We start from the raw sequence: 144179 nt of genomic DNA on the forward strand, positions 1-144179 counted from the left end.
CTCCCTGTTACCCCACAAGCTGCTAGAAGGCAGGGGTCTAGCTGACTGCTCCACATAATGTCAGTATTAATAAATGATTTATTTACTGATTCATTCACTTAAGGGCTCTGTTTCCAGTCAGATCCGACACAGTCAGAAGCGTCTGAGCTTCCACTGGCTTCAAAACAGGAATTATAATTCTTTTTGGCAAGTGTGAAATCATTGTAACTCGTGTTCTTTAGAAACACATTTGAACAACATCCTGCTGACTGGAAAAATGTATACAATCCTTCAACAGAACAATTGCTCATTCACCACTCCCATTTTAAATAGAAACAAAATTTCAAGTAATTAATTTTAATCATTTACCAGTCTGTTTTTTAGCAGATAGGCCCATACTATTATTCTTCTGGGCACAGACAATTTTTTCCAGAGCTGGACAGAGAATTTTTTTCCCTTTCAATTGGAACTAAGGTGTAAAGTCATCAATCTAAAGGTTGAGAAGTATCCATTTAAATCTGAGGCACTGAACTTGAGCTCTGATCCTCTGGCAGGAGCCTGTGTGTGTATTTGAGAGACAGAGAGATAGAGATGGAGAGACATATGGAAATTGACCAATTGTCTGGGAAACATGGAGGTCAGGGTGATACAAGACAATGCCAGGAAGCAAAATCAGAGTCCAAACAAGGTATAAATCTAAGAGGAATAAGCAGAGAAGCTGAATTATCTGAAGCTTGAATAGGCAAGAAGCAATAGGAAATAATAATAATAATAATAAATATCAGTGTAGCACTGACTATGAGGTAAGGACTTTCTAAGTGCTTTACACAGGAATGCGTATTCTCCTCTAGTCTAGACTACAGATTTCATGAAGGTAGGGACTGTGTTATTTTATTTCCTTCCTTGCTCAATAAATATTGTTGAATACTAATGACACTGTATATGCCAAAACAAAGCTAGTGGGATAAGACATGGAAGGTCGGAGGCAGATACTGAGACATTCCCTGAGCAGCTAAGTGAAACTGTCACTCTTCCTAAGGGGTGTCCAAGGCCTCGGCTATGGTTTAGGAAGAGCTGTTCAAAGACGGTGGGGCATATCAGTTTCTACCCAGCTTTTGTCTACGTTCCAAAGATAATCTAAACCTTGCCTTTCATTAAAGCAGCCATCAAAAGGCAATGCAATGACCATGGCACTATAAAAATCAGTCCAGGTGTGTTGTTCTCTTCACCTTATCCTGATTCCCCTCCTTACCCCATCCTACTCAGGCATCCTAGGGTATTCTGGGACTTCTCAAGTGGAGGCAGTCACATCCCTGCTTTCAGTAATGCTGGGCAGAGTTTGTTATCTGGTGTTAGGCTTGTGTGCCAGTGTCTTTCTGGAGTTTCATACTGGTTGCAGCATAGGAGGCAACTGACCTCAATAACCGGGAGCTGTGGATACCTACTTCTTTTCATAGCACATTGCTCTTGAGTAGTGCTAACTCAGCAAGTCCCAAGAGACAATCAGTCTAGCCTGTCAGGTCTGCATGTAATCAGCAAGGAATTTTTCATTCCCGGGCTAATGCCTACATGCCACACAGCCTCTATCATGTTTTCTTAGTTAAGCGAAGTATCTTAGTAGTAAACTGAACTTCTAAAAACCCAACACATTCATTTGTCGGAGAATGGGAGTGAGGGTAAAGAGGAGAGATTTTATCTCTCCAGACAGATTTTAAAATCTCCAGACAAGAGATTTTATCACTTAAAGACACATTTTACACTGGAAAACCAGGGCAGTAAAAAAATAGAATGACTGGAGGATGCCTTTTGCTACTTGAAGGGCATCTAGATTCTGGAAACCAATCTGGGGTTTCTTTATTGATGTAGCCGTATAACGGTTTGATCACACAAGAACAGACATTCTTCATTTGCAGACTACCAAACCAAGGATAACCTAACTGTGACAAAGAGAAACTTTGAGTTATTGGAATTGCTGGAGGTAGGGAAGTGGAGTGGGAGCTGGGGAGGTTTAGGTAGCACAGCAATATGAAAAGGGTCGTTAATATTTCTCAGCTTATGAACAGTTGGGTTCTAGAGGGAGACTGTGTTTGAATCCCAGCTTTACCACTTACTGGATGTGTGAGCTTGGACGAATTTTTAAACCTCTCTATATCCCAGTTTCTTTGTCTGTAGAGCAGTGACAATATTAGTACATTCTTTCTAGAGGTACTGGGATGATAACCGAGTTAATACAAGGAAAAGGCATGGAATGACGTCCTCATTGTAAAATTCAGCATATATTGCCCCCCAGCCCTATCATTATTATTACTTTCATGTACCTCTCTAGGTTTCTCTATATTAAATCATTTTTCTTCTATTCCTTATTCCATATATCTGGTTAATCTGGTTGGGTGTTAATTGAAGATAGACTGTCCTTTCAGTTTTCATCATTTCATCAAGGCCAATCCTCAAGTTGTCATGTGGAGGGACTTCAACTGCCAAATACCTCAGGTCTCTGCCTTGTCACTCACTTCTCACCCTAGAGGGTTTGGGAGAAGGACCTGGGCTGTGTGGTCAGTGGATCTGTCATTGTGCCGACCAGATACATTCTGGTGTGGCTTTCCACCAACAGTCAGGCACGGCCCTGTGGGGAAGATTTGAGTTTGTCTAGCTCTTCCATGACAAGGTAGATGATAAGTGTACTATTTTAGAGCTATGATATCCATTATTTGGACCTATTTTCCAATCTACTTTTTTAGCAGTAACAAAGCTTATATTTCTCCACTGTATGACTAGGATGTCTTTTTCTCAGTTGGTTTTGACTCAGAGGGAGAATAATATTTTATTTATTGGGTCCCCAAATTCTCAAAACCTACTATGTGTGAGGTTCGCGGAGGTTTCTGTAGGTGATACATTAATGACTAAGGTAACTTCTTTTCCTCGGGGAGCTTGAAATCTAGTAAAAAGAATGATAACTTTTCATAAGTAACTATAACACAGGATGAATAATTAAAATAAGAAAAGCAAATTTTGGGGACTTCCCTGGTGGTGCAGTGGTTAAGAATCCGCCTGCCAATGCAGGGGACACGGGTTTGATCCCTGGTCCGGGAAGATCCCACATGCCACGGAGCAACTAAGCCCGTGCACCACAACTACTGAGCCCATGTGCCACAACTACTGAAGCCCACACGCCTAAAGACCGTGATCCGCAACAAGAGAAGCCACTGCAATGAGAAGCCCGTGCATGGCAACGAAGAGTAGCCCCCACTTGCCGCAACTAGAGAAAGCCCGCGTGCAGCAGCGAAGGCTCAATGCAGCCAAAAATAAATAAATAAATAAATAAATTAATTAATTAATTAATTAATTAAATTAAAAAGAAAGGCAAATTTTGTGGGCAATTCAAAGGAGGGAGAAATCACTTCCTCTTGGAGGCATCAGGAAAAAAAACTCATGGAAGAGATAGTATTTAATGTGGTTATTACTTTGACAGATTGAATGGGGGAGGGAAAGAGCATTTTAAACACACAGCAATGCCACGAAGGCAGAAAAGCATGAGTCTGTGTGTCAGGAGCGGGAGGGTGGCAAGGAGATATCTGTGGAGAAACAACAAGTAATTCATTCTGGCTGAAACTTAGAGTATAAGTAAGTTGGGGAAGAGGCTGGACAGGCTTTGACCATACTGTGGAAACACAGAAAATTTTTGAACAAGGAACTCACTTTAGAGTTGCTTTTAAAGAAGATGAATCAGGCAATGACACATAAGGCAGTTTCAATTCAGAGATAAGGGAATGGGAATAACTGAGGTGGAATTGAGATTCAATTCCCTATTTGTATGATTCTAAGCCTTGACTTATCCGAATAAAGCAAATAAAAAAGGATTTGTGTTAGAAGGATAAAACAATGAGCTCAGACTTAGATACTAAGTTTGAGATGTTACTGGGACATTCAAGTGAATAACTCTAGTCACTTCTGGCTCCATTCTGTCCTTCATTTGGTAGGGAAAGAGACTCCACCTCCAATTCTGCAAAGAATTTGTTGCCACCTTGAATGTACTACACCAATTTTACAATTTATTAGCCCTGCAACCTAGGGCTTTTACCTTAATCTTTCTCAGCCTTAGTTTCCTAACATCGCAAAAGGAAAACCTATGTCATAGACTTCTGAAGTTAGATAACATATGTACCTACCTTGCCCAGGTCCTAACATGTAGTTGGTGCTAAGAAACGACAGCGATCACCATCATCATCACCCTTACAAAGTCAGGTCCAAATACTCGCTCTGTCATTTCCTAGCTGTGTGATTAACCTTTTTTTTTTTAATAGCTACTTTATTTATTTATTTATTTATTTTTCGCTGTGTTGGGTCTTCGGTTCGTGCGAGGGCTTTCTCTAGTTACGGCAAGTGGGGGCCACTCTTCATCGCGGTGCGGGGACCGCTCCTCATCGCGGTGCGCGGGCCTTTCACTATCGCGGCCCCTCCCGTTGGGGGGCACAGGCTCCAGACGCGCAGGCTCAGTAGTTGTGGCTCACGGGCCCAGCTGCTCCGTGGCATGTGGGATCTTCCCAGACCAGGGCTCGAACCCGTGTCCCCTGCATTAGCAGGCAGATTCTCAACCACTGCGCCACCAGGGAAGCCCTGATTAACCTTTTTAAACCTTCGTTTGCTCATCTTTAAAATGGGGGATAATAAGAATAAGTACAACAACTATGGTTGTTGTAAAGACTTATGAGATGATCTATGCATAGAACTTCTTAAGAGGATAGCACTTGTAGCTCCCAAACAGAGCTGTTGTGAAGATTCAATAAGTTCTTGAATGTATTCAGCATACAGTCAAGATTCTAAATGTTAGGTACTATTATTATAATTACATTGCTACTACCAATACTACTACGACAACTACATTGCATTAGGTAGATATTTGGTTGTTACCTCTCTATTAATTGTGGGTTCTTTAAAGAATTTTCTCAATACCTATTTTACTTAGAAAATAGATAGATAGATGATAGATAGATAGATGTTTTAAAATATAAATTGAAGATATCTAGAGGGCACTTTGCTCTGTGTATTAGGAACTTAGGGTTTGGGGCCTTAAGGTATGGATTTTAGAATACATGCATAGAGATAATAATTGAGAACCTTGAGGGAGTATAGGGAATAAGGATGAACCTTACCAGGTGTTTGCTCATTGAAGATGGGAGGAGGAAGAGAGGCCAGGAAGGGACTCATAAGAAAAGATGAGTGATGCAGAAGTAGAATGACAGCCATCACAGTCCCAAGAAACGAGAACACTGCAGGAAGGACAGGGATGTTCGACATTGCTAAATGGTACATAAAAGCTTGAGAAAAACTGTAGGCTTTGCCAATTATGGGGTAATTGGTGACCTTGAGAGAACAGTTTTAGAAAGAGAATCAAGAGTGGAATCCAGATTCTGAGGAACTGAGTAGGAGGAAAACTGAACACTACAATCGTAGCCTGCTTTTAAAAGATATTTTCCAAAGAAGAGAAGAAAAAACAGGGCAGTAACTGAGGCAGTAGTAAGGTCAAGGGAAGGATCATTATAAGGAGAGAGAATCTTTGTAGAAACTCAAACAGGGAAAGCAAATGAAAACATCATCAAGAGAGGTCCTTGGTGGAATAGGGACCCAGAGGAAACAGGGAAGAATGGGAACAGAGGCTAGGTTGAACTTTGTAAAAGCAGAGACATGAGCCTCTCTTGGAGGCCAGAGTAAAGCAAAGGAGTAGGCAGATTAAAATTACCAAGAGATACTAAGATGGAGCAAACGGAATTGCAAGAGGTCTCCATCAGATATCTTGGATCTTACTGGTAAACAAAGTGACTACAGTATTCTGAGAGATTGCCAGGAGTGGGTGGGAACTGAAGGACAAGGAAAGCCGTATGGAAAGGCTGCTGTGCACAGCTGACTGTAGCTGAATTCAATAATTTCTGGGGCTGTAGAGAGCTTAGCTGAAATTAGATAATTAGTGCCATTGGTCTAATGATATCCTGTAGACGCAATCTACTGACTTTCCCTAGAAATGATAAATCTTCAGGAGGAAGAGTAGGGAAAGCATATTTTGCCTTATATTAAACTTGATAATGCTGAGGCAGAAATGAGGCAACATAAAAATGGCAAGGGATGCCATGTGGTAATTAATAGTAAGTTACTAACATGGCTTGGTATATAACTGACATAACAAATGAACCCAGAACAGAGAGAATATATTGAAGAAAAGAGAGAGTTCAAGACACATATGGATACCATTAGGATTAAAAACAGGTTAGGTGATCATGAAGATATGGAAGGAATTGAAGTTGAGATTAGAATGTGGATTCTCAGGGGTTTTAAGATCTTAGAAGCGGAGCAACACCAAGTGAGATGAAGTCTAGGGGGGCCTTGTCGGGGGGTCACCTCATGGAGTGGAGCTCAGCTTCCAAAGTCCAGAAAGCAGCGAGGAAAGGTTGTGTAGGAATACGATCCAGTGGGCCAGGCAGAGTGGTCTGGGTTCTAAGCCCCAGCTCTATCACTCTTCAGTTGGGTGACCCTGTGCAAGTTACTAAACCTTTCCACGTCTCTTTTCTCATCTGTAAAATGGAGGTCATATTGGTTCCCAACTTTTAGAATTGTTGGGAGGACTAAATGGGATAATATATGTAAAGTATCTCACATTTGACACCTGATGAGGGCTCAGAACATACTTTTATTAATATTTAGTGTTAGCTTTCAGTATTTTCACGAATCATACCTTAGTGTCTATCCTTGGGAGGATGACAGAGCTTAAAGTGGAGAGGAAGACTGTGGATGGAATACTAAAGTCAGTGAAAAAGATACTGCATCAGGTTTTAGAGGTTAGTGCATGATTGGGTAAGGACTGTTAGAAAGCCTAACTAAAAATGCCTTCAACAATACTGACTACCTCAAAACAACAAATCCCCAGGTAGAACTGCTCCAAAGGTTAGTGCCATTGGCTTAATGATATCCTGAAAGACCCAGATGCTTTCTCTGCTTGTTGGCTTGTCCCCTTGGACTATTTCTCAACATGGCCCCAATATCATGGCTGAAGTTTCAGGTACCGTTAGGCACTGAGTTTGAGGGATCCTTAGTGGATCTCTCTACAGTGTGAGAGGGCTAGCACCTATTGATTTCAGTTTGGGGAATAAGACAACGGAGAAATACCATTTAACATTTGTTGCACAAATGATGCTGCAATGAGCACCCTTGTAGATGCCTCATTATGCATATGTGAAGTATTTTGTAGGATGAATAGGGAGATGTCAAATTGCTTCCACAGAGGGCAACTTTTAAGTGTTGCAGAATCTTACAAATGCCATTACCACTTTACACACTCATTAGTAGTACAAAAAAATATTTCTTTACTTCCTATCCAAAGTTTGATAAGATTAAACTTTTAAATATTTGTTAATCTGGCAGATGAAAAACTTATCACATTGCTTTTTCAGTGTGCATTTTCTTGGTTACAAATGAAGTTGACTAGCTTCTCAAATGTTTGGATTATTTGCACTAAATTTTCTATGAGTTTCCTGTTTACAACTTTTGCTTGCTTTTCTATTAGGTTGTTCATGTTTTCTTCACTTATAGAAATTCCTCATATAGTCTAGATACTATATAACAATCCTTTGATTGTTATTTATGTCTATCTTTTGTCTTTTAGCTTTGTTTAAGGTGTCTATTGTAGGAAGCAACTTTTAATTTGCACAAATTTTTTGTACTCTTAAGGTTCTTAGGTTGTTCTACTGGCAGTAACTATGCAGTTGTTTAATCTCCAGGGTCAACCCTGCCCAAAGTCAAGTACAGGAAGCCGTCTACACAGTGTCATTTAAATGATAAGGAGAGAAAGGCTCAACTGCTCAAATATATTTCAATCCATGAGTCTGATGCCATGTCTGAATTTTCCCACCTGAGTCATTCCCAAGGGACTTTCTGGGACCTTGGATTTTAACCATGTGAAGGATGTTATTATCTTGTTGAGACAGGATATTAGCCTATTAACAATAATTGTGCTCTCTGATTAAATTTTGCCATTTATTTTTATCAGAGGGAATGAGATGTACAGGGAAAGTAAAGAATGTTTGAAACAGTGCATGGCTCATGTGCTTGAAGAAATTTTATGGAAGGATTCGGGTAGCAAGGAGGTAGCTTCAAGACAACTTTTCTCTTTCTCAGGAAGGAAGAAAGGAGAAAGACAAAAAGGGAATACTCCCAAAACAAACCTTGATTTTTTTTCTCCCCTTAGGCTAGAGTCCTCTAACATTTGGGTTACTTGCTAGGTCAATATCAAAATGTGATAACTTTCCACTGAAAGTAGATGCTACTTTGATTATTTCCTTAATTAAAGCAAACTTAAATAAGCAGTTCCACAGCTATGATTCAATAAATCCTTTCAAACATTCCACACGAAAGAGTCCTGTGATAAAGTCATTTCAGATGGAAAACAAGGGAATTAAAAAAGAAAAATGGCATAAAAGGCTTCTCTTTTGCCATGTGTTAAGTTGGGGGAATTTTTTCTATCCTTGTAAGCGGTTTTTAGTCTCTGAGGAAAAAAATACTTAAAGAAAGCAGATGTTGATGAGTCACATTTAAGCTCTTATAGTTTGAAACATATTTTTTATTTGTATATGAAACTGTGGTCTGGAAGATAACTGGCTAAAGTCCTTGACTAAAACCCTATGTTGTCAATACCAAAGAAGTTGGGCTAGAAAATCTCTACGAATACTCCCAGCTCTTGTATTCTACACTTTTTAATGAACTTTATGCTTTTTTTGCCTTTGGCCCAAGTATGTAGCCACAAGATGATATAGCCCCCAGCCCCTTTTCTCCTCTGGCTATTTCTTTAAGTCACTGTCCAAGAATGAACAGTGAAGGAGTTAGGAAGGAGGAGAAAACTTTCAAAGTGTGAGAATGGGAGCAGCAGTCAGTCACTGTTGAGTAAATTTCTACAGATTGCTAACCACAAGTAAACAGACTAACCAAATGATCACAAGCATGATTACAGCTGAAGATAAGTTTCTTTATAACAAAGGACTGAAGACCTAACTGAGAGGTCAAAAAAACCCACTTCTCTCAGGAAGAACCAACACCTGAGCAGAGATCTGAAGGAGGAAGAGGGGTTAACAAAGTGAAAGAGGGGTGGGTTGCCTGTGGTAAGAGCATGCCAGGCAGAAACAACTAGCACCTACAGGGTCCTGCAGCAGGGGGCACAGTGCGTTCAGGGAAGTTGGAGGTAAGGGGATGCATCCCCAAGGTAGTTAAGGGAAAACAGAGAGGATTTAGAATTGATTTGGATCATGGGAGCTAGTTCTCCCTCAGAGTCTTTGCTACTCTCTTCCTCCTCTTTCTCTCCTAGCAGATAAACAACACTTGAGCTAGGCATTGTTTTAAGCACTTTACACATATGAAGTCAACTCTAACTCAACAATAACCCAATGAGTATATGGTAGAATATATGAACTCATGATCCTACCTGAAAATCTCTGCTTCGCCTTTTTCTTCCATATATATATATATATATATATATATATATATCTTTAGGATAGCAGACAGTTTTTTTTTTGGTAGGGACAAGCTCGGGGTTATTTGAGAAAAGAAAACAAAAAACAAAAAAAGGATGGGAGTATTCAAATGCGGTTTAGACATGCTCAATCCCAAGGCATGGGACTTAGGAAGAAAACTACAGAAAACTATAATCCATTCCTGTGTAATTTATTTAATTGAAATATATAATATCTATTGAGTGCATATGGCATCAAGTACTATTCTGAACATTTTATATATTAGTTTATTTTATCTTCACACCTAACCCTACTGTGATGCCCATTTTACAAATGAGAACACCAAGGGAAATCTCCAAGAATGTACAGCTGACAGTAGTGAAGAGAGGTGGGTGCTGATCTTGGGCAGTCTGTCTTCAGAGGCCACACTCTGAAGCACTAAACATCACTTGATCATCTGTACGACTGCCCAATGCCTTGCTACCTCCTAAAATGGTTCTCTTCTTTCTTCTCCAATAGACTCCCTTATGATACATTAGGAAACAAAGGTCCTCACGACAAACATGATATAGTCATTGAGTTAACTGAAAATAAAAAAACTGGTGGAACTCTATAAGGACAACTACCAAGACTGCTTTTTCTTCAACAAATGAGAATATGGAAGTTATTTTGTGGCCAATGAACATGAAATACTTAAGATATGAGGCAAGCCGCCATGTAACTCTAGATTCCTGAAACTGGTAGTATAAAAACTGCTCTAAGGCTGCTTTTGAGCAGGGATTATAGTCAATCCTACACCACTAAAGTAATTACAGTAGAAAAAAGAAAGACCATTTTCAATGAAGCTGCAGAATTTCTCTGATTTGCATTAAGAATTTGTCATTTTCTTGGCACATGTTTCTCCTTTCATTATTGAACTCTATGAGAGATCATGTGTTTCAAGTCTGCCTCACTTTCATTTAGGCTCAAGTCAAATTCCAGAGTGTTCTTTCGGATGAAGGGGTTTCCCTAAAGCTAACCGGAGTTTACTGCACTTTTGTTGAGATCTAAACTAGCAGGATTTCAGTACCTCACTCATCACTCATCACTTTAATCGTTCCGTCATATATATCCTCAGCTTTCTTGCTACTTTACTCCTCCATCTTACCCTCTTAGAAGATAATAAAGCACTTCTGTTGTGTTTTCTCTGTGCCCTTCCCCTCTCCTCCCCTCCCTTCCCCTTGCCTCCTCTTCTTTCAGTGCTTAGAACTGTCCATCTATTCACTCAACAACACACTCTGAGTATATGGCAGAGTACGTGGGCCCAGATGCAGGTAGGTTGAGAGACAGGGTGGTGGAAGCATGTAAAAGATCTCCTCTAAATGCTCCTAGTTTCTCTGTAAATGGGAAACAGACTATACTCATTTTACAGGGGAGGAATCTGAAGCTCAGAGAGAGTAAGCAGTTTGTTCAAGACCACCTAGCTTCCAAGTGGCCGAACCATGATTTAAATCTAATCAGTCTGACTCCAGAGTGTATACTCTTCGCCTTCATGCACTGCTGCCAAACTCCTCTCTGGTTAACTTCAACTCTGTACTTCCCCACCTGACCCACCAGGGTCCTTCTGACACTGCTCTAACAGCCCTCCTCTGCACTCGCACCTGACACACTAGGCCCTAATTCAAGGAATTTCCTAACTTCTTGCTTCTTTCTGAAAGAGAAACAGTTGGTAACTTTTGTGAATTAGGCTGTAACTACTTTATAACTAACATGTCCTGCCCATCATCTGTCAGCTGCAAGGTACTCCGGTGAGCCACCACTTGAGAGCTTTACTCACTTTAACAGATTTCATTGGCATAGCTCTGGGTGGCAATCCAGTTCTGTGAAAATGTGCTCAGCCAGAAAGGCCCAAGTCCACGCAGCTGTGGCAAAGTTACAGTTCTGTGGTTTCATGTTAGTTACCTTATAGTTACTGTGTAATTAGTGCCGCTTAATGTATATTACCAAAATAAATATATCCACCCCAGGGAAAAAAAAAAAAGCTGAACATAGCTGAAGACTAATGACCATGCTGATTACTCTCCCTTCACATTCATGCTTTGGCACACCCCTGAAAGCCTACTCTACTTTCCCAGTCAGTTCATTTCTTAATTACTTTACCTCTTACCTCTTTTCAAACTTTTGTTGCCACTTCTCCAGTCTTCACTCTGTAATGACTTGTTTCCCATTTCATTGAGAAAATGGAAGCAGTCAGAAGAGAACTTCCACATACTCCCCACACCACATCTACGGACCTACTTGCATTGGGCCCCTTGTACTCTGCCTGACCTTTCACCACGGATGAATGTCCGTGTGCTTATCTAAATCCAGTAGCTCCTTACTGTGCACTGGATCCCATCCCCTCACCTTCTCCAGGATCTCTCTCTTTCAAATATACCCTCTCTTCTGTATCATCAATTTTCCTACCCCCATAAATCATTTCCCATCAGCAGACACATATTCTGTAATATTCCTATCTTAAAAACGAAAACAGACTTCTGTTTTCTGATCTGGCCTGTAAGGAGCTTGGCAATTGTCATTCTGTCTTAACAGCAAGTAAAAAGCTGAACAAATCGAAAAATCAACAATTTTTCTTAGCTCCCTCAGAGAAGTGAGGTAATAGGCAAACCACTACCTCCCAAACTGGAGAGACAGGTAAATACAGAAAATCACAACTTACTGGAGCAGAAACCTTCATGAGAACCGGTGCTGGGATATGAAAACCTGAACTGTAATTGACAAATTGCTGGAGGCTCAGTGTGCAGAAGCCTGAGAGTTAAAAACTCCAGGGGGACCCAGTCATCAGCAGGTCCCCACAATTTTGTGAGTTTTATCTCCAGGAGCTTGACCTGGTTCTTACAGTGAATATCAGAGGAAAATTCGCTTGGGTTTCTGGAAGGAGGAGGAGAAAAGAAATCATTTTGAAATACGTAAGAGCATTTTTTTCTTAACAAGTCCTGCCCATAAGAGAAACTACTTTACAGAGCCTAAACTACTGAGATTTTATCAGAAGGGAAATACCCAAGTCTAGCCCATTCTAGCTTTCCACTTGGGAGAAAGGAAATACCCAATCCCAATCCCTTTTAGCCTTCCATGTGAGGGAAGGGAAGTAGCTAACTCCATCTCCCTCTAGCCATTCTGTCCCACCTGGGGGGAAAACACTGAGACACACGCTTGTGAAGTTCACAGTTCAGAGGCACAGGCTCTCTAAAAGACTGAGACCTAAGAACACTTTCCCTTCCCCCACACCTTACTACCACATTACTAAAGGTCTATTTACCACAGTGCCTTTTAACCAATATATTATGTCTGGTTATAAAGGCAAAACACGCAGTTTGAAGAGACAGCAGGCACTAGAACAAGACTTCGATATTGCAGGGATGTTGGAATAATCAGACCAGGAATTTAAAACAACTATGATTAATATGCTAAGGGCCCTAACAAATAAAGTAGAGAGCATGCAAGAACAGATGGACAGTGTAAGCATAGAGGTGGAAATTCTAAGAAAGAATAAAAAGGAAATACTAGAGATAAAAAAGCTGTAATGGAAATGAGGAATGCCTTTGATGGGCTTATGGGCAGACAGGACACAGCTCAGAAAAGAATCTCTGCGCTTGAGCATATGTTAATAGAAATCTCCAAAACTGAAAAGGAAACAGAAGACTTTTAAAAAAAGACAAAAAAACCCAGAACAGACTATCCAAGAACTGTGGGACAATAATAAAAGGGGTAACATACACATAATGGGAATACTAGGAGGAGAAGAAAGAGAGAATTGAAAGAAGGGACATCACAAAATATCCCATGAACATTTTAAGGATAATTATGCCCTTCACAAAAATTAATTCAAAATGTATCATAGAGAAATGTAAAATACAAAAATTATAAAACTCCTAGAAGATAACATAGCAGAAAACCTAGATGACCCCTGATATGGCAATTACTTTTTAGATGTAACACCAAAGGCATGATCCATGAAAGAAAGAATTATAAGGTAGAGTTCATTAAAATTAAAAACTTCTGCTCTGCAATAGACAATGTCAAGAAAATGAGAAGACAAGCCTTAGAGTGGGCGAAAATATTTCCAAAAGACATATCTATAAAGGACGGTTTTCCAAAATATACAAAGAACTCTTAAAACTCAACAATTAGAAAATCAACAACTGCATTAAAAAACGAGCCAAAGACCTGAACAGACACTCTATCAAAGAATACATACAGATGGCAAATAAGCATATAAAAAGATGCTCAACATCATATGTCATTAGAGAAGTGCAAATTAAAATAACAATGAGATACCGCTATACACCTATTAGTTTGGGCCAAAATCCAAAATACTAACGACAGCAAATGCTAGTGAAGATGTGGAGCAATAGGAACTGTCATTGCTGGTGGGAATGCAATATGGTACAGCCACTTTGGCAGACAGTTTGGCAATTCTGTCAAAACTAAACATGTCTCACCATAAGATCCAACAATTGCACTCCTTGGTATTTACTCAAATGAATTGAAGAGTTGTGTCCACACAAAACCTTGCACATAAAGATGTTTACAGCAGCTTGATTCATAGTTGCCAAAACATGGAAGCAACCAAGATGTCCTTCAGTAAGTGAATGGATAAATAAACTGTGGTACATTCAGAAAATTGAGTATATTCAGTGCTAAAAAGAAATAAATTATGAAGCCATGAAAAGACATGGAGGAATCTTAAATGCATATTACTAAGTGAAAGAAGCCAATCTGAAAAGGCTACATATTGTATGATTCTAACTATATGCCATTCTAGAATAGGCAAAACTATAGAGACCATAAAAAGATCAGTTGTTGCAAGGGTGGGGTGGGGGTGAGGATATGAATAGGCAGAGCACTGAGGAGTTTTAGAGAATTTGGTTCTGGAAAAGGCAAAACTATGGAGAAGGTAAAAGGATCAGTGGTGCTAGGGTTTGGGGGAGAGAGGGATGAATAGGTGGAACACAGGATTTTTAGGGCAGTGAAACTACTAGGTATAATACTATAGTGGTGGATACATATTATACATATGTCAAAACCCAAAGAATGTAAAAGACCAAGAGTGAACCCTAATGTAAACTATGGACTTTGGGTGATAATGATGTGTCAATATAGGTTCATCAATTGTAACAAATACAGCACTCTTGTGTGGGACTTTGATGGTGGGCGAGGCTATATATACATGTATGCTCAGTAGACATGTGGGAAATATCTCTATCTTCTGCTCAATTTTGCTGTGCACTAAAACTGCTCTAAAAATAAAGTCAATTTAAAAGCAAAACAAAACAAAAACAAAATAAAAAAACCTTCCTGGACCTCACATTCGCTTCCAGCTGCCACCTTATTTCTCTGCTCCCTTTAGAGAAAAACTCCTCCAAAGAGTTGCCTGGGGCTTCCCTGGTGGCGCAGTGGTTGAGAATCTGCCTGCCAATGCAGGGGACACGGGTTCGTGCCCTGGTCTGGGAAGATCCCACATGCCGCGGAGCAACTAAGCCCGTGTGCCACAATTACTGAGCCTGCGTGTCTGGAGCCTGTGCTCCGCAACAAGAGAGGCCGCGACAGTGAGAGGCCCGCGCACCGCGATGAAGAGTGGCCCCCACTTGCCACAACTAGAGAGAGCCCTCGCACAGAAACGAAGACCCAACACAGCCATAAATAAATAAATAAAATTTAAAAAAAAAAAAAGAGTTGCCTGTACTTGCTAGCTGTCTCTATTTCCCCTCTTCCCATCTCTCTTGGATCTATTCCCACCAAGCTTTTGCCCTCACTATTTCACTGAAATGTGGTCAATTCTCAGTCCTCATGTTAACCTGAAATATGAGCAGCTGTGGACACAGTGATCATTTCATCTTTTTCAATAGACTGACTTCACTTGGTTCCTGGGACGCCCATTTTTAATGTTCCCCTTCTCCCCTGTGGGCCACTCTTCCTTAATCTCCTTCGCTGGTTTCCCCTCATATCTCTAAATGCTAAACATTGGAGTGTACTGAGCTCAGTCTTTGGTCTTCTTTGCTGTATCTACACTTACTTTCTTGGTGATCTCATCCAGACTCATGGCTTTAAATACTATTGATAACCGAGGATGCCTCAAAAAAACAAAAAAAAAAACCAATTCATGCGGTTGTAATGAGGATTAAATGAGTTAATGCACACAGGCACTTAAAACTGTCTGGAACACAGTAAGTACTTTATATAATCAGCTAAAAACATGCTGGCTGTCTACTAGGCATCACAAACATCACATGTTTAAAACCAAATTTCCAAGTTTTCTCCCTTAAGTTCTCGCTCCTGTAGACCTTCCTAACATCTTTAACTCCTTGCTTCCTATCATATTCCCCATTTAGACTATGAGAAAATCCGGGGGTTCTACCTTCAAAATATATTCAGAATTCAAACTTTCCCAGTATTTCATCACTATATCCTTGTCCAAAGTACAATTATCTTCTACCTGCTCTATTGAAAATTTGCTGATCTGTCTCCCGGGCTTTCTCTTATTTCCCTTTGGCTTAGTTCAACACAGCAACCAGAGTGAACCTTTTAAAATGTAGGTCAGATCGTGACATTCCTTTATTCTAAATCGTCCAATGGCTGTGCATCTTACTCAGAGCAAAAGCCAATATCTGTGCAATGGCCTGGGAGGCCCTAGATTAATTGGCTGCTTGCTGCTTCTCTGATTTCATCGCTTACCACTCTGTGTGGTTCACTCTGCTTCAGCACACTAGCTTCCTTGCTGTTTCTCCAGATATACCAAATACACGCCTTTCGCCATTAATTTTGCATTTGATTTCCCTCTGCCTGGAGTGTCCTTCCACCAGGTAACCTGCTCAATGTCTCTGCTCGTCCCCTCTTGCCTTCTCCAGTATCTCTCAAAGAATTTCCCTCTCTCTCCCGTATCATCAGGGCCACTAGGGGAGGACCTAGCCTGTATATTATGTAAAAACTTCAAAACCAGGTTCTTGATGACATCCTTTGAGCATCTAGATCAAGCCTGGCCTAACGATAGCCCTACTCCTGGGCTGTTATATGAGGCAACCATGCCCTTTAGAGCTTATTACAATATGTGGCAAATAACTTGGAAGGTGTTGTACATAAAAAAAATCATCGTCATTAGTATATTTTAATCATAATTTATTCATATTTTAATGTGGTAGAATTGTATAATGAGTATTAGCAGAAGGAAAACTTTAATTTGTCTAAATAAAGGATGGAGAAATGTATTGCTGGATCTTTTCTTCTGGAGTCATTATTATGTTGTACAGCATGAAGAGAAGAGAGAAAAGAGAGGGGAAGGAGCTGACAGTTATAAACTGTCAGGCTTTGTGCTAAGTGCTTCACATGCATTTTATTCTTCAAAAACTCAGCGTCCCCAGGACAAATCTTTTTCTCCACATTTTACAGATGAGGAATGTTAGAAGGTCAAAGTCATCTAGCTATTAAGGGGAATAGTCAGGATTTGTGACTAGGGATGTGTTACTCCAAAATCTATTCTCTTGCCATTTTCACCATGTTGGGTTTGGTCTTTAAATCTTTCTCCAATAAATAAGTCCTGTTTATTGAGTCAGTGAGTGAAGCCAGAAACCAAGTGGAAAAAAGAATTCTCTTCAGTCTGCAAATGTCAAGGGTGATAATATGTAGCTGTGTTCTTACCATTGAGCTTAAAATCTTGCAACTCAGGCTTTGCAGAAATATGAGGAAGAAATTATCCATCAGCACTTCTAATGAATTAGAGAATGATAAAATGTTACTGCACATAGTGACAACATCCCACTTATCTCCTGGAACCCATTCAATGATGGAGAAGGATATGAATCAACTATAAATAGAATATATCGGCTCATCTGTTCTTACCGGATGCAGTGAAATTTAGTATCTAGGGCAAGGGTTGGTTTAAGGGTGCCTCTGAGCTTGCTTTTCAGTGAGCAAGTTTTTTTTGAATAGCATACGTTTAAGAAATTATGATTATTGGACTTCCCTGGTGGTGCAGTGGTTAAGAATTCGCCTGCCAATGCAGGGGACACGGGTTCGAGCCCTGGTCCAGGAAGATCCCACATGCCGCGGAGCAACTAAGCCCGTGTGCCACAACTACTGAGCCCGCGTGCCACAACTACTGAAGCCCATGCGCCTAGAGCCTGTGCTCTGCAACAAGAGAAGCCACCGCAATGAGAAGCCTGCGCACCACAACGAAGAGTAGCCCCCCGCTCACCACAACTAGAGAAAGCCCACGTGCAGCAATGAAGACCCAACACAGCCATAAATAAATAAATAAATAAATAAATAAATAAATAAATAAAAGAAATTATGATTATTTACTTTTACACTGTGATTTAAATAGTATAACATTAGAAGCATTTAAAGAAAGATAATTTGATATTTGTCCCAAAAGAGATTGATTTTAAACTACAGTAAAAAACCTAGTTAATCCATTCAAGTCAACATTATTTATTAAGTGCCTATTTGTGTTCTGAACTCTGCTGGATACTAAGTACAAAGAGAGCATGGTGTACTCAAACTAGTCCACAGCCCCTGGAAACCCTTGAGGAATCCTTCTTCTTTTTCTCTTTTGTGAGTTCCCAGGCAATGCAAAAGCTATTTGGGATGAGCTATATCCCGGGCACAAAGGAGTCATTAAAATGGTTGGCCAGTTCACCTCCTTCATGGAACAAGGAAAACTGAAATAAGGGCAGGGTATTCTTTGTCAATCCGTTTCATAACCAACCTTCATTTAATCCTTTAAATGTCTTCTAAATTAATCTGTCTCACATATTTTTATTGCTATTCTTTGAATCTATGCCAAAATATATTACATATTCCCAGTATTGAGATACTGAGAAATGGATACAAAAGTTTTCCAATACTGCTTGTGAATACATATATATTTAAAAACTCTACATTTGGGGTTTTTGTTGGGACAGCTGCTCTACCAAGGTTTATGGTTGATATTCTAGCTGTACTAATTTGATATCCACTTTCCTGTCAATGTTCAGTTCATTTGTTGCTAAAGATGTCCTCATCCCCATGAGCATTTTATACTGTGCCAATTAAAACAATATTTTAATCTATATAACATTTGTTTGTTTCTGCTCTCCCAACAATTTGCAATAGCAGCCAATCTCCATTTGGCGCCACCAGTGTGTTATCATGCTTTCCTTTCATATAACAAAGAAGTTGTTCATGGTGTTGTATCATACAATTAGAAGATTCCAAGAAAAAGTTTATTCAAGTCCAAATCAGCCACACCTTTCAATACACATATATAGCTGTGTCTGTAAACAGATGGGAAAAACACTTGGCAAACAAGACTCCAATACAGCTGGGGGAGGAGGAGGGATGACACACTGGCTATGAATTTTTACTTCTGAGGTCAAGAGGGCCCTTGTGCCTACACTTCTGTACTCTTCAACCCACTTTGGGTCCAGATTCAAGAAATCCTTACTAGTGCTGGCAACCATGCCTTGCTTACATGGTTTCTGGCCATTGGGTGAGGCATCTGATGCTATGAATGTGCTTTGACATGAGGTAATTTTCAGGGACCCTAAGAAGCAAGGAATCATGACTTCTAGGTAAGCTTCTTCTTTCTTCTTTATCCAGTTTTGGGATATACAACTTTTGTCAGTTTGTGGTCTGTGCATAAGTATGGGAGCCAAGGATGGAGTTGTGTAAGGAGAGAGAAACATTTCTTCTTTTTATGTTCAAACGTGGGACTCCAAAACGTATGTATAGTAACACCTTCCAATTTGCAGGAAATATTAAGCTCCAATGTGTTACTTTGCTATTTTTCAGAAAGAAAAACCTAAGGGAATTGTTGAAAGACTTACACAGTTGATAGAAACTAACTTGAAATTTGGGTAAACTCTGAAAATAAGATTTTTTTCATTTTAATATTGAATATATGAAGGAATTCAAGAATAAATGTTGTATATTAATACCAGACATGTATAACTTAATCCATTATTTCAAAATTTTCATTTATCACGTCAATTAGAGATTATTTAATTATTTTTTTCTGGGTTATCTAATTCAATAAACATTAGAGAATTTGGTCAATGTAATTAAATCAAATCTAATTTACGCTCTAAATGGGCTAATGTCTATTGAATTATAAACATTAGATCGAGCCATTAATAATAACATTACTTGAAAGTTATTGTTGAGTAATTCATTAAGAACTGGAGGAAACTGGGGTGAGTGGGATATGCAAGTAAGGGGAAAAATCCACCATTTGGAGATCAAAACCTGGCTCTTTGATGGCATAACATAGTAGAATTAACTTGGCTACTGCTTGGGTTTGATTTAATTGACTGCTAAAGGAGATGACTATCTCTGGTAATATTCAGGACTCAGTAGGCAGCAAAAATTTTTCAGCCATTTTAAGAAGCAGGAGATGATGAGCTCTTTACTGTGTGGGCTCTTTCTCTAACTATCTCAGGTGTAAAGGCTCACTGTAGGCTTCATTCCCCTGCACAAGCCCCCTCAGTACCTCAGGACTTCAAATCTCACTTTCTAGCCTAATCTAAAGGCCAAAAGTACTAGTTTACTTAAGTCATTAAAAGTCTTAGAAGAATCCAAGAATTGAGTCTATAATATTCCCTTACTTTAAGCAATGTTATTATATTTGACTGTAAACTTGCTTTTGGATTTTTAAGATCCTGAATTTTAATTATGGTTTCCTATGCCTAGAATGCTTTCAACCATGAAATCAGAAATCTCCCACGACTCCTCTTTTCATGTTCCAATTGTACTGAACTATGATCCACGCTTGCTCACACTTCTGTAGATTTAGTTAAAGTATTATTATAAGAAGGTGTCTGTGGGATACCTTCTTGATCTTCTCTCTTGAGTTAAGCTCTTCCCTCACAGGTTTTCATAGTGCACATGCATATCTCTACTACAATGTATTCAATATTAAAATCATCCATTTATTTTCCCATCTTCCCCACGAGACTGGGGTCTCGTGAAGACAGGTGGGTTGTTTCGTTTTGTTTTGTTTCTACCTCTGGTATCTCCTACACCTAGTGCAGTGCATGCACATAGTAGTTGCATAAGTGTTTGCTGAATAAATGAAAAAGTTGAGATGCTTAACAAAGGCACAGAACTAGAGGGATTTGACTACTTTTTCCCCTCCATGTTTGACTGAACTAAAGTCATTGCTAATAAGACACAGCACCCAAGTGGTCCCTTCTCCTATAATGATTTTAAATGAATTACTCTGCAGCAACAAGTTGTCCATGTGAAGCAAGCACAACAGCTTCACACAGTAAATGCTATGTATAATGACAGCATGTCGTTCCAACTAAAAAGTTATAAGAACTGTTGTGAGGGAAATGCCATGTGGAGAAGGAACGAATGAGTAGGTCCAGGAATGGAATGAATAGATTCATTAAATGGTTAAGCTTTTGCTTCAGGAGTTGACTGGTATCACTGCATGATCATTTGGATCCCAGGGTTCAGTATTCATTCTGAATGGCTCTGCTGTGCCTTGGCCCAATTAATTCATCTTGCATATCCATTGCCCAGAAGTAAGCAGTCGAATAGACTCAGATATTCTTCTAGTTAAATCATAGTAATGCCGATTTTCATATTGGTGATCACAATAGCCCCACAGTATATCAGCTAAGGTTAAGAATAAAGAACTATTCATAAAATAATACCCTTAAAAATGACTGAGATTTGATTCTGCTTCTGACACTTACTGGCTATTTGACCTTGGGACATTTTCTTAACCTCTCTGGAACTCAATTACCATTTATGTAACACAGGGATAATAGCACCCAGCTCACATGGTTGTTATGAGGAATATATGAGATGACCAATCAAGTTGGTGTGGTACAGACATAAAAACAGATATATAGACCAATGGATCAGAATAGAGAGCCCAGAAATAAACCCTCATGTATATGGCCAAACAATCTGTACAAGACTGAAAAAGGGAAAAGGACAGTCTCTGCAACAACAGTGTTGGGAAAACTGGATATCCACAAGCCAAAAGTGATTTGGAAGCTCACCTTACACCATATTAAAAATTAACTCAAAATGGATGAAGGACGTAAACCATAAGGTCTAAAACTGTAACTCCTAGAAGAAAACTAGGGGAAAAGCTTCAGGACATTAGATTTGGCAATGATTTCTTGGATATAACATCAAAAGCACAAGCAACAATAGCAAAAATAGACAAATGGGACTATATCAAACTTAAAAATTCTGCACACCAAAGGAAACAAGCAACAGAGTGAAAAGGCAACCTACAGAATGGGAGAAACTATTTGCAAATCACATATCTGATACAGGGCTAATATCCAGAATATATAAGGAACTTCTGTAACTCAACAACAACAAAAAGCAGATAATTTGACTAAAAAGTGGGCAAAGGACTTGAAATGATAATCCTCCAAAGAAGATATACAGATGACCAAGAAGCATATGAAAAGATGCTCAATATCTATAATCAATCATAAAAGAAATACAAATCAAAATCACAATGAGATATCACCTCACACCCATTAGGATGGTCATTATCAAAAGAACAGAAATAACAAATATTGTCAAAGATGCAGAGAAATTGGAACCCTTGTGCACTGTTAGTGGAAATGTAAAATGGTGTGGCCATTATGGAAAACAGTGTGGAGTTTCCTTAAAAAAATAAAAATAGAATTGCTATATGATTAAGCAATCCCACTTCTGGGTATATATACAAAAGAATTCAAAGCAGGATCTTGAAGAGGTATTTATACACCCATGTTCATTGCAGCATTATTCACAATAGCCAAGAGGTGGAAACAATCCGAGTGTCCACTGACAGATGAATGGATAAAGAAAATGTGGAATTTACATACAATGGAATATCATGCAGCCTTTAAAAATAAGGAAATCCTGTCCCATGTTGCAACATCAATGGACCTGGAGGACATTATGCTAAGCAAAGTCATCAGTCTCTCTCTCTCTCTCTCTCTCACACACACACACACACACACACACACACACACACACACACACACACACACTGTATGATTCCGCTTATATTAAGCATCTAAAGTCATCAAAATCATAGAAACAAAAAGAAGAAAGGTGGTGGCCCAGAGCTTTGGGTAGGGGGAAGGAAAAAAGAGGAATTAGTGTTTAATGGGTATAGGGTTTCAGTTTTGCAAGATGAAAAAGTTCTAGAGATCTGTTGCAAAATAACGTGAACATACTTAACACTACAGAACTGACGCTTAAAAATCGTTAAGATGGTAAATTTAATGTTATGTATTTTGTGTTTTTTCTTTTTTGCCACACACACAAAAAGAAAAAATCTGAAAGTCAAGGGTCTCTGTAATTACATTCCCTTCCTACTACAAACAACTACAAACATACTACATAAACACCATACTACAAAGACAAATATTGTTAACAGGTATACCGTTTTAAAACATTCTTTTTTTTTATTTTAAAGGAATATACAGATACACCCATACATACTTTTCAGTAGAGTTCTCATACTTGCCTTTTTTCTTTTTAAATACTCAACAGAATATCATGGTCATCTTTTCATGTCAGTGAACGGAAAAATCTACTTGATTCTTTTAAACAACTGCATAGTATTTCACTATATGAATGTACCATATTTGGCAAATGTAGTACCACAGGTCTCAGAAGCTTCATACATCCAAAAAAATGAGCCCTTTAATGATAAAATTTTTTTAAATTAACAAAATATTCATTGACTAAAAGCACAGCACTGGGGTGTGGGGAAGGCACTATAATGAATGACAGAGTTCCTGTCCTCAAGCAAACAATGCTCTATTATGGAAGCAAAGATACACACATAAATAAACAAGGTGGAAAGACATATATATTAATCATCATGTGAATTTTATACCCCCAGTTTGCGGGGAATCAAAGGTAGTTTCAAGGGAATGCATCTTTGGAACACTCAAGGATAGGGAGGATTTAGGACTGCGGAGATAGGGAGACTAGAGAAGAGGAAGAGAATATTTCACAAAGTAGAAACAGGTAGATAAGACACACAAAACCACAGTATGTAATAATATAATAGCTACCAGTTCCTCAGTGCCTATGTACTAAGTACTTGGCAGCAAGTACTAAATATCTATGTACTAAGCTACATTCTTTACATATAATACCCCTTTCAGCTTCATAACTGAGGAATAAACATTTTGATCCCCATTTTACTAATGAGGTAACTCAGGATCAGAAAAGTTAAGTAAATATTAACATTGTAAGTTACTTGACTAAAGAAATGATAATATTGCAACATGGATGACCTTAAGGGCATTATGCTGAGTGGAATAAGTCAGACAGAGAAAGACAAATACTGTATGATCTCACTTATATGTGAAATCTAAAAACAAACAAAAAAACCCCAAACTCACAGAAAAAGAGATTAGATTTGTGGTTACCAAAGATGGGAGGTGAAAAAACTGGATGAAGGTGGGCAAAAGGTACAAACTTCCAGTTATAAGTAAGTACAGAGGGTGTTAATGTACAACACAATGACTGTAGTTAACATTGTTGTATGGTATATTTGAAAGTTGTTAAGGGAGCAGATCCTAAGATTTCTCATCACAAGGAAAAAACATTTCCCCCACTTTTTTTGGTATCTATATGAGATGATGGATGTTAACTAACCTTACTGTAATCATTTCACAACATATGTAAGTCAAGTCATTATGTTGTACATCTTTTTTTTTTTTTAATATTCTTTTTGGCCGTGCCACACAGCATGTTGGATCTTAGTTCCCCGACCAGGGATTGAATCTATGCCCCCTGCATTGGGAGCACAGAGTCTTAACCACTGGACCGCCAAGGAAGTCCCTACACTGTACATCTTAAATGTATATATTGCTGTATGTCAATTACATCTCAATAAAACTGTAAAAGAATAATAATGTAAGAGAAGGAAGCTGAGATCAGAATAAAGAAGACTTTGAAGAGCATGCCTGAACATTTAGATTCTATTTGGTAGGTAATTTAGAGCCACTGAAGAATTATGAAGATGGAAGACATGATTAAAACAATGTTGTAAGAAGACAAGTCTGGGGACTAGCAATACTCATATCAGACAAAATAGATTTTAAAACAAAGGCTATAACAAAAGACAAAGAAGGGCATTATATAATGATAAAGGGATCAGTACAAGAAGAGGATATTACACTTGTTAACACACACACACCCAATACAGGATCACCTAAACATATGAAGCAAATACTAACAGACATATAGGGAGAAACTGACAATAATACAATAATAGTAGGAGACTTTAATACCCCACTGATATCAATGACAGATCATCCAGACAGAAAATAAGGCAAGTGGTCTTAAATGACACAGTAGACCAGCTGGACTTAATTGATATCTACAGGACACTACATTCAACAACAGCAGAATACACATTCTTTTCAAGTGCATGTGGAACATTCTTCAGGGTAGGTCATATACTAGATAACAAAACAAGCCTCAACAAACTTAAGAGGATAGAAATTATATCAAGCATTTTTTCCAACTACAACAGTATGAACTAGAAATCAACTACAGAAAGAAAAACAGGAAAAGAACACATGGAGGCTAAACAACATGCTAATAAAATCTAGTGGCTCAACAATGAAATCAAAGAGGGAATCAGAAAATACCTTGAGACAAATGAAACTGAAAACACAACTTTCCAAAATCTATGGGATTCAGGAAAAGCACATCTAAGAGGGAATTTCATAGTGATAAAGGCCTTCCTCAAGAAACAAGAAAAATCTCAAATAAACAACCTAACCTATCACCTAAAAGAATTGGAAAAAGAAGAACAAACAAAGCCCAAAGTCAGCAGAAGGAGGGAAATAATATAGATCAGAGAGGAAATAAATAAAATAGAGTTTAAAGAAAAACAATAAAAAAGATCATTGAAACCAAAAGCTGTTTTTAAAAATAGATAAACAAAATCAATAAACCTTTAGCCAGGCTCACCAAAAAGAAAAGAGAGGACTTAGATATGAAAGAGCAGAAATAACAACCAATACCACAGAGATACAAAAACCATACGGAATACTATGAACAGTTATATGCCAACAAACTGGACAACCTAGAAGAAACAGACAAATTTCTAGAAACATACAGCCTGCCAAGACTGAGTCAAGAAGAAACAGACAGTTTGAACAGACTTATCACTAGAAGTGAAATTGAATCTGTAATTTAAAAACTCCCAGCAAACAAAAGTCCACAACCGGACAGCTTCACAGGGGAATTCTACCAAACATGTAAAGAAGAACTAATACCTATCCTCAAACTATTCCTAAAAATTGAAGAGGGAATACTCTCAAATTCATTCTACGAGGTCACCATTATCCTGATACCAAAACCAAAGACACTACAAAAAAAGAAAATTACAGGCCAATATCTTTGATGAATATAGATGCAAAAATCCTCAACAAAATATTAGCATAGCAAATCCAACAATACATAAAAAGGATCACACAACATGATCAACTTGGACTCATTCCAGGGTCACAAGGATGGTTCAACATATGCAAATCAATCAATGTGATACACCACATTAACAAAAGAAAGATAAAAATCACTTGATCATCTCAATAGACACAGAAAAAGAATTTGACAAAATTCAGCATCCATTAATGATAAAAATTCTCATCAAAGTGGGTATAGAGGGAACATATCACAATAATAAAGGCCATTTATGACAAACCCACTGCCAAAATAGCAGTGAAAAGCTGAAAGCCTTCCCTCTAAATTCAGGAATAAAACAATGATGCCCACTCTCATTGCTTCTATTTAACATAGTATTGGAAGTCCAGCCACATTAATCAGACAAGAAAAAGAAACAAAATGTATCCAAATTGGAAGGGAAGAGGTAAAACTGTCACTATTTGCAGATGACATGATACTCTATATTATAGAGAACCCTAAAGTCTCCATCCAAAAAGTATTAGAACTAATAAATGAATTCAGCAAGGTTGCAGGACACAAGATTAATATACAGAAATCTGGTGTGTTTCTATACACTAATAATGAAATATCAGAATGAGAAAAAAAATTTAAATCCCATTTAAAAATCACATTAAAAATACCTAGGAATAAATTTAAGCTGGTGAAAGACCTATACTCTGAAAACTATAAAATACTGAAGGAAACTGAAGATGATTCAAAGAAATGGAAAGATATCCTGTGCTCTAGGGTTTGAAGAATTAATATTATTAAAATGGCCATACTACCCAAAGCAAGCAATCTACAGTTTTAATGCAATTCCTATCAAAATACCCAGGACATTTTTCACAGAACTAGAACAAATAACCCTAAAATTTATATGGAACCACAAAAGACCCTGAATTGCCAAAGCAATTCTGAGAAAAAAGCACCAAGTTGGAGGTATAACCCTCCCAGACTTCAGATTATATTACAAAGATACAGTAATCAAAACAATATGGTAATGGTATAAAAACAGACACATAGAACAATGGAACAGAATAGAGAGCCCAGAAATAAACCCACATACCTATGGTCATTAATCTATGACAAAGGAGGCAAGAATACACAATGAAAAAAAGACAGTCTCTTCAACAAGTGGTGCTGGGAAAACTGGAAAGCCAAATGTAAAACAATGAGATTAGAACATTCCCTCACACCATATAAAAGAGTAAACTCATAATTGTTTGAAGACCTAAATGTAAGACCTGAAACCATAAAACTCCTAGAAAAGAACATAGGCAGAACACTCTTTAACATAAAGCACAGCAAAATTTACTTGGATCAGTCTCCCAAGGCAAAAGAAATAAAAGCAAAAATAAACAAATAGGACCTAATTAAACTTAAAAGCTTTTGCACAAGCAAGGGAAACTATCAACAAAATGAAAAGATAACCTACAGAATGGGAGAAAATATTTGCAAATGATGTGACAGACAAGGGCTTAATATCCAAAATATACAAACAACTCATACAACTTAATATCAGAAAAACAAACAAACCAATCAAAAAATGGGCAGAAGATCTGAATAGACATTTTCCCAAAGATACACAGATGGCTAACAGGCACATGAGAAGGTGCTCAACATCGTTAATTATTACAGAAATGCAAATCAAAACCACGAGGTATCACCTCACAACTGTCAGAATGGCTGTCATCAAAAAGTCTACAAATAAACGTTGGAGAGGATGTGGAAAAAAGGGAACCCTCGTATACTGTTGGGGGGAATGTAAATTGGTGCAGCCAATATGGAAAATTGTATGGAGAGTCCTTAAAAAACGAAAAGTAGAACTACCATATGATCCAGCAATCCCACTCCTGGGTATGTATCTGGAAAAAACAAAACACTAATTGCACCCCAATGTTCATAGCAGCACCATGTATAATAGCCAAGACATGGAAGCAACCCAAGTGCCCATCAACAGATGACTGGCTTACAAAAATGTGGCATATATATGCAATGAAATATTACTCAGCCATGAAAAAGAATGAAATACTGCCATTTGCAGCAATGTGAATAGACCTAGAGAATATTATGCTCAGTGAAATAAATTGGACTGAGAAAGATAAATACTGTATGCTATCACTTATATATGAATCTAAAAAATAATACAAATGAATGTATATGCAAAATAGAAACAGACAAAATAGACATAGGAAACAAACTTGTGGTTAAGAGGAGAGGGGAGCAGGGAGGGCCAAATTAGGGTTATGGGATTAACGGATACAAACTACTATATATAAAATAGATAAGTGGACTTCCCTGGTGGCACAGTGGTTAAGAATCTGCCTGCCAATGCAGGGGACAAGGGTTCGATCCCTGGTCCAGGAAGATCCCACATGCCAAGGAGCAAATAAGCCCGTGTACCACAACTACTGAGCCTGTGCTCTAGAGCCCACGAGCCACAACTACTGAGCCCGTGTGCCACAACTACTGAAGCCCATGTGCCTAGGGCCCGTGCTCAACAAGAGAAGCCACCGCAATGAGAAGACCGCACACAATGAAGAGTAGCCCCCGCTTGCCACAACTAGAGAAAGCCCACACGCAGCAATGAAGACTCAACGCAGCCAAAAATAAATAAATAAAGTTCTTAAAAAAAATAGATAAGCAACAAGGATATGCTGTATAGCACAGGGAATTATACCCATTATCTTGTAATAACCTATAATGGAGTATAATCTGCAAAAATATTGAATCACTATGGTATACACCTGAAACTAACACAATATTGTAAATCAACTATACTTCAATTGAAAAAAAAGAAGACAAATCTGGTATTGCTGTGGATGGATTAGTTACAGGAAGGAAGGAAATAAATTAACTAGTGTACAGTGATCATATGCCCAAGTTTGCAAGGGACAGTCTGAGTGTACAATAGTTGTCCTAGTATAAGTGTTAAAAGAGCCTTCTTCACTCTCCATAATGTCCCTTTTACACTCAAAAGTGTCCTGGTTTGGAAGAGAAATAACCATGTGGCTAAATATGAAGGGAGATGAGAACCTGAGTAATATAGGATAGTGGCAGTGTGAACAGAAAGGAGGATGGATGTGAGAGAAATCTTGGCATTGTAGAATAATAGGTATTTTTTTAGTTCAAGTGGCTGGATAAGAAAAAAAAAATCTCAAGAATGGGTTAAAAAAGAGATTAAAGAAAAAGGAAGGAGAAAAGATTTAGGAGAGAAAATGATGACTTTAGTTTGGAATCTGATATACCGGCAGGATATCATGTTGAGCTGTGTGGTAGCTTATTGGAAATGTGAGGCTGGAATAGTGTTGCACATACGGAAATTATAAATGAAATCATGAGAGTGAATGAGACTGCCAAGGAATAGAGAATAATCAAAGACGGCAAAGAGGCCTGAAGGACCTCAAGGAATACCTATTTAGAAAAACTCTCATCTTGTAAGTACTAAATGAGGTTAATAGATAGTTCTATAATGACCTGATCATCTTGAGCCCAGTCAAAATTACCAACTGCCCACGTGGAATGCTGAGTTTGAAAGTAGCTGATCAGGAAACCAAACGGCACCTTCACAAACTGTTTCCTGCTTTTTATCATTTCATGACATTTTTATCAACTTTTTTCTTTTGAATGTGAACTCCCGAGTGTTATGTTATATATTTTTAGCCCAGGACTAGAGTGATTGATAAAAGATTAAAAACAGCAGTAAGTGATATGGGCCACTCAAGTATCTACATTCTGTCACTCATTTTCCTGTACATTAATATATGTATAAGAATAATAATGTTATTGTTTCCTACATAACTTGCTGTAGATTGTCAAGCTGAGGGTTCTTCCCACCATTATCAGTGATGACATGAAGACTAAAGAACAGAATTAAGCTCTGTATTATTAGTGCATTCAGAACTACATGGTATATTGACAAGTTGCTTAGTGTTCATATGTGAAAGCCCAGGACTTATGTTTCACTTATAGAGAGAGATAAATTTTACCTATGGAAGACCAGGTACACCTTAAAATTACTATATGGCACTGATAAAAACATATAAAAGGGCATTTCAGTTTAATTTCAAGCCTGCTTTGACAAGTGAGAAAAAAGGTGCATTTAAAATTTTTACATTTTGAAAGGCAAATTCATATTCTTTTGCCCTTAAAACAAAGCCATATGAAAACACTTCAAATGCAAAACTCTATTTAACTGTCTAGAAAGTTGGAGTTAAACAGCAGGAGTACTGGCATGCTTTTTAAGCTTGTCTCCTTTTAAAAAAACTTTGATGTTTCAATAAGTATCAATAACATACATCATTTACTACAAGTCTAACTGAAAATAGTGACTTCGCAATTATTTAATTATCTTTTCCCTCATTTAACAAAATTCATTTTTGGAGGGAAAACAGTTTTAAAGTAGACCACGTATTTATCCATATATCTAAAAACAAATGGTACAGTGCACTGGAGTTGTATTAAATTTATGGAGGAGAAATAGAGCAGGATAATGAATCTTTTCAAGCAATTTCAATACATTTCAAACCTTAAACTACTGTCAGAAAGACATAGTGCAGCAACTCTGCTATGATTCTCTGAAAAGCAGACAATGTGTTTTTAATACCTGCTTGGAAGAGAAACATGTATGTATCCAGTTAAAAATTCAGATTCTTTGCCAATATTGTGAAATGAATTCAGGCAATATGGGAATCTGCAATATGCAATTTATTACTCATCAGTGCAACCAATTTTTCCAGGTTGGCATTGGGCCTTTCAAATGTAAAACTGATAATTTTTAATATGATCACCATGGGAAGCTTGCTCCTGATGGTAAAGCACATTCAGTAATAAGTTGTAAACAGTCACTAAATGACTTGCTAGAATTTCTCTAGACAATACACTGTTTGACATTATAAATGGTTTCATCTCTGTTTTTTGAAAATGGACTGCAATATTCATGTCATTAAAAAAATTCTGTGAGGGACTTCCCTGGTGGCGCAGTGGTTAAGAATCTGCCTGCCAACGCAGGGGACAAGGGTTCGAGCCCCAATCTGGGAAGATCCCACATGCCATGGAGCAACTAAGCCCGTGCGCCACAACTACTGAGACTGCGCTCTAGAGCCCGCGCGTCACAACTACTGAGCCCGTATGCCACAACTACTGAAGCCCGGGTGCCTAGGGCCCATGCTCCGCAACAAGAGATGTCACCGCAATGAGAAGACCGCGCACCACAATGAAGGGTAGCCCCCGCTCGCTGCAACTAAAAAAAGCCTGCGTGCAGCAAGACCCAATGCGGCCAAAAAAAAAAAAAAAAAATTTCTGTGACCTATTTTGGGCAATATGTTTAGTAAATAGCCTGTGCAGATGCTGAGCATCCCAGGATGATTACACAGCTAAATAATTATGTGGATGATATGTACAGAGGTTGAGGTAAAATAAACTGTTATATTCTATGTTCCCTGAATTTCTAGAGCCTAAGTTTTAAAGTTAAGATCTTAAACAGGTTATTATCACTGCAAATGTTTTCCCCACTTTTAGGGTGCTGTTAACTTCAGTCTTCATCATCAATATATGGGCAAGTAAATGAACCAAGAAAACAAAAGTGGTGAAGTATCCAAATACTTCTTGAACCAAGAAATACATAAGTATTTCTTTATACTATATTCACATATAGAGAATTTCTACTCCAATACTTTTGGAACCAAAAGATCCAATTTAAAGCAACAGCTTTTAATTTAAACATATGGAAATGAAAACAAGACATAAAGATATATTTGTATCTTCTCTGAGAAGGTCATCCACTAAATATTTCAGCTTCTATAAAGTTCTATAGTTATTGTGGGTTTTACATAAAAAGCCTTGAAAAAGAGAGAGCAGTAATTTGGGGGAATCTTGTTCACAGAATCATTTTAAATACTGATATATCTCTTCAACAGTGAATTCAAAGAACTATGTAAAAGATCATTTTCTCACTCAGTAGACTCCTGAAGTTCTTTCCCTTGAAGTTCTTGATATTTATTTATATTACACCTGAGTTGCTTTCATGAGATTTTAATACTTTATACTAAATTCACATATAGAAAATTTCTATTCCAATACTTAATCATTAAAAAAGAATCTGGAAAACCAGATATTTTGGGGAATATGAACATTCTTAATATTAGCAAAGCTATTTCTGTCAAGTAGATTTTTATGAGTAGTACTGACTAAACACATAAGTTACCCAGGTAAACATAGGCAATGTGGTGAAGAATTAACTAGGGGTTTGGTACTTTGTGAACACCCACATTCTTAGGAGATTTTGTAGAGAAAATCAATCAGGTTTCATTTAAATATTTCCTCTATCAAAAAGTGGTGAAAATCTAAATTCAGATTTTATTTCCACTTCTGGACAAGATGACGCAATGAATCAGATTTACCTCCTGCTTGAAACAATTAAAAAATCAGATGTAATATATAAACAATTGTTTTCAAGATATAAATATCAGACAATAGGCAATGATTTCTAAGAGATGGGAAACAAAAGTGACCCCCATGATTCTTCCAAGCTTACTGCCTGGAGTTTCTAGCCAAAGGATAGGAAGGGGAAAGCCAGGAGGAGATGGAGTCTAGGGAAGCCAAGGCAGCTAGAATTTGCAAGGCAAAGTGCCAGGGATGAAAGCCACACACAGAGAGAACTCTGGAGACACACAAAGGGTCCCTCTTGTGTCTTCAACTGAGTACTACTGACTAGCCCATGCATGTTAGGAAACTACCTAAGGCTGGAGGAAAAAAACCACTTGACAGTTTTAGAGAGAATAATAATAACAGAAATACCTGTTAATTGAATGAATAAAAGCTAATTCTTTCTTCTTTGCCTATAAACAGAAAGCAAGGAACAGTGAAAGGGTAAACATACAACATTAAAATGGGTGGGGAGGGGAGTATTTGGAAATACATTTTGTACTAATGCCATTCAGGTTTATTTCTGAAGATATCATGAAATTTTGTGGATGTTGCTAAATTCTAGTTTAAAGTTAAAATGCTGTGGGCTTCTACTAATTTCTATCTTTGTAGTTTTTACTGAGAAACAAGGTATTATCTTTATTAAGAAAACACTGCTATTACCAATGGGATATGCACCAGAAAAAAGACAAAAACCTAAAATATAAGACTTTGGTAGTCCACCTACCTCTCATACGGTATTCCTTGTGATACATTCATTCCAACATGTATATGAGTTCATATGGTGCGAACACAGTGTTTTAATACCTGGAAGCTTTAATATAATAGTGTATGTATCAGAATCACAGACCTGAACTTAATATATAGAGTGAGGAGTAGCCTGCAGCTTGTGATCCTGAAAGTTCTTTATACGAAGTTCAATACCCAGAATACGAATGGAACTCATTCAATAATACTATTAATTATCTGTATTAACTTGTCACAAACTCCCTCTGTGTACTTTGTGTGTTAAAACCTGAGGATGGATGCAATGCTTTCTTAATGACCTGCTATACCTAAATGTGTGATCCTGCAGCTTCATTTTTATCACATTCTAAATCACTTAATGATCAGAATGGACTAATTCAAATATTAAAAATATATGGTACAACAATTACACAATTTGGTATCAGTCCATCCATGGTGGGCCTACAGTAATATGGAATCGTTTGTGCAAAAATAAATTAAAATTCATAATTTAATTATTTTGCATTAGAAATGTTTTGGCAAACAAGGGATCATTATAGGTTGTAACTGTTATTGAGTACAGGATAAAAGAGTGTAGGGGTGATGTAATCTCCTAGATGTTAACGAGAAAATAAAAAGTTCTTATGTTTTGGAAAATGATCTCATTTACAAATTATATGGAAATAGGTGCAAAGCCATAGTTCTCCTCCTGTAGAAGGCTTACATTATAAGTTTCTAAATTCCTAAATCACAAATCTTTAAAAATGAAGCTAAGTCATCACGTAATTAAAATTAGATTACAGAGACCTACTATGTTTACAATGGAAATTATATAAAAGAGCAATGTGTAAGAAAAAACTATTTAAAGTTATGTGTAAATGAGTTTGAAAAACAAGAGCCAATTTCAGATTTATTGTACTAAGACAGGGTAACTGCACTGTAAACAATATTAGGCATACCTCGGAGATATTGCAGGTTCAGCTCCAGACCACCACAGTAAAGTGCATATTGCAATAAAGTGAGTCGCACAAATTTTCTGGCTTCCCAGTACATATAAAAGTTAAGTTTATACTATAGTCTATTAAGTATGCAATAGTATTACATCTATAAAAACAAACATTAAAAAACAGCATTAATTTAAAAATAACACTGTTGGAAAAATGGCGCTGATATACTTGCTTGATGCAGGGATGCCACAGATCTTTGGTAAAAATGCGATATCCGTATTTTATTGTACTTCGCTGAGCAAGTCTATCGGTGCCATTTTCCAACAGCATTTGCTGACTTTGTGTTTCTGTGTCACACTTTGGTAATTCTTGCAACATTGCAAACTTTTCCATTATTATAATATTTGTTTTAGTGATATGTGATAGGTGATCTTTGATATTAATGCAATGACTTCCTGAAGGCTGAGATGATAGTTAGCATTTTTTAGCTATTGCTTTAAATTAAGGAATGTACATTGTTTTTTGGACATAATGCTATTGCACACTTAATAGACTTCAGTATAGTGTAAATATAACTTTTATATGTACCAGGAAATCAAAAAAATTCGTGTACTTGCTTTACGGCAATACTTCGCTGTACTCTGGTGGTCTGAATCAAACCCTCAATATCTCTGAGGTATGCCTGTATATGTTACTTTAGAAGCAAATTTAATTTTGCATTTTGATTTTTTCAGATTTAAATGCTTTTTTGCATTCTCTGAGCATATACTGTTTTTCTAATGAAAGACACTTATAGGCTAGATGAAGGCTGTCCAAAATTTAAAGAATTGTGGGTTTCAAAAATTACTTCCACAATGTAGCATTTTCCTTTTAACTCACTGATTAAAGAAAATTTGGTTTTCAAAATCACATGCTTACTGTAAGGTAGTAATACTTTAAACTGAAAATGTTGCATTATTAAATAAAGCATAAGTAACATTTAAAACTCTTTAATAAAAAGAATGAAACAAATCTTTCATAGAAAGTATGTAAGTATACTTCCACTGTAGATGGGAAACTTGGCTCATGATATTCTACATTTTAAAAATGTCAATTATGGTATAGTACTGAACAGCCAGGAACTCAATTTCTTTACCAACTTTGATGTTATCACTTGACAAGATTTAGTCATGTTTTCTTAGGTTTTACAATTCAGAAGCACTTTAACTCCTCCATGTAGATGAAGAAACTAAGGTTCAGAGACTTAAAAATCATATAATTTATCTGAGGCAGAAATTAATTAGGGCCCAGGTCACCTGACCTTTTAGTGCTATTATCTTAAAATCCATTTATATTTGCAAATAACAAAAGTACTGTATTAATATTTGAAAATATACTTACATAAAAATGATAAAAAGGTATAACTAGTATTAAATATGTGACTGGCAAATTATGTCCATTTTAAATGTATCACCCTAATTTTTCAGGGGATCTCAATGTCAAAGGCCCCCAGCCCAGTTTTCTTGTGAATTTGTTTACACTCTCTCAAACAGAGTAATCAAACTTTATCAGGTACTATTATAACACCATGGATCTCCACAATGATGCTTTAGTAGTATTTGGTTCAACTGTAGGTGATACTTAATTAGGTTGATGATCCTCAATTCAGTAATTACCCTTTCATATAACATCACCTATGGTCTTTTTCTGAGGCTAACTATTGGTGTTAACTAAGCTCATAGTAGGGCTATCCGCACTCTACACAGTCCTATAATCAGTATTAAGAGACCCCTTTAGGTGTCTGTGCCTTCTGTGATAGTTAACTCCAACAGATATTTAGTTAAAATTCTCAAGCTAGAAATGGTAAGAAAACTTTCACAGAAAAAACCTTAAAAAAAAAAAAAAGGCCCATACTTGGATTTTAATGTATCACGGTCTTTATTTACAACTTCATTGGCAAAAAAGAAAAGGAATAGTTTAAAACAGTCTAACACAGGGCACTGCAGCTGATCCTGGCAGATTAATGAAGTTTCATTTTAAATGTCCATCTAATTGTCCAAAGATATACAATACTGAATCTGCATATGCAGTTTCCTTTATGAAGTACAGGCTCATATCTCAGGCAGTCTTTTAAACATATAAATACAAAGGAAATAAAACCACTCATTAAAAACTGCATTAAATGAAGGGTAATTTAAATTTATGTTGTCCTTGTAATAACGCATGCCCAATGAAAATCAAAAGCTGGAAAAGCAGTTACACTTCCTACTTGAGTGGACAGTTACAACAATCAATCATTTTCTGCAATGACCATTATATTTTTAATTTATCATGAACTACTCTGAACTTACTATGAGATGTAGCCAAAGTCAGAAGACAAGATGTAGGGAGAATATTCCTTTTTTGGAGAGTAAGCCCTCCAGAATCAGCATGGGAAACAAACATCCTGTTGAAGAATTCTAGGTGGAAAAAAATTAATGTAGTCAATTTCAACTCATGCTGAGCTGGCTTAATTTTTTCATTGACTTCTTTGGTGTCATTCTTCTAAATCAAGTGTGTTTAATTCTTCTTCTAGTTCATCCAAATCTTCCCCAGTAAAAAGATTTTCATCAACAGGAACAGCATCGATGACTCCATTTTCCTGTCCCTCCCCTTCGTTGTCCTCTTCCAAATCACTTCTTTCACCATTTTCAGCCCTACCTCCGGAAGCTTCACTTAATTTGTTTTCTAAAAATAAAAACTGAAATCAGTAAGGCCTAGAAAAAGAAAACACTAGTCCATTAGCAACGGACAGTCACAGACTGATATACTTCTTTTCCTTTTTCCATGAAAGCCTTCCCTAAGATTACTCCAACAAGAACTGCTCTTTTTCTGAGCTTACTTGTATCAATTATCTATACCTACTATAAAATATGTCTTTCACTGTAGACATCTGACTGCTTAACGGTTCATACATTTGAGGGCAAGATTTATCTTATACAACCTTGTGTTCTCTACATGACCCAACAATTAGGTTTTTAAACAGTCAACTTCCACATATTTTGTTTGAATAAATGATTATGGAATCAAAAAAAAAACATTTATGATATAAGCAGCTACTTCGCTTTTGGTTTTACAAATAGTAGTTAAGTCACACTAGTCGTAATGCTGTAAATGAGTGTGAATGCAGAAATATATCATCTTGTCATCAAACTGTGGGGAAAAAAAAAACCCTGGGGCTATGGAGCTACTTTTCCTTTCAGGCTATAATTATATGACTGAGAAAACAAAAATGCTGCCTTTTCTTGTTCAATGACATCAATATTGAACACACAGAATTTTTAATAGCCTAATTTAAAGTTATTTCAAACATCTCTGATGACAAGTTCTTGGGAATTATAACCTCTGAGGTACTTGCAATTGTGCCTATTGTCACCAAAGCCCTACTTCTCAAAGGAGCAAATCAGTCAGCAGATTGGCATTAAGACAATAGTCTGACAGCATTCTCAAATCTCAGAACAGGCCAGTTTTTCAAGTTATAACTTTTATTCCTTCATTGTAAAAGCAAGGTTTAGCTTTTTTTCCCTCAACTTTTGCCTTGATCAGTAGTCTACCTTTTTCTCTCACAACAACCATGCCAAACTTTTACTTTTTTCTTCAAATCCTCACTCAAGGTACAATTAGATATAAATTGTATCAGCAATCCTTATTTCCAAATACACCTAGCCAGCCTCTCCTCCATTCTCACTCTTAACTGAACTCATTATTTATACTTCCAGATCTTGCTTCTGTACCTAATATTGTTTCATTTTTAATTTTCATTCTTTCCCAGATCCTTTTTCTCTGGCCAACAGATATACTTAGATTTCCCATATCCTAAAAGGCCCTTCTCATGACCATGTCTCCCCCTCAAAGTTCTTAAGAGTGAGTTATCCGTAGTCATTTTTTTTCTCCTCATTCCTCATACCATTGCAGTCCCAATGAAAACTGTGTACCCTATTCCTACAACTCCTTCCCTAATCACAATTAAGGAATTATTTCTAATTCTCATCCTATTTAATCTTCCTGAAATTCTTCTTAATTTTTCTCTGTCCTTCTCAGTGTCTTTCCCAAGCTTTTTCTCTTTTGACTACTCTAAAACATTGATATTTTCCGCAGTCTGTTCTAGAATGTTTTCATCGTATGTATTGTGCCTGGGTGTGTTCATTCACTCTCAGCTACCAATGCAGATGACTTTCAAACCTTTTCCTCCTGGTAATGTCTACATAGTATCCTAGACAACGCCACTTTTGATAACCAAAATATCTCATACTCATGAGGTCCTGAACTGAACTCATTAGCTACATCTCCAAACTCATTTTGGCCCCTTCTAGTTTGTTAATGGCTTCAATATCCAACCAGCCACCCATTTCCACAGCCTCCACTGTTTACTACTTTTATATACGGCCAAATCACATGTTTATATGTTACCAGTCTGATACCTGCAAGCATCTAAGTTTGCCAAGCCTGGCCTAACCCCCTTTAGACAGTTTCTGAATTCTTAGAATTACACAAAAGTCAGCATACTTACCATCCTTTTCTGAAGTATATGTGCTGAATCTTTCAAGACTGGCTACAGTAATACCTGTCTCATCTACATCTCTTGGGATGTACAGGCTTAAATCTATGTCATTTACGCTCACTGAATCATCAACCTTTAAAAACACATAGAAAAGAAAGTGTTACTAATAAGAATAGTTTTCATAAATTACTTGCCCTTTACCTGACATTTATCTTAATGAAATAAAATTATTAATAATGCCAAATGAAAACAAATGACTATTGCCAAAATTCACTTCTTTTTCTAAACTTCTTGAAAAAAGAATAGCAATGCCATACTTGAAGCTTCTTCCTCTGACATCATATTTTTACATATAGAGTATATTTCCATCTTTCAACTCAAAGGCAGAAGTCAGAATTTTATGATAACCATATGAAAAATGAAAAGCTATTTGCTAATACTAAGTCTCTGTATCACCAAATAATTCTGCTGCTGTCTCCTGCTCCCTTCTCTGTACTTTTTAGTGTCTGTCTCATGATTTTTTTTTTTTAGTATAAAATATTAAACAAAAACCTTTTTTCTTTTAGAGGGAAAATAAAACATATTTTACAGCTAATACACAGAAGCATTTAACTATATATTAGGCACTGCCCTAAGTTCTATAAAGAACTGTAAATAAACATAAACTTATAAACTCATTTAATTCTCACAAGTACTCTGTGATGTAGGGATTATCATTATGTCCGTATTACAGATGGGGGTGGAGGCCTAGCATGTAACTAATTTCCCAGGTTAGAGTCAGGATTTGAACCAAGGCCCCAAAGTTGGTACTCTTAACTATACTGCTCTACTGTCACTCTCTACTGTTTCTCTCAATCAACATGAGAAGATGAGGTGACAAAGCTTCCTCTTACCTCATCACCACCCGTTCCCTGTGTATAACGGGTATCATCTGCTTCCTCATCATCATCATCAACCAGTTCAGGACGAAATTCAAACACCTCACGACCACTGATCTATTCAAATACACACATGTATCAACTCAGGACAAAATTCAAACATTTCTTGGTCACTGATTTTAGACATACACATAATTAAATAAGGATAAAATCTTGCATAATACAGAAATTATAAAATGAAAGAAAGAATAGAGAATCTATTTGGGTGAGTTTGGGACATACCACTAATGCTTTCCCTGCTTTGAAGTCTGCTTTCCTTCTTTCCATATCTTGCTCAAGTTTATCAATCTTTTCTTGTCTTTTTCTTTTCTTCCATGCAAGAAAAGATTCTAGAGTGATTTTGGTAACATTTGGACCTAGGGCAGAACGCTGCAAAGATAAAAAAGTTAATTTTCTCCCCCTAAAGTCATCTATGATACTATGATCTAATAGTTTTCTCTTACTTCAATTAAGCCCTTGCTTATGACTGTTATGAAGACATTAAATTTAGAATAAACTGATTTATTTTCACTTTACATGGCAAGGAGCAAAATGCATGTCCAGAGATACAAACATTTCTAAACATTATAAAATATATTATCCTGAGCTAGATGTCTTTTCAAAATTGAAGATGAGTAAAACTTGTCATGAGAAATAGTTTTAAAATAAGTCAATTGCTGAAAACAATAAATATGAAAAGCACCATGACAATATCCAAGTTTCATTTGTGATCCTCAAGAGATGAGAAAAAAAACTAAGCAAAAGGCACCATCTGCTTTCCTCAGGGCCAATAATCAAATAATAAATATACAGAAAAATAATACTTGCTGAACATCTGCCAGGTATTCAATGTTAAGTACTTCATACACATATGCTAACACATCCATCTCCACAAATAAGCAAACAGAGGGTGATGGAAAATTTACCAAAGGTTATTAGCTAATATGTGGCAGAACTAGGATACAAATAGTAATCTCAAATATATCTGACTCCAAAGTCTACATTTTCTATCACAGTATATTGCCTATGTGAGACACCAAACAGTATGTCCTTTTAAGAAATGTATATAATCTCAACATTAGACATGTACACAACACATTTAGATTACCCAAGACAAGGCAAAATGGATACAGTTTGAAGCATACAACCCTAAATCTAGTATTTCCAATAATCTCAACATGCTTCATGTCAAGGCCAGGAGCCTTATCTGCTAACTCAGTAACCCTATCTGCTGGCTCAAAGAATAAAACTCTTGTGCTGAGCCAGAGATGAGCAGCTGAAGAGTCTCTGAGTCCAGGAATGATGATAAAACATATAGTTGAAAAACTGTAGTGGAGTTGTCTGCTTCCACACGTGTTAAAAACTACTAAATAATTAGTAAAATGGCAAAAAAATAAAGACACCAAAGAAAATATCTAAAACGTCAAGTTCAATCACTCTGAATACCGACTAAGCATTTTCACAAACTGATATACCAGTATATCAATCTTATGGAAACAGTTTATTTGATAAGCCAGCAGCTAGTACTTAAAAAATTATTTCATAATTCTAAAATTAATGTCATGCTTGGCTAATGATTATGGCTAGGCTTACATTTTAGACGTATAAGAATAATCAAATAAAAAGTAAGGCAGCTTCGAGAAAAATTCATAATATTTCTTTCCCTTTCATAACAACATGCTATTGCCCCCAAGTGGTAAATATTAGAATTTCACAATAAATACTGCTTTAGTGTTTTATGGTAGGAAAAAGATACTAGTTACCTCTCTTTCAATTAGATCTTCTAATGAAATTTCATCTTCTTTCTCTTCTTTCTTTTTATCTTTTTTCAAGACGAACCCAGGAGGAAGTGCATGACGATACATGCAAATATCACCCCCTCCAGGGCATACCCAAAACCAGCCATATTTGTTGTTTTCAATAGCTTCAAGGAAATGCTTGCACACCTATAGAGACAATATTATTCACAAGCAGTGGCTCAGTGTGGTCCATTTCCAAGGTAAATGCTTAGGTATATGGAACAAGTACACTCAATTCACATCTTTTTTAGGCTAACCACTTACGTACAGAGCACCTTGCGTGCAGAAATGTAAATATAAATTAATTAAAATACTTAATACAATGGTAAATTCCCTTTAGAGAGGATCTGTATAAAATTTCTATTTTTGACATTGCTCTAAACTGAATTATACAAAAAGGATTTGCTGCCATTTAGGCTTTGTAAATGTAATCCAAAAGTCTGGTTTTCAAATATGAGAAAATAAAAATGGTTACAAAAAAATAAAACCAATAACTTTGTTTTGATTTGATCTTTCCTAAAAACTAATCACATGCAGTAAAGATACTAACACTATTTGAATTATCTGAAATTATAGGCAATTTCTTACATCTAAGAAAGGAGCAAGGCACAGAAGAAACACAAAGGATAGTGACCCTTTAAAACATGAATGGGTGCAAGATGCAACTGTACTGAAGCCTTAGGTAACACGCTTTACAAACAAGAAGGAAAAATTAACTAATAAGCATCATTTTTTTCCTGAAAAAATACAACAGAAGTAAGTAAAAACAATATTTAGAATTTTTCTAACACGGCAAGGTTTTTCATGGTAACTATACTACAGAATAAATATGTGGATATGAATGTAGGGTCTGAGAAATAATAAGGCACCAATTTTTAAAAGTACATTTCCTAGAATACTAGAACCATTATCTAACAAAAATTCATTTTGCAATTCATATGCAACAATATTTTCACCCTTGTGATTTATTAATGTCTCCCTACCATTAAAAGAGAGTATGTTATGAATTAAGCGGGTTAATTTAATAGTTCTACCTCCATTCATTTTGCACAAAAAAATAAAGAAATCTACATGTTTGAGAAAGTAAAACCACCTCAGAAAACGGCATTTGAAGGACTTCAGCCACATGGTTTTCAAGTCACTTTTAAACAAGAAACAAATTTGTACAACTTACACCTGTAAATTCCAAAAACAAAGCTTGATTCACCTAATCTTTATGAAAAGAGGCAATAACTTAAAGAATAATCCAGTAGAAAACAGCAGCAAATACCTTGCCACTTAATTCTCCCTAATGATAAATACCACAGCAACTCAATTCAAGAAAAGGACATACTATTTGAGTTTTTGGTTTTTTCTTTTCCGCCTCACCGTGCTTCTTGTTCACTACTTCTTCCAGTTTTTTCTCATCCCAATTATCCATAGTATCTAAATAAAAAGAGATATGGAGACTAAATACTGTAATTTTATCTACTGTCCCCAAAACACATTGCATGTATCCTTACACAGGAAAGCTCTATTTTAAGACTCACGACCAAACACATTTCCTTTAAAACACCAAAGGTAGGAATAACACTGTTGTGAGATTATCCACTAAAATCTAAGTACTTTAGGCAAATGAGAAAGTAGTACTGGAAGAAAGGGTAAGAGACAAATACAAAATAAGCCACTGGTTTTTAAACATCTTCATTTACTTAATCAAAGGGCATAATATGGTAAATTCAGATTTTATGAAAAACAACAACAAACAACTATTCTTTGGGACAAACACAGTCCTACTAAGACTGAAACAGTCTTCAAGCTATTAAATATCTTAGTGACAAAAAACCAAAAGTAATATACATTTACTTTTAAGAGAATATCTTTAAAAAAAATACCTTTTTCAAGCTCTTCATCTCTTGCATCAATGTAAACACTTCGCTTTTCACATTTTCTCTCCAGAGTCAAGTCATGAGAGAACTTACACTTATCTCCTTTAGTACACTGTCCTTGCTTGAAGAATGCACATACCACAGATTTGGGATCTGCACCTATGTCAAATAGCATATGGTATTTGTACCATAATCTGCCAGATCACAAAGTAGAGCTTCTATCTGAGATATAATTACTTTTGGTTAACTTGTTATTTTCTATTACTGGTGTCAGAGGAAATGCCATATATAAGTGAACAGTAAGACATTTCTTCTAAGTTCTTTCTAAAGCATTTTATATCTATTTTTGTTTCCTTTATTCTTACCAAAAAGAAAGAGAGCAGGAGTGGGAAACCAAGCAAACACATAGGTTATTCTATCGTCACTTGTCTAGTTGGAGTCAATGAGGCAGGAGGCAAAAGAGAAATATAAATGCAGGTATACTGCCAACAGTTTGGGATTTATAGTTTTTACAACCATAGGTTTGCTTTGCCCACTACCAAAGACTGGATATTATAAATCAACTAGTAGACTGCCCCAAATCCTTAATTTTCCCTTAAGTGAGGGGCTAATGGCTGGACTTAACAGTTGTGCGACACAGCTATGCAGATGTATAAAGGAACCATAAGAAAGTCATTGACAAAGATAACTTTGACAAAGGGAGTATTATTTTCATAGCATACACAACTGGCTTATAATCTGAAGAAAACATATTAAGAGTGTTAAAATATGAATTACATTTGATAAAAATAACGTTTCTGAAATTTAAAGTTTACCTTTACTTATTTTTTGAGCAGCAACTACAGGTTTGAACAACTCATTTAGCTCTTGCAATTCTTTCTTCTTGTCATCTTTCTTCAACTTCTTTTCAGCTTCACTTTGTGCTACCTATAATATTCACAGGTATAAAATGTAAATTTGATTTCATATAATGAAATTGTTTTTACTATATAGTAATATACAATATCACTGACATAAAGACAACTGCATATTACATGTATATAGTTCTTACTTCTTAATATCAGTGTTACAATGGCCTTCCAGTATATATTAAATGGTGTGGTTAAACCATTAAATGAAATTGCTAAATTTTGTAGCAGCTGACTTTTATAAAAAAAACCTATAAATGGTACCATGCCAAGTTAAAAGCATATTCAAAAGCTTATAGCAATAGTATTTATTAAGCATATGCTACATGCCCAGCATTTTTAGCAAATGGTTCTCACCTGGGAATTTCTTCTGTGACAACAACCCAGAAACAAGTAGGTGCATTTTGAAGATTAGAGATACAAACATCCTGAAATGCACAGTCCCACACAATAAAGAATTGTACCAACCCAAATACCTATAAGTACCCTTGTGGAAAAACACTGGGCTAGGTCAATGGGGGAGATCAAACAAAACAAAACAAACATGACATATGACATAATTCCAGGCACACAATTTACATACCTAATATGATTAGAGGATTCATCCAAACATTTATATGTCAGGTCCTATGTTAGATGACAGGGAATACAAAGATGAAAAGACAAAGATGCTTATTTAAAGAAGCTCGGAATCTAGTGGGAAGACAGACATGTCAACAACTATAATATAATACATGGTGCTCTGGGAACAAAGAATGCCAATATGCCTAAGAAAATTAGACTGAGCTAATATTTTACGGATGAATTCTTTTGATGGGCAAGAAATGCAGAGAGTGCCAGTCAATGCAAAGATATGAAAAAGGTATGAGAGACATCAATGAGAAACTTGGACCGTATCAACAGGTGACAGGATAAGACTCAAGAGTTTAAAGTAAGCCAGTGATACAATCAGATTGTATTTTACAAAGATCACGACAACTTTGTGAAGCGTGGACTAGAAGGAGCCCAAGAATGAAGGCAACGAAAATGAGGAGGCTAATGAAACTGCTGTAAGCAAGAAAGCACAAGGGCTTTAATTTAAATAGGCATTAGTAGCAAGGATGGAGGAAAGGGGAAGGAGCGCTCTTAAGGAGGTAGAACTGTTAGGACTAAGTGACTGGACATGAAGTACAAGGGAGAGGGAGGAGTCTAGGATTATCACTTGCATGGTTAGTGCTGCTAAACAAGACAGGGAATATAGGAGGAACAGGTTTCTGGGCAGGAGGTGGGGATGAGCTCAGTTTTAGACATACTGACTATGAGATGCTTACAGGGCATCTACGTGGAGCTATTTAGAAGGCAGCTGGACATGATCTTGATTCCCGGAGAGAACGTCTGCTTTGAGGTAAAGATTTTAGAAATAGCTGCTTACAAATAAGTAAACTTTGGGTGTGTATGAGATTACACAAGGACAGCATAAAAAAGTGGTAAGAGCAGAGAACAGTTCCCTGAAGAATACCAATATTAAACAAGCCAACAGAACCTAAAAAGCCTGTTAAAGGAACAAAGAAACATCAAAGAAACAGAAATCCAGGACAAAGATGTACTAAAGGACAAGGAAATTTTAGGGAAAGATTGGCCAAATACCATAATAGGGTTAAAGGCATTCTAAATCCTGACTTTGACCATGTGGGTCGGATGTGTTTAAACAGAAAAACGGGAGAAGTTTTCTAAAAAGAAAAAATTTAAGTCACTTTATTTTTAATAAAAAGTATTCTTTGCTCATTAGGCCCAACTCAGACATTTGTGGGACCCCAAGCAAGAGTTCAGTGGATGCCTACAAATCATTTTTGTAAACGTTTATAAATTAGAAATCAAACTAATGTTAAATCAAGTATGGTTTGTACCCCTACTTGACAAACATACCTTGTGACCTGGAAGGACAGTTTCAAATTTAAAACGCTTAGGTTCCATGGAGTTCCACACTGGAGCATGGCAGTAAAGTGAGAGTCAACCCCTGGCTCCTCCTCTTCCCACCCTGAGTTTCATCCCACCACATTTGTGCAGGGGAAAGAAGGTGCAGAGCAGAACATGGAATGGATCAAGGCTCTGTCCACACTCCTAGCACATATCCTCCCTTTGACTACTTCAGGCATACTGGCAGTGTAGTATACCCTAAGATGGACTTGGGGTAACTGACCTTTGCAGGCCCTGAGCTGGTGTGGGGAGAGGTACATCTGGAGGAGACACAGAGTAGGGTCATCCTCGGCATCACAGGGTTTAGGGTGAGGCATCTCTTGCTTGGCTCCAACAGCGAGACTGCTGCTCATTTCCAATGTTAAGTATGGTGGTTAGATACCTCAAGTTCACAGATAAAAGGTCAGGTACCCAAGAAATTATCAAAAATATATTACTAAATGTACTATCAAGCCTAACAACCACAACACATTTTATGGCTTTCTCAGGTCTATAAAATTTGAATACCAGTCAACATACTTCCCACTAGAAGAGAAAACAGGGGGAGGGGGAACATGTTTGAAATGAATTCTTATATTATGCCAGATGATTTACATTATCTTCTCTTTTAGTTAAACCATAGAAACCCTACAAGGGTAAATGCCCTTACACTATACTACAAATTAAAGACCAGTGTCACTAAATAATTTAAGATCATGTAACAAATAAGATAGGGGGATGCATACTCAAGTTGATCTGATTCCAAGGCCTGAGCATGCATTTTTATGAAACCAAGCTATTAAGTCAGCAATGTGGAAGATCAAGCTTTTGGCTTTAGAGTCAAACTGTGTAAGAGAAAAAAAAGTGTTGGAGGCACTAATTTGTAGACAGCATCAGTGATAGAGGTTAACCATCTCACAAATATATATTCTGGTATTTTCAGATGGAAAAAAAAAATGTTTCCAAAAGTTGAGGAAAAGGAGATAGGGTGGTGAAAAAAGTACTTTTTAAAATAAAGGTCCATGTCTATAAAATCCTAAACTCAATAAAGTGAAAGATCTACATAAAATGAAGAATTGAGAATACAGAGATTTGAAGAAAATGGAGCTAAATTTTTTTGAATGATAAAATGGTAAAACTGATAAATGATTAAATAATTTCAAAATTCATATGGAAAAATAAACGCCTAAGAACAGCCAGGAAAAACAGAAAAGGAGTAACATCTTGGAGGGGAAGGACTTGCCTTAATAGCTAACAGAATATGTTACTAGGCCACTATAATCAAAATCAATGTGATACTGGTTTAGGGAAAGACAATAAACAGAAAAGAAAAGAGAATCCAGAAATAGATCTGAACATATATGAGACTTTAACATATGTCAATATGGGTATTTCAATTCAGTGAGATGAACGATGCTGGTATAAGTGGCTATTCATTTGAAAAGAAATAAACTTAGTATCATACAAAATAAATTTATATGATAAAATTACAGACTGTACAAATAAAATAATTAGAAAAAATTGAGGAAAAACACACATAATCTCATGGCGGGGAGACCTTTTAACCATATAAAAGAAAAACTAGACATATCTGACAATACAAAAACTAAAAACTGTTGTACAACAAAATGTAACAAAAACATCACAAATTATCTATAATGTAGACAGAAGGTGTCTCTCATAAATTGACAATAAAAAGACAAATAACCAAAAAAGCAAAGGATCTGAATAGACAAGTCAGAGAAGTACAAACCAAAATAGCCAACAAGCTTATGAAAAGGTACTCAAACTCACTAGGAGTAAGGGAAAGAAAGTAAAAATGAGGTATCACTTTATACATAATCAGATTGGAAAACATTAAAAAGAGCTTTAGTACCTATAACTCACGTACTGCAAATGAAAATCTGAAGTATTACAATCTCTATGGAGAATGATAGGCAAATTTATTAAAAATTAGAAATCCATTTCCCTTTATTTAGAAATGTGTCACCAGACAATTTATGCTACAGAAATAAAAGCACAAATGCATGTAAAAACACATGTATAAGGATATTTCTTGTACAACTGTTTTTAATGTCAGAAAGCTGGAAACAAAATGATTACTTATAGTGAAATGGATGGATACTGTACATCCGCATCACAGAACAGTATGCAGCCATTAGAATAAATTAGAACTATATCAAAATGGTTTGGAGGAATATCTAAAAGGTATTGCTGAGTAACAAAGGCAAGATGCAGGAAAGTTTATAGAGTAGGATTCCATTTTGAAACACAATTACAATATCAAACATTTTTATCTGCAACGATGCTGTACTACATCCGTATGAAGAAAATGAAGAAATTTAAGTTATTTACCTGACGTGGATTTTGTTGACCAAATTTAACTTGATGAGTGACAGCCTTGATAAACTTCTGTTGCTTTGCTCCTTTCTTATTCTTTAGACCAAAAGTTTTGTCCTAAATGAGAAAAATTATTGAGATATTTTAGCAATTTATATTAATTTCTTATCTTTTTTCAGTCATGTCTAAAAATCATTCTTTCATTTACGTATTAGTAAGAAAATTATTCTTTCTTTATGCTATACACAGACATGCAAAACACTACAACAACAAGTCTAGGCAACATATGACCTCAAAACATCACCCAGGATTCTTTAGGATTCAATACATACTTATAACTATCATCAATAAACTTGTTAGCCTATAATGCTTTTTCTCAGTTGTGTTTTTAGAATATCAGTATTACAGGATGTGCAGAGTTGTTACACTAGGATAATTAGTTCAACAGTCAAATAAGTTTAGGAAAATGCTTATTTAACAGGGTTTTTAATTCTCAAGCACAAGATATGTGAGAGCCTTTACTAGAGGGGATACAGTAGGCAGCAATCCCAAATCTTATTTTACCTCAGAAAGCATTTTTCTCAGAGTATCCTGAGGGATTATGCACTACTGAACACATTTTACGGAATACTGCGTAAGAAGATACATTAAGTTCTGGATTGGTTTTTTGGGGTAATAGAGCTATCCTCTCAAAACAATTAAATTTATAGAAATCAAACTACTAAAGTATATACATTACTAGCTGTTGCTAAAAAGGAAATATTAAAATTGAAGTATTCCTAACTAAAAAGCAACAATCTAAATTTGGAATATTATTAAATAGTAATTTGGGCAAGTTATTAATACAATAGCAGCTATCAGTTATGGAATGCTCATTATGTGCAAGGCACTAACGGTGGTCTTTGACTACTTATTCATATTTAGTAAGTATACAGCATAAAAACATTTAGAAAGCACTGCACAACTGTGTGTGTGTTTGGGGGCTACAGTGGGTTGAATAGGGTCCCCCCCTCAAATTCATGTCTACCCCGACCTCAGAATGTGACTTTATTTGGAAATAGGTCTTTGTAGCTGTAATAAATTAAGATGAAGTCACACTGGATTACAGTGGGCCCTAAATCCAATGACTGGTATCTCTATAAGAAGAGGAAAGGACACACACATAGAGAGAGAAGGCAGTGTGAAGAAAGAGGCAGAGAGATTAGAGTGATACAACTTCCAGCCAAGGAATGCCAAGGACTGCCAGAAGCCACCAGAAACCAGGAAAAGGTAAGAAAAGATTCTTCCCTAGAGTCTTCAGAGGGAGCACTGCCCTGCCTGCACCTGATTTCAGATTTCTAGCCTCCACATCTGTGAAAGAATAAATTTCTGTTGTTTCAAGTCACCTGGTTTGTGGTAATTTGTTATGGCAGCCCTAAGAAACTAACACAAGAAGCTAGACTGAGTGAGCTTCACTCTAAGGTAAATGGGTGAAAAGGCTGTCAGGAAACCACCAAACACTGGTATCTGAAGTCTTTTTTCCTGTCTTTTCTGTTTCTCTGGAGAAGAATCTTCTAGCTAGGAGAGGAACAACCCTGGCTAAAGGACTGGAGAAGAGAGCAGGTGGGAGAAGGTGTCTCTTAGTTTACTACACAGACTCCTTAGTGGCCCTTTTCAGGCTCACATTTTAACCATGCTTCCCACATCCTTTGTGTCCAGTTACAGAAGCAAAGAGGCCTCCTGATTTATCCCCTCCACCTCCCTTTCTTACAAGGGGAATAGATAAGAGCTATCAGCTACTTCTATACTTTTAACACCCAGTTTTCAGTCACTCGCCTTCTGCATTACCTAGTACCTCCCACTGTTGAGCTTTTTGCAGACTTCTGCAGAGCAAACCCACTTGCTTCTCAATCACGCACTCTTAGGTGGGCACTCAGGCCCAACTGCTCTGCTTTACTAAGCCAGTTAACCAACTCATCCATCCACTATCAATCTTCGTATGCTGAGGTTCAAAAGTGCAACACCATCTACATATGTCTCATCAGAGAACAGCGTATCTGGGGTTCAACTCATGCCCCACATGTAACTACAGAGGAGAAGCAAACTGTGAATAAACAAGGCCAAACAGCAAGGTAGATACTGATATATGAAGACTTAGGAAAGAAAAAAGTCCTCTAAGGGGATGTGGCCAGCTAGAGAAGAAAGTACTCATGACAACAGCTTCTGGTAGAGGTATATAAGCTCCAGATTCCAGGAGAAGAACAGTTTTTCAGGTTTAATTACACTGCTTTAGCACATACTTAACCAGTCTAAAGAGAATGAATGAGTTGTGTCTTGGAAGTCTCTAATTAGGTTAGAACTTGGAAATAGTTATTTTTTTCCAGAGATAAGGGACACTTATTTACCTAGTATTCACTAAACATAAACTCCTGAATATATACTTTATTGAATCCTCTTAACAACCATATGATATACTATTATCTCATTCTGTAAATGTGGATACTGAAACTCAGAAATGTTCAACAATTCTTTTGAAGTAACATTGCTAATAAGGGGCAGGCTGTACAATGTAATGATTTAAGAGTATAAGCTCTGGAGTCAGACTGGCCAAGTTCTAATCCCAAACAGAACTCGGCAAATTACCTTCTTTGTCAGTTTTCTTATTTGTAAAGTGGGTCTCACTCTAACCTCTTAGGATTACTACAAAGAGGTGGAACACAGTGATTAACATCAAGGACTCTGGAGCCAGAATCCTGACTCTGCCACTTGCCGGCCTAATAACCTTGGGCAAGTTATTTAACCTGTTTCTGTTTCCTCAACTGCAAAAAGGTACTTATCTCAGTGAGAGAATTAAAGGAGCTGTGTAAATTTATCACTTGTAGATGGCTTGTTTCTTTTCCTTCCTTTCCCCAAAACACTGAGAACTGTGTCTGGCCCAGGTATATTTGACTCCAAGCAAAGTCCTTGTTCTTTCCACCATGAAAAACTACTTCCCAGAGAAACTAGTTAGGTTATTGGGTCGGTTGGTACACAAAGTTTTCTGAATATTACACTGTGGACCTGGGATACTAACAGTACCTCTTGAAAATAGGATAGTTTGAAATTCGGAATACTTCCAAAAGGCTTCCTTTCCCTTTTTCTTGAGTTCAGGACAGACCTTACCTAAAGATTAACCTGGATTTAGCGTCGGGGGATATGAGATGGGAAGACTGGAGGTTATACTCAACCACAAATCATGGTTAAAATAAACCTAGGGAAACAGTGGTCCTCATTAGATTAATAAGGTCCCAAAGGTTAAGTGATAAGGAAGAAACAGTGTGTGTTTCAGACTTGGGAAATTAAATACAAAGGGGTTTAGAGAACAGGCAGTAATTCTAAGAAAAGGACGACTCCCAGAGGTTCCAAAAGCCTTAACACTCAGTGAACTCCAGACTTCACTTAAAACTGACACTTTCTCCCCCTTCCACTTCCACTTCTTCCAAGCAAGAAGTCATCCTGCTTCTTTTACAGGACAGCCTCCACTCCTTAAATAAGATGTCTGAATAAAGGAAGGGGGCAGGAGTGCAGGTCAATAATGAATAGTACTCCAAGATAACTGGAGTCCTCCTTTTGGGACACTAGTATAAACAAAGGCCAGCACTGTTTTACCTCATTAGTTTCTTCCCCAAATGCACTCCAGTATATTTTTGTTGTCTATCCATGCAATGGATATTCTGCAGCTGGTTAATACAGCTTCAAGTAATCAACAGTTGACCTTAGCTGAAGTTTTTCACTGGCAACGAGAATCATTTCTTTCTCCATCCTTTACATACCTGGATCCTATCCCTATAGGTCTCCATTACTACTTCCTTGCTGCTACAAGGCCTTAGCTGGACATCCTTTATTTGCTTGCCCTAAACTCAGATTATCCCCCCCTTTCCATTAACAAACCTTCCATTTCCCAAAGCTGACTTCAGTTTATTAAATTTTATCCAAAGAAAGCAAATAGTGCATGCCATTTGAGACAACAGTGTGAATGTTTAACAGAACCATAACCCTTTTTGATATACTCATTTCAGAAAGAAAATACTTATAAATGCAAATGAATTCATGAAATCTTGGGGAGTTTAAATAGAGAAAGTAAAAAAATGAAGGCACCATAAGGAAATTATTTCAAGTGATAGAAAGTAAGCACTGCATAAACAGTACAGTTCAGTCTATTTCCCCTAACTAGTTCTTTTTATATTAATAAATTAACAACTGCCATTAATTGAACATATACCATATGTGAGGTACTTTACATGTCATCTCATTTAACCCACTGTTCTGTAATATAAGAATTAGCTCCATTTTGCTAATGAGAAACTGCGGTTCAGATAGGTCATGTAACGTGTCTAAAACTACAGAATTTGAAATATATATATATATTTATTTATTCATTCATTTATTTATTTATGGCTGTGTTGGGTCTTTGTTGCCGCGCACGGACTTTCTCTAGTTGTGGCGAGCAGGGGCTACTCTTTGGTGCGATGCGCAGGTTTCTCACTGCGGTGGCTTCTCTTGTTGCAGAGCACGGGCTCTAGGCACGCGGGCTTCAGTAGTTGTGGCACGCAGGCTCAGCAGTTGTGGCTCGTGGGCTCTAAAGCACAGGCTCAGTAGTTGTGGCGCACGGGCTTAGTTACTCCGTGGCATGTGGGATCTTCCCAGATGAGGGCTCGAACCCATGTCCCCTGCACTGGCAGGCAGATTCTTAACCACTGCCACACCAGGGAAGCCTCCGAAATTTGAAATTTTAATGTGAAATATGGGATTCAAATGCAGGTCTATCTCGCCCCAAGCCAGTGCTTCTTTCATTAAATTACGCTGTCTCTCACGCCTCTTTTTACTTCCTTTACTTAGAGTTCTCAAAAGCTACGTGTTGCTGTTGTTCTTCTATAGTGAGTGCCTATGGTGGTGGCAGTGGAAGCAACAGAGGTACAGAAGATGGGACAGGCAAGTAGTGCAACCACTTATTTTAAAATCTCTTCAAAAGTACTGCTTAAAAAGCTTATGTTCTACTTAACTGTCAATTTTTGGTGAACTTAGAATTTCGGGTCATAGTCCTATAAAAACCTTCCAAAATTAACCAGACTCTTAAATAAGTATTGGCCTTTTACAGGTCAAAATATAGACTATTTTGAAAAAGAAATATTTTTTTCCACAAATATTATGGTCATAGAGATAAACAACCAGTAAGAACCAGGTTCCAACTACGTTCATTATAAGTCTGTTGCAGAATATATTTTACATCACTAAAAACAGAACTACCATATGACCCAGCAATTCCACTCCTGGGTATATATCCAAACCCCCCCCAAACACTAATTTGAAAAGATGCATGCACCCCAATGTTCATAGCAGCGTTGTTTACAATTGCCAAGATATGGAAGCAATCTAAGTGTCCATCAACAGATGAATGGATAAGGAAGATATGGTACATACACACACACACACACACACACACACACACACACACACACACAAAATGGAATACTACTCAGCCATAAAAAGAATGAAATTTTGCCATCTGCAGCAACATGGGTGGACTTGGAGGGCATTATACTAAGTTAAATGAGTCAGATGGAGAAAGACAAACACTGTATGATATCACTTATATGTGGACTATAAAAAACACAACAAACTAGTGAATATAACACAAAACAAACTACTAGATACCAGTGGAGGGGGGGAGCAGACAGGTGGAGAAGTGGGAGGTACAAACTATTGGGTGTATATAGGCTCAAGGATGTACTGTACAACACGGGGAATACAGTCAATATTTTGTAATTACTATAAATGGAAAGTAACCTTTAGAAGTTGTATATAAAGCTTAAATTAAAAAACATGTAGAATTCTTAAAAATATATATTTTACTTCATCTTAATTTTTAAAGGCTTTGGTAATAAAAATCCTTTCTAGTATTCAAAATTGTGCAAATTATACAAAAATTGATAAAGTGCTGTTCTGGATGAAATCTGATTGAGGAGCTGGGAGCTAAGCCTGCTGTAACTCTCCTCAACCCCTTGCAAGAGCCACTGTGACATGCTAGGGCTTTAGGTAAGTTTAAAAAAAAAAAAAAAAGTCACTTATGATATTTAACAAAATAGAATATACTGTTTCCTAACCATGATGAATAACACAATATTCTCTATAAATCTAGTTTCACAAAAAATGATATAACTTAACCTACAATTTACAATATTGTCGTTCCTCTCTGGTGGTAGCAAAGATCTATGCAACACACTACCATTTAAAAACAAAAAACAGGGCTTCCCTGGTGGCGCAGTGGTTGGGAGTCTGCCTGCCAGTGCAGGGGACACGGGTTCGAGCCCTGATCTGGGAGGATCCCACATGCCGCGGAGCAACTGGGCCCGTGAGCCACAGCTACTGAGCCTGCGCGTCTGGAGCCTGTGCTCCGCAACAAGAGAGGCCGCGATAGTGAGAGGCCCGCGCACCGCGATGAAGAGTGGCCCCCACTTGCCGCAACTGAAGGCCCTCGCACAGCAACGAAGACCCAACACAGCCAAAAATAAATAAATTAATTAATTAATTAAAAACAAAAAACAAAAAAACCCCCACTCATCATATATGTTAAATGTGAGGGAAAAATGCTTAATTTCACCATTCTGTTAGAATACTTTTGGCTAAAGAATACAGCTATTTTGCAATTTTCTTTGGTGAAGTCTTCATTAACGAAACTAAAGTCCTCTTTACCTTAAAAATAACCTTGTAACAAGATTAATGAATCCATAATATAACTACCATTTTTAGTTGATGGGATACTATAAGTAACTTTCATTTACAATTCCTTAAAACAAAAATAAATATTTATTTAAAAATAGAAACACTCATATATAGTTAAAACTTGATAATGTGTAAAGTATACTTACATTGTCATGTAACATTTAATTTCATGTCTATACGGGAGTTTTACTTGGCATCATGGTCTAACATGTTAATACAACCTCAGTAAAGGAAGTTAACAGGTAAAATGTCATCCCTAAAATGCTCCTGGTTTATTTACACAGCACCGAATGCCATCAGATCTCCATCCCCAGAGATCTACCTAAGTGCCAGGAGTCCAGATTGTTCAAAAAGGTATAGCAGACACAGGTGTGAAGGTGACAAACATTCTGTTTTCAAATCTCTGGTTATGCTACTCATGACAGTTCTAAATAGCACAAACTGGCAATAAGAATACAGGTTCTGCTTCAGTGTTGGAACTTGGCCAAGGCTACTAGAATTCTAAATAAGCATGTTAGTTAAATTCAACCAGCAGACTAAAAATTTTGTGAAATTTGACAAAGTTCTGATTAGATTTATACAATGAAACTCTGGAGGCTTTCAATGCTATTTTTCAAGGCTATAAATACTAAATATTAAAAATAATAATCATTTATAAATAAACATCTCATTTCAAAACACGCAACACGCATTTTGGTCGTGTTCTAATAAAAAGTTAACTATTCCACAAAAGGCTCTCCATTAATTATTCAGATATACCTTATGCAGGAAAAACGGTCATGGTTTTTCCAATTACTTCTAACGTACACGAGGAACTGTTTAATTATGAGAAGGATTAATAACAGGAATTGAGGGAAGAAATATCTTGTTGGGGACTACACTGTACGTTTATGGAATCTCAAATACGGTTCACTCTCTTAAGGAAACTCATTGATACAGTCGTTGGACTACAAACATAAAATATTTGAGAACGTCAACAGCGTTCCTCTCCCATTAAAGGGCAACAGGCTCAGTGCACTAAATGAATATGGATAATATATAACAAATCCAGATACGGCACTGTACACAGCTAGTGACATGAGACCTAATCTCTCTTAAAACGTCATTGGATTTAATGTAACTCAGAATCTATGTGACAAGCGCCATGTACAAGACGGTGGGCTACGACATGAAAGAAACCTCCTCTCTTTATGTAACTTGAAACAGTTTAGAGATGGATCGAGAAGGCCACGAAGAAGTAATCTGTTGCCTTGAAAGAAGTAACCACTATTCCTAAGTGACGGGTAAAGAAACAAGGAACACAAAGGCTCGTAATGAGTCGGCCTCCCAGAAAGAGTCTGGTCCGGGGCAGTTCAGCGTAGTTTTTAAAACACAAGCCTAAAAACATCTTCAATTTCGGTGACTAGCGAAGGACACAACCTTGTGTGGGCACTGGGGTGGGGGTCGTTTCGCACGCGACCCGGTGAAGGCTGCCGTGTGGGCGGAGAAGCAAAGGCTGGGTACGGGGGCGCCAGCGGCGTCACTACAGCGATGAGAGGCAGTGAGCGTCATCAGGGCGCTGGAGAAGGGGCTGTGGGCACACAGAACCAAAGGAAGGGGCACGTGGCCCCGGAAGACGCGAACAGGAGCCGGGGAGCGTGGAACCGGGAGACTGCTTTCCTGAGGACTCGCGGCGTGAGTGGGGGAGGGGGTGGGTACTCACTTCGATAATCTTTTCCTTCTTTTTCTGCTCCGCCTTTTTGCTGCCCCCGGCCTGAGCCTGTTTCTTGGGGGGCATTGCGGAGATAGGTGGCACCGGCCAGACTTAAGCGTAGCTGGACTCCCTCAGGGACTCTGGCCCCGCGATAGGAGGAGGAAGACACGCGCAGCCGTCGCCGCCGCACCACACGGAAAGCTAGTCGCTCACTCGCCGCCGAAACGCGGCCTTTGCGACAGTTCGGTGCTGCGGAGCATTGTGGGTAGCGAGGAGCGCGGAAGCGGAGGTGCGCGTGCGCTTCTGCAGCGGCCGGCCAGGATGGGGCGGGGACGGGACGTGGGAAAATGACCAGGCGTCACACGTGATGTCGCTTACGCGCCTAGCGTTTTCTTGGTTGCGGCAGGCCTCATAGTGGTTGGGGCGGGCGGGTTGGAGCCCACTGCGCTTGAGTTCTCCCTGCGCATTCTGTTCCGCTGAGGATGTGCTACTCATGCTCATCTTCGCCTCGGGTGGAGGCTTTTTCTGCCTGCTGGATTAGTGGTCGCCTGTAGCATCCCCAGCCTGGGTGATCACCGAGCAGCCGCAGCAACTCGGGGATGCTTGGAGGTTAAGGGTACCCAGTTACCTTCTTGTGCCCAGGTGGGGCAGGGCCGGCCGGCCGGCGAGTGCAGCGTGCTTCAGGTTACTGTGAAGGTTTACGAAGAAATGGAAACTTTCTACATAAGATAATGCCAAAGAATCCCGTGTGTGTGTGAGATGTATTTTACTTCATCTGGGATCCTATCCCTGGTTGATGGGTGGACTCCCCTGTCTTTTACTTATTTATTTACTTTCTTGTTTATCTTTTATTATTTTTTGTAGTTGTTCTTGTCAGAAGACGGAAGGACCCCACCTGCTTCTCTATTCAGTATTATAATCTTTCTGATTCTTTGAGAATCTTCTCCTTTAAGACTTCCCGTGGGGGTGGAATGTATTTGCCTTGTTTCTCTTTTTAGTGCTCCCAACGATAGCATTGGGACCTTTGATTTTTGAAGAATTTTATCGGTAATCATTCTTATAAAACTGATGAATTGTAAGTAACAAATATGGGGGCATTATAAAGAATCTAGAAACTAAATTATAGTAGTGGCCCCAGGTTCATAGGTCTTAACTCCCTTCTACCTCCGACCATTACTTTTGTTTCTGCCCCGCAGTTGTGATCCAGGCAGAGAAAAAAGATCCTGCCTTGCCTTAAGTGGAAAATATACATTTTAAAATATAGTACCTCCTCTGATAGCCCTCGTCCCTCATAGTCATTTATTCATAGATTAGAAATAAGTCTAACTCATTGAATTCACTGTTTTCTGAAATAATTGCTTGTTTGTGGTATCCAGTAGCAAATGAAAGTAGGATTAGGAATTCAGTACTTTTACTCCTTTATAATTCAAACTAAACTTCCACAAAACAAAGTTTAAAGGTGTAGTCCAGGGGTTACAAATTCAAATGCCCCAGAAAGCAGGGATATAAACATGGGTGTCAAGATGAATGAAATGCACTAGGGCAGCAGTCCCCAGCCCTTTTGGCACCAGGGACCGGTTTCGTGGAAGACAATTTTTCCACGGACTGGGGTGGGGTGGTGGGGTAGGCGGATGGTTCAGGCGGTAATGCGAGCAATGTAGAGGGATGGGGAACAGCAGATGAAGCTTCACGTGCTTGCCCGCCGCTCACCTCCTGCTGTGCGCCCCGGTTCCTCACAGGCCGCCGGTCCGAGGCCTCGGGTTTGGGGACCCCTGCACTAAGGAATAGTGGACCAACGTTAAACCTGAGGTAAATGTCCACCATAAAAGAGCTCAAAAAATAAAAAAGTTAAAAAAAATGTTGGTCTTGGCTGATTGATTTGGTAGACAGGCTGTGGATTTATTGCCTTGGATGTAATCTGTTCCCTTAACTTTACGTCTTTAGAAGACATCAGAATATATTACTTGGACCTGAGTCTCTAGGCGGTAGGAGATTTGGTACTGAAGAAGAAATTATTTTTTTGCTACCCAGCAGCCAAAGGTGCTTCCTGACTATAGTTAACAATATGATAATATAGTATTATGAATCAATTATACTTCAATTTTTAAAAAGATGCATAATAAATTTTAGAATAATTAGTAAAAAACTCAATACTGTGTTGTATACTTGAAAGTTGTTGAGAGTAGATCTTAAAAGTTTGCTCACACATGCATACACACACACACACACACACACACAGTAACTTAGGTGATGGGTGTGTTAACTAACTTGATTGTGGTAATAGTTTCACAACATATACATATGTCAAATCACCATGTTGTACACCTTAAGCTTACACAATATTATGTGTTATAATTATATCTCAATAAATCTGGGGCGGGGGGAAGAGAAAAGAATAGAGATCCAAGAACTTAAACAAACAAAACCAAAGGTCCTTCCTATGTGTGTGTGCGTGTGTGTGTGTGTGTGTGTGTGTGTGTGTGTGAGAGAGAGAGAGAGAGAGAGAGAGAGAGGGATTACCCATTATGTTAAAATTCCCACTTTAGAAACTAAAGGGGCAAGTTCCTCCCTTTCCCTTATCCCACAGAACCAGATTCTAGCTACATAATTTAGGGTTGGGCAGGCAGATTCTTCCTGCCACCTCCCCCCACCCCCATGCCTAGGTTTTTTATCTCAAAGGAATGAGACAAGACTCAGGAAGAGTTCTGGAGTCTTTCAGGGCATTAGAAGAATACACTTTATTACAAATCCAGGTGGTAGTCAGTGGCAGTATCTGCTTTACACTTTAATTACATTCTTTGCTATTATCTCTTGCTCTTCAGGTTTTCCCAGCCTGATTCTCCAGGCTTCTCAAGATTCTGGATATCCTAAGTTTACCAGATTCCTTAGATTCTGTGGGCAACATTTCCAATATATATATATATTACTTAAATTGGGCTTGATTTTAGTTGTTTGCACCTAAAGACTCTGTTACAGGATGATTTGTGCCTCCCCCAACCCTTCCAAATTCATATGTTGAAGCACTGATCTCTAGTGCCTCAGAATGTGACTGTGTTTGCAGATAAGGCCTTTAAAGAGGTGATTAAGTTAAAATGAGCCTTTTAGGTTGGGCTCTAATAGTGATACAATCTAACTGGTGTCCTTATAAGAGGAATTTTCACACAGAAACATTAGGTATGCATGTGCACAAAGGAAATACCACATGAAGACACAGCAAGAAAGTAGCCATCTGCAAGCCAAGGTGAGAGGCCTCAGAAGAAACCAAATCAGCTGACATTTTGATCTTGGACTTCTAGCCTACAAAACCATAAGAATATAAACTTCTGTTGTTTAAGCCACCAAGTCTGTGATATCTTGTTATCACAGCATACTAATACACTAACTGATAAAGGACCAAACTATGCTGTGGGTGTTGTTACTGTGAGCAGAGGCAAGACTACTAGTTTATGTAAATAAATTCTTGTCATTAAGACAAGACTAATTTGACTGGCCATGTAAGTTGCTGATTTATTTTATGGATTGAGGCAGTACATATTAGAAAGTAATTTTGATTTAAATATTGAGGGCTTCAAAATGCTTCTGACACGTCGGTAGTTTTCTTAAGACATTTTTTCCTCTCCAAAATAATAAACTATTACAAAAGATTTGCCATTGTTTCAGTAGCGCATGTAAAATCTCTTTTAACTTGTCAGTTTGAGTTTCAATTCTATGAACCTTCACTTCAGCCTACGCTGATGTAAAGTTTTCTTAAATGGGTGACTTACATGGGTGACTTATCTGTTTCTATTTGAAATATTTCTTGGTGCCATTATGATAAAATTATTATGGCATTTGTCAAGAAATCAAGATGTACAGTTTCCAAATATTTTTTTGCTTCATTGAAGCTAAAACCATTTCTTACGATTCCCATAAATCACAGCATTTCCCTAGTAATAGCTTTCTGATGGTTTCCCATATCCTTTTGAATTTAATACAAGGGATTCCACTCTTTCCTCCACCCAATTATGCTTTTTATCTTCTATTATTTCAGTTTATACTCCCCATTTTAGGCCAACTTTTCCTATCTCTCACCTCCACACCCTACCTATTACTCTCTACAGCCTTAGAGCTTTTCATAAATACAGTAGTCCCCCCTTATCCATCGGGGGTATGTATATTCCAATACCCCCAATGTATGCCTGAAACTGCAGATGGTACCAAACCCTATATATATTATGTTTTCTTTTCCTGTACAGTGCTAACGGGCAGGTAGCATATATAGTACGGGTACGCTGGACAAAGGGATGATTCATGTTCTGGACGGGCTGTAGTGGGATAGTATAAGATTTCATCATGACACTCAGAACAGCTACTCAGAATGGCACACAATTTAAAACTTACAAATACAGTAAGTCCCCTACATACGACCTTTCAAGTTGCGAACTTTCAAAGAAGCGAACGTGCGTTCCCGTGTCCAGTCACATAAGTTAGTTCATGTGTCTGCATCCTCTGCAAGTGGTTGTGCTTTTGTGTACTTTACTGTACAGTACTGTATAGAGTACAGGAGTACAATATCTTTATTTCAAGCCCAGGATGTCTGGAAGCAAGCGTAAAAGCAGCGGTGATGTAGCTGGTACTGCTAAGAAGCGCCAGGAATTGGAGGCCCAGAGAAAGGATGAAGAGAGACAGGAGGAAGAAGAAGTAACTGAAGAACTGATGAGATTCACGACACGGGAAATGGCAAGGGGATTTTCTTTATCTGAGGAGGCACTGTTAGTTTTTGAGGCACAGGACCTGAATGTAGAATGGTACACGAAGTTTGCAGCAGCCATTCAGAATGCAATCCAGTGCTACCGTGTCATCTATGACGAGAAAAAAAGAGCTACTACCCAGACATCACTGGATTGTTTTTTCAAGAGGGTAGATAGAATTGAATCCAGCAAGGAACCAGAACCTGTGCCATCCACATCAAGTGTGAGTGAAATTGCAGCTTGCCCTCCATCTCCTATTGCTGACCATCCTTCAGCTCTACCATCTCCCACCTCCTCTCCCTCCTCCAGTCAGTAACTCTTCTTGCCTGTTCACTCGATGCCAGCCCCTGTATGCTAGCTGTTGCTAGTACAGTACTACTGTACTTTTCAAGGTACTGTACTTTAAGATTAAAAATGTTTTCTTTACTTTTTGTGTTTGTTTTTCTTTGTATTATTTGTGTGAAAAGTATTACAAACCTATTACAGTACAGTTCTATATAGCTGATTGTGTTAGTTGGGTACCTAGGCTAACTTTGTTGGACTTAAAAACAAATTGGACTAACGAATGCGCTCTTGGAACAGAACTCATTCGTATGTAGGGGACTTACTGTAGTTCATTTCTGGAATTTTCCATTTAATATTTTTGGACCAAAGTTGACCACAGGTAACTAAAACCATGGAAAGCAAAACTGTGGATAAATGGGGACCACTATAGTTTTATGTATATAACCCCAAACAAAAACTGTTCTTTACCTTCCATCTATCATAAATAGAAACTTTGGTGAGTCATCTTTGATTCCTTCTTCTACCTCCAAGTCCAGTCAAGTCCTGTTGATTCTCTTAAATGTCTTTCAAATTATGCCCTTCCTACCTCACTACTTTATTTCAGGGCCACATCTCTTGCTTGGGCTATTGCAAGAAACTTTTTCTCTCAATTTCAAAATTTCTCCTTCACATTTGTTCTTTAAAAATGGGCAGGCTGCTAGCATTTTTAGTTAGCAAGTCATAAAACAAATGAACAAAGAAGAAACCAGCAGGAATGGATGGATAAAATATTTCATGTGACTAAAAGTGTTTTTTAGACATTCCAAATAATGTGGAGCTATTTATGTAAAATATAGTCTTATTTTCTGTTAGAAACATTAGATCTAGGTTTTTGGTGAAATTAAAGGTATCATTTTTTTGGTTATTACCCAAATAACACAACTTTCAGATGTCTGCTTCCTGAACACATTTCACAATAACTGATTTAATTAATCAAACACCATGTCACCTTCATAGCTGGATTTAGTGCCCGTTATCCCAGAATCTTAAAAATCTTTAAAGTGGTAAGTTTGTTCCTAGAGAGAACTGTCAAGTTAAATGCTTAATTTTTCTGTTATGAAAGCTAATTTTTTTACTTTTCTATGATATAATGTTTAAAAGATCAGATTTTAGAGTCAGAAATGTATAGGTTAAATCTCATCCCTTCCACTTCCATAGGGGACTTTAGGGAAATTGCTGAACACCTCTAAGCTTCAGTTTCTTTATATACACAAGAGAAATAATCATACTGTTCGTAGCTCACAGGGCTATTGGAAGGATGAAATGATATAATGCATGTGAATCATTCAGAGTGCCTAACACCTGTTAAGCACATAATTAGTTTATATTACTATAACTCCAGTTCATAGTGTAAAGAAGTAAAGAATTCATTGTTGACTTAATTTCTGGGGGAACTCATGCCAAGAAATGTTAAGATTGTAAAACTGGGAGATTGGGTGACTGTTTGTGGGAGCTGAGGGGGTAGAAGTCAGGAAATAGGAGAGGACTTCCAGGTGTCAAGCATGGGCAAATGATCACTGATGGTGCTAGACAGGTTACATAGGCAATGCGTGGAGTATGTGGGCAGGGCAGGGAGTAATGTATCCAGTTTTGGCTCTGTTGAATTTAGAGTGCTAGTGGGACATCCATGTGGAGAAATCCAATGGAATATGGATATTTGACTTGGAAATTCTGGAGAGACTTTGGAACATATGGATGTCAATGGGAATGAAGGATTTTGAGGAGAATTTTACAGAGCAAAAAAAGAGTAGGAATGTAAGGGAAAAACATTTAAAAGGCAAATACAGAAGAAGCAGCTCAGGAAGCAAAGTGAGAAGAGACGACTATGACAGGATGCTTAGGGAGAAGAACCTTTCAAGTCGGAGGTTGTCACCAGGGTAGTTTTGACTCTGGAGTTGGCTTTAAAATGTGGCTACTCATTCAGAAGTAGGGTGAATCATACTGGACATCCGATTTAAGACACAGAAGTCTGAAATTAGTAGATATTTCAAACTATCTTGGCCTATATTTCTTTTCTTGTATATATGGATACTGCCGTCTGCTAATAACATGCATTTTTGTGATTAAGGTACCATATTTTGGGTATGGTCGCCCTTGTTCCCTCTTTAGGGTATATTCTTGTCCCAGATCTCCACATGGTTGGCTTGTTTGCACCCAGAGGTGTCAGCTCAAATGCTCTTTCCTCGGAATGGCCAGCCCTGACCATTATAGCTAAAGGGCCTCCCTCCCCTACTCCCAGTTAATCTCTATCTCATCACTCTCTTCATTTCTTTAATAGCATTTATCACAAGCTGTAATTACTTTGTAATTTTGTTTCTTTATTTCTTAATTGGGTGTCTCTTGCCCCAGCATATGAGCTTCATGAGAGTAGGGATCCTGGGTCTCATGTGTACTGCTCCATTGATGGCACCTAACACAACCTGTCTCTTAGAAGGATCTCAATACATGTGTCAAAAAATAAGTGATGGGGGCGGAGTCAAGATGGCAGTGTGGGAAGAGGTCCAGTTAGCGTCTCCCCGCAACCAGGGCACCTGCTGGCCACTGGTCAGGGACGCTGACGCCCAACGAGACAGGAGAAAACCCCAAGTGAACCGGTAGGACGTGGGGGGACTGAGGGAGGAGGAGAAGTGGAGGCCAGACAGGATCGGCGGCCCTGAGGCCGGGGAGATCAGGAGAAGCAGGCGGGAGGGACCCTCTGGGGAAAGCGGGAGAGGAGCAGAGGGCAATCTCTTGGCCCACTCGGGCTGGGGAGCCTGCTGAGCTCCCAGGCCGGTACCCCCGCCTCCAAAGCCCCCTCTAGGCCGCTTGGGTCCTGGGGGCATAGGAGGGAGGCCCAGGAGATCAGGAGAGGCAGGTGGGAGGGGCCCTCTGGGAGGAGCTGGAGAGGAGCAGAGGGTGATTGCCCTGCCCACTTGGCCTGGGGAGCCTGCTGAGCTCCCTGGCCAGTCCCCTGCCCTCCAAGACCCCACCCCACATTGGTTCTGGGGGCATAGGAGGGAGGGCAGCGACAACAGGAGAGACAGGTGGGAAGGGCCCTCCAGGACCAGAGGAGCAGGAGAGGAGAGGAGGGCGTTTGCCCCTCCAACTCGAGCCCAGGAAGCCTGCTGGGCTCCCAGGTGAGGTGCCCTGCCCTCTGAGACCAGGGGCGGGGGGAATGCCTGGGCCCCTTCTGATCCTTGAGCCTAAACCCCACCGCCCACAGCCCCCAGGGTCTTTTCCAGCTCTGTGGGCCCTAAGTATAGGCCCCACCCACCATCCAAACCTCGCCCTTGCTTAGGCCCCGCCCTCCCTCCACAGCCAAGGCCTTTCCCCCCCTTTTTTTTTTTTCTTTTTTTTTCCTTTTCCCTCCTCTTTTTTACTACTGTGGTACTGATGTACCTTCTGGTTGTTGATTCATCTATATTTTTACTTTTATATTCTTTCTGACATATCTGTTAGTTTCCTAATCTAATTTTATTTTTTACTTTGTTATTGTTCTCTTTTTTTTTTTTTTTGCCACCCCATGTGGCTTGCGGGATCTTGGTTCATGAGCCGGAGGTTGGGCAGAAGCTCCTGTGGTGGGAGCTCCGAGTCCAAACCACTGAACTAACAGAGATCCTCAGACCCCAGGGAATATTCATTGGAGTGAGGTCTCACGGAGTTCCTCATCTCAGCACCAAGACCCAGCTCTACCCAACAGCCTACAAACTCCAGTGTTGGAAGCCTCAGGCCAAACAACCAGTAAGACAGGAACACAATCCCACTCATTAAAAAAAAAAAAAAAAAAAAAAGAGACAGCAAAAAAAATATGTCACAGATGAAGGCGCAAGGTAAAAACCTACAAGACCAAATAAATGAAGAAGAAATAGGCAATCCCCCTGAAAAAGGATTCAGAGTAATGATAGTAAAGATGATCCAGAATCTTGGAAATAGAATGGAGGCATGGATTGAGAAAATACAAGAAATGTTTAACAAAGGTCCAGAAGAACTAAAGAACAAACAAACAGAGATGAACAGCACAATAACTGAAAAGAAAAATACACGAGAAGGAATCAATAACAGAATAACTGAGGCAGAAGAATGAATAAGTGAGCTGAAAGACAAAATGGTGGAAATAACTGCTGAGGAGCAGAATAAAGAAAAAAGAATGAAAAGAATTGAAGACAATCTCAGAGACCTCTGGGACAACACTAAATGCACCAACATTTAAATTATAGGGGTCCTAGAAGAATAAGAGAAAAAGAAAGGGTCTGAGAAAATATTTGAAGAGATTGTAGTTGAAAACTTCCCTAACATGGGAAAGGAAATAGTCACCTAAGTCCAGGAAGCGCAGAGAGTACCATACAGGATGAACCCTAGGAAAAACACACCAAGACATATATTAATCAAACTAACAAAAATTAAATTCAAAGAAAAAATATTAAAAGCAGCAATGGAAAAACATAAAAAAGGAAATAACATACAAAGGAATCCCCATAAGGTTATCAGCTGATTTTTCAGCAGAAACTCTGCAGGCCAGAAGGGAGTGGCAGGACATACTTAAAGTGATGAAACAGAAAAACCTACAATCAAGATTACTCTACCCAGGAAGGATCTCATTCAGATTCGATGGAGAAATCAAGAGCTTTTCAGACAAGCAAAAGCTAAGAGAATTTAGCACCACCAAACCAGCTTTACAACAAATGCTAAAGAAACTTCTCTAGGCGGGAAACACAAGAGAAGAAAAAGACCCACAAAAACAAACCCAAAACAATTAAGAAAATGGTAGTAGGAACATACATATTGATAATAACTTTGAATGTAAATGGATTAAATGCTCCAACCAAAAGACACAGACTGGCTGAATGGATACAAAAACAAGACCCATATATATGCTGTCTACAAGAGACCCACTTCAGACCAGGGACACATACAGACTGAAGGTGAAGGGATGGAAAAAAGATATTCCATGCAAATGGAAATCAAAAGAAAGCTGGAGTAGCAATACTCATATCAGAAAGAACAGACTTTAAAATAAAGACTGTTATAAGAGATAAGGAGGAACACTACATAATGATCAAAGGATCAATCCACGAAGAAGATATAACAATTATAAATGTTTATGTACCCAACATAGGAGCACCTCAGTACGTAAGGCAAATGCTAACAACCATGAAAGGAGAAATCAACAGTAACACAATAATAGTAGGGGACTTTAATAAGCCACTTACACCAATGGACAGATCATCCAAACCGAAAATAAATAAGGAAACACAAGCTTTAAATGACATAATAGACCAGATAGATTTAATTGATATTTATAGAACAGTCCACCCAAAAGTGGCAGAATACACTTTCTTCTCAAGTGCACATGGAACATTCTCCAGGATAGATCATATCTTGGGTCACAAATCAAGCCTTGGAAAATTTAAGCATCTTTTCTGACCACAGCGCTATGAGATTGGAAATCAATTACAGGAAAAAAACTGTAAAAAACACAATTACATGGAGGCTAAACAGTGAGCTAATAAATAACCCAGAGATCACTGAAGAAATCAAAGAATAAATTAAAAAATACATAGAAACAAATGACAATGAAACACGATGACCCAAAACCTATGGGACACAGCAAAAGCAGTTCTAAGAGGGAAGTTTATAGCAATTCAATCTCACCTCAAGAAACAAGAAAAATCTCAAATAAACATCTAACCCTACACTTAAAACAACTAGAAAAAGAAGAGCAAAGAAAACCCAAAGTCAGTAGAAGGAAAGAAATCATAAAGGTCATATAGAAACGAAGAAAACAATAGCAAAGATCAATAAAACTAAAAGCTGCTTCTTTGAGAAGATAAACAAAATTGATATACCCTTAACCAGACTCATCAAGAAAAAAAGGGAGAGGACTCAAATCAATAAAATTAGAAATGAAAAAGGACAAGTTACAATGGACACCGCAGAAATACAAAGCATCCTAAGAGACTACTACAAACAACTCTATGCCAATAAAATGGACAACCACAAAGAAACGGACAAATTCTTGGAAAGGTACAATTTTCCGAGACTGAACTAGGAAGAATTAGAAAATATAAACAGACCTATCACAAGTAATGACATTGAAACCATAATTAAAAATCTTCCAACAAACAAAAGTCCAGGACCAGAAGGCTTCACAGGTGAATTCTATCAAACATTTAGAGAAGAGCTAACACTGATCCTTCTCAAATTCTTCCAAAAAATTGCAGAGGGAGAAACACTCCCAAATTCGTTCTACAAAGCCACCATCACCCTGATACCAAATCCAGAAAAAGATATCACACAAAAAGAAAATTATAGACCAGTATCACTGATGAACATAGATGCAAAAATCCTCAACAAAATACTAGCAAACAGCATCCAACAGCACGTTAAAAGGATCATACACCGTGATCAAGTGGGATTTATCCAGGGATGCATGGATTCTTCGATATATGCAAATCAATCAATGTGATACACCACATTAACAAATTAAGGAATAAAAACCATATGATCATCTCAATAGATGCAGAAAAAGCTTTTGACAAAATTCAACACCCATTTATGATAAAAATTCTCCAGAAAATGGGCATAGAGGGAACATACCTCAACATAATAAAGGCCATATATGACAAACCCACAGCAAGCATCATACTCAATGGTGAAGAACTGAAAGCATTTCCACTAAGACCAGGAACAAGAAAAGGATGTCCACTCTCGCTACTCTTATTCAACATAGCTTTGGAAGTCCTAGCCATGGCAATCAGAGAAGAAAAAGAAATAAAAGGAATACAAATTGGAAAAGAAGAAGTAAATCTGTCAGTGTTTGCAGATGACATGATACTATACATAGAAAATCCTAAAGATGCCACCAGAAAACTACTAGAACTAATCAATGAATTTGGTAAGGTTACAGGATACAAACTTAATGCACAGAAATCTCTGGCATTCCTATACACCAACAACGAAAATTCAGAAAGAGAAATTAAGGAAACACTTCCATTTACCATTGCAACAAAAAGAAAAAAATACCTAAGAATAAACCTGCCTAAGGAGGTGAAAGACTTGTACTCAGAAAACTATAAAACACTGATGAAAGAAATCAGAGATGACATAAACAGATGGGGAAATATACCATGTTCTTGGATTGGAAGAATCAACATTGTGAAAATGACTATACTACTCAAAGCAATCTACAGATTCAATGCAATCCCTATCAAACTACCAGTGATATTCTTCACAGAATTAGAACAAAAAGTTTTACAACTCTTATGGAAACACAAAAGACCCCAAATAGCCAAAGCAATCATGAGAAAGAAAAACAAAGTTGGAGGAATCAGGCTCCCTGACTTCAAACAATACCACAAAGCTACAGTAATCAAGACAGTGTGGTACTGGCACAAAAAAAGAAATATAGATCAATGGTACAGGATAGAATGCCAAGAGATAAACCCATACACAGATGGTCACCTAATTTATGACAAAGGAGGCAAGAACATACAATGGAGAAAAGACAGCCTCTTCAATAAGTGGTGCTGGGAAAACTGGATAGCTACATGTAAAAGAATGAAATTAGAACATTACCTAACACCATACACAAAAATAAACTCCAAATGGATTAAAGACCTAAATGTAAGGCCAGACACTATAAAACTCTTAGAGAAAAATATAGGAAAAACACTCTTTGACATAAACCACAGCAAGGTCTTTTTTGACCCACCTCCTAGAGTAACGGAAATAAAAACAAAAATGAACAAATGGGACTTAATTAAACTTAAAAGCTTTTTCACAGCAAAGGAAACCATAAACAAGACAAAAAGACAACCCTCAGAATGGGAGAAAATATTTGCAAGTGAAACAACAGACAAAGGATTAATCCCCAAAATATACAAACAGCTCATGGAGCTCAATATCAAAAAAACAAACAATCCAATTAAAAAATGGGCAGAAGACCTAAATAGACATTTCACCAAGGAAGACATACAGATGGCCAAGAGGCAGGTGAAAAGATGCTCAACATCACTAATTATTAGAGAAATGCACATCAAAACAACAATTGAGGTATCACCTCGTGCTGGTCAGAATGGCTATTATCAAAAAAATCTCGAAACAGTAAATGCTGGAAAGGGTGTGACGAAAAGGGAACCCTCCTGCACTGTTGGTGGGAATGTAAATTGATACAACCACTATTGAAAACAGTATGGAGGTTCCTTAGAAAACTAAAAATAGAACTACCATATGACCCAGCAATCCCACTACTGGGCATATACCCTGAGAAAACCATAATTCAAAAAGAGACATGTACCACAATGTTCATTGCAGCACTGTTTACAATAGCCAGGACATGGAACCAACCTAAATGTCCATCAACAGATGAATGGATAAAGAAGATGTGGCACATATATACAATGGAATATTACTCAGCCATAAAAAGAAACGAAATTGAGTTATTTGTTGTGAGGTGGATGGACCTAGAGTCTGTCATACGGAGTGAAGTTAAGTCAAAAAGAAAAAAAAAATACCGTATTCTGACGCATATATATGGAACCTAAAAAAAAGAAAAAGATACTGGTTAACCTAGTTGCAGGGCAGGAATAAAGATGTAGACATAGAGAATGGACTTGAGGACACGGGGTGGGAGGGGGAAGCTGGGGCGAAGTGAGAGTAGCATCAACATATATACACTACCAAATGTAAAATAGTTAGCTAGTGGGAAGCAGCAGCATAGCACAGGTAGATTGGCTCGGTGCTTTGTGATGATCTAGAGGGGTGGGATAGGGATGGTGGGAACGAGGCTCAAGAGGGAGGGTATATGGGGACATATGTAGGCATATGGCTGATTCACTTTGTTGTACAACAGAAACTAACACAGTATTGTGAAGCAAATATACTCCAATAAAGATCTATTAAAAAAAAATAAGCGATGGCCAGGAACTAAGGTGAGAGATAAGAGTTCTTTCCCATTTGCTCTGCAAGAGTGTATTTAGCTTTGGTATTTATCTCATCTATTGAAGGTGAGCTTAATAAAAGCCTCTGTGCCAAGATGTTATGAGGATCCAGATCCATCTGGGGAATTTCCCAGTAATAATGGGGATGCTATATGTCACTAAATACCAAGATTCCACAAGAACAGGAAAAAATTAATAGATGAGACCTCTGAGGATATACATCTTTAATTAGATGTACAGACCCATTTATAGGCTTCCCTTCTTTCAGTTCTCCTGATGACATCTCTGCTGCTTATTATGGAATGTGGGTTTGTAATGGTGTGGTGGGGGTTGTGGTGAATGGGGAACAGGCAATGTGGAGAAGGATATAAACGTTGGTAAAATATTTACTTGTGCTCTGGGCTTTAAATGATATTTTGCCTTCTTTGATGATGCACGTTTGCAACATAAAATCAGAAAAGATTCCAAAAATTCTCCAAGAGACAGGTAAGCCTCTTCCTGTAATAGGTTTTTCTGGAATTCCTAGAGGGGACAAGTAGTGTCACTAGTAATCATATTTTCTGCATTAAAAGTGGGAAGCACTCTGATAAATTTATGCATGTTCTTATGCGGACATAAAGATAGAACATTGGAAACTGAAACAGTTCTAAAAACATCCACGACATATAGGTGACAAAGATATGCCATCAGGGGTCTTCCCTGGTGGTCCAATGGCTAAGACTCTGCGCTCCCAATGCAGGGGGCCCAGGTTCAATCCCTGGTGAGGGAACTAGATCCCATATGCCACAACTAAAAGATCCCACGTGCTGCAACTAAGACTTGGCGCAGCCATATAAATAAAATAAATTTTTATTTTTATTTTTTAATTTTTTAATTTTTATTTTTTATTTTATTAAAATAAAATTTTATTTTTATTTTTATTTTTCTTTTATAAAATAAAAATGATATACCAACAGTATATGCAAGATGATGTGAAGCCATGGTAGATGAAAATGACTTCTCACCTAGGGAAGTCAGAGGGAGAAGATTGGAAGAGATCCTGTTTGAACTTGAAATATAAGAATTTACCAAGCAGTGTGGAGATAGTGGGTATGCCAGGCAGAGAAAAAGAGCATGTGCAAATATATGAATGTATGAAAGTACATGACATTTTTGGGGAACGACAATGATTTGGGGAAGATGTGTTGAGACAGTGACAAGAGATGAAGCTAAAAACATATTAGGATCGGATTTTAAAGGGCCTTATATATCATTTTAAATGACTTGGGCTTTAAACTGAAGTTATTAGTGAGCCATTCAAGGTTTTTATAGAGATATATGATCTCAGATACATATTTTAGCCAAGATAAATACGACAAAAGATAAATTAGAAAAAGGAGAGACTAGACCTAAAGTTCAATTATTAGGCTAGTGCAGTAGTCTTAGAGAGAGATGATGACAACCTGTACAAAGATGCTGATGATGGAGAGAGGAAATAAACTGAGAGTTATTTAGGGGGCATAAACAATAAGGATAAATCTATAACAAAGATATAAGAGGTGAGGAGAGGTAGGAATTGAAGATGACTTCATGCTTTCTATCTTGGGTAACTGCACTGAAGATATTGAAGAACGAGCCAAATTGGAAGCAAAGAGAGACGAGGACAAGTATTTGGTTTTGGTTAGGCTAAGCTGGCTTTCTAGGTGACGTGTGATAGGCCGTTGAAAATACAAATATAGGTTTTGGAAGAGAGATGAGGACTAAAATAATGAATCTCAAATAATGATTTGAGATTCAATATAGATGGGTATATTCAACAATATAGAGGGCACTTGGAACCATGGGAGTAGTTGAGATCACCCAGGGTGACTGAGTAAAGTGAGATGGTGAAAAGACTGGTAAGATCTCTTAGTAACAATTCAAGAAATGAAATGAAGTAGTCTGTGGTAATTAAGAAATATACCACAAATTGATATACTTCAAGAGGTAGAGCCTAATTCCTCTCTTCTTCAGTGTTGGGATGAACTTATTGGCTAACTTCCAACAGTAGACAGTTTCAGAGAGGAGGGCATAAAAGGTACTGCAGCTTTTCTGTTTGTCTGTTTGTCTGTCTTTCTTTGCTTGATCTGGGGGATGTTATCTGTCATGCTGTGAAGACACTTAGGCAGCCCGTGGAGAGACCCATATCGTGAGGAACTAAGGCTTCTATCAAACAGCTGGTGAGGAACTGAGACATATGTAAAAAGTTAGGAACTGGGGCCTTCTGCCAACAGCCATGTGAGTGAAACTTCATGGAAATGGATCCTCTATCCCCATTTGAGCCTTTAGATAATTGCAGCCCCAGTCAATGCCTTGACTGCAACCTCATCAGAGACCCTGAGCCAGAATGTCCCTGTCTCCCCACCCCAAGCTGCTCCTGAATTCCTGACCATCAGATACTTTGAGATAAGTAAAGTTTGTTGTTTTGATGCACTAAGTTTTAGGGTAGTTTTTTACATAGTAATACATAACTAATACAAAGACATTGAAGGAAAAAAGACAAGAAGTTATCAGAGAGGTAGAAGGGAAACAAGGAGAAAGAGTAGTGTTGAAAAAGCCAAGAGAAGAAAGTTTTTAGGAGGAGGAGTTGTGTCAAATGTTATAGGTAAGCACTTTTTGACCCTGTATTTATTCATCTTATTAATCATTTCCCTTATTTTGCCTATGTGTGCCGAGTCTTTTCTTTTCTCTACATGCTTTTTTTTTTTTTTTTCCTGAAGAGATCCTATTCTCTCTCATGGCTTTATGTAATTACTGCCTATAGGTCAAAAATGATTACATGCAGAATCCTAGGTTTGGTTTCTGGAAGTAGCAGCTTAAACTAAATCAGTGCCATGTGCCAGAGAGTCTTAATGTGCTAAAACTTTATGATCTAGTTCAAATGGCAGTTACTCAGTAAAGCCTTCTCAAATAGAGTTATTTCCTTTTTCATAGTCCCACATGATTTTTTCTTCAATCTCTGCTATAGATATTATATAATATTGTTTACCTCATTATCTCCCTCACCAGACTGATTTTCTCGAGTGTAGGGGGCCCATGTGAGATAGTCACATCTGCCTCTCCTTGGTACAGTAACTGACACAAAGACATTTAGTATTTATTCACTAAATGAATAAATGAATGTTGAGCAAATGTTGACCATGTGTATTTGTTCTCAGTGGCAGCATAATAAATTACCCCAGAATTCAGTGGCTTAACCCAAAAAACATCTATCATCTCACACTTTCTGTTTGTCAGAAATCTGGCTTGGCTTACTGGGTCCTCAAACTGCAATCAAGGGGTGGCCAGGGCTGTGATCTTATCTGAAGTCTCAACTAGGGAAGGAGCTACTTGCTGCTCACTCAAGTGGTTGATATCCTTGCAGGCTGTTCAACTGAGTGCCTGAGTTTCTCATGGACTGTGGGCTGGAGATGTCCCTCAGATCCTGACAAGACTGGCCTCTCCATCAGACAGTAACAACATGAAAGCTGGCTTCTATCAGAGTGAGCCAGGGAGAGAGGAAGAAAGGGCAAGCAAGTTGGACGCCGAAGTCTTGTTGTAACCTAATCTTGGAAGTGACAGTTTGCCATTTTTGCTGCATTCTATTCGTAAAGCAAACCACGAAGTCCAGCCCACAGTTGGGGGCTGGGGTGGATTACACAAAGTTATGAATACCAGGGCGGGGGTCCTGAGATCATCAAGGGGCATCTTAGAAAGCACCTATCACACAATCTGTATTGATTAAGAGCAATAATTTCGCAGATAAATATGTGGACTGACTCATACTCCCCTCTACTTAATGAGCATGTACTTTTGATTTTACACATTAACCAAGATTAATAATGCTAAGATTTTAGTGTTATCCTTTGACTTGTGCCTGGTATTCTTTATAACACGTTGCCAGATACTGCAGTGGTAATATGGTAATGGAGAAAGAAGAGACACTACCAAAGAGGTGGGACTGAAATTTTAAAATTTGTCCGGTTTTTTTTTTAGCATCCTCTCATTTTTTTAAAAATAAAAACAAAGCCCCAAACAAAAAGGTGTCTAAAACCAAAGTGCTTAGAATACTACTTAGTACATTATTACAGTAAATGTTTTTGTTATTATTATTTCTATTTTTCTATTTATCCAGTGATTTCTCCTGATTCTACTTTTCTCCTATTAGTACCACCAATCTTGGACTTGTCTTTTACACCACTTCTGCCATATTTCCCCAAAGCTAAGGCATTATTGACATATTTACTTTTCCAATGCCTTTTAAATTATCTTTCCTTTTTTCTATTGCAACTTTTACTACCCTGTGTTCAAGTTCTCCGTACATTATTGTTGAATGATTGCAAATGCCTTCCTACTGGTTTTCCTCTTCTAACCTTTTCTACACAAACTTGATTTTTTGCATCCTGCTTAGTCTGGAGGTCTGTTTCTAGGTTAGGACTAGTACATAAAGTTGCAGCTATTTGGTACTGAGTTGCCCATTTCTGCCAGGAGATAAGTGGGAGATGTGTGCCAGTTCCTTAGTTCCCAGTACTTCAGTGCTGTGGATCAGAGGTTCTCAAATCAAGGTACATAAACACTGGGATGGGGGAGGGAGCCTCCAATCCTTTTCGGGGGGTCCATGAGGTCAAAATTATTTTCATAATGAAGTTGAGACTTTATTTGCCTTTCACATGTGTTAACATTTGCACTGATGGTGCATAGCAAGGCAGTGGCACCCAACAGTATTAGCAGTCTTTGTGTTCTTTGTTGCCACTTACAGAAAAAAAGCAAGTTTCACTTTAGAATGTCCTTGATACAGTAGTGTAAACTATGAATTTTATTAAAACTTGACCCTAAATACATCTTTGCAGCATTCTGTGTGGCAAAAATCAGAATTATTTATAAAGCTCTTCTGATGCATACTGAAACACAATGGCTGTCTCAAAGAAGAGCATTTGTGCAATTGTTTGGGTTGGAAGCTGAACCAGTTGCTTTTCTTATGGAACAGAATTTTTACTTGAAAGAGTGACTGATAAACTATGGTTATTTAGACTTGGGTATTTTGCAAATATTTTCTTGAAAAACAACTGAGTGAGACTATCACTTCAAGGAAAATTAATTGTTGCCAATGGTAAAATTCAGCCTTTCAAGCAAAAGAATTTTGAAAAACTTGTACTTGTCATTATGGGCTTGCCAGCTTCATACTCTCTAAAGATTTTTCTGATGACATGGGTGGTGATATTAACAAATGTGATTAAAAAAAATAATTTTATAATAAATATTTGGAAAATCTATATAACTCATTGAACTGATATTTTTCAAAAGACCAATGCATGAGTTAACAGAATTATATGTGGGTAAAAGATCCATTCATAGTGCAAGATGGGTCATTTTATGTAACAGAGTATGAAAATTTATTGATATAATTCTGGATTCCTCATCTCAAAAGGAATTTGTATTACCTGATAGAAAGTAGATACTGCTTGCAAAGAGCTTGCTTTCTTAGTTTTTATTTTATAGAGAGACCCGAGCTTCTGAAGAATATTTAGGGCAAAGAAGAGAGTTAAATTCCTTTGAGGGAGGGCTTCCCTGGTGGCGCAGTGGTTGAGAATCTGCCTGCCAATGCAGGAGACACAGGTTCGAGCCCTGGTCTGGGAGGATCCCACATGCCGCGGAGCAACCGGGTCCGTGAGCCACAATTACTGAGCCTGCACGTCTGGAGCCTGTGCTCTGCAACAAGAGAGGCCGCGACAGTGAGAGGCCCACGCACCGCAATGAAGAGTAGCCCCTGCTCGCCGCAACTAGAGAAAGCCCTCGCACAGCAACGAAGACCCAACACGGCCATAAATAAATAAATAAATAATAATTTTTAAAAATTAAAAATTCCTTTGAGGGAAATGAATGAGGAAAGAGAAATTCCCCAACACTGGGCCTGGAGGTTTATGAACTTCAAAAATAGTGGTGATCCACACTCTATTCCCTGGCAGTACCTTCAGGAACTGGCAAGACATCTGAGTTGATCTTCTGTGTGGTGGAGAGACTGGACCGGGAAATGGGACTCCCAGCTTTGACAGAGATTCCAGTGCTCAGGTTTGACATAGAATGAACAGAGCCATCTGCCTTCAGGAACCAAGAGGCCTTGAAAAATAAGATACCAAAGGGAAATATGATAAATCTGAGAGGATATCTGTGAACTCTAAAGGACCTAGGTTGAATTTTTTTGCTGGTCTGTGGAATGGGAACTTGGAGTTGGAATTAATTTGATTTTAAAGAAATAATGGAGTTTAACATTTCCTGCACACTTCTTTGTAGTTGAAAATACAGTATATACCTATTATATCAGTTAGAATTCTGCAAAGAACTTGTGTGTGTTTGTGTGTGTATGAGTGTGCACGTGCACATATATGTGTATTTATTTATTATAAGGAATTAGCTCATGTGAGTTTGGGAGCTAGCATCCTGAAATTTGTAGGGCAGGCTGGCAGGCCGGAAATTCAGGCAAGAGTCAATGTCGCAATCTTGTTACCGTATTGAGGTGGCATTCCTTCTTTTCTGGGAAACTTTAGTTTTGCTCCATAAATCTTTTATCTTTACATTTACCTGTATATTTGCTTTTGTCATCATAGACAAAATAAAAAGGATATCAAAATGTCCAGGAAAAAGTAGAGAGAATAAAAATATCAAGTACTTTTTTTAGTGCCAATTACAGTTCTAGTGTAAATTAAAATACTTTAAAAACAGATTAATTCTGAGAAATATGCTTCCACAAACACACTTTTTTCTTCTCTGATTTTATAGAAAGCTGTGTGACCATTTCATGTGCAATACATCTGACTTATTCCCATTCGTCTGTTCCCCTAATATTTTTAGAAAATCCTAATAATATTTGGTATTTGAAAAGGCTTCCATCAATTCTTATATATGAGAAGATACACAATTATATTTGGAATGAAGTTGGAAGTAAAAATTATATGAATTAATTGGTATTACAAAGGGACATAAATAGATTGTTTATGGTGCTTTCTTTCTACAGCCCTCCCATGGTCCTTTTGGTCTTCATAATAAGGCAAAAATAAAAGTTTATAAAAATAAAATGAGCTTGGTTCCAAGATAATAGTTAACCTTGGACTTGAATGATTCTATTGATTTGGTTTTATGAACCTGAGGCAGGATTGCATTTAAGGATTGGGTGTACTTTAGTTTAAAATTAGTGCTTCTTAAATTGTTGGCAAATAGACTGCAGTTGCCAATAAACTTGGCTGAGACAGGCTCAAGCAATAGCTAAGTACATACAGAGATAATAACTGAGATAAATATAGAGTCACAAGATGTTCATTTAAAAAAAAACTTTCTATACTATAATTATCAAAGTAAATCTCACCAGTAATGAGAAGTGATGCTAACCAAAACACCTCAAGGGTACTCATGACCTTCAGTGTGGAAAACTGGAGCATAGTTTTAATCTTTTTTTCCTATATCCTCCTTTTCACCTCTTCTCATTTTCTTCTTCTTTTACAATCTACACATCAGCTTCACCTATAAGGAAGTGTCATTTTAAGCAATTTAAAAAATACTTGTTAAAGAAGTTCTGGCTCTGAAATCTTAGATAATGACAATTATCTAGTCACTGTGGGAACTGGAAGGGGAGGAAACAGTTGCAGTCTCATGCCTATTCCTCCCTCTCCTTTCCCATCCCCCATTGGTTCAGCCAACTCAAACATCAGCTTATTGCTTTAGCAGAGGGACGGGAAGGTTACTATTAGTGATAACACAAGTTCGTCCTAAATGTTTCATTTAAGCTAAGTTAGATAGTGTATTTTATTTTGTTTTGTTGTCTTTTAGAGATTAACGATGCCAGGTTGAATAATGCATGGCCCCTGTCCTTAGTAATGGTGGATATAGACATGAAGTAGTTACTATACAACTTCGTAAATTCTGTAACAGAAGTCTGCAAAGTATTCTGAAACCATAGTGCCAAGAACAATGAACTTTATATTAGGGTGACAAGAAATGTAATGGGATGTAAAAGTAGGTCTTATAGTATTCTGGAAATGTGTTGACATAGTAAAAATTAATTTAAGAAAAAAGGCCTCTTCCAAAAATCAGAAGTGAAAATACAAGGATAGTGAGAAAATAGACCCCACTGGCCTAATGCCAGTAGGCATTAGGGAGAAATAACAAGGGGACAGGTAGCTCCCTGCATTATTATAATATGCGAATAGGAGGAGGTATGGGTCTAATGTAATCCCAGGGGGTAGTGGTCAAAGGGAGGAGGAGTTTTTGTTTTTTTGTATAAATATGTGCATCCAAGCCTGTGCACCTGAGAACTCTTTGGGTACTGCAAACCTACAGTAGCCTCACTCACTGACTCTGATGAAATCAGTGCAGATAATAAATCACAAAATGGCCACATAATCTTGTTGGCCACACTTGTTCTCCCAGTTGGACTCACTGAATAGAAGAAACATTTGACTGGGAAAAAAAAATCAAAAGCTACCCAGGAAGTCAGCAGAAGGTAATGGGAAATGTTCTCAAGAGAAGTGACCTTTTCCAGGCATGGAAGTAATGGAAAATTTATTCTAGGAAAAGCAAAATTTATGTGCAAAGGCTCAAGAGCATAGAAAAATTATTGTGAGTTTGATGAATAGTAGGTTGATCGGAGGAGCTAATGACAGCTGTCACCTTTAGAATCATTGGCAAGGCCACAGGGCACAGCTCTTCAAGTGCCACTACTCTGTGAGCTAATCTTCGACTTGAGGAACTTGGGTCAAGACTATGCTATAAATATCGGGAGTTCAAAGCAGCAGAGCAAAAGGTCTCTGATACTAGATGAACTTCTAGATTGTCAGGAGTTCTGTTTAGAGGCCCCAGCTTAGGTTAGGATTGGTTTCACCTCTCCATGTACCTGAATTTCCCTTTACTAGCACCCATTTGTCTCTTCACCATTAGAGGTCTAGTGACCTTAAGTGCCAAAACAGCACTAAATGATGAAGAAAAAGGAATGCATCACTGCTTTAAATTTAAAAGAGCTCTGGGCTGGAGCTACCATGATTTATACAGCAGCACAGCTCTAATGAGAGGTTTATATTAGCCTTTATATTATTTCCTTGTATTTATTTCTGTTTCCATTGTGCTTACCATGATAAAGTGCTTGCTACAATGAAGTTACAGTAAAGTGTATGCTATAATAAAGTTACGGTTTTCATTGCTGATTTTGACTTCTTATGATGAATATGTCAGGTGAAAAAACCCCAAAAAACATGAACTATAGTAATATAACACAAACAAGTAAAGTAAAAAACTCAAAGGCATAGTGTATTAGTTTTCTATTGCTGCATAATAAATTATCACAAACTTTGTAGTTTAAAACAACACACAGTTATATCTTGCAGTTTCCATGGGTCAGGAGTCTGGGCACAGCTTAGCTGGGTCCTCTGTCTCACAGTCTCAGAAGGCTGCAATAAAGCTGTCAGATGGAGCTGCAACTCATCTGAGGCTTGAGTTCTCTTTCAAGCTTGCCAAGGCTGCTGGCAGAATTCGGTTTCTGCCATGTGACTCTTTCCACAACATGGTAGTTTGCTTCTAGCCCAACAGGAAGGTGTTTGCTGCTACTTTGAGCCTCTTTTAAGGGCTCGTCTGATTAGTTCAGGCCCCCACCCAACACAATCTCCTTTTGATTAACTCAAAGTCAACTAATTAGGCACCTTCATTACGTCTGAAAAATTCCTTCACCTTTGCCATACAGTGTAACCTAATCAAGAGAATGATATCTCACCATATTTGCAGGCCCTGCCTACACTCAAGGGGAGGGGATTATACAAGGGTGTAGATCATTGGGAGTCATCTTAAAATTCTGCCTACCACATACATCAATCTTAAATTACAGATATATTTCCTATTTTCACAAATGAGCTGAGAAACTCTGTAATACCTATATAATATCTAAGGCTTAGATGTTATCACAGCACTATCTAGTAGAAATATAATGCAAGCCACAAACGTGAGCCACATATGTAACATTAAAATTTTTAGTAGCAACATAAGAAAAAGTAAATAGAAACGAGTGTAATTAATTTTAATATGTTTTGTTTAATCAGTATATCCAGAATATTATCATTTCAACATGTAATCAATATAGAACATTATAGGTGAGATATGATATATTTTAAAAATATTGTCTTTGAACACCAAGTCTCAGTTTGGGTTAGTAACATTTCAAGTGCTCAATGGCCACAAGTGGCTAGTGGCTGTCGTATTGGAAGCAAACTACTATTACTTGCCTTTTCAACAATATCCACCAGGTGTCACAATGAGTTTACAACTCTAAGCCAGCGACGCCAGCAATTTCTTCTCTTGGTAACAATTGTTCACATATATACGGAATCTGAAAAAAAAAAATGGTCCTGAAGAACCTAGGGTCAGGACAGGAATAAAGACGCAGACGTAGAGAATGGACTTGAGGACACGGGGAGGGGGAAGGGTAAGCTGGGAAGAAGTGAGAGAGTGGCATTGACATATACACACTACCAAATGTAAAATAGATAGCTAATGGGAAGCAGCTGCATAGCACAGGGAGATCAGCTCCGTGCTTTGTGACAGCCTAGAGGGGTGGGATAGGGAGGGTGGGAGGGAGAGGCAAAAGGGAAGGGATATGGGGATATATGTATACGTATAGCTGATTCACTTTGTCATACAGCAGAAACTAACACAACAATGTAAAGCAATTATACTTCAATAAAGATGTTAAAAAAAAAGATTGGTGGATTGTATCAATGTTAATATCTTAGTTGTGAAATTACACTACAGTTTTACATAATGTCACCATTACAGGAAACTGGTTACAGTGTACACGGAATGGATCTCTCCGTATTTCTTATAATGCATGTGAATCTACAATTATCTCAAAAATTTAAATTAACAAAACAAAATCTACGGAGTAGTTGAAAAATAAACATATGTTGAGGCAGAAAAAAACCCCAAACAATTGTTAGTTCTCTTTGTAGTCATGTATTTTTGACTTTCCATGTACTTGTAATATCCCTTGAATTTTTTGCCTAGATAATTAAGAAATCAAGCAATGTGGATTTTACTACTTAAACAAATGAGTCAGAATTCAAAATGATGTGTATATCAGACCCATTATTCCTTAGTTTTTCTGTAATCTCATCCTTAGATGGTCTGCCTGGTGAGAGGGTAAATAGTTAATAATTACATGCACGTGCAATACTCAACAACATAATAACAATTATTTTTAAATTAGATCATTTCAAATACCTGAGCAATTTTCACAACCCCAGACACAATTAAATGGTATTCTTTTTACCTTCTCAAATTGTTAATAGAACACATTAAGAATAGAAAACCAAAGTTTTTTTAGGTGACAAAATATTCTTTAATTTTCATAGCATTACTGCAATTTACTAATTGCCAATAATAACTTATACTTCTCACATACACAGTAAGCCTCAGTGGGATTATGATGTTTGAGCTTATTAACACTTATTACTTTAAAAAGCAGCATCATTTAAAAATGTTCATTTACTTGTTTGCAGGTTGTTTTAGGATTCCTTTGAAAATGAGTGATAAACTGCTTTTGTTTTAATATTCTGTGGTTTTAATTTTCACAGTCTTGTACTTTATTTCCTAGGTAAAACTAAATATACATATTTAGAGATTGAGGCATCTCAAATACCTTCTCCTTAACTTTTAGAAAATCACTAATCTATAAAATATTTTAAAAAATACAAACAGATGTCATATAGAAGCACTCATGAGTAGTGAGAAGATTAAAATGTGAGTTTTTATCACTAACTTCCATAAAGTGAGTATAATTTACATGTACTCTAGTTTTATACCAATAATTATGCCTTCTTTTTGTCCTATTAGTCCCAACTATATGATGTCCATAAAATAAAAATAAACTTGATTCTAATGAAAAACAATAATGATTTATCTCTTGAGGATTCACGTTGTCAACTAGCTTCAGAGGAAATGAATCAGCCTTGGCATCTTATTAACTAATATATTAAGGAGAGAAATGAACAGTGTTGTAGCCATAACTATATAAGATAGAAAAATCACCATGTGGAAGTACACAAGTAATATTTTTTTTAAAAATCCATAAAGCTTAAAGTTGGGATAATGTATACAGTACTTTTGTGTGTGTGTGCCTCCTGTTGGGATAAACCTCTTTCAACACATCTAGGAAAATGTAACCACATATATAAATATTTTAGAAACCAGATTTTTAATGAAATAATCGAGTATATGCAAATAACATTTTTTGCTGTTCAGCTGTTTACAATTTTTCTTATTTCCTTCTTGAAGAAATATTAGCAATATAAGGCCTAATTTGTTTGTTGATTTTGAAAGCATAAGGCTCATATAGTCCAGGAGATGGCAGCCAACACCTTTTGTAAAATAAATGAATTATGTTGATACTTTATTATGGTAATATTAATGTGATTTCTTGGTTTTAATAACATCAGCATTGAAGGAATCACTAAAAGAATAAAACTGTTGAAATTCTAAATGTAGATATCTCATTTTGTAAGTGTGCTTTAAAGAGATTCCTCAGAGTATTTTACAAGGCAAACTGAATACATTTCTCTCTCCTCTTTCCGCCTGCCCTCAGAGCATTGGTTTCTGCCACAATATTGACCTAGAATTACCTATAGAGCAGTAGGATTAAAGAATAAATTGTAATATTAATGAATACTTCAGAGGTATTCAAATTAAACACATAAAATATTAATAATATCATTTAGAAAGTATGTCAGAACCAATAACTGAGGTTTTTTTTGAATACCATACTTTTCTGGTTAAATTCATAATTCATAATTCATAAAGCAAGAAAAGAAGGCCAATACAGTGAGGATTTTGCATTTGCATTTGTTTTAAGGGGCTATTTTAACCTATGAATACATTACTTTGTATGATATTAAAGCTGTTTTATTATGTGAGCCTACAGGGTAAGAAAAGGCATTACTCTGTCCCTTGTCCACACATCTAGTGCCCCAATTTTTATGGCTACTACCTGAGGGACAAGTCCACAAATCATGCAGCTCTGATAGCCAGCAGAACTTGCATTTACAAGTCCCACAAGACTACAGCAAAGAAAAAAGCAGTTTTTATTTTTACTTATTTATTTTTTGGGCTGCACCCATAGCATGTGGGATCCTAGTTCCCCGAACAGGGATCAAACCTGCACGCCCTGGGCTGGAAGCACAGAGCCTTAACCACTGGACCACCAGGGAAGTCCCCAAACAGCAGTTTTTAAATGGGTGAAGAAGCACCCCCTTCCAATGCAGGCTATACACCTGGGCTCAGCCCTGGGGGAGCATGCCAAAATGCCCATCTCCCAGTTTCTCCCTGGAAGGAGTTTAACTGCATACTTTCCCTGGTGCTGCTTGAGAGTCTGGCTTCTACCCAGCCTGCATCTAGGTGCTGACTTCCATCCTCTCCTTTGGGATGCTGCTGGGTCTTGGCACACCCTTAACTACTAGGAACCATTAAGAAAAAAGATGGCAACTTGGACAATTACAAAGGTTTGAGAGGCAAACAGGAGCTCAGACCAGGCTGATTGATGAGACTCAACTCCTATAGAAGTCTGTCAAGATTGGGAGAGGTGGCTGTTTTATCTAATGTGCAGAAACCAACACAGAGAGTCAAGGAAAATGAAGAAACAAAGGAATAAGTTTCAAACAAAGAAGAAGACAAATATCCTGAAATCAATTTCAATAAAATGGAGAGAAATTATTTATCCAGTAGTTCAAAATAATGGTCATAAAGATGCTCACTGAGGTCAGGACAGCAGTGCATGAACAAAGCAAGAATTTCAACAAACAGAAATGTGAAAAAGTACCAGACAAAATAAATAGATAGATAAATTAATTAATTAATTAATTAATTAAAAGTACCAAACAGGGACTTCCCTGGTGGCGCAGTGGTTAAGAATCTGCTTACCAATGCAGGGGACATGGGTTCAAGCCCTGGTCTGGGAAGATCCCACATGCTGCAGAGCAACTAATCCCATGTGTCACAACTATTGAGCCTGCACTCTAGAACCCGTGAGCCACAACTACTGAGCCTGCGTGCCTAGAGCCCATGCTCCACAACAAGAGAAGCCACCACAATGAGAAGCCCACGCACCACAATGAAGAGTAGCCCACGCTCGACACAACTAGAGAAAGCTTGCGTGCAGCAATGAAGACCCAATGCAGCCAAAAATAAATAAATAAATAAATAAATAAATAAATTTATATTAAAAAAAGTGCCAAACAGAAATCATGAAGCTGAAGAATACAATAACTGAATTGAAAAATTCAGTAGAGGAGTTCAACAAAAGGCTAAATAACATAGAAGAAAGGATCAGCAAACTTGAAGACAAGGCAGTGGAGTTCATTCTATCAGAGGAACAAAAAAGAAAAAAAGAATAAAAAAAGAGTGAAGATAGCTTATGAGACTTATGGGGCACCAATATATACCTCATAGGGGCCCAAGAAGCAAAAGAGAAAGAGGTGCAGAAAGATTATTCAAAAAAATAATGGCTGAAAATTTCCCTAACTTGGGGAAAGAAATACATGTCCATATCCAGGAAGCCCAGAAAATTCCAAAAAAGATATATCTAAAGAGACCCACACTGAGACACATTATAATTGAAAGCAGCAAGAGAAAAGCAACTTGTTACATACTAGGAACCCCCATAAGACAGTCAGCAGATTTTTTAGCAGAAACCTTGTAGGTCAGATAGGAATGGGATAATGTAGTCAAAGTGCTGAAATAAAAAAAAAAACTGCTAACCAAGAATTCTTTACCTGGCAAAGTTGTCCTTTAGAACTGAAGGAGGGATAAAGAGTATCCAGACAAACAAAAGCTGAATAAGTTCATCATCACTGGATTAGCCTTACAAGAAATGTTAAAGAGAGTTCTTCAAGCGGAAATGAAAGGACACATTTAGTTACATGAAAACATATGAAAGTATAAAACTTATTAGTAAAGGTAAATATATAGTTAAATTCTGAATACTCTAATATTGTACTAGTGGTAGGTAAATCACTCATGAATCAGGTATAAAGGTTAAAAAACTAAAGTATTAAAGATAACTATAAGTACAATAATTTGTTAACAGATACACAAGATAACAAGATGTGAATTGTGACATCAAAAACATAAAATGGGGCAGGAGTATGCAAATAAAATGGACAACCATGAAGAAATGGACAAATTCTTGGAAAGGTATAATTTTCCAAGACTGAACCAGGAAGAATTAGAAAATATAAACAGACCTATCACAAGTAATGACATTAAAACCATAATTAAAAATCTGCCAACAAAAAAAGTCCAGGACCAGATGGCTTCACAGGTGAATTCTATCAAACATTTAGGGAAGAGCTAACACCAATCCTTCTCAAACTCTTCCAAAAAACTGCAGAGGGAGAAACACTCCCAAATTCATTCTATGAAGCCACCATCACCCTGATACCAAAACCAGAAAAAGATATTACAGAAAAAGAAAATTATAGACCAGTATCACTGATGAACATATATGCAAAAATCCTGAACACAATATGAGCAAACAGAATCCAACAGCACATTAAAAGGATCATACACCATGATCAAGTGGGATTTATCCCAGGGATGCAAGGATTCTTCGATATATGTAAATCAATCAATGTGATACACCACATTAACAAATTAAGGAATAAAAGCCATATGATCATCTCAATAGATGCAGAAAAAACTTTTGACACAATTCAACACCCATTTATGATAAAAATTCTCCAGAAAATGGGCATAGAGGGAACATACCTCAACATAATAAAGGCCATATATGACAAACCCACAGCAAGCATCATACTCAATGGTGAAGAACTGAAAGCATTTCCACTAAGATCAGGAACAAGACAAGGATGTCCACTCTCACCACTCTTACTCAACATAGTTTTGGAAGTCCTAGCCACAGCAATCAGAGAAGAAAAAAAATAAAAGGAATACAAATTGGAAAAGAAGAAGTAAATCTGTCAGTGTTTGCAGATGACATGATACTATACATATAAAATCTTAAAGATGCCACCAGAAAACTACTAGAACTAATCAATGAATTTGGTAAGGTTGCAGGATACAAAATTAATGCACAGAAATCTCTGGCATTCCTATACACCAACAATGAAAATTCAGAAAGAGAAATTAAGGAAACACTCCCATTTACCACTGCAACAAAAAGAAAAAAGTACCTAGCATACCTAGGAATAAACCAGCCTAAGGAGGCGAAAGACTTGTACTCAGAAAACTATAAAACACTGATGAAAGAAATCAGTGACATAAACAGATGGAGAAATATACCATGTTCTTGGATTGGAAGAATCAACATTGTGAAAATGACTCTACTACCCAAAGCAATCTACAGATTCAATGCAATCCCTATCAAACTACCAATGGCACTATTCACAGAATTAGAACAAAAATTTTACAATTCATATGGTAACACAAAAGACCCCAAAGAGCCAAAGCAATCATGAGAAAGAAAAACGGAGTTGGAGGAATCAGGCTCCCCAACTTCAAACTACACCACAAAGCTACAGTAATCAAGACAGTGTGGTACAGGCACAAAAACAGAAATATAGATCAATGGTACAGGATAGAATGCCAAGAGATAAACCCATACACATATGGTCACCTAATTTATGACAAAGGAGTCAAGAACATACAATGGAGAAAGACAGTGTCTCCAATAAGTGGTACTGGGAAAACTGGACAGCTACATGTGAAAGAATGAAATTAGAACACTACCTAACACCATACACAAAAATAAACTCCAAATGGATTAAAGACTTAAATATAAGACTAGACACTATAAAACTCTTAGAGGAAAACATAGGAAAAACACTCTTTGACATAAACCACCACAAGATCTTTTTTGACCCACCTCCTAGAGGAATGGAAATAAAAACAAAAATAAACAAATGGGACTTAATTAAACTTAAAAGCTTTTGCACAGCAAAGGGAACCATAAACAAGACAAAAAAACAACCCTCAGAATGGGAGAAAATATTTGCAAATGAAACAACAGACAAAGGATTAATCCCCAAAATATACAAACAGCTCATGGAGCTCAATATCAAAAAAACAAACAATCCAGTTAAAAAATGGGTGGAAGACCTAAATAGACATTTCACCAAGGAAGACATACAGATGGCCAAGAGGCACGTGAAAAGATACTCAACATCACTAATTATTAGAGAAATGCAAATCAAAACTACAATGAGGTATCACTTCATGCTGGTCAGAATGGCCATTATCAAAAAATCTAGAAACAGTAAATGCTGGAAAGAGTGTGGTGAAAAGGGAACCCTCCTGCACTGTTGGTGGGGCTGTAAATTGATACAACCACTATGGAAAACAGCATGGAGGGTCCTTAAAAAACTAAAAATAGAACTACCATATGACCCAGCAATCCCACTACTGGGCATATACCCTGAGAAAACCATAATTCAAAAAGAGACATGTACCACAAAGTTCATTGCAGCACTGTTTACTATAGGCAGGACATGGAACCAACCTAAATGTCCATCGACAGATGAATGGTTAAAGAAGATATGGCACATATATACAATGGAATATTACTCAGCCATAAAAAGAAATGAAACTGAGTTATTTGTAGTGAGGTGGATGGACGTAGCTTCTGTCATACAGAGTGAAGTAAGTCAGAAAGAGAAAAACAAATACCGTATGCTAACGCAAATACATGGAATCTAAAAAAAGAAGGGAAAAAAAAGGTACTGGTTAACCTAATTGCAGGGCAGAAATAAAGAGGTAGACATAGAAAATGGACTTGAGGACATGGGGTGGGAGGATGAAGCTGGGATGAAGTGAGAGTAACATCGACATATACACACTACCGAATGTAAAATAGTAGGCTGGTGGGAAGCAGCAGCATAGCACAGGGAGATCGCTTCGGTGCTTTGCGATGACCTAGAGGGGTGGGATGGGGAGGATCGGAGGGAGATTCAAGAGCTAGGGGACATGGGGACATGTGTATGCATATGGCTGATTCTCTTTGTCGTGCAACAGATACTAACACAGTATTGTGAAGCGATTATACTCCAATAAAGATCTATTTTAAAAAAATGTAGAGCTTGTGTATATGTTTTGAAGTTAAGTTGTTATTTTAAAATAGGCTGTTAAAATATACCACATATCTGATAAGAGATTAATATCTAAAATATATAAAGAACTTATACAACTCAACAGTAAAAAAACCAAATAACCCAATTAAAAAATGGGCAAAGAACCCAAATAGACATTTTTCCAAAGAAGGTATACAAATGGCCAACTGATATGAAAAGGTGCTCAACATCACTAATCATCAGGAAAATGCAAATCAAACCACAACGAGATATCACCTCACATCTGTTAGAATGGCTATCATCAAAAAGATCACAGATAACAGATTATGGCAAGAATGTAGGGAAAAGGGAACACTTATACACTGCTGGTGGAACTGTAAACTGGTACAGCCACTATGGAAAACAGTGTGGAGGTTCCTTAAAAAATTTAAAATAGAACTACCATATGATCCAGCAATCCTACTTCTGGGTATCTATCCAAAGTAAGCAAAATTACTATGTTGAAGAGATATCTGTACTCCCACATTTATTGCAGCATTATTTTCAATAACTAAGACATGGGAACAACCTAATTGTCTATTGATAGATGCATGGATAAAGAAGATGTGGTATAATTTTACATATATAATACATATTATATATATAAAATTCAGCTTTAATAAAGAAGGAAATCCTGCCATTGCGACAACATAGATGAACCTGGAGGGCATTATGCTAAGTGTAATAAACCAGGTAGTATAAGACAAATACTGTATGATATCACTTATATGTGGAATCTAAAAAAAAAAGTTGAATTCATAGAAATAGAGAGTAGAATGGTGGTTGTCAGGTGGGAAAATAGGGAGATGCTTCTTAAAAGGTACAAACTTTATAATTGAAAAATTTGCTAAGAAAGTAGAACTTAAGTGTTCTAACCAAAAAAAAAAAAAAAAAAGGGGAGATGATAGATGTGTTAATTAATTCAATGATGGGAATCCTTTCAGAATGTATACTGCAATTTTGTCAGTTATACATCAATACAGCTTAAAGAAGATTTCGCTCATAACACTCCTCCCTCCCCCCTTTTTCTTCTTTAATATTAAAGCATTTTAGTTTTATACTTTTAAATATATTATTGTGCTTTATCAATGATTTTAGAGAGGTAACATTGATAATAGTATAATTAAAATGTTTTAAAAAGTGTTTATTATCTATATTGTATTACCTGCCATATGTTAAATTCATGTAATCATTTCATTTGATCTTCATAACAACTGCAGAAGACATTTTTAACTTAATTTTACAGATGAGGAAACAGGATCAGAGATTATAAGTAACTTTCTTAAAATCACACAAATAATAAGTGGTAGAGCATTATCTAAAGCCGCTGAGTGTAATATCAGAGTTATTTTGATTATATCATTCTTTATCACAACCATCTCTGGAAGTACAAGAAATCAAATTCTGTAAAAGCAGATTTTCTGACAAATTCTTGCCACATTTTGCTTATAATCTCACCTCTCAAAAGGTCAAAAGAGACTAAGGGGTATTGCTAGTCTGTGATTAATTCTAAATAAGAAAGTATTGATTGATGATGTGGAACTGATGTGCAGCTTGAGAGAAAAGTCTGTGTGACACTGAACATAGTCAAGTATATACAGTGGATTCTAGGAAAGAAAATTTCAAAAACTTCAGAAAAAAAGATAGGCACGAGACTATGGTTAGAGACTTAAGTGGAAATGTGGTTCTAGATGGTTGGGGAAGTATGAAATTAAATGCAGAATGTACCATGTACTCTACTGATAATGAATAGGGAGCTGCAGTGGAAGAAACCAATGTGAACAAGATGCTGAACACAGAGTTTAAAGACCACATACAGAAGATGGGAAGAAAATAAATACAAAAAGAGTGGTATGGGCCTGTAACAGTGGTGGTAAATTGGATAACTAAAGTTCATGAGTTAACTTTTTGAAATATGCTACAAATAACTAAAAAATGGAATTAAAACCTATTTTGAGACAGGAAGAAAGAGCGGGAGAATGAAGTAGAGACAGGTTTGCTGTTTGGAGCAGTTAGTGTAGTGTTAACAGATGTTAGGAAAAAGCCCAACTACTCAATGTGTATTTTACTCCTATTTTACCTATTAAGAGGGAATGGGCTTCAAAATATGACACAATCATAATTAAGAATAATTGAAGTCCAATATCAGGTGAGAAGAAATGAAAAGTGTCATCATTTCAATGAATTCATCTCTGGGTTGGGTGAATTACATTTTTTTACAAATACATAAATAGTACTATTAATGTATGTGATCAAAGAACCATCAGAAACTTTGTAGGAATGCTGAAAAACTTGAGAAATAAAAAAAGCCTAGGTATAATCAACTTTGATTTTTAAGATAAACAACTATAGACAGACAAATTTGATTTCCAGGAAGGGAAAAAGTGAATACTAGAAATTATAATCCGATAAATGAATTCTGAGAAAAATGTTGAAGGAAGTGTTAATCAAATCATGAAGAGAAAACATATTTGTGCCAAAATGAATTCAAGCCAAATTAGTCTTTCTTCTGCCCCTGCCACTTGCTTTTCCATGTTGAGAAAGATATTCCATGATACAAAGTGCATAGTGAGGTATACAAAAGAATCCTGAAAGCATTGAAACTAGTCTCTCCAATACTGAAAAAACAGAAGTAACATGATAACTGCAAGGTTTTGATTGTGTATAAACATATGACAACAATAATCATCTTCAAGTTTAATTTGAATATAGCCTAATGACTACACATTCTTTTCATGGAGTCTTTTCAGAGGAGAGCAAGTATTTAAAATAACAACCACTTAATGATATTTGTTTTTGTCTTATGTTGATTTATTTACTCAACATACCTTTATTAAATTCACTTCTTAGGTGTCAGACTCTGCTACATGCTCAGAATACAAAGATGAATAGAGCCACAAACCTTGAAGGTTCAATACGTAGTGGTGGGGATAAAAATGTAATTATGGCAATATTATAAATATTATAATAATATAATTAATATACTATATTAACAAAATACTTGTATAATAAGTATTATAATAGGACTATAAGTGACCATGGGAATACAGAAGAGGCAATAATTAACTTTGCCTTGATAACTTGAGAATTTTAGAAAAAATTTCAAAAAGTTCAGAAAAAAATGATAGTCATGAAAGTATGTGGGAACATTTATATCGAGTCTTGAAATGTAAATGGTAAAAGGAAAATTGTAATTGCAGGAAAAAGGACTAGGCTATGAAAAGTCACAGCTTGAGATAGAATTGTGTCCTCAGGCACCTACAAGTGGCTTAGTATTGCTGGAAAATAATGTGCATGTAAAGGAGAAAGTGTGATGGGAATTGTGGTAGGAGAGTGGGTACCAACTAGTAACGAACATCTGACATTAAGCATGTTAACAAGTTGCTGGGCTGGAGAAATAATGATGGAAAGATAGGATTACTGCCTTTGAGGGCAAGCTAGTAGAAAGCCCTTGCATACTAAGGATCTTATTTTATAAGAAATAAGGAGCCATTGAAGAATATTAAGTAGAGGAAAAACATCATTTGGTTTCTTTTATAGAAACATCACTCTGACTGCAGAGAAGAGGCTGGACTAGAGGAGGCCAAGAAGGGAGGTAGGGAAACTAATAAACTTTTATAAGAGATGAGTTAAACTAAAGCAGTGGAAGGTGAAGGGGAGGGATGAATTCAGTTTGGAAAATCCACTGGTTTTATTAACTAATTGGAAATGATGTATGATGGAGAGGAAAGAGTCTAAGATAACCAGTAGGTTCTTGGATTAAGTTACTAGTCAGATGGTGATGCCACTAACCAGGTAGGGTACATAAAAAAGAATCCTATATTTGGAATAAAATAATAAATTTATTTTGAAAATGTTGAATTTCAGACAGTTGTGGGAAATTCAGAAGGAGATGTTCAATACTGGGAAATACAGGTCTGGAGCTGAATATAGACTTGGGGATCATCACCATGTAAATCCCTAGAAGCCCTGTAGAATAGTATAAAAATCAAAGTTAGAATCAAGGTGTGGGTGTGTCCATCTGTTTGGTGGTAATATTCTAAAGTCTAATATAAATGTTTTAAATATGTATATTGCATTTTGGATCTGTGTCTCTTTTTCTTTAATATGGAGCTACCTATTTTATTTTATTTTTAACTTATTTATTTTGTTTATTTTTGGCTGCGTTGGGTCTTCGTTGCTGTGTGTGGGCTTTCTCTAGTTGTGGCGAGCAAGGGTTACTCTTCGTTGCGGTGCGCGGGCTTCTCACTGTGGTGGCTTCTCTTGCTGTGGAGCACGGGCTCTAGGCACGCAGGCTTCGGTAGTTGTGGCGCACGGGCTTAGTTGCTCCGCCGCATATGGGATCTTCCTGGACCAGGGCTCAAACCCGTGTCCCCTGCATTAGCAGGTGGATTCTTAGCCACTGCACCACCAGGGAAGGCCCGAGCTACCTATTTTAAATAGTAAGAAAGTCAATTTGAAAAAGTATCTGAATGTGAATAATATAATCTTGTTTTAAGACATTTTATAACTGTAAATTGAAAAATGAACTCTAAAACAAAAAATATGTGGATAAAGGTTATATAACTTTTTTTCTTAATTTGATTAAAGGGCATGTTAGTGTAGCTTGTGAAGTCTTAACATTTAAGTAGTATGTAAAATATGTGCATATTGTAAAAATATTTCTAAGAGCAGTACTTCAAAAATTTTTCACATATTTAGAATTTTATATAACAAATAAGCTCATGTTGTTAAATAGTATAACTGATAGATACTTACATTTATTTCCTTTTTAAAGACTCCTGTTTCTTTATAGGCTGGCTTAAATAAATGCCTTTTCTGCAGTTTCCATACAATCCTGAATGTAATTTTATCATAGAACTTATATTACTACCTTGAAATGTTCTCTTTACATGTCTATCACCAAACATTCTCCTCTGACCCAACCACCACCCTGGACTGTGAGATATTCTAGAACAGTAACTTTCAAATCTTTTTGCCGTCAACCATAGTAAGAAATACATTTTATGTGTTATGCATAAAACTGAAATTAAATTTCACAAAACAATATTTATATTTACTATGGGAACTGTACTCTGCTATTTTCAATTCAATTTTTTAAAAACATTGGTACAACTCAATATATTCATTTAACAAATCTCTAATTGGTCTCAAGCTGTGGTTTGAAAAAAATTACTCCAAGGCATGTCTTCCTGATGCTCATATCTCTGGTGTTTAGCATAGGCTCTGGCACTACTGATTGAATGTAGACCCATGGAATTATTTTAGATTGCACCTCTATGTAAATTCTAATATAGGAAAAAAATACTACTTCCACTGTGCCCAGCATAGGATTTTCTAAATTCATATTTTAAGAGGTAGCATATGCCACGAGCCATGAATTGTGTTAAAAATAAAAAGCTGTAAAGCCTTACTGCATTGCATTTTTGTGATTCCGCTAATACCAGTGTGATCTATCCACGTGCACCCAGGGGTAGCATACTGACAAATTCTCAATTAATACAAGCATTTCTGAGCTTCTAGCAGGTAGCTCTAGTGTATTAAAAGCTTTATCTCTTTCAACATGAAAAGAGCATAAAAGCTAAATGATTAGCGTATATAAAGGAGTTCAAATTTTTAATATTGCTTAAATGTAAGAAAAGTTGTACATTTTAAATTACTAGCCAGAGATAAAATAATAAATCAAGAGAAGATTACTCTTTTTCAGTGTGAATAACACAGTCTTAAAAAAACTGATGAAATATTGAATAAATATAAAAATATTTGTATTTATATTCATAGTGTTTTTATGAACCTGAGTATACATAGGCAAATGAATAATATAAGAATCTATTATGGAATTCATAATATAGACATTTACATTTATATATATTTTTCTCTAGCAGCCTCCCTTACTCTTTTCTCATTTTCACAGCTAAATTTCTAAATTTCAACCTGCTTCAGTTATACTTACTCCCAGTTATACCACTGAAAATGCTTTTGCTTCAATTACCAATAATCTCATTATCACCCATTTCAAAGGACACTTTAGGACCTTATCTTTCTTGCCAAATCTGTTCAGTCTGATACTTTGGTCAGTCTTGAAATTTTCTTCTTCCTTGGCTTCTTTGACATCATTCTTTTCTAGTTTTCCTTCTACACTTTATTGGCAGCTCCTCAATTTTCTTTTCAGGGTCTCCCCATTAGCACCTTCAATGTTTGTACCTACCCTAAATAGTCTTCATGGAAAATCTTATCCAGCTTCAAATATTTCTGCAACTCATATGACTACTAAATCTATGTCATCAGTCCCAACAACTTTTCTGAAATGTATAATACACTCATACATCTATCAAACTACCTCTCAAATATAATTCCTATGAAGGTATCCTAAAGTCTCATCAAACTCTACATGTCTGAAAAAGAATTATCTTCCTCTCCTTGCCCCTCACTCCAACCTGAACACATCTGCTCCATATGTATATCCTATTTTGCTTGCTATAGATTTTCCCTCTTTCACCTCCTCCCCCAATCCAATTATTGACCAAGGCAAAATTTCCTATTAACTATTACTTGAATATCTCCACATCTTTATTCCTATATTGCCCCTCTCAGCTAGTGTGGTGAGGAAAACAGAAACCATTTTAGGTGGAAGGTATTTGATACAGAAAATTAGACACAACACTGTTGGAAGGCTGAGAGAAGGAAGATCAGAAGAAAGTGTTTCTGATAGTTAGAAAACCCAGAAATGCAGGAATCACAAGGAAGTTGTGATTGCAATGCTGAAGCAAGTCCTAAGAGCTCTTCCCTCATTGTAGACGTTGGCTTATCTTGAACACCCCTTGAAACTTTGTAGGATCAACTTCTGTGTATTTAGATGTTGTGTCTCTCTGAGGGCTTTATCTGGCTGTAGGGGCATACTGTATGTGGGACAGGCTATAGGTGGCAGGAAGTGAATGCCTCAGTAGCAACCCTGAGGGACAGCAGCTTCCTTGCCTTAAGTGGGACAATTAAGGCAATTTTGCCTTAAGTGGGGCAACTTTGAAATAAGTTCTACCTAGTCCCTTGGAGGGTCTCCAGCAGGATCGAGCCCTTGTTGGCTATAGTTGTAATCCACATGTCAATGTCCTTTCATTGCCTTTCTTTCCTTTCCTATTTTACTTCTGCACTCTTTTCTCCTGCTTCTGGATCAATTCCAAAACAAGCTATTTGCACTCAAAGTCTTGCTCATGTTCTAAGACATGTTTTGTACACTGCTTCTGGAGGAGAACAATACTTTTATTTCTCTTCAATCTTCTACGTTTTCTGAAAGTGCTCCTCTTTGAAGAATTTAAACCAGAAAATTGCCTGCAAAGTCTTCTGAGAAATGTATTTTTTAGGGTTTTAGTCCTTGTGGTAATGAGGAATGTTCTTTAGAAGGGCAAGGATGATGCTGAACATCTTTGATCACATATTCATAATACTACTAATATCTGTTTAAAAATATAGTATGTATTACATTCACATGACACTTGATCTTATATATTATTCTACTGAGTATCCACACACTGTCTAGCACAGTCCACATCATCCATATTTGAACTATACATATTTAGACAGTAGCAACTATATCATGCAGTATAATGCAACTATCCCTTGGGTATAAAAATATCCTCACTATTTCCCCTAAAAGGAAAGACACCAAGTATTTCTTATAGATGATAACTTCTCTTATAGCTTACTCACAGTCTCATCAGGATATCCTGTAAACTAAATATTAAATTGAAACACTCCATTTTGTTAGATGTTAATCCTTAAAAAGGCCTACAGAGTCTTACATATTTTCTTCCTAACCCAGTTTTCCATTCTCATCACACACTGTGCTTTCCCTTTCACTGCCTACTGCAGACACAGAGGCTTTTGTTGACTCCAAAGTATTCCCCAAGCTTGCTCTCACCATACACATTACTTATGGTCTTCCTGAGGTTTCGAATGAATATAACCATCTTCTTCTTCTAATTAACTCATATTCATCTTTCAGATTTTAACTCAAGGGTCATTTCCTCAGGAGATCTCCTATGACCTTGTGATGAAGCCAAAATCCTTTAGTGCAGTGTGTGTGTGTGTGTGTGTGTGTGTGTGTGTGTACATAAAGCATTTACATGATTTCACAGTTTCTATTTCCTATTTATTTATTTCCTATTTATTTGGAATTGATTGATTGATTGACTGACATGTTTCCTCAGTTAAAGTGTTTGTACCATGATGGCACGATCATTTATTTTTGCTATTTTTTTGCTCACCATTATACTCCCAGCACCTAGCACATGTAAGACCCTCAAAATAATTTTTTTAATGAATGAAAGCAAAGGATTGCTTGTGAGATGAGTTATAAAGATTGCTGAAATTTGCATCATAAACTCTATCACGTTATTATTACATATTATATTCTTCTTAGAATTCTTTTCCTTTCCCAAGCAATGTTTGTTAGTTGTAATTTTCAGTAACTTCAGGAAGGATACTTTTACAAGTTCATCCTCTCTTAATTGTGATTTCTAAATTGCTGCTATTCTTGATTTTAAATTAAAAATCATGATATTTTCATGTCATTTTATCAATGATTTATCAATTTTGGGTTGTTTATTTAATCCAACAGTATGTAGCAATGCATACTTGCATCAACAAAAATATTACAATATTATAGACTTTAAGGCACAGATGGATTCTAGTTTAAGATAACACAGTTATAGCTCTCTTGTTAAATAAGATTAATAAATAGTAATGCTCCCCAAATTTGTTTGTAAGTCAAGAGTCAGGTAGATTGGCTATGGGTCATGTACCAGTTAAATTCAGAATTCAGAAAATTCAAATTCAGAATATTTGATAGCTATTTCAGTTTGAGGGTTTAGGTTGCCTCATTCATCGTTGTATTCCCAAAGCCTAGCAAAAGTCTGGGCATTTACTCACTATGTCAGGTTTCAAAGGCTGGTTGAAGTTCATAGATTGGTACACATTATGAATCTACTTTGGATCATTCTCTTTGATTTTCTGCTGAATCAGCAATCAAGATTGCAAAGGATATATATGAATGGACACAGTTCCTCCAAATTTCCAGTTTTTCATGGAGATGAGCACTTAGTCTGATGATCAATATCGTACCCATAGTGTAAGAAACTATAGGCTAGGAGCTACATCAGCCAGGGAAGCAACCAGGCCAGCACTCAATGGTCTACCTACTGCCTTATAAAGCAATACCTTGTTGCACACTCAAGTTTTATTTCTCTTTGTGTCAGGCCAGGCTATAGCACATCACACTTTCCCTAAAATCCATACAAGGTGTAGTTTGTATGACAGAATAGATTTGGGCAGTTTTTTGTGTAATTTAAATAATTAGGCAAAAGGCATTTTAGAAACAGATGAGGATCTATCATAATTTCAGCATGGTGCTGGACTGAAAATACGATATTGGTGGGACTGTTCTATTGAGGCTTTTTTTTTTTTAATATTGTATTTATTTATTTATTATTTCTGGCTGCGTCAGGTCTTAGTTGCGGCACGCAGGATCTTCATTGCAGCATGTGGGATCTTTCGCTGTGGCGCACGGGCTCTTAATTGTGGCGCTCGGACTTCTCTCTATTTGTGGTGTGCGGATTTTCTCTCTCTAGTTGAGGTGCAGGAGCTCAGTAGTTGTGGCACGCGGGCTTAGTTGCCCCCCAGCATGTGGGATCTTAGTTCCCCAACTAGGGATCGAACCTGCATCCCCTGCCTTGGAAGGTGGATTCTTTACCATTGGACCACCAGCGAAGTCCCTCTATTGAGCCTTAGCACAATTTTTCTTTGCCAATAGAATGTCGTCTGTGTCAAAAATATTTTTTATTTTTAAGTTTTATTTTAAATGCTCTATATTGTCTGTTGTTATAGTATATACAAAATTGAGAAAGATATCATGTAACTTACTTTTCCTCTGGATCAAACTTTAGGACATAGTATTTAAAGCAAGAAAAAATTGACATTTGTAGCTATCATTTGTGCACCCCCAAAATGGTCTGCTCTAGAAGTGGGAGTTAATGTTTTCAGCAGCCTTTGATAAATCCTTTATTTTTAAAAATACTCACTGAAGAAGACACCTGAGCAGTCATTACAAACAACCTTTTGTATTTGAGGCTCTACAAGGTAAAGAAAACATAGAGAATATCTTTGCAATCTTGGGGTTAAAGATTTCTTAGACAAGACACAAAAAGCACACACCATAAAAGGATAAGATGATAAATTAGACTTCATAAAAATTGAAAACTTCTGTTTATCAAAAAGATACCATCAAGAAAATGAATAGGACTTACCTGGTGGCGCAGTGGTTGAGAGTCTGCCTGCCGATGCAGGGGACACGGGTTCGAGCCCTGGTCTGGGAAGATCCCACATGCCGCGGAGCTACTAGGCCCGTGAGCCACAACTACTGAGCCTGCGCGTCTGGAGCCTGTGCTCCGCAACAAGAGAGGCCGCGATAGTGAGAGGCCCGCGCACCGCGATGAAGAGTGGCCTCCGCTCGCGGCAACTGGAGAAAGCCCTCGCACAGAAACGAAGACCCCACACAGCCAAAAATAAATAAATAAATAAATAAATTTAAAAAAAAAAAAGAAAAAGAAAATGAATAAGCATTCACAGATTTGAGAAAATACATGCAAGACAAACATTTTCAAACAATTTTTATCAGAATATATAAAGAATTCCTAAAACCCAAAAATAATAGCTTTTGTATTTCTATCTATTCTCCTTCTGAAATTAATTTTTGAGCATTGTGAGAGACACATTTGAAGTTACTTGTTTTTTTTTATATGGATATCCAGTTGTTCCAATACCTTTTGCTGAAATGACTTTCCTTTCCCCATTGAATTACTTTAGGCCTTTGTAAAAATCAATTGACCATATAACTGTGTGTCTATTTCTGGACTCTCTATTCTATTCCATTGATCTATTTGTCTATTTGTCTACCTTAAGCCAAAATCAGTGTCTTGATTTCTATAACTTTTATAGTAAGCTTTGAAATCAGGTATTGTGAATCCTCCAACTTTGTTTTTATATTTCAAGATTATTTTGGCTATTCCATATCCTTTTAACTCTCATGTAAATTTTACAACCAGCTTTGTCAATTTCTACAAAAAGGAGATTCTGTGCTCTGCCTGGCTTCCACATTTTTGTGCAGTGGTTCGGAAAGTGCTTCCAGACCAAAGTCTGAGCAATTGTGAGACTCACCTGATGAGTTTCCTTTCTCTCATGGATTACGGTTCTTCACTACCTGTCACCAAAAATGTAACATCTGATGCTTCATATATTTTGTTTAGTTTTATAGTTGTTTAAAGCAAGATAGTTAATTTAGTGCCAGTTATTTAGTGATGGTTGGAAGCAGAAAACTTAGATAGAATTTTAACCTAGAATTCTACACAAAATATAGGAGAATATTACATGGGAAATGTGACCATTCTTATTTTCTAATTACAAAAGTGCAGAAATGTTGATTAGAACATAGGATATATTAGTATGTAATCAGGTAAATACTACGCAAACAGAAGTTTAAAAAAATCAAGTGAACTTTTTGGTTGAATAAACTGATATTGTTTTGTATGATCAAGATTTAATTTTTTGCTATTTGAATAGCTGAGTCAGTTAAGTCATTTCTCTTTGATTTAATCAATTAATTAATTAAAAGTAACAATTTCCTTTTTTGTAAAGCTTTGGAAATGTGTGTGGCAATTTGCTAAAAGTCTATTTTGAATTTGCTTTAGATAAATGCTCTGTTTTTTCTTGTGTTTAACACCAATGACAGCAGGCAATTATTTAATCAATCTACCAGTTTGAGTTTGTAGTGGATGGGCCAGCTGGATAACAGTTTGTACTTTACTGTTGTAAACATGGGGGGGAAGTCTCCCACTTGGGAGAGAAATTTAATTCCATCATTTAAAGCTACGAAATTAGATGTTTCCTATACATCATTTAAAATTGTATAATTTTAAAAAGAAGAATATAGGGTTCTCTGGAATTTGCCCCTACGTAAGTTTTCATGACATCATTTGTATCAACACATTGAATATATTTAACGGTGTTAGGCATACACACAAATTTACCAACACATAAACACAAAGAGTTATGATGAGCTATCAAACATTAAGAAGTTGGTTAAAGTGGCAACTGATTTAGTTTGAAGTATGGTCAAAAAGGTGTCGTTTGATAGTGCTTAAAGACATGATAGTGTAGTCAATTTAGGGAAATGATGAAACTTCAATGTATTAGAATAACTAAACATAAAATATAATTGCATATCCAGTTACTAGATAATCCAGAACTTCCTATGGGCCACAAAAATACTATCCTAAGATTCTAATGATCATTTTATTGTTCACTTAATTTTGATAGGCAAATACAGAATCCACCCAAGTAAAAACAAAAATAAACAAATGGGACCTAATGAAACTTAAAAGCTTTTGCACAGCAAAGGAAACTACAAACAAGACAAAAAGACAACCCTCAGAATGGGAGAAAATATTTGCAAATGAAGCAACTGACAAAGGATTAATCTCCAAAATACACAAGCAACTCATGCAGTTCAGTATCAAGTAAACAAACAACCCAATCCAAAAATGGGCAGAAGACCTAAATAGACATTTCTTCAAAGAAAATATACAGATTGCCAACAAACACATGAAAGGATGCTCAACATCACTAATCGTTAGAGAAATGCAAATCAAAACTACAATGAGGTATCACCTCACACCAGTCAGAACGGCCATCAACAAAAAATCTACAAACAATAAATGCTGGAGAGGGTGTGGAGAAAAGGGAACCCTCTTGCACTGTTGGTGGGAATGTAAGTTGATACAGCCACTATGGAAAACAGTATGGAGGTTCCCTAAAAAATTAAAACAGAACTACCATACGGCCCAGCAATCCCACTACTGGGCATATACCCTGAGAAAACCATAATTCAAAAAGAGTCATGTACCGCAATGTTCATTGCAGCACTATTTACAATAGCCAGGATATGGAAACAACCTAAGTGTCCATCAACAGATGAATGGATAAAGATGTGGCACATATATACAATGGAATATTACTCAGCCATAAAAAGAAATGAAATTGAGTTATTTGTAGTGAAGTGGATGCACCTAGAGTCTGTCATACAGAGTGAAGTAAGTCAGAAAGAGAAAAACAAATACCATATGCTAACACATATATATGGAATCTACAAAAAAAAAAAGGTCATGAAGAACCTAGGGGCAGGACAGGAATAAAGATGCAGACCTACTAGAGAATGGAGGTAGGGGGAAGACACTGGGAGGGGGAAGGGTAAGCTGGGACAAAGTGAGAGAGTGGCATGGACATATATACACTACCAAGTGTAAAACCGATAGCTAGTGGGAAGCTGCTGCATAGCACAGGGAGATCAGCTCAGTGCTTTGTGACCACCTAGAGGTGTGGGATAGGGAGGGTGGGAGGGAGACGCGAGAGGGAGGGGATATGGGGACATATGTATACGTATAGCTGATTCACTTTGTTACACAGCAGAAACTAACACACAGAAACTAACACAACATTGTAAAGCAATTATACTCCAATAAAGATGTTAAAAAAAAAAAAAGTATCCACGTAAGTTTCAGTGTTAAGATACTAACTCTTTTCTTCCCTGCCCTAACTCCTGTGTTAAAAACTATTGAAAACCCTTTTTTGCATGACTTGCTTATACAATTCTGTATTCCTTTGCATCCAAGAGTTTCTGCAAGGCAGTGAAATTGCAGGAAAGAAGGAAGAATGGGTTGAGAAGACAATTTGAAAGTAAAATGAATAGTACCTGTGACTAATTTAATGCTGAAAGAAGGAATGAGAAAGAGAGAGAAGAGCTAGTGCATTCAAACTTTCATTAATTCAGTAATTCATTTATTAATAAACATTGACTGAATTCCTAGTAAGTCTCATTTAGCATGCTCAAATGCTGGGAATAAAAGATGACTAAGACAAGATTTCCTTCCCTAGGAAGGTCAGGCTAACAGATGAGGTAAAAACACATCCAATGAATGACAACACAATGTAATACATTATGTTTTAATACTCTACTACTGGTATATTTAATGTGCTGAGGGAAGACAGATAAATGAACAACTAATTATGCTAGGGAAAGCATCTGTGAACACTGCAGAAAAGAGACAATGTTTATCCTTAATATTAAAAAAATGATCTTTCAGGGAAAGATACGTGGCACAGAGGATTTGGGCAAAGGAATGGAGTAAACAAAAGCAAAAGGTGTGGAATGCAAGTCATGGTTGGAAAAGAAATAGTTTGGTACCAGTGAATTTAAGGAATATATTAGAGAGTAGTGGGGGCTGAGCCTGAAGAGCTAAATTGTGACTGGGTTGCAATGAGTTTTCCAAGTAAAGCTTTTTGAATTTTATTTTATAGACTACTGATAATCAGAAATTTTTAAGAGGGGAGTGATAGGAACAATTTATATTTCTGTTAGATAACCCGAGGTGGGTTAGATTGGGGAGGACTATTCAATTGTATAAGGCAAGGTGATGGGGAAAGAAATGGTGGGGAAATAGGGGAGGCATGGAATACATCTGAGACAATTTGACAAGAGAGTAACTATTTATTCCTTGCTGTGAAAGATGAGACAATTAAATTTCATACATTTATTTCCATCTCAGCTCCTCTTATCCTCCAGATTTTAGTTAGTTTTGTGTTATTTTATATTGTAAAGACTAAAATATGTATATTGTGTTCTATAACCATAATTCCTACTTAAAAAAAAGGCTTGTTTCCACATTGGGCTCTTAAAATGTGTATGTGTGTGTTTATGCACGTTTTAAGTATTTAAGATACTTCTTCTCTGATTACAATAGTGGCGAAAATTTAGGAAATAAGTGCTATACTGTTCTCTCTCCTCTTGTTCTCCTAACATGCATATATCATCTATTTAAGGTTCTTTGGAGATTATTTTTCACTCCTGCATTTAACAGCTATACATATATGTATTCTCTCTATATATGCTCCTAAATTCTCACTTGGAAATACCTCTTAGATACTAAATCATTCTAAGAGAGAAATGATGAAACATATTTAAAGAAATACTTATTTTCAAGTGTAAAATTGATCCCATGTTCTGGAGGCAACTCTCAATACTTATACACAAATCTAACTGAATGATTGTGGTCATGCCATCCTGCAATAAAAGTATTAACAGGCTTTTAGCCACATTGAAATGTGCATTGTTCAGATGCTTTCAGGCATAATTGTGATGACGTTGGAATCTTATTCTGAATTGCCAATGTGATGCAATTATCTTAAGTCAGCAGCGTTTAACTGATGTGAGGATTATTCCTATGTTTGCTATTTGGATGAGACTGATAAATGTCTCTTGTCCAGAATATTTTAATGCAAATTTCACGACAGAGTGTTCTGTGATGCCAAATGCTACTCTTAGTTATTTTCTACAAGAGAGCAAAATTATGATATTTCCATCAGTAAAATTATTTTACATTTTTGATAAAAGTTAGTTTGATTTATGTCAATGCAGTTGAAAAAACAACTTTATTGATATATTGTAAAAATACCTCAACTGTTCAGTGTTTTCATAGAGAAATTACCAAATAAAGCAATGTCAGTGAAGACTATATGGGGCAATGAAGTTCAGAATATATCTATACACCTTTTTCAACACACATAATGTCATTATGATAATCACAATTGTTTATTAAGGAGAGACTTTTATGATGTTGTGTAAAGAGAGTGGATTAAGACAGAAAAACATGAGACCCAGTCCTAGATCCATTGTTTATTAGTGTGATATTGAGTAAATCACCTAATACCTTTATTTTCATTTCTATCATGTGTACCTTGGGGTTATTTATTTTTTTTAACATCTTTATTAGAGTAAAATTGCTTTACAATGGTGTGTTAGTTTCTGCTTTATAACAAAGTGAATCAGCTATACGTATACATATATCCCCATATCTCTTCCTTCTTGCATCTCCCTCCCTCCCACCCTCCCTATCCCACACCTCTAGGTGGTCACAAAGCACCGAACTGATCTCCCTGTGCTATGCAGCTGCTTCCCACTAGCTATCGGTTTTACATTTGGTAGTGTATATATGTCCATGCCACTCTCTCACTTTTTCCCAGCTTACCCTTCCCCGTCCCGGTGTCTTCCCCCTACCTCCATTCTCTAGTAGGTCTGCGTCTTTATTCCCGTCCTGCCCCTAGGTTCTTCATGACCTTTTAAAATTATTTTTTGTAGGATCCATATATATGTGTTACATACGGTATTTGTTTTTCTCTTTCTGACTTACTTCACTCTGTATGACAGACTCTAGGTCCATCCACCTCACTACAAATAACTCAATTTCATTTCTTTTTATGGCTGAGTAATATTACATTCTGTATATGTCCCACATCTCCTTTACCCATTCATCTGTCGATGGACACTTAGGTTGCTTCCATGTCCTGGCTATTATAAATAGAGCTGCAATGAACATTGTGGTACATGACTCTTTTTGAATTATGGTTTTCTCAGGGTATGTGCCCAGTAGTGGGATTGCTGGGTCGTCTGGTAGTTCTATTTTTAGTTTTTTAAGGAACCTCCATACTGTTCTCCATAGTGGCTGTATCAATTTACATTCCCACCAACAGTGCAAGAGGGTTCCCTTTTCTCCACACCCTCTCCAGCATTTACAGTTTGTAGATTTTTTATAATGGCCATTCAGACTGGTGTGAGATGATATCTCATTGCAGTTTTGATTTGCATTTCTCTAATGATTAATGATGCTGAGCATTCTTTCATGTGTTTGTTGGCAATCGGTGTATCTTCTTTGGAGAAATGTCTATTTAGGTCTTCTGCCCATTTTTGGATTGGGTTGTTTGTTTTTTTGATATTGAGCTGCATGAGCTGCTTGTAAATTTTAGAGATTAATCCTTTGTCAGTTGCTTCATTTGCAAATATTTTCTCCCATTCTGAGGGTTGTCTTTTCGTCTTGCTTATGGTTTCCTTTGCTGTGCAAAAGCTTTTAAGTTTCATTAGGTCCCATTTGTTTATATTTGTTTTTATTTCCATTTCTGTAGGAGATGGGTCAAAAAGGATCTTGCTGTGATTTATGTCATAGAGTGTTCTGCCTATGTTTTCCTCTAAGAGTTTGATAGTGTCTGGCCTTACATTTAGGTTTTTAATTCATTTTGAGTTTATTTTTGTGTATGGTGTTAGGGAGTGTTCTAATTTCATTCTTTTACATGTAACTGCCCAGTTTTCCCAGCACCACTTATGGAAGAGGCTGTCTTTTCTCCATTGTATATTCTTGCCTCCTTTATCAAAGATAAGGTGACCATATGTGCGTGGGTTTATCTCTGGGCTTTCTATCCTGTTCCATTGACCTATATTTCTGTGTTTGTGCCAGTACCATACTGTCTTGATTACTGTAGCTGTGTAGTATAGTCTGAAGTCAGGTAGCCTGATTCCTCCAGCTCCGTTTTTCTTTCTCAAGATTGCTATGGCTATTTGGGGTCCTTTGTGTTTCCATACAAATTGTGCAATTTTTTGTTCTAGTTCTGTGAAAAATGCCAGTGGTAGTGTGATAGGGATTGCATTGAATCTGTAGATTGCTTTGGGTAGTAGAGTCATATTCACAATGTTGATTCTTCCAATCCAAGAACATGGTATATCTCTCCATCTATTTGTATTATCTGTAGTTTCTTTCATCAGTGTCTTACAGTTTTCTGCATACAGTCCTTTTGTCTCCTTAGGTAGGTTTATTCCTAGGTATTTTATTCTTTTAGTTGCAATGCTAAATGGGAGTGTTTCTTTAATTTCACTTTCAGATTTTTCATCATTAGTGTATAGGAATGCAAGAGATTTCTGTGCATTAATTTTGTATCCTGCTACTTTACCAAATTCATTAATTAGCTCTAGTAGTTTTCTGGTAGCATCTTTAGGAGTCTCTATGTATAGTATTATGTCATCTGCAAACAGAGACAGCTTTATTTCTTCTTTTCCGATTTGGATTCCTTTTATTTCTTTTTCTTCTCTGATTGCTGTGGCTAAAACTTCCAAAACTATGTTGAATAATAGTGGTGAGAGTGGGCAACCTTGTCTTGTTCCTGATCTTAGTGGAAATGGTTTCAGTTTTTCACCATTGAGGATGATGTTGGCTGTGGTTTGTCATATGTGGCCTTTATTATGTTGAGGTAAGTTCCCTCTATGCCTACTTTCTGGAGGGTTTTTATCATAAATGGGTGTTGAATATTGTCAAAAGCTTTTTCTGCATCTATTGAGATGATCGTGTGGTTTTTATTCTTCAATTTGTTAATATTGTGTATCACATTGATTGATTTGTGTATATTGAAGAATCCTTGCATTCCTGGGATAAACCCCACTTGATTATGGTGTATGATCCTTTTAATGTGCTGTTGGATTCTGTTTGCTAGTATTTTGTTGAGTATTTTTGCATCTATGTTCATCAGTGATATTGCCTTGTAGTTTTCTTTCTTTGTGACATCTTTGTCTGGTTTTGGTATCAAGGTGATGGTGGCCTTGTAGAATGAGTTTGGGAGTGTTCCTCCTTTGCTATATTTGGGAAGAGTTTGAGAAGGATAGATGTTAGCTCTTCTTAAATGTTTGATAGAATTCGCCTGTGAAGCCATCAGGTCCTGGGCTTTTGTTTATTGGAAGATGTTTAATCACAGTTTCAATTTCAGTGCTTGTGATTGGTCTGTTCATATTTTCTATTTCTTCCTGGTTCAGCCTCGGAAGGTTGCGCTTTTCTAAGAATTTGTCCATTTCTTCCAGGTTGTCCATTTTATTGGCATATAGTTGCTTGTAGTAATCTCTCATGATCCTTGGTATTTCTGCAGTGTCAGTTGTGACTTCTCCTTTTTCATTCCTAATTCTATTGATTTGCGTCTTCTCCCTTTTTTTCTTGATGAGTCTGGCTAATGGTTTATCAATTTTGTTTATCTTCTCAAAGAACCAGCTTTTAATTTTATTGATCTTTGCTATCATTTCCTTCATTTCTTTTTTTATTTCTGATCTGATCTTTATGATTTCTTTCCTTCTGCTAACTTTGGGGGTTTTTTTGTTCTTCTTTCTCTAATTGCTTTAGGTGTAAGGTTAGGTTGTTTATTTGAGATGTTTCTTGTTTCTTGAGGTAAGACTGTATTGCTATAAACTTCCCTCTTAGAACTGCTTTCGCTGCATCCCATAGGTTTTGGGTTGTCGTGTTTTCATTGTCATTTGTTTCTAGGTATTTTGTGATTTCCTCTTTGATTTCTTCAGTGATCTCTTGGTTATTAAGTAGTGTGTTGTTTAGCCTCCATGTGTTTGTATTTCTTACAGGTTTTTTCTTTAATTGATATGTAGTCTCATAGCGTTGTGGTCAGAAAAGATACTTGATACGATTTCAATTTTCTTAAATTTACCAAGGCTTGATTTGTGACCCAAGATATGATCTATCCTGGAGAATGTTCCATGAGCACTTGAGAAGAAAGTGTATTCTGTTGTTTTTGGATGGAATGTCCTATAAATATCAATTAAGTTTATCTAGTTTAATGTATCATTTAAAGCTTGTGTTTCCTTATTTATTTTCATTCTGGATGATCTGTCTATTGGTGAAAGTGGGGTGTTAAAGTCACCTACTATGATTGTGTTACTGTCGATTTCCCCGTTTATGGCTGTTAGTATTCGCCTTATATATTGAGGTGCTCCTATGCTGGGTGCATAAATATTTACAATTGTTATATCTTCTTCTTGGATTGATCCCTTGATCATTATGTAATGTCCTTCTTTGTCTATTGTAATAGTCTTTGTTTTAAAGTTGATTTTATCTGGTATGGGAAGTGCTACTCCAGCTTTCTTTTGATTTCCATTTGCATGGAATATCTTTTTCCATTCCCTCACTTTCAGTCTGTATGTGTCCCTAGGTCTGAAGTGGGTCTCTTGTAGACAGCATATATATGGGTCTTGTTTTTGTATCCATTCAGCGAGTCTATGTCTTTTGGTTGGAGCATTTAATCCATTTACATATAAGGTAATTATCAATATGTATGTTCCTATTCCCATTTTCTTAATTGTTTTGTGTTTGTGATTGTAGGTCTTTTCCTTCTCTTGTGTTTCCTGCTTAGAGAAGTTCCTTTAGCACTTGTGGTAAAGGTGGTTTGTTGGTGCTGAATTCTCTTAGTTTTTGCTTCTCTGTAAATGTTTTAATTTCTCCATTGAATCTGAATGAGATCCTTGCTGGGTAGAGTAATCTTGGTTGTAGGTTTTTCCCTTTCATCACTTTATATATGTCCTGCCACTCCCTTCTCTCTTGCAGAGTTTCTGCTGAAAGATCAGCTGTTAACCTTATGGGTTTTCCCTGGAAGGTTATTTGTTGTTTTTCCCTTGTTGCTTTTAATATTTTGTCTTTGAATTTAATTTTTGAAAGTTTGATTAATATGTGTCTTGGCATGTTTCTCCTTGGATTTATCCTGTATGGGACTCTCTGCACTTCCTGGACTTGATTGACTCTTTCCTTTCCCATAGTTTTCAACTATTATCTCTTCAAATATTTTCTCAGCCCCTTTCTTTTTCTCTTTTTCTTCTGGGCCCCCTATAATTTAAATGTTGGTGCATTTAGTGTTGCCCCAGAGGTCTCTGAGACTGTCCTCAATTCCTTTCACTCTTTTTTCTTTATTCTGCTCTGCAGTAGTTATTTGCACTATTTTATCTTCCAGGTCATTTATCCGTTCTTCTGCCTCAGTTATTCTGCTATTGATTCCTTCTAGCAAATTTTAAATTTTATTTATTGTGTTGTTCATCATTGTTTGTTTGCTCTTTAGTTCTTCTAGGTCCTTGTTAAATGTTTCTTGTATTTTCTCCATTCTATTTCCAAGATTTTGGATCATCTTTACTATCATTACTCTGAATTCTTTTTCAGGTAGACTGCCTATTTCCTCTTCATTTGTTTGGTCTGGTGGGTTTTTCCCTTGCTCCTTCATCTGCAGTGTGCTTTTCTGTCTTCTCATTTTGCTTAACTTACTGTGTTTGGGGTCTCCTTTTCACAGGCTACACGTTCGTAGTTCCCGTTGTTGTTGTTTTTTATTTATTTATTTTTGGCTGTGTTGGGTCTTTGTTTTTGTGCGAGGGCTTTCTCTAGTTGCAGCGAGCGGGGGCCACTCTTCATCGCGGTGCGTGGGCCTCTCACTGTCGCGGCCTCTCTTGTTGCGGAGCACAAGCTCCAGATGTGCAGGCTCAGTAGTTGTGGCTCACGGGCCTAGTTGCTCCACGGCATGTGGGATCTTCCCAGACCAGGGCTCGAACCCGTGTCCCCTGCATTGGCAGGCAGATTCTCAACCACTGCGCCACCAGGGAAGCCCTACAATTCTTGCAATTGATAGAACTTGTGTGATTTTCTCTTGGCTAGTTCTTTTACCTGTGCTTTTTTGCTGCTCTTCCTGTTGACTCACTGTACTGGCCATACTGATTTCCTTACTGTTTTTTAAGCATCCCAGGCACACTCCTACCTCAGGGCCTTTGCACTTGCTGTTCCACTCCCTGGAATATGTTTTCCCCAGATATTCACGAGGCTTACTCTTTTACTTCATTCAGGTCTCTGCTCAAATATCATCTCTTCAGCAAAGCTTTTCTTGTTCACTCTAAAAGTGAAAGCTTTCCTTCATAATTCTCTATTCAATTCGAGTTTTATTTTTCTCTGAAGAAGTTATCACTGTCTGACATTCTGTTATTTGTCTATTTACTTTTTGCCTGTTTTTCTTACTAGACAGAAAGCTCTAAGAGGGCAGGGATTTTTGTCTGTATTGTTTCCAGCTCTATTTTCAGCATCTAGAATAGCACAAAGTAAGGAGCTCAGTAAATATTTGTTAACTGACTGATCCAGTGAATGAACCAGCTGTTAATGAAAGTAGATTCTCCTGAGATAAGAATTAATCATCTTGTGTCAGAATAATCTGGTATAGTTTCTTATTATTAGAAAACTTGTTAACTATGATATGGAAAAGTCATTATTTTTAGTCTTGTACCTAGACTTAACTTGATATGCCCTCTTAAGTGAATTTCCAAGCAATGTGGCAAATTGTTCTTAGTCTTATTCTAATAATTAATCTGGTATTTGAAGTAAAATAGGAAACATTAATTTTCCTTTGTTTTCTCAGAGTTTGACTTTATAATATACCCAGTAGTTTTTCTCCTTCCCCTTCTTTTTCTACTACCCCTTCATCATAATAATGACACGTAAAATACAAAGGAGAGGTGGGAGCAATCAGTTAGACTCCAGTGATACATTCTATGTTCTACATCACATCAGTGGATAAGTCTTTTTTCTTTTCTTTATAAATTTATTTATTTATTTATTTTTGGCTGCATGCAGGCTTTCTCTAGTTGCGATGAGCGGGGGCTACTCTTCATTGTGGTGCGTGGGCTTTTCATTGAGGTGGCTTCTCTTGTTGCGGAACACAGGCTCTAGGCACACAGGCTTCAGTAGTTGTGGCATTTGGGCTCAGTAGTTGTGGCTCATGGGCTTAGTTGCTCCATGGCATGTGGGATCTTCCTGGACCAGGGCTCGAACCCGTGTCCCCTGCATTGGCAGGCGGATTCTTAACCACTGTGCCACCAGGGAAGTCCCATCAATGGATAAATTTTAAATGGAACACAAGATATGCTGTATTCCTCAAAAACTGACTAATAGGTTGAGCTAATCCGAGAAAAATGATTTGGCACACACTGTAAAGTTTAGCTGACAAAGTAGATGGTTGAAATGGTTTTTTAAATTTTTCAAGATGTCACTTTTAAAATTAATGCTATACATAATAAAATTCTGAGTTCGGAGGCTTATCTTTTTCATGAAAATCTGAAACACGAGCCACTTATTTCTACAATTGTAAACATAAATCGCCACGGCACATAATATGTTAGTAATCAGAAATGGCCCTTTGAATAAGTGCTCATGCATCAATAGACTTTGAGAAATGTGCTATTTGTGTGTTTTCCCTGATAAAGAGGAAAGGTGACAAGGAGAACTAAATGCATGAAAGTGAGTAAAACTTAGAAAATAGTAAAAACATTTACAACAGGGAAACAACGACTTATGTTGTGTTTACATTTCTAGTTTGTATTTTCAGATTTATAAGAGTATGGTTTTATTTCCAAATTAAACAGCAAACACTGAGTAATGTAATATAAAATTGATTTCATTCATCAGCTTAACTGAGAAGTATTAGAGGTGCCACATTGATATATAGCATTTAATCAAAAGAAAAGCACCCAATTGTTGATTTCAATGGCTCATATGATAATAAATCCTCAATCCATGCTAGAATTTTATGTTCCTAAGCAACAGTAGTCCTCCAGTGACTTCATTATGATCACATTAATGTGTGTTTTTTCTCAAGGGTCGTTTGAGACACAAACTATAACTACTATGAATACTATAATTACAGGGGAAAATCCCATATATGTTATTATTTTGATACTATAAATAGTTCTATCCATAACAACAAAGTAGATGAGGTTTACAATAATATCTAGGGCTTGGGGGCTCTTTTGGTATTGTAATTCATGAGCTTTCTAACCTCGGGCTAGGGACATATTTGTAATTTACTTCATTTCTTGTAATTCATTTTAGGCTGGAAAGACTCTCAGGGTACACTTTCAAGGTTTCACAGGTATAATAGCTTGTGATGTATTTGCGATTCTGGTGATGACTTTAAATATTAGAACTGCAACTTACTTATTTCAATGAGTCTGCCATTATTCAAATATTAGCCCTGACTAAAGAAATCCTCTTTTTTTCTTTTCTTTTTTGAATTGTGGTATAAAATACATGAAATCTACTTAACTTTTTAAGTATACAGTATTATCAATTTTAAGCACAATGTTATACAGCAGATCTCTAGGATTTTTTCATCTTGCATGACTAAAAATTTACACCCATTGTTCAGTGTATTAGTTAGGGTTCTCCAGAGATACAGAACCAAAAGGGTGTGTGTGTATATATATATATGTGTGTGTATATATATATATAAAAAATATATATACATATATATGTATATATAAAATATATATACATATATATGTATATATAAAATATATATACATATATATATAAAATATATATATGAAATTTATTGTAAAGAATTGGCTTAGGAGACTATGGAGGCTGAAAAATCTAAAGATCTGCAGTTGGCAAGCTGGAAACTCAGGAAAGCAGATGTGAAGGCTTCAACACCCAAATTATTAATATTTTCTTGTTAAGGATTTTAGGTAACCACAAAGGAAGGAAATGTCTCATTACACTAAGATTAAATAATATTTATCAACAATTCCTGGATAATTTCTTTCAGTCTGTATGTTTCCAGGTATTGTTATGTAAAATGAGTATACAATACCAGTTATGTATTAGTTTTTAGATAGCATGGCTAATTTCTAGACTATCAGAAGAAGAAGATATTTTTTAAAAAATCCAATAATAGATGGCTAGGAAAATTATGGAAGCAAGATTTAAGTTAGATGTATTTCTCTAATCTTCCAACTATACGTCTCCCTTTTCTCCCCTACCTACCATAAATTATAATTTTTAATAAGTAAGTATTGTAGTGCTATTTGCCAACCCTTGGTATATTTAGTATATATGACCCTGAACTTGCTCAGGGAGAAATATTATATCTTACAGTATCTGTCTGTAAGGGGAGAGCACTCTCTACTGTACATCAAACTTGTCCTGTGAACTGTCCCAGAGTTTCAAGTCCTCAAAAAATCTATCTTTACTTGAACATATTAACTAGCATCGATACTCACCAAACAGCAGGAGAAAAATTCTACTTTTAAAATGTACAATGTCAAATGAAATTAGGAGAAATTTAAGAAAGAAAAAAAAAAATGAAAAAGTGGTACCAGTAGTTTCTTCATGACTCTGGAAGTCTTAATATATAGTAATGGCAATCAATACATATTTATTTGTTAATTGGTTGAAAATAATTTTACAGTTCAAGTTGAAGTAAAATAAAGAACTTAGAGCTATGAATGAAATCTGAAAAAAAAAAAGACTAGAGTGAAAGTGCTGAAGCATGATCAGTAATTGAAATACTTAAGGAATGCTCTACTACTCTGCTAATTTGCAGATGTGCATATGTACGTGTGTATATATTTGGGTCTGTGTAACTTCTTATACTTGTAAGAACGTACTGTTACTTTTCTCTGCTTCGTTAAAAATGTTAATATGTTCACACTAGGGTGGTAAATAATAAAAACACATTTTATTTTAACTATTAATCAATTTCTTTGTTAATACAATTAGAACATGATTCTCAAAGTGTGGTTTTTTTGGATCACAGTAGCATGACCATCATCTGGGAACTTGAAAGAAATGTAAAATCTCAAGCTTCACCCGAGATCTACTGAATTAGAGCCTTTATTGTATGATCATATTAACAAGACTGTCACATGATTTACATGCATGTTCAAGTTTGACAAGTACATTTTAGGACATTTAATTTGGCAACAAGAAGAAGGATGGTGATGAGACACCTTGGGTGGCTTCTTGGGTGGGTCACAGTCTAGATAAATGATACTGAAGGTCTGAACAGCAATAGTGATAGTGTGAAAAGGGATTGATGAGAGCTATAAATTAAAAAAATAATTGTCCTGTGGGGTCCACTCTCAAATATTCTTTTTCAGTGGATCTGAGGTGAAGCCTAAGTATAAGTATTTTAAAAATCTCCCCTGATGATTCTAAATGTGCAGCCAAGGTTGAGAACCATTGTTCTACGGATTGGAAACTTTAAAATAAGCACGGTGAAAGTAAATAAAGATGTGACATGATAGTAACACAGAAGTATATTAGCTTCTTAATTATACAAAAAACCCCCTACTTCATTAAAAAAAACTTTGATTTAGCTTTTATTATTTTTTTAAACAAATAGTTCTTATTCATTTGGGTCAAATTATCAAATAAGATTTGTCTTCTTCAGATTTTCATTGTATGGAATTTTGGCTCATGCTTTCAGCCTGTCATGCCTTAAATTAATTTTCTTAAATATATTGCCTGAGTTTTAAAAAACTAAACATACAGAATTAATTGTTTTCTGTGGGGAATCACAAGGCATGAATATTATGTATCTAATTATGAAGTTCAAACTTCTTGTTAACAAACATTTCATTAAAAAGTGAATAGGGGACTTCCCTGGTGGCGCAGTGATTAAGAATCAGCCTGCCATTGCAGGGGACACGGGTTCGAGCCCTGGTCCAGGAAGATCCCACATGCTGCGGAGCAACTAAGCCTGTGCTCCACAACTACTGAGCCTGGGCTCTAGAGCCCGTGAGCCACGACTACTGAGCCCACGTGCCACAACTACTGAAGCCAGAGACCCTAGAGCCTGTGCTCCACAACAAGGGAAGCCACCACAGTGAGAAGCCTGCACGCTGGAACAAAGAGTAGCCCCCGCTCGCTGCAACTAGGGAAAGCCCATTCACAGCAACGAAGACCCAATGCTGCCAAAAATAAATAAATAAATTTATTTAAAAAATGTTAATAAAAAAAGTGAATAGGATGTAAGAAATATTGTTAGGCAGCTGATTCATGCAGAGTCAAATAATTTTAATACAAAAGTATTTTTCTTGCTCATTTTAAGATTTCGATTTATTATAAATTGTCAGTGTTACTCAATATTAATATTGGGGCTCAGTATTATTACTGTCTTTAAATATTTTGCTGCACATTTCTCAAACCCAATTAGTACATATCAGCAAGCACTTAGGTTTAGCATTGCTCAGAGTTTGAGTTTGTAGGCTACAAATTTAGAATTTCTTGGCTATTACTTTCACAGGGTACAATTGTTCACAAAGGGTATTAGCAATATGAAGTAGTTTTCAGGTTCCAGAGCTTCAACCAATTCATTTTCTCCTCCTCTGGTTCTCAAACTCGTGCTTTCTATTTATTTATTTATTTATTTATTTATTAAAATAAATTTATTTATTTATTTATTTATGTCTGTGTTGGGTCTTCGTTTCTGTGCGAGGGCTTTCTCCAGTTGCGGCAAGCGGGGGCCACTCTTCATCGCGGTGTGCGGGCCTCTCACTATCGCGGCCTCTCCCGTTGCGGAGCACAGGCTCCAGACGCGCAGGGTCAGTAGTTGTGGCTCACGGGCCCAGCCGCTCCGCGGCATGTGGGATCCTCCCAGACCAGGGCTCGAACCCGTGTCCCCTGCATTAGCAGGCAGACTCTCAACCACTGCACCACCAGGGAAGCCCCTTCTATTTATTTTGTTGTTCAGAGAAGAAAGAAAAGAGCAAATTTTTTCCTTTGAACACATATTACTTTGTCAGACATTGTGCTGGCAGCTTTACATACAAACTATTTAATTCTTATAACGAATTTACCAGGTAGCGTTAAACTCAGGTCTGTCTGACATCCAGCCCATGCACATTTGATTAACTGCATCATCCTTCCTTGTTTAACGTCACAGAGCTCAAGACAGTTGATATTTAACAGTATTTAGCAGAAAATCCTTTTGCTCTTACAAAACATCTTTCTTGCTGTTGCCTAAGTTGTATTGTAAAACCCCTTTTATAAGTTTATACTTTTGTTTATAATCCTCTAGCCCCTCGTTGCCTTCTTCGTGTAAAGTCAAGAGAAATCTTACTGTCAGATTCCTGCCTGTATTTGCAGATTCTTCTTCGGTGCACCCACACCCACTTTGGGTCCTGTCAAAACAAATCTACTTTAGTTCTCTGAATCTGCCCGAGTTCTTCTCTGTTCCCCTGTGTATGTTGTTGGCTGTGCCTGGAATGCTATTATCCCTTCTTAATCCCATGACAAATTTCTACCCTCTGTATTAGTCTGGGTTCTCCAGAGAAATAGAACTAAAGGAAATATACATATAAAGAGATTTATTGTAAGAAACTGGCTCATGTGGTTACGAAGGCTGAGAAGTCCTGGGACCTGCAGTCAGCAAGCTGAAGACCTAGGAGAGCTGGTGGTATAGTTCTAGGCTGGGTCCAAATACCTGAGAACCAGAAGAACTATGGTATAAGTTCCAGCCGGGGTCCAAACGTAGGAGAAAACATGTCCCAGCTTGAAGACCATCAGGTAGAGAAAGAATTCTCTTTTCACATTTTTGTTCTCTTCAGGCCTTTAGTGCATTGGATGTGGCCCACCCACGTTGGGGAGGCAATCTACTTTAATTAGTCTACCGATTCAAATGTCAATCTCATCCGGAAACACTCTGACACACCTAGAATAATGTTTAACCAAATATCTGGGCTCCCCTGACCCAGTCAAGTTGACACATAAATTTAACCATCACACTTCCTATAACATTTAACCCAAAGGTGCTCTGTGCCTTCAAGCCTTTTCTGAGCATTATAGGCTGAGTTAATTGCTTTCCAGAGCACCTGTGGCAGAGATCGTTAGCTGTTCAACCAATCCATTTTCTTTTCCTGCTGGGCACTCACCTAGACTACATTATCCAAACTCTCTTGTGCTTTGGTGTGGCCATGTAGCCTTACACTTAAATTTCTCCCACACAATCTGCTCTTCTTTCTTCTCTTGTCCTAGTTTTTTGCTTATACAGACAAGTTATCTTTGAAAACCATATGTTGAAATGCCAGAGCCTGTCAACTGGGTTCCTGAATGACGGAAGGAATACATCTGCCACTCTTCCGTCCTAACTCAGTCCCACAGTCCTATTGATTGAATTTTGTGTGAGAAATAAAATTTTATTGTATTAAGTCATTGAGATTTGGGGATTTATCTGTTACAACAGCAAGCCCTACCTCATCTAATACACACGATGTAACAGATGTTCTTAATGTCCCTTCCCATATTGTTACATCCTCAGCTTTGAGCTACCTGCACCTGGAGTAGAGAATTTCTGGCACACTGACCACTTTGCATCTTAAACATCTTCACTTCTCTGCTTCAATGTCTGAGGGATTTCTCTGGCACCACATGAAGCTCATCAGGCACAGTGGCAACTCAGAAGAGTGGGAGAGAGCCTTGGCCAATAGGAGACAGATGTCAAGTGCATACAGTGTTTCAGCTTTTCCATCTACTTGTGGGACAATTGTGAAGTATGTTTCATATGGTTGTTAGCGGGTCCACAGTGGGATTTAGCCCCAGTGCCCATAGTGATAACCTGCTTTCCTTTTTTAAAAAAAATTATTTATTTATTTGGCTGCACTGGGTCTTAGTTGCGGCACATGGGATCTTTTAGTTGCTGCATGCGGGCTCTTGGTTTTGGCATGCGGGATCTAGTTCCCTGACCAGGGATCGAACCTGGGCCTCCTGCACTGGGAGTGTGGAGACTTAACCACTGGATCACCAGGGAAGTCCCTAACCTGCTTTATTTTTCTTTTAGTTTTTTTTTGATGTGGACCATTTTTAAAGTCTTTATTGAATTTGTTACAATATTGCTTCTGTGGTTTTTTTTTTTTTTAAATGTTTTGATTTTTTTGGCCACGAGGCATGTGGGATCTTAGCTCCCCAACCAGGGATCAAACCCGCATCCCCTGCACTGGAAGGTGAACTCAACCACTGGACCGCCAGGCAAGTCCCCCAACCTGCTTTTTAATGCACCTTTTATATTGGCCTTTCTACTTTCACTATCTCACTTATGCTTCCTGGTTCAAAATAGACTGCACTCAAGGTCTTCTATCTGGGTCACCTTTTGGGGGACCCAAACAGGGACACACATCTAATATAGCTCATCTCACATTGCTTTAAACTGTTGGTCTTATGTCTATGTCTTCTACCAGATTATAAGAGCCTTGAGGTACTGTGGTATGTAAAGTTCTGAGGCAGCTCCCAAGGTTCCTGCCTCCTGGTGTACTTGCTGTGAATAATCCCCCTCATCTTGAGTGTGGGCAGGACCTGTGAATATAAGGAGGTAGTCACTCCTTTGATTAGATTACATTATATGGCAAGATGATAATTATGTTACATTGTACACAACTCTGCCTTAGCTGACTGCATTCAGAAGTTCTCCTGCTGAATCATGAAGAACCAAACCACCATGAGTTATACAGATGCAAGGAAATGAATTCTCCTAACAATCAAGTGACTCTGAAAGAGGCCCCTAAGCCTCAGATGAGACTCCAGCCCTTGCCAACACCCTGACTACAGCCTTCTGAGAATCTGATTACCCAGCTAAGCCATACCCTGACTCCTGACCCACGGAAACTGTGAGATAATAAATGTATGTTGTCTTAAGCCATTAAGTTTGTGAACGGCATTGAAAACTATTACAGACATGTATATATTCTTTTAAAAATTACGTAATATTTCAATATACAAAAATATTGGAGAATAATGTAACTAGTATCATGTATGCAGTATGAAGCTTGAACATAAAATTCATAAAATTATGGATAATGTTGAAATTCTTCTGTGTAGTCTTTCTTAATTCTGGTCGCGTTACTTCCTCTTGAGAACCCACACTGTCCTGAAGATAGTGTTCAGCATTTCTGTGCATTTTTAAAAACTTTATTTCACTACATATGTCTGAAAATATGTCTGAAAATAACATATTGTTGTTTCTTTTTGCTTGACCTCTCCTTCTCTAAAAGAAGTGAATTAAAACTCATTATGATTTTTTGGGTTAATTTTCCTTTGTAATATTGTTCAATTTTACATTGTGAACAAACTAACAAATATTTTGTTAGTTGCTACGACAGAAACATGCAATACTTACTGAACAAGCATGTACTCCATCACACCTGCTAGGCCCTAGCAGTTGGGTCATGCCATGTGACAAATTCTGGCCAGCTGCCTATTAGTGGAAGTCAAGTGTGTCATTGCTGGGCTAAAGTACTGAAGAACTTCTTCAGGACGCTCAGCTTATCTGTTCTCTGTCCTGGTAACCAAGGAAGCTGCCTGTTGAGATGATTGAGCCCAGGATGGAAACAGCCTGAATTTCTGAGTTACCACATGGATGACTGCTGATCTGCACACTTATGAAATTTGCATAGGACTTTTTGTGAGTAAGAAATAAACCTTTACTGTGTAAAGCCAGTATAATTTATTATTGTAGCATACATAGCCTAAACTACTCTGTCTGATACAGAAGTATAGAAGTTCATGTTATTTTATTCTCATGTTGTGTTCCTTTTTATAGTTTATTCTTATTAAACCCTTTGTGTGATACTGATATTGCTATACCAACTTACTTTTGATTAGTATGTTCCGCTATACTTCTAATCATCCCATTATTTTCAGTCCTTTGTTTTATTTAAGGCATGTCTCTTGTAAGTAAGTGATAACTGGGTACATTTTAAAATCAGATCTAATAGTTTTCTCTTCTTTTAGGTAATTTAATCCACTTATACTATTGGGATTACTAATAGAGTTAGACTTATTTCTATGATGGTATTGTTATCAAGCCTTTTGGTTTCAATTTTAAAGAAACAACCACAATTAGTTATCAACTGATATTATAGTCAGTAGCTCATGTAATTTGCTAACCTATTTTTGAAGAATCATTTCTGTATTCAGCGCTGTTTTTAATTCAAGACCTTTATTCAAGAGGCTTTTCCCTTTGGGTTCACCATTCATCTTGATGAGGTACATACACTCCTTTCATAATTTTTTTTTAGGTGAAGGAAGGTCTGTAGATAGTTAGCTCCATTAGACTCTTTTATGTCTGAAAATGTCTTTATTTTGCCTGTTACCTTTGAATGATAGCTAGGTACAGGATTAAGTTATTTTTCTGCAGCATCTTGCTGATATTACCTCACTAACTTCTGGCATCTATAATTGCTGATGACAGGTTTGCTCTTAGTTGAACAACCATTCCCGTGTAGATAATTTGTCTTTTCTTTACAGTTTCTTCCAAGATTTTTCTTTATCAGACAGTCTGAAATTACACTACAATATGTCTAGGATTTTTAAAAAATCTAGTATTTGAATTTAGCTTTTGTTCTGAGAGTTCTGGTCTTTAATTCTTGAAATTCTTTTTTTTTTTCAGCTTCATTTCTCAATGAAGCTGAAAAAAATATAGTTGACAAATGTAATTGTAAGATATTTAAAGTGTACATGGTGATGCTTTGATACATGTATACATTGTGAAAGGATTCCCCTACATCAAGTTAATGAAAACATCTATCACCTCATGTATTTGCTTTTTATTTAAAAAACTTTTTTTGGTGAGAACACAAGTTTTACATTCTTAGCAAATTTCAATTATACGAACAGTGTTATCAACTATAGTCACCATGTTATACATTAAGATTCTCTTTCTAAAAATATTTATTTATTTATTATTGTTATTTTTTTGGCCACGTCGTGGCTTGTGGGATCTTAGTTCCCTGACCAGGGATTGAACCCAGGCCCTCGGCAGTGAAAGCACAGAGTCTTAACCACTGGACCACCAGGGAATTCCCATACGTTGAGATTCTCTTAAAACTGAAGGTTTGGGGGACTTCCCTGGTGGCGCAGTGGATACGACTGTGTGCTCCCAATGCAGGGGACACGGGTTTGATACCTGGTCAGGGAAGTAGATCCCACACGTATGCTGCAACTAAGAGTTTGCATGCCACAACTAAGGAGCCCCCATGCTGCAACTAAGGAGCCTGCTGGCCGCAACTAAGACCCAGTGCAACCCAATAAATAAATAATAAATAAATATTCAAAAAAAACCCTGAAGGTTTGCTCCCTCTCCTTGATGGTGGGATATCTACATAAATTATTTGGAACAATTCTCTATGGGAGTTTAGTCTCTTCTCCGCATTTGATTATTCAATAATTTTAATAAATAAATGGACTCGATATTTATTTTAGACTTCATGTGATAATCCAAATATTACTTTACTTCGTTACTCAAATTGTTCCCATGCACTGCATTTATTTTTATCTGAGAAATGGTGAATCGGGGCATGAATCAGATCTCCTTTGCCTTGGCTTCCAGAAAGCTTAGAGCCACATTTGCGGCCTTGCAAAAATTGTTTAGAAATTGATGCATTTTTACATTAATCTGATTTCCTACTCTATCCTCTGTAGCCTCATTTCCCTCCCCCCACCACTGCCACTCCACTTTCTTCTAATTCATAGTATCTTGCTGTGTTTTATGAAAGTGTCTATATAAGCCACTTTACATTTTTTTTCTGAAATAAGGCCAGAAGTAGCTACCTGTACTCATTTACCTTCCTTCTTTCCACCAATCATCACCTGCCTCTTCCATCCATTCCCACATATTAAGTGACCACTGCCAATGCTCTCTCTGGGATCCCAACGCCAGGATGCTACTTCTGGCAGTTGCTGCACCTTGGCTTGCTGTGAACTGGCCATGTAGAGCTGCACCAGGTGTTGGGCATCTCCCTGGCTAGGCTCCACCTCTGGCTGGTCTCTTGCTGGCAGGACTGGGGGTTGTGGGGGGGTGTTAGAGCGGGATTTCATCTTCAGTTAGGCTCCTTTGGATTTCATGGTCTTTCTTTCCTCATTCTTTCTGTTTTTAAAAAAAATTTATTTATTTATTTATTTTTGGCTCCGTTGGGTCTTCGTTGCTGCGCGCGGGCTTTCTCTAGTTGCAGCGAGCGGGGGCTAGTCTTTGTTGAGGTGCACAGGCTTCTCACTGTGGTGGCTCCTCTTGTTGCAGAGCACAGGCTCTAGGGTGCACGGGCTTCAGTAGTTGTAGCACATGGGCTCAGTAGTTGTGGCTCACGGGCTCTAGAGCGCAGGCTCAGTAGTTGTAGCACACGGGCTCAGTAGTTGTGGCTCACAGGCTCTAGAGCGCAGGCTCAGTAGTTGTGGTGCACGGGCTTAGTTGCTCCGCGGCATGTGGGATCTTCCTGGATCAGGGCTTGAATCCGTGTCCCCTGCATTGGCAGGCAGATTCTTAACCACTGCGCCACCAGGGAAGCCCCATTCTTTCTTTCATAATAAAACATTTTATTGAGGTATGCTAGACATCCAAAAAGTGAACATATTTAATGTATACAACTTGATGAGTTTGTAGATAAATATACACCTGTGAAACCATCACCAAGGCCATGAACTCATCCATCCTCCAAAGGTTTCCCCTCATCCCCTTTTATTAAAAATTATTTTTTCTTTCGTGATAAGAGCACTTAAGATTTACCTTCTAAGAAAAAATTTTAAGTATACAATTCAATATTGTTAACTATAGGTCCTGCGTTGTACAGTAGATTTCCAGAATTTATTCACCCTGCATAACTGAAACTTTGTACCCTTTGACTCACACTTTCCCATTTCTCCCTGCCCTCAGCCCCTGGTAACCACCTGCTTCTATGAGTGTGACAATTTTAGATTCCTCATAATGTGAGGATCATTCAGTATTTCTTCTTCTGTGATTGGCTTATTTTATTTACTTAGCTTATGTCCTCCAAGACCGTTTGCCATGTAAATGGCAGGATTTCCTTCTTTTTTATGGCTGAATAACATTCCATTATATGCATATAATGGAATATATATGTATTATATATGTATAATGGAATATTTATATGAATTTATATTTATATGAATGATGAGCACTTAAGTTGTGTCCATGTCTTGGCTACTGTAAACAATGCTGCAATGAACATGGGGTACAGATTTCTGTTCAAGATAGTGATTTCATCTCTTTCAGATATATACTCAGAAGTGGGACTGTCCGATTATATGGTAGTTCTGTTTTTAATTTTTGAGGGACCTCATAGTTCTCCATTTCTTTAGGGTCAGTTATTGGAGCGTTACCCGATTCTTTGTGATCCTTGTATCCTTGCATTCTTGCTTTGGTATCTGTGCATTTGAGTAAGTGGTCGCTTCTTCCAGACTTCACAGGTGCACTTCAGCAAAGACAGACCTTCTACAATCAGCTCAGTTTAGGTACTGGATGAGTCAATTGGTAGCATCTGGAGGCAGGTGGGGCCTGCTATTCGGTTTCTTGTTGGGTGAAGACACTGCCCTTGCTCTGAGGCGAGGGGATGCCACTGGCTGGGCCCCGGGTAAGCTTGCGAGCTATGCTCTGTATGTATGTGGGGCTGCTGGGTGGGCTCCCCGGTCAGGTTGGGCCCACTAGCTGGGCTCCGCGAACATGTCGGGAGAAGTTGCAGGCCGCGTTCCCTTGCAGGGCGGGGCCACGGGCTGGATTCTGCCTTTGGGCAGGGCTTGGGGCTCCGCGCTCACTCCTGGTTGGACGAGGCGTCAGGCGTACTCCTTGATTGGATGATGCGGATGGCGGGACGCTGCGTTCAGGCGGCGTCACGGGCCGGTTTCTCGGTTGCTGGCGGACGGAAGAGCTGTGCTCTGAGTTCAGGTGGAAATGCAGACGGCGCCCGGAGTTGTGCAGAACCACAGGTGGGCCATTGGCGGTGCTCCTTTGGTGGGCGGGGACGCTGTAGTGCCTCTGTAGCTGGGTGGGGCTAGAGCCTGCTCCCCACGCAGCAGGCTGGGTCCTAGTTCTGGCCTCAGTGTTAGGTGTGGCCGCAGGCCTTGCTCCAGGGTTGGGCGGGGTCACAAGCTGGGTTCTCTGTCCCAGCCAGGCTGCAGGCTGCCTTCAGCCATCTGGCGGGGGCCCAATGCTGGGCACCGCTGCTGGGTGCGGTTGTAGGCTGGGCCCCCAGGCTGCTCAGGGTCATTGTTCAGACTCCCTGGTTAGGTGGGGCCAGAGGCCACGCTCAACAGCTGGGCCTGGCTGCTGGCTTGGCTTCCTGCCAGGGTGGCAGGATGTGTTCCACAGCTTCCAGGTGTGTCCCAGAGCGGGGGGACTGGAGACTATGCTCTGCAGTTAAGCAGACCTATGAATCTAAAATGTGGTGTAAGTGTAGCCGCTCCTCTTAACCCTTCCAGTGCGGCTCTTCTTGGTCTCTGTGGCCCATGGGAGTGCTTCAGCTTTCCCCTGACCCTTCTGAGATTTTCATAATGGTGTCTTTTCTATGGATGGTTGCTAGGAGGTCTTCTTGTGAGGGGCACTGAAGTTGGAACACCTGTGTCTCCATTTTGAGAATGTTACAGGGACATAGAGTTGTGGATTCAAACACTACCTCAGTTGTTTAGTAGCTGTGTGGTCCTGGGCCAGTTACTTAACCTCTCTGAGGCTCAATTTAAAAGGGGGATATTTAAAATGGAGATAATGAGGCTACCTTAGAGAATTATAATAAGGTAAAGGAAAGTGTCCTGTGGCACATGGCTCTCAATAAGTCATAGTTTCCAAGGAAAGTTGTATTTAATTTGAGTGACTATCAATCAGATGGAAGAGAAAGAGTTGTTTAGCTATTTAAAAGTCGTTCTCATTTTGCAGATGAAACTTTACAACTCAGAGAGACAGAGTAACTTGCTCAGGTTACTTTCTCACAAAGCTTATAAATGTGAGAAGTTGAAAGACATGAGTATGTGTTTCTAAACTGGAAGCCCCTAAAGGAGGCAGGCAAGGGGGGAAATACACTTACTGATGGGGGAGAAATGACTGATTTGATGAACATGAACATGATGATCATTTCTCTCAAGACTCCTTCGATCCCCTGTGTGGCTGGGACTGTGGTTCTTGACCTTTCTTTTCATCACTGAGCCTTTTGGGCCAGGCTTTGACATGTTCAGATGGAATGAACATGAGGGAAAGAAGGAGATGTCAGGTGAGGCTAGAAGTGGGCCTTGAGGCAGGTCATCTAGGATGCTGAAGGTCAATCTCATTAATCTGGGCCATTGAAGATTTTTGAGGATGAATGGAGATGTTTCTGATTCAGCCAACACTATGTTTCCATGATAGAGATGTGACTCTGGAGGTGGAGAAATTGTGCTGATATCTTCCCCTACCACAGAGTCCAGACTGGTCTCTCCCAGGAGCTCAATGTCCCACCTGTGCACTGGCAGTTTCCTTCTCTGGCCTTTGCACTAAATGATAAACACACTTCACGTGTGAGCTTTTACAGCCTTGAGGATACATTTTTAGCAGAAGAAGATGTCCTGTGATGGCTGGAAAGACTGGTGAAGTTTTGGTCATGGTTTCTTAGGATCAGTGATCCTGGAACAGCCTAGCTGGGTGGTTCTTGCTTGGGGCATTTCACGAAGCTGTATTTAAGATGGTGGCAGGGGCTGCTGTCTCTGAAGGCTTGGCTGGGGTTGGTGGATCCGCTTCCAAGAAGGCTCCCTCATATGGCTGTTGTCAGGAGGACTTAGTTCCTCACCATGTGGCCTTTCCACAAGGGCTTCTCACAACATGGTAACACACCTTCCCCAGAGCAAGCAAGTGAACAAGTGAGAGAGAGGTGATAGAAGGTTTTAAAAGACATTTTTTTTGTCTTTTTCTCCTGTGTGTTTTTTCCTTTAACGTAGAGTGGTTTGCAAATGTTTCTCCCTGGCTCCTTGATCCCGAAGGAGATTAACAGGTTATTAACAGCTTATTAACAGGTTGGGGCTCCTTTTTTGCCACATTGAGGATATTGCAGGTTACTCACCCAACCTGTGGGTGGCTTGACTCATCAGTAGTCAACAGTCTATCCTCATCGTCTTCCTCCTAAGATCACAGTGTCACAGAAGCCATAGCGTCAGCCAGTGTTTTGGAAGCAGCTTTTATCAGCATCATTTTGTGAATAAGAGAGTATCATCTAAGTCTCTGTCTTCCATCAGGAATTTTGGCTACACTACCCCACTTAGTGTTAAGTTCCAATGCACCCATGTGCTTTTCCAGTTTATGCATTAGCCATTCTCTTTGTTTGGAAAAATCCTTTCCAGAATTTCACATGACTTTTTGTTTCACCTCTCTAGAGAAGCCTTTCTTGACTGTTTTACCATTTAAGGTAAAACACTACTGTTCTGTATCTCCCACCAAAGTGTAAATTCCATGAGACAGGGGCTTTGCTGGGTTTCTGTACACCTCTTTTGCCCAGTGCAATGCAGAAAAACTGATCCGTAGTATACACTTAATAAATACTTTTAAAAATAAATGAGTGACTGAAATTATGGCATTGTATGTAATAAGGTTGTATGTGCTTGAAAAGGGAGAAAGGAGGAAGGAAGGAAATTAACACTGGTTGACAGTCTATTATGTGCCATTCATTGTACTGGGTACCTTGAATATATTATCCCATTTAGTCTTCATATACCTATGAGGCCAAGATCAAAGTCATACTGCTAATTGGTGACAGAGATAGATTTCAAGGTCTGAGTATACTGAATTTATATAGCAAATACTTTTGAGTATACAAAGATCACTGACTATTTAAAGTAAGAAAGCAATAAATTCTATTGTGTTATGAATAATATTTTATGGATTATGATTGCAAGCTGTAGACATGGTCCGTTTTTTAGTTTTCAACATTCAGCTACCAAGAAATAGAATCTTGGAAATGTAGATGGTACATGGAGCCCATGCTGGGACAACTCCTTGCCCTCAGTCTATTTTTTTTTCCTCACAGGACCAGTCATAGGAACCACAAACAGCCCTTTGGGGCTGAAAACTTCTTTTGATCAAGTGAATTACTGCTGCCTTGAATTTATCTTCTTTGTAATAAATGAAGAAACAAATTAGCTATCCCATCTTCAAGATAGCCATCAAAAATCCTGGTAGAATTCCCATTATTCTCTGAGCATCAAGGCTTTAAAAGTGCAAATGTTTAAGTGTTTAGGGTATTTAGTTATATACCTTCTGGGAAAATATATCGAAATGAAGTTGTCAGAGGCCTCTAAAAATCACTAGTGAACAAATAATCCTCGAGGCTGTCAGGGTCTAAGGGGATTTTTATTCAGCCTAGGGAGTTATCTTATTGACAGGGGGCTTACTAAACACTGAATAGAAGAAAACCCATTTACAAGAAATGGGCCAGTTGGTGCATCAAATCAGTGGATAATCTAAACCTAGCAGAGAAACACATGGCTTGTGTTAGCTTTGTAGAATGCACATGGGTCATACATTTTCTTTCTCATTTGTTCCAATCACAAACCAGTTCAGCTCCATGGACTGTGTAGTGAAGAGAAATTGAGAAATACTGTGCAGAAAATTTAGATTATATCATCTATTTGGGGAGATACTTAAATATAGCAAATTGTAATCAAGCCCTCTGCACTGCTCTAGCAATGGGAATATAAATTAGTTTTCTTTATGAAAAGTTGTGAAAAGTTTGACTATATGTGTATTATTTTCAGCACTCTGAAAAAGTAATTATTGAATTTGAAATTTCAAAAATTTTATAAGAAATCGAGAATATGGTAATTACTTAAATCTGAAGTAACATTTGGATCTTTTGGAAAGGCAATGCAAATTGAACTCAGTTATGCCACTAATGAAGAGCTCTGCATGGAGAAACCTTGGCCTGGAGTGGGGAGAGCTCAAGTAAAAGATTGAGCAGCCTTGAATTCCAGCCTTGGTTTTCTCAAACTCTCGTAATTTGACCTGGGTTAACTCACTTCATTTTTCAGGACTCAATCTCCTTGTCTGTGAATGGGGATTTACACCAGATCTATAGTACAAGTTTTTAGGTTTCAGATCTTTCTTCAAAATATTTATTAAAGCATTATAGCTAAGTCTAAAAGAGAAAACAAATTAAAAAATAGGGCTGCTTTGTGTTTGCAGCAGAGTGGTAACTGAGCCCTTACATTTCCCTGGTCCTAACTCACGTTCCCTTTGCCTATGAGGGGTATCCGTGGAAGATAATGGAAACATTTTATTTTTGGTAGATAGTTTCTAAAGTTCTTTCTAGCTCTAATGCTTTGAGATTCTGTGCTTTTTAATAGTGACAGACTCTTTGGATCAGATTTTGATTTTCAATTATGTAAAATGATCTCTTCGTTCCACAAATATTTATTGAGTTACTACTATATACCAGGTGTTGTTTAGGTGTTAGAGAAGTGAATGAACCAACAAGCAAACAAACAAATATTCTTATACTCACAGAGCCTGTATTTAATGAGGAATGACAAAATAGAAAAAAAAGTATGTCATATAACAGATGATAAGTAGTATAAAGAAAAATAAATGCATGAGGGGGCTGGGGCTTCTGGGATGGTGGCTGTATTTTGATTTCATATAGGGTGGTCAGGAAAGTCCTCACTTGAGTGAAGTAGTGGTGACTAAGGCCTTGGTTTCAATGATGGCGTTCAAAAGAAGAAAAAGCATTAGGGAGTACAGTAAATTTTTTGATGAGTTTTGCTATAAAGGTGAGCAGAGTAAAGGTCATGTGTGGTAACAAGAAGTTATTTGTAAGATGGAATATATTACTGCGTATTTGTGTGCAAATGAAGGGGATGATGCCTTAAAGAGAGGAGTGTTCCTAGAAGTTAAGTAGGTAGGTGGAGGATAATGGGATCTAGGGCACAAGTGTAGAGGTCAGTCTAAGACTGGAGAGAAGGTGGACTATTTTGGCAGGGATGCAATATGTGCATAGGTGTGGTGATGGGAGCCTGTGGGAGTTCTGTTTGCTTCAGATATCTCAATGAAATGGAAGCCAGGTCATAATTTGAGGGTGGAGGTGTTAAAGGTTTGAGGAAAGTGAAAAAGCTGTGAAATACTCACAAGGAAAGTTAATAAGGTAGGAAAATATACTATGATTGCTTGGGCAAAATAAAGGACCTAATTGAGATTAATGCTCTTGAATTTAAAGTGAGACCAGTCAGCATGGTTATGTGTTTTTCTCCAGCTACTTGTACCTGTGTGAATATAGGTGCAAAGAAAATATGAGGTTGAATTTAATCACAATGGGCAAAATGGTTGAGATGAGATTGTGAAGATGGACTGCAGAATCTGAGGTGTGTAAGGAAAGGGGTTAGAATATAATGGGGACAGTAAGCTGTGAAAAAAAATCAAGATTGTAGTTTCCAGTGGGTAGAAGAAATATTGAAAATCTGGTATCAGAGGGAATGGGGAAACATGTAATAGGGGGTGGTGATGAAAGAGAATAATGTTTCAACTTGAGATTGTGAAAGGAATGCAGTTTAGGGCAGCGTGTGGCTTAAGAAGGGTGGAGATCAAAGTTACTGAAAGAGTAGAGGTCAAGGAACTGCATGAATATTAAATCACCAAGAACTATGATAGCAGTAGAGTTGGAGAGAATGATAGTGACTATATCTCAATTACGTTATCAAAATCATGGTTTTTTTTTTTTTTGATTTATTTATTTATTTTTGGTTGTGTTGGGTCTTCGTTTCTGTGCGAGGGCTTTCTCTAGTTGCGGCAAGCGGGGGCCACTCTTCATCGCGGTGCGCGGGCCTCTCACTATCGCGGCCTCTCTTGTTGCGGAGCACAGGCTCCAGACGCGCAGGCTCAGTAGTTGTGGCTCACGGGCCCAGTTGCTCCGCGGCATGTGGGATCTTCCCAGACCAGGGCTCAAATCCGTGTCCCCTGCATTAGCAGGCAGATTCTCAACCACTGCGCCACCAGGGAAGCCCTCATGGTGTTTTTTAATTCAACATTCAAAATAGGAATTAAAATAGAAGGACAAAAATCTTTACTTTATAGAGCAGTTTTCACTGAAAGGATAGATTAAAAATTACTGCTCTAAACTACATTTTATTGAAAAATGATTTTACATCTTACAGGTTGTTTGGGTGGAGATACTTAGTAGAAATGACTTCCATACATGTACCCTCAGGTCTCCCACATCTTTGTGCTTGGCCATCACCTCTCAAATGACAAAAAGTTACAGAATCCTATTGTGCAAAGAATTATTAAAAAAGTCAAATATTTATTTGAGGAGCGATTTCTGCTAACAAACCATTTATTTTATCATTCTAAATGGATATATTTCAAGTTTACCTGATTTTTCTTGTAGACTGAATCATACCCATAAGACATAAATTTATTTTTAGAATTAGACATAATCTGAACAATAATATATATACTAACTATGCATTTCTTGCATTTAATTTTTCAAACAGAGTTATAATTGGACCCCACAAGTGGAAGATAAATGTCTGTGGTGGTCTGATTTTGGCTTGGCCCTGGTGATAACAGTAGAGACATTTAAACTTTGATCTTCCTACTTCTCAGCTACATTTTGAGGGAAAAAAGAAAGGTCATTTCAGATTTTGGCATGCAGAAAAAATTCAGAGATATCACTGGGGAAAACTCACTGTCCCGAGAAATTACCTATTATGCAACTTGGACAAATTGCCATTCAGCATCTGTCATTGGCAGTAAAGATTATATGCTAAATTGGTCCCCAGTAAAAGCAATAAACACGCCACATCTTGTCCTATTTCTCCTGCAATTAGTGCCATTGTGTCACTTTTAATTTGTCTCAAGTAGTGTCATTATTTCACCTTCAAATTAGAGAAGAACGTTCTAGGCTGTAGCTCTTTGATTTCAAAGCATTTTCTACTTGGAAGTGATCCTAGAATTCAGTTCAAATCATCTCATTTTACCAATAAGAAAACTGAAGACCAGGAAAGCACAAGGGTCTGTTCAAGTTCACATTATTAATGGGAGTTTGCAATGAGAAATATAGATCTCCTGTATGTACCTACTATATCCAATTGCCATTCAAATATTAGTTGTAAATAAAAGTTGGCAAGTTAACAACTTGACACTTGAAAATGTTAATGATTCTTTACCTTAAAAGAGCTTCCTGGGGCTTCCCTGGTGGCGCAGTGGTTGAGAATCTGCCTGCCAATGCAGGGAACACGGGTTCGAGCCCTGGTCTGGGAAGATCCCACATGCCGCGGAGCAACTAGGCCCGTGAGCCACAACTACTGCGCCTGCGCGTCTGGAGCCTGTGCTCCGCAACAAGAGAGGCCGCGATAGTGAGAGGCCCGCGCACCGCGATGAAGAGTGGCCTCCACTAGCCACAACTAGAGAAAGCCCTCGCACAGAAACGAAGACCCAACACAGACAAGAATAAATATAAAAATAAATAAATAAAAGATTACTTTAAAAAAAAAAAAGTTGAAAGAAGTAGGAAAAAAAAAAAAACAACAAAAAAGAGCTTCCTAAATTTAGACAGATATTCTGTTCTGTAACCACAGCACTATAGAAGCATAACTGGAGTCTGGGGGAATCTAAGCATTAACAACTATAACAGAGACATTTCTAAATAAAATCTGATTGCAAGTTTCTAAGTATGTTGATAATTATGATATAGCATTACTACTAGAAATATGTAAGTAAGGTTCTTTTTCTAAAATATTTGTTTCTATTCTAGATTATAAAAGCATGAGAAGATGCATTACTGCTTTTAAAAATTCATACTAAGGCTTTTAATAGTAGTTATAATATATTCAAAGGTGAAGTATAATACTTCCTTGTAAATAAAAAAGAAGGAAAACTGTATTATGAGTTTCTTGATTAACTTTCATCCTGTTATTCTACATAACTCTGATATTAAAACCTTTCAATTTCAAAGGAATATCTCTTTTAAAACATTTTCAAGTTTTTTTAAAAAAATTAATTAATTAATTAATTTATATTTTTGGCTGTGTTGGGTCTTCGTTGCTGCGTGCGGGCTTTTTCTCGTTGTGGCGAGCGAGGGCTACTCTTCATTGCGGTGCGCGGGCTTCTCATTGTGGTGGCTTCTCTTGTCGTGGAGCATGGGCTCTAGGCTCACAGGCTCAGTAGTTTTGGCGCACGGGCTTAGTTGCTCCGCGGCACGTGGGATCTTCCCGGACCAGGGCTTGAACCTGTGTCCGCTGCATTGACAGGCAGATTCATAACCACTGCACCACCAGGGAAGCCCCTATTTTCAAGTTTTATTTAGTTATAATTGACAAATAAAAATTGTATGTATTTAAAATATACAACATGGTGTTTTGATATAGGTATAAATTGTGTGAAATGTATTTTCACATTGTGTGAATTATCAAGTTAGTTAACATGTCCACCACCTCACATACTCGCATAGTTACTTTTTTTTTTTTCTTTTTGGTGAGAGCACAAGATTTACTCTTTTAGCGAATTTCAAGTCTACAGTACAGTATTATTAACTGTAGTCACCATGTTGTACATTAGATCTCTGGGACTTATTAATCATGGATAAATTAAAATTTATACCCTTCAACCAACATCTCCCCCATTTTCCCCACCGCCCCAGCCCCGGCAACCACCGTTCTACTTTCTGCTTTTATGAATTCAACGTTTTTAGATTCTTTATATGTGAGACCATGCAGTATTTGTCTTTCTGTGTCTAGTTTATTTCACTTAACATAATGTCCTCCAGGTTCATCCATGTTGTCACAGATGGAAGGATTTCCTTCTTTTTAAAGGCTAAATAATATTCCATTGTGTGTGTGTGTATATGTAGTCCATAGTGTGTATGGAAACATTTAGGTTGTTTGCATATGTATATTGGGTATTGTGAATAATGCTACAATGTACATGGGAGTGCATTAATCTCTTCAGGATACTGAGTTCTTTTGCTTTGGATATATCCCAGAAGTGAGATTGCTGGATTGTATGGTAATTCTATTTTTAATTTTTTTTAGGAACCTCCATACTGTTTTCTATAGTGGCTGCACCAATTTACATTCCCTCCAACAATGTACAGGGCTCCCTTCTCTCCACATCCATGCCAATACTTGTTATCTGTTGTCTTTTTGATAATAGCTATTCTAACAGGTGTGAGGTGATATTTTTGTGGTTTTGACTAGCATTACCCTGATGATTGGTGATTTGAGCATCTTTTCATACACCTGATGAGTTAAGTTTTATGAATGTCACAATTTCTAACAGCCTCAGATGCTTTCCAGAACCAGGTTAACTTCATTGTCTTGAATGAGTTGGTGATTTTACCTACATGCAGAATGTTATATTCAGTATATCCAAGGGAAAAAGGATATTTTTATTAATAACATATGGTCAGTGTGCTTTGACAGCAATAGCAGTGGTAGTTCAGGTAGGCGTGGCTTTTCTGTTCTCTATATTTGTCACTCTGCTTATTAAAGGGGATTCATCCATAAATATTCATTAATGATTTTTTGCTACATGGCAAAGCAATAAACAAAAAATAGTCTTTTTCTTTTCTCCATAGATGAATTCTTACCATCTACCACAGTTTTAATATATGTTTATTGAAATAAATTAAACCCTTTATGTCCCTGCTCTCTAAGATCTTAAAGCCATTTTCTTTCTTGGGGCAACGTTTGCTCCCCAGTGGCCTCCTATATCGTACACTGCATCTGCTAGTTCCCAGGTTGCTTCCACCTTATTTGTTCATTACTTTTATTAGCACATGCTTTTTAAATTTGGTATTATTTGCTCATTACCACAACAGTTTTGTTTTTATCTTTCACACTCTAGATATTAGTGGTAGGGACTGGGGAGTTTCTTTCCCAGTTCACTCCTTTATGCAATTTGCTGATCTTACAGTAACAAACCAAAAGAAGATATTAACCTCTCTGAACTGGTTAATCTCTGTATGTTGACTACTCTTGGGTATAAGTCCTTTGTGCGTTCACTAAATCTTCTCGTACCTCATGATAGTCTAACTACAGAACCATCCACCAAACAACAACAACAACAAACCAGGAAACACAAACAAACAGCCACACAAAAAGCATACACTTGTTAACCCTGATCCGTGTCCATGAAGGGTGACCTTTGCTATTGAGGTGTGGTTCCCCAAGGGCTTTAAACTTCATCATCCTGTGGCTACAAGATCACTTGAAATATTTTGATCACTGTCTTGTGATCAAAAGGTATTGACCACGTATTAATAAAATTACTCCGTGGAAAGAGGAGTCTGGGACATAGTAGGAAGTCAGTAAGTGTCTGGGTTAAATACTAGATTTTTCATTTTCTATTAGCTATGAACAAATCATATGAGTTATATGTTTATAGCTATGAATGAAGCAGTTATTTTGTTTTTTTTAAAATAAGTTAGTTTATTTTTGTCTGCGTTGGATCTTTGTTGCTGCACAGGCTTTCTCTAGTTGCTGTGAGCGGGGGCTGCTCTCTTCATTGCAGTGCGCGGGCTTCTCATTGCAGTGGCTTCTCTTGATGCGGAGCACGGGCTCTGGGCGCGCAGGCTTCAGTAGTTGTGGCACACGGGCTTAGTTGTTCCGCAGCAAGTGGGATCTTCCCAGACTAGGGCTGGAACCCTTGTCCCCTGCACTGGCAGGCGAATTCTTAACTTCTGTGCCACCAGGGAAGTCCCAGTTATTTTGGAATATAGTAATAATTGTAGTAATAGTACCGGTTATAGTGTCCTCATGTGCTGGAGAGTGTGCTGAATACTTTAATGTATAATATCTCTTTTGAGATTCAAGACAGCTTCGTGATAGTTTTTGTTATTCCTTATATTGAAACCTAAGAGAACTTGCACCCATAGACGTCAAACAATGATACTCACTGATGTTGTAAAGAATGCCCTCAAAACATTCCTGTTGTGTGTCAGGCTGTTCTAAGGACTGACCTGCTATCTTGTACTTGGCCCCTCAGAAAAAAGAAGAAGATAAGTAAATCTTTAATTATTTCTTCTATTTGTCAGAATTTTGTTGTTTTAAGAGTTGAGATGATTCTGGGATAATTTTCAGGTTTTTTTCTATGCTATTAACATTTTCCTTATTTCCCCTTAAATCTGGGAGGGTTAGCCAGGAAGAATCCTGAACACTGTAAGGGGACAGTGCACTTTGTATTAGTAAGTGTTGCCGTATTTGTGGTGGAAGGAAAAATACTGAAAAATATAATTCTGCTATGCTTTTGTCCAGTGTGAGGTATCAGACCATGCCTATAGACCTGTGCCTCTTGAAGAAAACCTGTAAACAATAGTCAATGTGTAGGATCTGACTAGGGAAAAGGCATTTCTGTAGCTCTGCTAATTGGTTACAATTAACCACTCTTGTATTTATTGAGCACAGAGTGTTCAGATCAACAAATACATATTGCACAGTAACTATAGTAAACACTATAGTAATTAATTCAGAGTATAAGAAGATGATTTAATACTATGCCTTCAAGAACCTTGCCATCTTGTATTGGGGATGACAAATATAAAAATATCTTCAGGTAACTGTTTTTGTATTTTATATATATATATATATATATACACACACACACACACACACACACACACACACACTCTGTGTGAGTCTGGTTTTAGCTTACTCTTGTCATTAGCAGAAGTCCAGTTGAATTTATTTTATGCTTGAAAAGTATCACGTTTGTTGGAAGGCCAATGTCTGGCTCACTACCTTTGTGGAACATCCAGCTCCCCATAGACATATAAGATGTATATATTAATTCAATTTTTTTCTTTAGAAATAAATTCCTATGTAGAGAATAACTAAAGGTATACATTTGAGTAAATATTTGTTCTGAAGCTTTGTATTTGGTAGTGTGTGTGTACATATATGAAGGTGTATGTTTAAGGATCATTGAGGGATCCCACCCCAGTGAGATCAGGTTTGGAGAAAGGGGAAAATTGCTTTGTGGCAGAAATAGAAAGAAATGAATCACAGTCCTTCAGCCAGAATGTTTGATTCTTTGAAATTTTCTAGAAGAGAGGATCCAGATGATATAGTAATATAACTTGTTTTCATTTGGAAAACATTTCATTATCTGTTTATTCTACAAACAAGATGTTTTGTAAGTTAATACCTTAACCATATTGTATTTGAATACAAGTTGATCTGAGCAGCTTTATATGATTATAATGAAACACATAGTCAGCTATTGAACACATTACTCTCAGTAGCTACTAACTGAAGTCACTTTTGTCTTCTGACGTTATATTCCTTTTTCATGTATGTTTTAAATAGAAATGCTTTCTGTATGGTTCCAGGGAAATGAAGCTATTACTGTGCCTGACAGCAGAGGCATAGAAAATTGGTCTACTAGATCTTGCAATTTCATTTATTTGTCTTTTTATTTTAAATTGTGGTTTAAACTTTTCATTTACCTTCAGAGCCTTATTATTAAAGGGTAGGAAAATTAAGGGTGGGATGGATGTTGTCTTGTAGAATTACTGAATGTATTCATATGGATTTATTTCTGAGGAACCTATAAGAGGTTGCGTGGGGATTACAAATTACTTTTTGTTAATTACCTTTTCAGGCTTTTTCCTCCATGTAATATTTTTGTCTTATATTGAAAAGATTCTGGAGAGAAGATTGTGTTTGGATTTGCTAGAGAATATAGAGTAGGCAGAAGCCTGTGAGTAAATGTGAATGTGAGTGTGTGTGTGTATGTTTGTGTGCATGGAAAAAGGTAAACGTTTACAATTATTTGATATAGGAATATATGTAACTTCCTGAAATTGCTATGCAAGATATATTGGTTTTCTCCTTTTAATCTTTGAGACAAGATAATTTTTTCTGTATTCCATAGCTTGTAGTATGTTAGACTTTTGGCCCTCTGCCATTTCCAAAAATCTGGGATTCAGACCAGATTTAGAAAAGATTCATAGGCTACCTAGCAATTCATATGCTGACCAGTACATTAATCTTCAGTGACTGCCAGGTGTTAAATCATGTGATGTTGGACACCTTGGCAAGAAAACAATTAAGAAGGAAGAAATATGGGAAAGGAAGACCAAAAAAAAGCAGCATGTAATGTCATAATGGTTTGTGATATTAGAGTGCCTAATGTCATCCAAAGCCAGGGGCTAAAAATGGAGGACTTGTGAACTTAACCCTGAATTTCTTTTTCTGGTGAAAATTTGATGTACTTAATTTTAGTGTAGTTGTAGAATGTTCATGTTAGAAGAGATAGTCTAATAAAAATGACCGTTTTCAAGATTAGGAAATTAAGATCCAGAAGCACTGTTTTTCTCAAGATAACTTAGCTATTTGGGGACAAATTATTGGTTAAAAAGCAGGTCTCTATGTACTTACTATTAATTCAGGCACTGAAAATTGTATTTTTTCCTGACTATAATTAATAGGCATAATAATCATGTATAATATTTGAGATAAACTAATTTACAGTTTTTATCTAATGTACAGTTTTCCTGATGAAGTTTCTGCTGGCCATTACTTCCTCCCAGTGTCTACTCTAGTTCTTAGCTAACACTCAATGTCATTATGACTTGTGTCCTATCCTTATACTCTTTTATTGACTGCCCCATCTCCTTTTCTTAATCTAGGCAATCTCACCTTTCTTCGGCAGCTATAAGAGACATGAGAAAAGTTAGTTGACTGTCAGGATTGCCACAAAGCCAATCCTATTCCCAAGTACTCAGAGAGTTACCTCCTCTGATTCTTAGTCTAAGAATTTGCACAGGTGCCAATAGCCAGAAGAGTAGAGGAAGAGAAGCAACAGGAAATCAGATAATACTGATTTATTCACACTGGCTGGCTACTGGCTCAGTGGCAGCACTGAAAGGTCTGCAACCCTGAGATGTTCTAAATAAGCATGCCAGGGTTTGCATACTTTTACAAATACAAATCTACCCCCCTTCATTGTTCCTTCTTTTGTCTCCACAAAGTTTCCCACCATTTCTGCCCTAGGAACAATATGTGCCACTTCCTGGATAGTCCTCAAAGAGCTACTTATTTTATGCCATTATTAGGCTTGGGCATCTACTTTATTATACTACTACTATCATGTCAGTATACTATGGGAAGAGGTTTGGGGTCCCAGGCTACCTTGCTTGGTAACTGTATAGTACTTTCTAATCCTGGTTGGTTTGCTTCCAATACATGGAAACAGTATTATGCATTTTTAGTCTTAACTGTACACAACAAACAAACAAACAAAGCCCAAGCTATTTAAGTTTATCCTACAGACACCAATTAGCGTTAAATTGACCAATCTATTTTATTCTAGTGTCTTTGTTCTTTGGTTCTGGTTTTGGTACAAAGGAATTCTTCCTTTGATGATTATACCTACTTATCTCTAAAATGTTATTTGAACTTGAACCTATCTATGTAATATATTTTTACAATCATGATATTACTTCCAAGTTTTCTAAATAGTCTTTGTCTTATAATTTATGTTTCTGGACTTCTCTAGAATTCAAGGTCATTTCAGGTATTTATGCCCTTTTTGATATGTAAGGTATTGGTGAAACAAAGCCACATATTATACTGGGTTGGGCTCCAAATAATGGCAAATGATGAGGAAATGTGAGGTTTTACATTGAAAATCCTAGTTAGATTCTACAGGAGGGTGGATTCAGGGTGCGATTTTTCTATCAAATTCTAACTTCCTGGAGATTAGGGTTATTTCATCTTTAGTTACCTTTCTGGATGATCTGAGTTGTGAATAAGGACACTTTGTGTATATGGTAAATTTGGAGCACAGTATAGATAATTTGTCTTTGTATTATGAGCATTTAACTTCATTGAGTTAGAAATCTATTTAATGAGGACAAGACAAATTTTCAGTGTGACAGAAGGACCTAGTTCTCCTTAAGTAGAGCATAGACCATACCTACCATGTGTTATGAGGTCTAAGAATGGGAAAATAAATTGCAAAAGGAAAGAAAATAATGGTAAATAATGATGAGTATTTAAGCAAAAGTAGTAGAACAAAATGTAAGGTAGATTTATTTATATAGGTGATATGGGAAGACAAACTAAAACAGTTCAAGGATAGTACTGCCATTGTTAATAGTAAAGTTAACTTGGGCCTGAGGTGAGAGAAAGTTCATGCTCTAATACCATGAAATACTAACAGACAGAATGTTTTGCTGTTACATGTGCTTCATCAGGCTCAAAAGTTAAAATGCCATTGCTTTCTTTGAACTTGCCTGTCATGTTTTATCTAGTGATGAATCACACAATATTACCTTCATAAACAGCATGTGAACTGTGGGGAACCTCTTTTCTCTAGTTATTTGGAAAGATGAACAACTCTTCATGCTCTAAAATAAATGATACTTCTTTAAATTCCAAGGTTTTAATTGTTGAATTGTAATCACAAGGTATAGATGATATATTTGTTTAATTAAGAAAGTCTGATGTTCAGGAGGAAATAAGAAGATGTGTAGCAGTGACATACAAGAGTCAACACCGAGGGCTAAGTTTTTCACGACTGAGTTATCTTTGCACGTACAATTAAATACAATTCATCTATCATGTCTTATTTAAGGGAGATAGTTTAAAACAATTTATATGTTTATGAACTTACAGTTTACTTGGTATTAATCTGAACCCCTAAAAAACTTGACTTTGAGGTAATTTTCAGTTGTGTAATTTATCAGCAGCTTAATTTTTTTGTCTTTCAATCCATTTTAGTATTTGAATTTAAAATGAATTCAATTAAAGGGCAAATAAACAATGATGAAAATAGAACAGATGGGAGAGCAAATTGTTGCCATTTGATAGAAAGGCAAGAGAACGGAAATGGCTGTCAGATTATGTAAATTCCGGTCCCAGGCTGACTCTCACTCACTATGTGACCTTTATTTCCCTGGACTCCAAAAGCCTTTTATTTAAATTAAAACGTACAGATTAGAAAATTCCTGGGGCATGAACTGGATAGTTGTTTAACAACTAGATTCCCTTTTCCTATTGGACATGCAGCCTCCTTTGCATTTACAGGTGCCCATGTGACTGAATTATGGCCAGTGAAATCTGATATAAGTGATGTATATAATTTCCAGTCCTGGCCCATAAAAATTCCCACAGGCAAATGTCTCTTTATCTGTCTGCTGAATGGAGACAACTATAATATAGCACTGTACAAGGGCAGGTCACATGACCTGAATGACTGCATGGACCAGAACTACTTTTGCTGTCTCACATTTGGCTACTGTCTAAGTAAGAAATAAAACTTTTATTGTATTGAGCCACTGAAAATTTGAGGTTATTATTAAACAATTAACCTATCTTACTAATACAGTAGAGAAGTTTCCTTCTAGTTTTAAATTTTGTGATTTGCGAAAAATCACTAAGAGTAAGTTAATACATGTGAAAACACTTTCAAAAGTAAAAACCTTTGTAAGTGTAAGTAAAATTTTTCTTATAGTCAAGGTAGACACACAGAAGTATTCAAAATAATTGAAATTTAACACTTATTTCAATAAGGAAGTTCTTGTTTTACATAATTCCAATGTACATGATCTTTAATTACCATGGTTTAGTTAAATGATACCAGTTTCCCAACAACACAGCTCAAATTTCAGTTACTATAGTATATTAGGTACATAAAATACAGATTTCACTGTTACCTCTTCAGTCCACAAATTACTACATAAATAATAGATGCATATTATGATAAAGTGACTAATCATGGCACTTTTTTCAAAGTCTGTTGGTGATTGTTCAGTGTGCATGTTATTTGATTCATGCAAAGTGTGAAGTTGTGTAACCTCTTTGTAACCCATTGGTAAATCAAGGTGACATTTTACACGCAAATAGATATTTGAAGGAGGAAATAGGCTAATCAAGATGAAAGTGGAGCAAAGAAACAAGGTGATAGTGTTTGACATGAAATTCCAGTTGAACGTAAATGACATTATAGAAGTAAAAGCTGACTGTGGGAATGTTAACAGTGGTCCATTGGAGAGACTCTAGAATGCAGCCAGAGGAACCTGGTAAAGGTAAACTTATCACCATAAATGAGGAAAGTGGTTGTGATGAAAAGATGTCCCAGAGAAAGTGACACTGACAGAAAACAACATTATAGGAACATTTGGAAATATTTTATGACACTGGAAATACAAAGATAAAAAGTTGGAGGGGGGGGTGGGAATGGGAAGCCAAGCCGTACCTCCATTTTGAAAGTGAAGCCAACCCAGTTTTCTCATTTCCTTTTTGTTTTTTTGGAAAAAAATATCTAGGAATGCTTTTTGAGTTCTTTTCCAAGTTCATATTGAATAAAAATCATATAGTCTCATGTTTTACAAAGTGCTTTGAGACATACATAATTTCATTTGCCTCTCATACTAATCCTTTTAATTAGGTAGCCCAGGTACTATTATGCCCATTAAACAGATGATCATTGGGTAAACTGAGGCCCAGAGAAGTTAAGTGTCTTGCCCAGTGTCACAGAGTGGTACAGCTGACTTTTTTTTTTTTAATGTTATTTATTTATTTTGACTGTGCTGGGTCTTAGTTGCGACATGCAGACCTCTTAGTTGTGGCATGCATGAGAGATCTAGTTCCCTGATCAGGGATCGAACCTGGGCCCCCTGCATTGAGAGTGCGGAGTCTTACCCTTTGGACCACTAAGGAAGTCCCTAGAGCTGACTCTTGAGTCCAGAACTTCTAACTCTAAGACCAGTGTTCTTGTTCCTTCACCAATGACCATAAAACCTTGACCTGACTAATAACCTTTATGAAAGAAGAACCTTGGCCACATTCATGGGAGCTGAGATGGTTCTAAAAGAGTGAACAGAACTAACAGGAGCAGCTATTACACAGAACTTTTCTGTTGAGAGCACACCCTGGTCTTTGACTCATTCTTCTCTTTCTTCTCTTTAATTAAATGGGAGAGTGGTGGGAGAGGCCACCGCTCCTGCCCTGTCCCTTCCCAGGGAGTCTGCCTTCTGGGAAAAAAAAAAAAAAAAAGAAAATACAAAGATAAAATGGTGGAAGCCAATCCAAACATAGACAGGAATATGACAATTTTCACGGCACAGAAAAGATGCTTGCTCTGTATTGTATTATATGACAAGAAGTAGAAGGAAGCACTGTTCATACTACTCTTGTTAGTACAGATCTTCCTTGACTTATGATGGTGTTATAGCCTCATAATCCCATCATAAGTTGAAAATATTGTTAAGTCAAAAATGTATCTAATACACCTAACCTACTGAGCATCACAGTTTAGCCTAGCCTACCTTAAACGTGCTCAGAACATTTACATTAACCTACAGTTGGGCGAAATCATCTAACACAAAGCCTATTTTATAATAAAGTGTTGAATATCTCATATAATTTATTGAATACAGCACTGAAAGTGAAAAACAGAACGGTTGTAAGTGTATTGATTGTTTACACTCATGATTGTGTGGCTGAGTGGGAGCTGTGGCTCTCTGCCACTGCCTGGTATCAGGAGGGAGTATCGTACTGCATGTTACTAGCCTGGGGAAAGATCAAAATTCGAAATACGGAGTACAGTTCCTACTGAATGTGTATTGCTTTTGTACCACTGTAAAGTTGAAAAATCGCGAGTCCAATGATCATAAGTCGGGGGCCATGTGTATTATTTTATAAAGAAAACACCTCCTTGGGAGCTTCCCGGGGAACCTGAAATGGGCCCCCATAAACAGAGAGTAGGGAGAGACTGAAGAAGGAGGCAGACCACTCTAGATTGGTAGGTGGCAGGTTTAATAAGCAAGAGAACTTACATCTGAGGCTTGTCTTGGGTGGCTACAATACAAGTAGATCTCCACACCTGTCTGCCAGAATCTTAATAGTATATATAGAGGCTTTAGTTAGGCTCAGTCATGTACACCATCCAGAAGGCCTCAACACCACCTTACTAACTCAAGGCTGTGATCTTGGGCAGCTTCTAGCATGGGGAAAGCAAGCGGAACGCACATTCCGTGGGCAACGGACGGGGTGAGGGAACTCCGAGATTGCCTGGATCCAGCTCACAGGTTATCTGGTGGTCATGTTCTTTCCATTACCTCTTCCAGAACTAATTTATAAATTATAATATGTTGAATAAATATCAGTTTCACTTAAAAAAAATTCCCTATATATTTATAACCAACAGTCAGAGAGTTTTTAATGTTAATAACAAACATTTGTAAAGGTCACAAAATAATCGTTTTTTTCCAATTGATTTTTAAGATCACTTACCACAATTTCAGCTTGCACAATTGTTTTATATGAGTGGATCTTTTCTACAGTTCCATTGATCTAAACACCTAACACCAATACTACACTGTCTCGATTACTGTAGATTTACAGTAAGTATTGAAATCAGGTAGTTTGTCTCCAGCTTTGTTTGTTTTTCAAAAAATTTTTGGCTATACTACGTTCTTTGCATTTCCATATAATTTTTAGACTCAACTTGTCAATTTCTACAAAAGCATCCTCCTGAGATTTTCATTGGCATATTGTAGAATCAGTAGCTCAATTTTGGAAAAATTCATATCTTATAGTTTTGAGTCTTCTGGAACTTGAAGATGGTTCATCTCTTCATTTATTTAGGTCATATTTAATTTCCTTCAGCAATATCTGTAATTTTCATTTTATAGCTCTTGCATATGTTATTATTATCTCTAAATGTTTCCTTTTTTATTACATTAGTTTATATATATTAAATGGTTTCAAACATTCACATAGAATTTTTTTAAAATTTTGTGTTTCACATTAGATTTTCCCCCAGTTTTATTGGGAAGTAATCAACATACGTCACTGTATAAGTTTAAGGTGTACAGCATGATGGTTTGATTTACATGTGTCGTGAAATGATTACAATAGGTTTAATTAACATCCACTATCTCATATAGACATAATAAAAAGAAAAGAAAAAAAATTTCCTCCTTGTGGTAAGGACTCAGGATCTACTCTCTTAAAAACTTCCCTATGTATCATATAGCAGTGTTAACTGTAATCATCGTGTTGTGCATTATATCCCTAGTACTTATTTATC

The 144179-nt window shown here is 37.3% G+C and overlaps 1 protein-coding gene across 2 annotated transcripts; it reads right to left on the minus strand.

The window, feature by feature from the left end:
- Nucleotides 1-4284: 4284 nt before the first annotated feature.
- On the minus strand, nt 4285-56973 carry ZC3H15 (zinc finger CCCH-type containing 15). 2 transcript variants are annotated; one of them, XM_082397563.1, is made up of 12 exons: nt 56751-56973; nt 48323-48424; nt 43940-44051; nt 43131-43283; nt 42590-42681; nt 41221-41403; nt 39701-39847; nt 39434-39535; nt 38550-38673; nt 22975-36727; nt 12162-12377; nt 4285-4602 (listed from the first exon to the last, which is right to left on the minus strand). In XM_082397563.1, exons 1-10 carry the CDS (start codon nt 56823-56825, stop codon nt 36537-36539), a joined length of 1281 nt encoding a protein of 426 aa, XP_082253689.1. In that variant the 5' UTR covers nt 56826-56973; the 3' UTR covers nt 4285-4602; nt 12162-12377; nt 22975-36536. The 2 variants fall into 2 exon arrangements, with proteins under 2 accessions (XP_082253689.1, XP_082253690.1); XM_082397564.1 differs by lacking the exons at nt 4285-4602; nt 12162-12377; nt 43131-43283 and having other exon boundaries at nt 35915-36727; nt 56751-56964.
- Nucleotides 56974-144179: the final 87206 nt, after the last annotated feature.

Source organism: Balaenoptera borealis (genome assembly GCF_965194805.1).
Source record: "Balaenoptera borealis genome assembly, chromosome: 6".
Lineage (NCBI taxonomy): Eukaryota > Metazoa > Chordata > Mammalia > Artiodactyla > Balaenopteridae > Balaenoptera > Balaenoptera borealis.

Excerpts from the sequence above, each read along its gene's own strand:
- ZC3H15 (XM_082397563.1), bottom strand. The coding sequence starts at position 56,825 with ATGCCCCCCAAGAAACAGGCTCAGGCCGGGGGCAGCAAAAAGGCGGAG. Across the intron at positions 44,052-48,322 it reads GTCAACAAAATCCACGTCAG|GTAGCACAAAGTGAAGCTGA; the intron begins GTAAATAACTTA and ends TGAATATTATAG. Across the intron at positions 38,674-39,433 it reads AGGGAACGGGTGGTGATGAG|GTTGATGATTCAGTGAGCGT; the intron begins GTAAGAGGAAGC and ends GTGTTTTTAAAG.